General features: G+C 40.2%; 9 protein-coding genes, 1 long non-coding RNA gene and 7 pseudogenes across 14 annotated transcripts; 6 read left to right on the forward strand and 11 right to left on the reverse strand.

Moving 5' to 3' along the window:
• Positions 1 to 9,594: 9,594 nt before the first annotated feature.
• LOC146675255 (neuroligin-2-like) lies at positions 9,595 to 14,380 on the reverse strand (annotated as a pseudogene). The gene is made up of 4 exons (XR_014910350.1): positions 14,216 to 14,380; positions 12,087 to 12,240; positions 10,936 to 11,298; positions 9,595 to 10,635 (listed from the first exon to the last, which is right to left on the reverse strand). The product of XR_014910350.1 is annotated as a neuroligin-2-like (transcript).
• Positions 14,381 to 24,109: 9,729 nt separating this feature from the next.
• Positions 24,110 to 26,956, forward strand: LOC146675256 (E3 SUMO-protein ligase KIAA1586-like). Its single transcript, XM_085402473.1, has one exon. The coding sequence runs from the start codon at positions 24,256 to 24,258 to the stop codon at positions 26,485 to 26,487; it is 2,232 nt and encodes a 743-aa protein (XP_085258599.1). The 5' UTR covers positions 24,110 to 24,255; the 3' UTR covers positions 26,488 to 26,956.
• A 4,905-nt stretch (positions 26,957 to 31,861) lies between these two features.
• Positions 31,862 to 32,993, forward strand: LOC146675257 (uncharacterized; annotated as a pseudogene).
• An 8,864-nt stretch (positions 32,994 to 41,857) lies between these two features.
• Positions 41,858 to 43,094, reverse strand: LOC146675258 (uncharacterized; annotated as a pseudogene).
• A 966-nt stretch (positions 43,095 to 44,060) lies between these two features.
• Positions 44,061 to 47,191, forward strand: LOC146675259 (uncharacterized). Of its 2 annotated transcripts, XM_085402476.1 has the most exons (3): positions 44,061 to 44,485; positions 44,560 to 45,841; positions 45,921 to 47,191. In XM_085402476.1, the coding sequence occupies exon 3, from the start codon at positions 46,157 to 46,159 to the stop codon at positions 46,880 to 46,882; it is 726 nt and encodes a 241-aa protein (XP_085258602.1). In that variant the 5' UTR covers positions 44,061 to 44,485; positions 44,560 to 45,841; positions 45,921 to 46,156; the 3' UTR covers positions 46,883 to 47,191. The 2 variants fall into 2 exon arrangements, with proteins under 2 accessions (XP_085258602.1, XP_085258601.1); XM_085402475.1 differs by having other exon boundaries at positions 44,061 to 45,841.
• Positions 47,192 to 52,639: 5,448 nt separating this feature from the next.
• LOC146675260 (uncharacterized) lies at positions 52,640 to 53,875 on the reverse strand. Its single transcript, XM_085402477.1, has one exon. The coding sequence runs from the start codon at positions 53,873 to 53,875 to the stop codon at positions 52,640 to 52,642; it is 1,236 nt and encodes a 411-aa protein (XP_085258603.1).
• A 7,247-nt stretch (positions 53,876 to 61,122) lies between these two features.
• LOC146675261 (uncharacterized) lies at positions 61,123 to 62,360 on the reverse strand (annotated as a pseudogene).
• A 6,828-nt stretch (positions 62,361 to 69,188) lies between these two features.
• LOC146675262 (uncharacterized) lies at positions 69,189 to 74,801 on the forward strand. The gene has a single exon (XM_085401137.1). It carries the CDS (start codon positions 69,189 to 69,191, stop codon positions 74,799 to 74,801), a length of 5,613 nt encoding a protein of 1,870 aa, XP_085257263.1.
• A 3,132-nt stretch (positions 74,802 to 77,933) lies between these two features.
• On the reverse strand, positions 77,934 to 83,605 carry LOC146675263 (uncharacterized). Of its 2 annotated transcripts, none has more exons than XM_085402479.1 (7): positions 83,592 to 83,605; positions 81,892 to 82,010; positions 81,621 to 81,809; positions 80,869 to 81,021; positions 79,271 to 79,429; positions 78,728 to 78,823; positions 77,934 to 78,649 (listed from the first exon to the last, which is right to left on the reverse strand). In XM_085402479.1, the coding sequence occupies exons 4-7, from the start codon at positions 80,989 to 80,991 to the stop codon at positions 78,329 to 78,331; spliced, it is 699 nt and encodes a 232-aa protein (XP_085258605.1). In that variant the 5' UTR covers positions 80,992 to 81,021; positions 81,621 to 81,809; positions 81,892 to 82,010; positions 83,592 to 83,605; the 3' UTR covers positions 77,934 to 78,328. The 2 variants fall into 2 exon arrangements, with proteins under 2 accessions (XP_085258605.1, XP_085258604.1); XM_085402478.1 differs by lacking the exon at positions 83,592 to 83,605 and adding an exon at positions 83,000 to 83,088.
• A 2,414-nt stretch (positions 83,606 to 86,019) lies between these two features.
• Positions 86,020 to 87,258, reverse strand: LOC146675264 (uncharacterized; annotated as a pseudogene).
• Positions 87,259 to 88,798: 1,540 nt separating this feature from the next.
• On the forward strand, positions 88,799 to 91,158 carry LOC146675265 (uncharacterized). Its single transcript, XM_085402481.1, has 2 exons — positions 88,799 to 89,948; positions 90,027 to 91,158. The coding sequence occupies exon 2, from the start codon at positions 90,263 to 90,265 to the stop codon at positions 90,986 to 90,988; it is 726 nt and encodes a 241-aa protein (XP_085258607.1). The 5' UTR covers positions 88,799 to 89,948; positions 90,027 to 90,262; the 3' UTR covers positions 90,989 to 91,158.
• A 5,885-nt stretch (positions 91,159 to 97,043) lies between these two features.
• On the reverse strand, positions 97,044 to 98,279 carry LOC146675266 (uncharacterized). The gene has a single exon (XM_085402482.1). It carries the CDS (start codon positions 98,277 to 98,279, stop codon positions 97,044 to 97,046), a length of 1,236 nt encoding a protein of 411 aa, XP_085258608.1.
• Positions 98,280 to 113,694: 15,415 nt separating this feature from the next.
• LOC146675267 (uncharacterized) lies at positions 113,695 to 114,930 on the reverse strand (annotated as a pseudogene).
• Positions 114,931 to 115,899: 969 nt separating this feature from the next.
• LOC146675268 (uncharacterized) lies at positions 115,900 to 117,375 on the forward strand. The gene is made up of 2 exons (XR_014910655.1): positions 115,900 to 116,335; positions 116,394 to 117,375. It is a non-coding gene; the product is annotated as an uncharacterized LOC146675268 (long non-coding RNA).
• Positions 117,376 to 124,700: 7,325 nt separating this feature from the next.
• LOC146675269 (uncharacterized) lies at positions 124,701 to 125,936 on the reverse strand. Its single transcript, XM_085402484.1, has one exon. The coding sequence runs from the start codon at positions 125,934 to 125,936 to the stop codon at positions 124,701 to 124,703; it is 1,236 nt and encodes a 411-aa protein (XP_085258610.1).
• An 8,874-nt stretch (positions 125,937 to 134,810) lies between these two features.
• Positions 134,811 to 140,322, reverse strand: LOC146675270 (uncharacterized). Of its 2 annotated transcripts, none has more exons than XM_085400361.1 (7): positions 140,309 to 140,322; positions 138,606 to 138,724; positions 138,335 to 138,523; positions 137,581 to 137,733; positions 135,977 to 136,135; positions 135,441 to 135,536; positions 134,811 to 135,362 (listed from the first exon to the last, which is right to left on the reverse strand). In XM_085400361.1, exons 4-7 carry the CDS (start codon positions 137,701 to 137,703, stop codon positions 135,042 to 135,044), a joined length of 699 nt encoding a protein of 232 aa, XP_085256487.1. In that variant the 5' UTR covers positions 137,704 to 137,733; positions 138,335 to 138,523; positions 138,606 to 138,724; positions 140,309 to 140,322; the 3' UTR covers positions 134,811 to 135,041. The 2 variants fall into 2 exon arrangements, with proteins under 2 accessions (XP_085256487.1, XP_085256485.1); XM_085400359.1 differs by lacking the exon at positions 140,309 to 140,322 and adding an exon at positions 139,717 to 139,786.
• Positions 140,323 to 142,022: 1,700 nt separating this feature from the next.
• Positions 142,023 to 142,703, reverse strand: part of LOC146675271 (uncharacterized) — a 1,239-nt pseudogene continuing 558 nt past the window's right edge.

The raw sequence follows: 142,703 nt of genomic DNA on the forward strand, positions 1-142,703 counted from the left end.
TATAACAGCCACCCCGTACGGTTTTTCAAGCTTTGTTTGATCATATACTCACATCACTCACATTAACTGTCAAAACCACTTTGTTTTTGTTTTTTTACCTGAACAACAGTTTCACTTTCCTATCAATGCAATCTCAAAGAACATCATAGTTCCATCTATGTAGTACACATAGGGGAATAAGCACTTAGTTGAAGCTGAGAAATGTGAGTTTCAAAGTGTACCTGAACGCCTACACTACATCAAAAAACCCACCATTTAAAGTTATATAGTTCGATTTAACTATGACGAAATATTTTGAATTTTGGATAAACATTGTTTACATTTCACAAATTCTGTAAAGTTTGAACAAAGTGTATCTGTGCATTCACTAAAAGTTAACAGCATATCAACAGACTTTGTACCACTCGCTTCAAGAGTAAATCAGATATTAGGTTGCAAAACTATTTCTGTGACTACCAAGCACACTTAAAACAACTAACACTCAAAGAGCACACACACACACACACACACACAGAAACTAATGCTGAAATGTAAGTGTGCAAGTAAAGACAAGGTTCTTTATTTTGTTAACTGAAATAAGGCCATACCCATTCACCGATGTCCTGGTTCAATGTTGGCCAGTAATAGCCAGCAACAACCCTGTTTCAGGTACCTCTAACACCATTGTGGTTCCCGGTACCAGGGTTATTGTGGCAATCCATCAGAACTGACTTCTTCTCCTCCTCTGACATGACTACCAAGCGCATGCACTGCATACTGGGGCCAGTGTAGAAGAGTCTGTTGTCTGTTACAAGATGAAAATGTAAAAAGCTGAAAGAGTTGCTGACTAAAGTAAAATAAAATGTCTGAAAGATATTAATAAAGTTTGGGATAATGCACCAGTATGGTACATTTACCTTCAATTGAAATTAACTTTTAAAACTATATATAGGGTATATATGACAGAGTTGTATCTTTTTGTTTTATTTATATATATAGCTAGATAGAGAGAGAAAGAGAGAGAGAGAGAGAGAGAGAGTTTTAAAAAATAAAAAATAAAAGTAAAAAAAAAAATAAATAAAATAAATAAATAAAGGATCAACATTAATTTTCATAGTTACCCTTCAGTTTGTAATTACGTGCCATTCTTCATATTTTACGGCGCAGTTCTTCAGTCGGGGGAAGCTCTCCATTGAGGATAAAGGTATGAATTTGCTTGTATACATCTATTGTTTAAATGTCCCGGGCAGTCGAAAAGGAGGCAGAGCTGTCGACAAATGCTAGAAGCTAACTGAGTGCTAACCGTATCATTCAAATATATTAAGGTCGTGTCCAAATTCATGGGCTGCATCCTCCTGAGGCCGCATTTGTAGATCGATTACATCACAGTAACGTGACGAAGGCTGTCCAAATTCGTAGACTCCTCCGAATGCAGCCGACAAATGCGTCCTCCTTTTCCCCGAATTTGAAGGATGGGTCGGGTGTGTCCTTCGTGGCCTACCATATCCCAGAATTCATAGCGCGGCCCAGCCAAACTCCAGTTTCCAACAATGGCAGCCGCTACTGTTTTTAAATTACTCTTACTAATCTTTCTGGGTCACAAAATAAACTTTTAACATATTTTCAGGCGAGAAAGTAGCTGTGTAAACATCAAATATCTGCTCGGTTTATCAAGATATCGCATATTTGCAAAAGTGCTTCGACGTTTTCGGAGATGTCTGCTACCCACCAGCTCGATAGCAAGCCGAGAGCTCGAGGGTCACTGAAGCCGCCGAGAACGGCACAACTTCCAGCACATCATTTTCGGGTTTGGTGATGATTTATGGCATTGGCAACTCCCATTGTGTGAGTGCTTGTTTCTTTTACTCTCCTCCACTCTTTGCTATCTAATGTGAGTGTGGCTGTAAATACAGATTATTTCCACAGCTAGTAGCAAATCAAGGTCTTCACTCCAGTTAAATGATTCCTACACCTGTTCCTCTCTTGTCCTCTGTCCTAGAAAACCCTCGGTGTTCCAGCTGTTACCTCCTTGCTGTCTCCTCTTGATTCATACCTTGGAAAGGAAAATTCTACCTCAGATTCCCTCACCTGTTCAGCTTGAACCTGAAATGAATTCTCCCGACAAATCACCACTTCACTGATTAATCCTCTACCTTTGCACACAGGGACACATTTGATCAACTGACTCATTTAGTTTTGTTAATAAAAACTGTAAATCTGTTCTTAGCCTTAGCCTGTGTGCTTTTGGGACTCCAGTTCTAGTATAACTATGAGAAAATGGCCTGACTATATATGTGTACTCTGTAAGTCAGCAGCAAAACTGAGTTGGTCTGTCCATGCCTTACAATGTTGTAACACAGCATGGAAGCCTACAGGCATTCATGGACCAAGACTACTAGAGTAAAAACTGCACCTCTAACTGAGCACTTGTATTGAAGTAGTCAGATAAACAAAGATCACAGAATACTGACTGAGATCACAAGAGGGCGCCAAACCATAAGAAACTAACAAACACTGGACACATTTGACCTACACACAATGATGTTTGAAGTTTGTCATATATCCAAAAGTCAAGGGTTTTATAATTATTAACTTTCTTAATACAGGATGCAGGACAGCGAAAATTTTACATTAATGCTGCCAGTGCCTCTGGGTGTGAGGAACAATGTAAACTTTACTAAACTAAAGCATTATTTATTTTTAGTAGTTGTAGTTATCAGTACTACAGGGAGTGCAGAATTATTAGGCAAATGAGTATTTTGTCCACATCATCCTCTTCATGCATGTTGTCTTACTCCAAGCTGTATAGGCTCGAAAGCCTACTACCAATTAAGCATATTAGGTGATGTGCATCTCTGTAATGAGAAGGGGTGTGGTCTAATGACATCAACACCCTATATCAGGTGGTGCATAATTATTAGGCAACGTCCTTTCCTTTGGCAAAATGGGTCAAAAGAAGGACTTGACAGGCTCAGAAAAGTCAAAAATAGTGAGATATCTTGCAGAGGGATGCAGCAGTCTCAAAATTGCAAAGCTTCTGAAGCGTGATCATCGAACAATCAAGCGTTTCATTCAAAACAGTCAACAGGGTCGCAAGAAGCGTGTGGAAAAACCAAGGCGCAAAATAACTGCCCATGAACTGAGAAAAGTCAAGCGTGCAGCTGCCAAGATGCCACTTGCCACCAGTTTGACCATATTTCAGAGCTGCAACATCACTGGAGTGCCCAAAAGCACAAGGTGTGCAATACTCAGAGACATGGCCAAGGTAAGAAAGGCTGAAAGACGACCACCACTGAACAAGACACACAAGCTGAAACGTCAAGACTGGGCCAAGAAATATCTCAAGACTGGTTTTTCTAAGGTTTTATGGACTGATGAAATGAGAGTGAGTCTTGATGGGCCAGATGGATGGGCCCGTGGCTGGATTGGTAAAGGGCAGAGAGCTCCAGTCCGACTCAGACGCCAGCAAGGTGGAGGTGGAGTACTGGTTTGGGCTGGTATCATCAAAGATGAGCTTGTGGGGCCTTTTCGGGTTGAGGATGGAGTCAAGCTCAACTCCCAGTCCTACTGCCAGTTTCTGGAAGACACCTTCTTCAAGCAGTGGTACAGGAAGAAGTCTGCATCCTTCAAGAAAAACATGATTTTCATGCAGGACAGTGCTCCATCACACGCGTCCAAGTACTCCACAGCGTGGCTGGCAAGAAAGGGTATAAAAGAAGAAAAACTAATGACATGGCCTCCTTGTTCACCTGATCTGAACCCCATTGAGAACCTGTGGTCCATCATCAAATGTGAGATTTACAAGGAGGGAAAGCAGTACACCTCTCTGAACAGTGTCTGGGAGGCTGTGGTTGCTGCTGCACGCAATGTTGATGGTGAACAGATCAAAACACTGACAGAATCCATGGATGGCAGGCTTTTCAGTGTCCTTGCAAAGAAAGGTGGCTATATTGGTCGCTGATTTGTTTTTGTTTTGTTTTTGAATCTCAGAAATGTATATTTGTGAATGTGGAGATGTTATATTGGTTTCACTGGTAAAAATAAAAAAAATTGAAATGGGTATATATTTGTTTTTTGTTAAGTTGCCTAATAATTATGCACAGTAATAGTCACCTGCACACACAGATATCCCCCTAAAATAGCTAAAACTAAAAACAAACTAAAAACTACTTCCAAAAACATTCAGCTTTGATATTAATGAGTTTTTTGGGTTCATTGAGAACATGGTTGTTGTTCAATAATAAAATTATTCCTCAAAAATACAACTTGCCTAATAATTCTGCACTCCCTGTATACTAGTTTAATAATTATTAACCACAGCTTGGACAACATTAAAGTATCGTGAAGTTGAGTAGACTCAACAATAAAATTCAATACTGTATCTCCTACTTCTAAATGAACATAAGAGATAACTTAACTTAAAATAAGATGGTTTATTAACATAAATTGTGAAAAGGAATGGACCTACATGTGTAACCCTCATCAGCTCTGAGACCCTTTTTACAGACAGTATTCCTACCATATTTACAGGCTGCATATGCAGAAATTGTAAAAATGTGTACATATCAAAACATGATAAAAATCTTCTGATTGTGTAAGGGTTTAAAATGAGGTAAATGAAAGTCCTCATACCAACTGTCAAGCACAATGGTGGAGGGGTGATGATGATTGATAGAGTTGACCAATGTTCTGCATAACTCAGTTACTTTTTTGAAGAAGTAACTATATAATTAATTGCCCAACATTGGTCATTATGTACTGTATTTTACAGACAGAGAGTTACAGGAATCTCTCACAGACCACAGACTCATAATACAAGTCAGAGCTTTATTAAAAAAAAAAAAAATAGAAAGTTGTGTTTTCAAAATTGGAGTTCAAGTTATTTTTACTTCCAATAGTGTTAACATACAACACAGGTCATGAACAATATATATATATTTTTTTTATTGTAAGTGGGCTAAAGCAGTTAATTAAAAGTAGTCTAACATAAATATAAATGCTGGAATTTGATTCTTTTAATAAACCATGTAACTTGGATGGATTCGATGCTGCTGTGACCACAGTTCACACGTCTGCTGTTGCTCACAGTGGACCAAGGGATCGCTCAGGGAGTTTGTGTGTTCGCTCAGACACATGAAAAATTAGAGGGAACATTGGGCCTATGACATTCAGTACCCAGTTATTAAAATGTTAAGTGTAAATCATCCCCAGCCCACAATAGCAGCTGAATTTACTACGATTTCAGATCTTTTTACACGTCAATAAGAAACTACCGATGTGTAAAACAGGCTGACAACAGAATGACGTAAACCACACTGCTGCAACTGTGCAGCTCTCAGGTTTGATCTATTGTTTCTCTCTGTTTTTATGACATTTTTCACTGTGGATTACAACAACATCAACATTAGAAAATACATTTATAGTAGGTGATCATTAATCAGTATTATTGGCACTATTAAAGGGCTCCAAAAATCAAACTTTGCTTAGGGCACCACGGAGGGCCAACCCTTTTTACACTTCAACAATTGTACACAAAATACAATCATCCATCCTTCTATCTATTTATTTTCTTCCGCTTATATGATTCAGCATCACAGGGAAGCTGGATCCCAGTTGTTTTTCACAGAGGGCCAAGCAGTGGAGGGAGCTGCCGACCTCCCAGCAATACATGTAAAAGCTTTATTTTACACTGACTCTGGTCATCTTTATCTATCATAAAAATTTGCTTCATGATCTGAAACATGTAAGTGTGTCAAATATGCAAATAGCTAAGAAATCAGGATGGGCTAAATCGTTTCTTACTGCACTTCTGTTAGGCGACTGAATAAAAACACAAAGTCAGCAGTCTGGCTATGAATGTCTTTAATGTTTCCCAGATCAGAATCACAGCATACAGTGTATAATAACTTCTAAAGTAAACAGAAATATCATCACCTCATTTATTTATATAATTTTACTTTACTTTTTTTAATAATCATCTTTTTTTTATTCCATTATTTAACATTTTTCTTCATCTCAAGTCTCGAGTTTCTGAGTTCAACAAAGAAAGTAGAAAGAAGACAACAGGTGCAGATTTGCAATGGACACCAAGCTGAGGGTTTCTCTGTGGGTGTCACTGTCTCTGTGCACGTTTGACACTGTGGACGTGACACAGGATCATCCAATCATCATGTTTTGCTTTGCTGACAGTTTTTGAGTGTTGGAATAAAATAAATCCAGCAGTTATACCACAGAAAGGACAAAGTGTGGCTCTAACAGCTGTTGAACACACACAGACTGTGATGTTCTCCACACGTCACCCATCGCTCTGCACTTTTCCAGCATCCAACTGTTTTTCTGCTACATAACATCACTGCAGGAGAAAAACAACGGACAGACAGACAGACAGCACAGTGTGACACGAGCAGGTCAGACCACCTGTGTGATCTCATGAGTCTGTGAGGATATGAGGCATCTTATGGTATCAAAGCCCTGGAGTCTGTCAAACATGGCTACATGTAAACACTGCTACATGTTAGGTGAGCTAACATTTAACTGACTGCACTTTTTTCTGTCTCAGTTTAGGTCATTTATGTCCTTACTGCGAATCACTGAAAGGCAAAGCTGGCTTTTATCGCTCTGATGTTACGCACATCATGCAGCACAGATTCATCTCTGATCACAAGACTCATATTTCAAAATAAAAGCGAGCTAAGGCTTGAAAAGAGGACGACGATTTTATGACAATCGCAGCGAAAAGAGCAACGAAAGGATTTAAAACTTGATGAAAATGTTTTTTCTCACTGAAAACTAGCAAATCCTAATAAACAGCATGACTGGCCCTCTGCTGTGAGGGGGCTTCAGTGGAGATGACTTCTGCTACAGCGACCTTCCTGCTACCGGATGGTCACATGATAACGATCAACGTTATGACAAAAATAAAATAAATGTTGAAAAAACAAAGACAAAACTGATCGGTGGTAAGGATGAACTCATTTGAAACCTCAAGCTAACGGCCATTTTTTTCTTCTCATTACAAACTGCACCTGTTGTCTTTTGTCATCACAAAATAAGCATATCATTCATTCACTCCAAAAAAACCCCCAAAAAAACAAAACATAAAATAAACAAGAAACTTAATATTTACAAATATTTTGTCTGTTTTTTTTCTTACACTTAAAAATGTACAGTTCTGATCTTCCAGATGTTTCGTCTCCATCCGTCTCCCAGGTTGGTATTTTCTTCTCTGTCCAGTGACCTCAGAGTGAGCGCTGAATGTGCCACAATGGCGCCCTCTAGTGTTAGCTTATAAAACCGACAAGGAGAAAGAACAGAGCCGAATGAAAGGACTCGTTTGTGTTCTCTCCTCTGCTGTAGCTGTGTGGTGCTGAGGTTAACTACACAACCCCTCGCCGCCTCCTTATACACAGGAGTGAGTACAAAAGGGTTCGTACGGACGCATCAGCCGGCCGTCCTTCTGCTCGACACTGTTAGCTGAAAGATGATCGGATCATCCTCTGTCCTGTATTTAAGGCTGAGAGTCTTTGTCCAGTCTCTTTTCCACAGCTACTGTCCACAGCACTGATCCACCTGCAGCACAGCCCCAGTCAGTTGTTTTATGATTTACATTGTGCACGTTTCCCTTCCAGTGAGCTTACAAAACCTGTGACAGGAGAAGTCAGGCATGTGTTTCCCCCACCTCCCCTTTTAGGCAGTAATAAAATAGAAAACAAACAATCAAACAGGCTAAAGCTAGAGCACAAGCAAAGACAGCACCGGTGACTAAGTTCTCCCATACTGGACGTACGCTACCACGTGGGCTCAAACAGCAGCACATCAGCTCAGTTTACATACTGTTGACATCTTCATCAGAGGATCAGCAGGGAGCGCTGCTGAGCTGCAGTCATCTCCACCAGAGTGACGGAGCAGGAATCACAAACAGCACAAACCCACCGTGTTGTTTCTACCCTGTTCAGGAGATCTGAGCCCCCATCCCTTTTTGTCATGTTGCAGCTCTGCACTGCAGGCCCTGAACGCCTCCCGGTTACCCTCAGTGTGCTTAGAGTTTAATTTACAACCGACGAGCTCACAGATCATCTGCAGGCAGGTGAACGAACCCTTAATGTGAGGATAATAGCAGAGCTGACCTGAGGTCAGAAATGGTCAGGAACGGTGTCGACACAGTGAAGTCAGGTGTTTGGGAATTTGTCTGATTATCAGATTGGGGGGGTCGGTGTTAAATAACAAAGGTGGTGTAGGATGGAGAGAGGAGGAGGGAGGGAGCAGTGATGATATGGAGGAAGGTGATTGGTTAAGCAGCAGGAAGGAGCTCATGCTGGAGTCTGAGTTTTTACTGTTGGCCTTTCTCTGCTTTTTGTTTATTGTTGTCTGACGCGGACCCGTCTACGCTTGAGTGATGCAGATGTGATATCACACTCACACAGCGACTGCCACTCCCACACACACACACACACACACACACACACACACACACACACACACACACACACACACACACACACACACACACACACAGACAGGAGCAGCATCAGTCTCTGCTCTGTTTTGTTAATAACGTAGAAAAATAATTTTGTACAATCAAGCTACATCGACGGACGCTTTACCTCACGTACCCTAAAATGAAAAAATAGTGTCAGTAAGATGAAGGCTGCACATGACACCATGACTGAGTTCACAGCTGTTGCTTTGATTCTAACGTTTAAGACTTTTGGCATCGACTCCGTTTTAATAAATGAGTGCTGGGAGGCGTCGTTTGACTTCAGGAGCTCCTGCGATGCTCTTACTCTGCGGGAGAAAACCAAAAACCAAAAGTAGCAAACATGGAGCGATATGACTCGTTTAGATTTTGGGAAACGTGCATCGACAGGTACAGTGTCCTTTTCCCCGCGTCTTTAAAAATAATTCATGCATAGATCCCCCACTGAGAAAACCCTTTTATATACTTTCTCCTTTGTACACATTTTATATAGAACTATATATAATATCATTTCTCTATATCTATATTTTCAGAAAAATTATTTCCACACAATAAAAAACAACAATTAAACAAATGCTTCAAACAAAACAACAAAAAAAGAGAAGATGAAAGAAAGAAAAACACGACTGAGGCCAGTTTGGCACTTTGTCACGAGAACATGACAGAACTCTGTTAGTTGACGGTAAATAGCGATACTCTATTTTTCTTTCGTTTTTCTGCTCCCTCGATGAGAAATGAAACACAGCAGTACTTACTTGGCACCTAAAAATGCTGGTAGAATGAAAGATATGAGTGTTTTTATAGTTATATGTTTAGTGTACGCCTCCCCCCTCCAAACTGCTCAGCAGATCGGGAATTTTTAGAGAAGAGCAGGAGGGAGGCGTGTCAAATGAGAGGAAGAGAGCAGTAGTAAAACAGGGATGTAGAAAAGAGAAGCATAATGTGCACATAACACACAGGAGATGGAAAAAGAGATGACGCCAACGTAAAAAAGAGAAAACAGCGAGGAGCGAGAGAGCATTCGTCCCTTTGACAAATGTTGGAGGTCTTGAGCCTGGAAACAGCAGACCGTCTTTGAAAACAGTATCTTTGAAAGATCTGAGTCACCCACCCCACCCCCACCCCAAACTGCTCATCTGCTGCTGTACACTTCAGTTGCACCTCCACATGCCACCAGTGGAGGGAGCTGCCAAGTTTTACAGCACATGACGCAGCAGGTGTAGTTGCTTTTGGAGAAAGAAGAGAATAAGAGGACAGAACGAAGGCCCACGTCTAGAGGCCTCCCTTCCAGAGCGGTAGCAGAGCCAGTGTTCCTGGTCCCTAGGTGGCGCTGTGTCGGGCCTGTCCCTACTATACCCTGGTGGTGGAGTGGGGGTGGGGCAGGGTGTTGTTGTGGCCGGTGGAGGGGAATGTGTTGAAGGCGTGAAGAGGCTGCATGCTGGTGATGGTGCTGGGGATCATGGTGATGGTGTTTGGCGTCATCAGCGGGACGTCGTCGGGGGCGCGGCGCAGCGCCAGGGTGTAGTCGGGAGGGCAGGCGGGCCGCAGGATGTCGTGGGGTCGCAGGGGCTCCATGTCGTGGTGAGCGTCGTGCTCCGAGTGCTTCATCTGCAGGGACATGATCTCCTCCTCCTGGCTGTGAGCCAGGTCGTTGGCGGGGCCGCCCCGCTGAGGGGACAGCCGGTGCCGGCGCATCTCGTGCCGCTTGTCACGCTTTGTAGTAAAGGGCGGTGAAGGCCAGGATGTTGAGGAAGAGGAGCGACGCTCCAACTGCAACTGTCACGCTCAGTTCGGTGGAGTAGTCGCGGGTGTCTCCGGGAAAGAGGTCCTGGGGCGGGCGCTCTGAGCCCTCGTGCTCGGGATCTGACGGGAAGGTAGGGTAAGGATGACGAGTGGTTCGAGGAACGTTGTCTCTGGGCCTCATGGTGCCGGGGTCACGACCTGCAGGGGAGCGCGTAGTGGTGGGAAAGAGCACGTCGTGCAGGCTGTGAAGATGAGGGACTAATTCCAGCCAAAAGGCCACTTTGTTAGCTCTGTAGTTGTCTCTGACACGAGGTTTCAAACCGATGTGAAGGTACTGCTTGTCCTTCGAGTTGAACTTGGTCCAGATGACCTCCTCGAAGCGGTTGGGCTTGGTATGAATGAACTTGGTGTCCTGAGGGACGGGCAGGTTGGGGTCCCTGGTGGAGCATAAAGGTTAAACGTTTCAGTTCAAAGTTATATTCAGTCTCCATTATAAGTAACATGTGGCATCAATACACTGAATACAGACAGGAGGCCCATTCTCTGTGCAACCTTTCAACTATCTAAGACCAACCGGCTGCTCTGGGATCTGGATGCTTTTGGTGAACCAGTGTTCAATTCTTCAAAGCCACACGAGAATTAAACTAGCAACCCAGATTCAAGTATTCAAGATGACTAGAAGGCTATCAGAGAACATACAGTAACGTGTACAGTTTACACTACGACATGAGGCCTACCCAGTCTTTGCGAAGTTAGTCCAGTAAGTCATGACCACAGCGCTCAGCATCACATCGTTCTTGGAGAAGTTGCACGGGAACAGGTCCGTGGCACCGATCATCGGTACGCCGAACACGTAAGTTATCTCGTCTCCGCGGCGTCGGCCCACTCGGGCCGCGTCTCGGTCTGGCAGTGGTGGTAGAACGTGTAAAAGTAAACTGGGGACTGAAACTCAGCATGGAGTTTGGCAGTGGCCACAGCTGGTGCCACCCACTGGTGGTCCGTAAACAGGGCCAACAGAGTCTTCCGCCGCATGTCTCCGTTGTCCCTGTCCGCCCAGTCTGTGTACATGAACTTAATGGTCTCCCTCAGGATGTCTTTGCCTGGTGAAGAAGCACAGGAGGAGACAAAAGGAGGGGGAAGAAAGATAAAAGTGAAAAACTGCTAAGAGTAAAGTAACAGCAGTGCAAGACATTTTTTAAGAGATCGGTCTGATCAAAAGATATGAAACCAAAGCAAATGTTGGTGAGATGAACCAAGAGCCAGGAAGTGAGTGAGAAATCTAGAGAGGAAAAAAAAAAGTCTTTCAGATAACAGAACGAGTGACAGGCACAGAGAGGAAGCATGACTGCATTATCCAAACATGTCTGTACTGTGACTGTGGTCCGGCTGTGACGGGTTCGCAGGCCGATCTGTCAGAAACAGCGACACTGAGACTGGGAGCCGACTACCTGGGGGATGATAGCATTACTGCCCACAGAGCCTCAAAGGTTAAGGCGCAGACACGCCGTGATGTGGATGAGTGGCTCTCTTTAGCACGCTTGTCTTGTTTGATGCACTTCACTGGGCTCACATGTTACTGATTCCATTCTTTACTCGCATGTTTTAAACGCTTAAAGCACTTTCACAGGTTTTTATATTCTTTTGAAAATTCATGTGAACTCAAGCTGTCAGAACTGTAATGTAAGCTTTGATAATTGTCCACATTTGTCATTTTGATGATTATCCGTTTATTTTAATGAATACAGCAAACAGAAAAAAACTAACAGATCAACAAACGCGGCTCCTAATAAGACAAAACCTGATGATGCTGCAAAATGCAGTTAAGTGAGAGGAGGCTGTTAAATGGAATAACTGAAAAAGTGGCAGTGTACAGAGGTGGCGTCCTCACCCTCTGGGTATCCGTAGAGGTTGTCAACAAAGTTGGAGATGGTGTAGTCGAACGCCGCAGCTGAGATGCCGTCGTTGTCCTCACTGTCGTCCACAAACTTCAGCCCCTCTGCCTGGTTCACTCCTATCAGGATGTCATAGTTTAGGAACTCCCCCTGGTGGAGAAAATGAGGAAGAACATGCTGAGTGCTGGAACAGAGCCTGTGTGCATCACAAGTCTATAACAGGAAGTGCAGCTGAAACACAGCTTTGTGAATTGGCAGCATTTCATTTCCCAGTAAACAAAATAAAGATTAGCTGTTGCCATGAAAGTCCTGCTATAAACTGTAATAATAACTGTAAGCACTTTTTAAGCACATTCAAGGTCGATTTTCAAGCTTTTCCAGCACATTACCAAAAACAGATGAAAGCATGTTTCACTTTCACTAACAGAGGCGAGGCTGCCGGATACTGATGCCACCAGGCCCTCTGACCACCACCAGTAGGCAACAGGTGAAGTGTCTTACCCAAGGACACAACGACCAAGACTGTCCAAGCCGGGGCTCAAACCAGCAACCTTCCGATTACAAGGCGAACCCCCAACTCTTGAGCCACGATCGCCCAGTGGGGACATTTCATTTTCCAGCAGGAAGCTTTTTGTTAAACCCTTTAGATCAGGGGTCGGCAACCGCACGCGGCTCTTTAGTCCTTATGGTGCGGCTCTGCGTGGTTTATGAAAATAAATTTTTTTTACTTGTAGTTCTAAATTGGAAGATTATTGTGATTTTGCAATATACAAATATACAAATAAAACACTGAAATTTTAAGTTAAGTTTGAAAACAGTTTAAAAAAAATAGGGCTTTGGAGTTGACATCACGCCGCAGTGCATTGTGGGATCACGGCGCCATGTCAGTAGGCCAGAAAGCAAAACAAGCACACAGTGTTGGAGTGTTGGATTCGGGACTGCCAGAACCATGCTCAAAATCAGCGCAAAAGACAAAGGGCTGTATCGCGACCGATTGTGCAAGACGCCAAGAGACGGTACTTTGAAAAAATTGTTACGGGCGCCAACCACTGTGACCTCGTTGTGTGGACACAGAGAGACCTTGCTGGGATTCGCGTCTTCCCTGCTGTGGATTTCTGGAAACCGCGCTTAAAGCAAGCACAAGACTTCTTTCGTAAACTGTGCCTTCCTGAACTTGTTGGGAAATACTTCTCGAAACAACGTGCTGCTCTAAATAGCCTGTAATGTTTCTTCACACAAAGTACAACTATTTACAATGTACTGTACATCCAAAAAAACAGCTTTAAGAATACTCAACAGGAGCAAGTGTCATTTGGCCCTGGTTTGACAACAACACTGGGGCACATATTAACAAAAACACAGCAAACCTTAACGATCTTATCAATCGTCACATGATAAGAGTAATCGGATTGGCATTGTAGTGTGTAACATTTTGAACTTGTTGCGCAAACTACCTGTTACTCGCTCAACGTGAATTCTCAGGTGGGCACGTCGTAGCCTTTTGTGAAAGCTGGAATCTTGACCTGTGCACACATCATTCCTGCAGCATCTCTGATGTCAAAGCCTCTGTCAGCCAATACTACGTCCCCTGGTAACAGCTTTTGAAGAATGCCACATCTCTCTGTGATGTGTTTATCTGATGCACGACCCCCCCATCCCCTGGAAATGAAAGAAATAGCTCCATGGGGTGTAATCCCGATGAGGTATTTTATGGTGTGTGTACCCTTGTAATGAGAGTATGTTTGTGCGCGTGCCTTTAAATTAGATGGTCTTTCTGTTCGAATCTCAAAACAGTCAACAATGATGGCTACTCGTTTTCCAAAAGTTTCAGTAAACTGTGGAGGCATTGTCGCCTGCAGACAGTGCCTCTCAGGCCAGTGCACCAGTGCTCCTAAGCGGGCATACAAAACATCAATGGTATCGGTGAAGACAGAAGACAGTGTTTTGTGGGACACATCGAATAGATGAAAAGATGCTGGACTGGAAGATCAAGTCTCAGACGCATTAGTGTGAGTAAGAGCATTTGGAAACCTGTCAGTTTCTTCGATATTGGCAGGAAATCTTTGACAGTGTTGAAGAGGGACATTAAGACAGCATAACAATGTAGTCCAGTGTAATATCTTACTTTTTCGGTATCGTCCTTTAAGAAAGTTTCATTCAGCTCTGTCTTTTGCAACTGTGCTCGAAGCAGTCTGTTCTCCTCCAACAGCCGGTTTATTTCTGCTCTGCCCTGTTGACTGCACACACAATCCTTCGTCTGCCCTTCAGCTTCCGTGACGCTGTCACTCCATCACCACTGTCCACATTTGCAGCTGGTACGTCAACCTCCACTTGTCCAACACAATTGCTGTCCACTGCCTCCATGACATGGTTATTTTGTTGTTGTTCTTCTGTCAGACCTTCATCGATCATCAAGCCTGTAAGATAAAAATAGTACATAGACAAAAGGTTAATGTACACCAATATTCCAATGACATGTGTGTGATTCATCTTTAAGTTATGTGTGGATTAGTGTACCATAAGAGCAATTTAGTATGTTTTTGGAGGGGGGGGGGGGTGTTTACCTGCAATGGGTGCTCTTTTTCGCTTCTGTTGCATACGCCTTGCGTGCCGGTCCGAGTCTGACACAGGTTTGTCGTCGTGCCCCAGTGTTGGTGCCCAGTCTGGATTTGTTACATCCATTTCATATGCTGGTTTGCCTGAAATAATGCCAAATCAAAAGCTACTCAGTCGACATGACGTGGTTGTGCAGCATCACACGTTAGCATGTTTTATCTCATTATCTATGACCGCAGCGCATTGAGAAAAAACACTAAACGCCTTTTAATAGTGATATGAATTAATTTAGAACTCACCGGAGAGAAAATGCCGCGAGCAAACCAACAAAAAGCTGGAGATTGCACGGAACTCGATATCCGCTCGTCTCACCGCTGCAATCCATGCCTGGCGTCTTTGTTTGGTGATATCGGATACATGGGATCCCTCACGTCGCCGCCAGGATGGAAAACGATGAAAAGAGCCCATTATCCAGTTTCTTGCCTTCACGATCGTGAGATCTAACGTTGCAACCGACTACACAACACGTACGAACCATAGCTGAAGCTGTCATGGCGGCGGGGGGCGTGGCCCGCCTCCTGTGACATCACGCTCCAAAGCGACAATCTCATTGGCTTAGGGAGTGATGATGTCATAGATCTTAAGAATCCTTTGATGTTTTTCTATAAATAGGGGTGAGCAACAGCAAGTTTCAGTTCGTTTCAGCAGCAGCATCAGAAACCATCCACGAGCTGAGAAATCATCCTGGAGAAGAAAAGCGCTCCTGGAAAAGTAAGAAAGTACGTAAAGAAGAAATGGTTCCACTTGTTCCAGAGGAGAGACGCTACGGCTTCCTCACCTGATGTAGCCTCGTCTTGCTCCACCTCTGTTAACCCCACCAACCAGTCCCGGCAGTTGATTGTCCCCTCCTGAGCCTGGTTCTGCCGGAGGTTTGTCCTCGTTTACAGGCAGTTTTTCCTCCCCACTGTCACCAAGTGGAGAGGAAACCAGTCCAACGCTGGTCTCTCAATCTCCCGTTGGAGAGCCAAAGATGCATGCTGACGTGAGGAGTCCTGCGTAAAACGACGAATTTTGCCCATTTTACATTTAAACTCCACCAAAGATGTTTTAAATGGATGAGGAATCATCCACTTAAAACATCTTTGCGAGTCGTTTTGTTGTGATCGTCTGACCAAGCATGCTGACGTGAGGAGTCACGATCGCGAGGAATTTTGCGCATTTTACATTTAAACGCAACCAAAGATGTTTTAAATGGATGAGGAATCATCCACTTAAAACATCTTTGCGAGTCATTTTTTTGTGATCGTCTAACCAAGCCTGCTGACGTGAGGAGTCACGATCGCGAGGAATTTTGCTCATTTTACATTTAAACGCAACCAAAGATGTTTTAAATGGATGAGGAATCATCCACTTAAAACATCTTTGCGGGTCATTTTTTTGTGATCGTCTAACCAAGCATGCTGACGTGAGGAGTCACGATCGCGAGGAATTTTGTGCATTTTACATTTAAACGCAACCAAAGATGTTTTAAATGGATGATTCCTCATCCATTTAAAACATCTTTGCGAGTCATTTTTTTGTGATCGTCTAACCAAGCATGCTGACGTGAGGAGTCCTGCGTAAAACGAGGAATTTTGCGCATTTTACATTTAAACGCAACCAAAGATGTTTTAAATGGATGATTCCTCATCCATTTAAAACATCTTTGCGAGTCATTTTTTTGTGATCGTCTAACCAAGCATGCTGACGTGAGGAGTCCTGCGTAAAACGAGGAATTTTGCGCATTTTACATTTAAACGCAACCAAAGATGTTTTAAATGGATGAGGAATCATCCATTTAAAACATCTTTGCGAGTCATTTTTTTGTGATCGTCTAACCAAGCATGCTTGAGGAGTCACGATCGTGAAGAATTTTGCGCATTTTACATTTAAACGCAACCAAAGATGTTTTAAATGGATGCGGAATCATCCACTTAAAACATCTTTGCGAGTCATTTTTTTGTGATCGTCTAACCAAGCCTGCTGACGTGAGGAGTCACGATCGCGAGGAATTTTGCGCATTTTACATTTAAACGCAACCAAAGATGTTTTAAATGGATGAGGAATCATCCACTTAAAAGATCTTTGCGAGTCATTTTTTTGTGATCGTCTAACCAAGCATGCTGACGTGAGGAGTCACGATCGCGAGGAATTTTGCTCATTTTACATTTAAACGCAACCAAATATGTTTAAATGGATGAGGAATCATCCATTTAAACATATTTGCGAGTCATTTTTTTGTGATCGTCTAACCAAGCCTGCTGACGTGAGGAGTCACGATCGCGAGGAATTTTGCGCATTTTACATTTAAACGCAACCAAAGATGTTTTAAATGGATGATTCCTCATCCATTTAAACATATTTGCGAGTCATTTTTTTGTGATCGTCTAACCAAGCCTGCTGACGTGAGGAGTCACGATCGTGAGGAATTTTGCGCATTTTACATTTAAACGCAACCAAAGATGTTTTAAATGGATGAGGAATCATCCACTTAAAACATCTTTGCGAGTCATTTTTTTGTGATCGTCTAACCCAAGCATGCCGACGTGAGGAGTCACGATCACGAGGAATTTTGCGCATTTTACATTTAAACGCAACCAAAGATGTTTTAAATTGATGAGGAATCATCCATTCAAACATATTTGCGAGTCATTTTTTTGTGATCGTCTAACCAAGCCTGCTGACGTGAGGAGTCACGATCGCGAGGAATTTTGCGCATTTTACATTTAAATGCAACCAAAGATGTTTTAAATGGATGAGGAATCATCCATTTAAAACATCTTTGCGAGTCATTTTTTTGTGATCGTCTAACCAAGCCTGCTGACGTGAGGAGTCACGATCGCGAGGAATTTTGCGCATTTTACATTTAAACGCCACCAAAGATGTTTTAAATGGATGAGGAATCATCCACTTAAAACATCTTTGCGAGTCATTTTTTTGTGATCGTCTAACCAAGCATGCCGACGTGAGGAGTCACGATCGCGAGGAATTTTGCGCATTTTACATTTAAACGCCACCAAAGATGTTTTAAATGGATGAGGAATCATCCATTTAAAACATCTTTGCGAGTCATTTTTTTGTGATCGTCTAACCAAGCATGCTGACGTGAGGAGTCACGATCGCGAGGAATTTTGCGCATTTTACATTTAAACGCCACCAAAGATGTTTTAAATGGATGAGGAATCATCAATTTAAAACATCTTTGTGAGTCATTTTTTTGTGATCGTCTAACCAAGCATGCTGACGTGAGGAGTCACGATCGCGAGGAATTTTGCGCATTTTACATTTAAACGCAACCAAAGATGTTTTAAATGGATGAGGAATCATCCACTTAAAACATCTTTGCGAGTCATTTTTTTGTGATCGTCTAACCAAGCATGCTGACGTGAGGAGTCACGATCGCGAGGAATTTTGCTCATTTTACATTTAAACGCAACCAAATATGTTTAAATGGATGAGGAATCATCCATTTAAACATATTTGCGAGTCATTTTTTTGTGATCGTCTAACCAAGCCTGCTGACGTGAGGAGTCACGATCGCGAGGAATTTTGCGCATTTTACATTTAAACGCAACCAAAGATGTTTTAAATGGATGATTCCTCATCCATTTAAACATATTTGCGAGTCATTTTTTTGTGATCGTCTAACCAAGCCTGCTGACGTGAGGAGTCACGATCGTGAGGAATTTTGCGCATTTTACATTTAAATGCAACCAAAGATGTTTTAAATGGATGAGGAATCATCCACTTAAAACATCTTTGCGAGTCATTTTTTTGTGATCGTCTAACCAAGCATGCCGACGTGAGGAGTCACGATCACGAGGAATTTTGCGCATTTTACATTTAAACGCAACCAAAGATGTTTTAAATTGATGAGGAATCATCCATTCAAACATATTTGCGAGTCATTTTTTTGTGATCGTCTAACCAAGCCTGCTGACGTGAGGAGTCACGATCGCGAGGAATTTTGCGCATTTTACATTTAAATGCAACCAAAGATGTTTTAAATGGATGAGGAATCATCCATTTAAAACATCTTTGCGAGTCATTTTTTTGTGATCGTCTAACCAAGCATGCTGACGTGAGGAGTCACGATCGCGAGGAATTTTGCGCATTTTACATTTAAACCCAACCAAAGATGTTTTAAATGGATGAGGAATCATCCACTTAAAACATCTTTGCGAGTCATTTTTTTGTGATCGTCTAACCAAGCCTGCTGACGTGAGGAGTCACGATCGCGAGGAATTTTGCGCATTTTACATTTAAACGCCACCAAAGATGTTTTAAATGGATGAGGAATCATCCACTTAAAACATCTTTGCGAGTCATTTTTTTGTGATCGTCTAACCAAGCATGCCGACGTGAGGAGTCACGATCGCGAGGAATTTTGCGCATTTTACATTTAAACGCCACCAAAGATGTTTTAAATGGATGAGGAATCATCCATTTAAAACATCTTTGCGAGTCATTTTTTTGTGATCGTCTAACCAAGCATGCTGACGTGAGGAGTCACGATCGCAAGAAATTTTTTCGCATTTTACATTTAAACGCCACCAAAGATGTTTTAAATGGATGAGGAATCATCCATTTAAAACATCTTTGCGAGTCATTTTTTTGTGATCGTCTAACCAAGCCTGCTGACGTGAGGAGTCACGATCGCGAGGAATTTTGCTCATTTTACATTTAAACGCCACCAAAGATGTTTTAAATGGATGAGGAATCATCAATTTAAAACATCTTTGTGAGTCATTTTTTTGTGATCGTCTAACCAAGCATGCTGACGTGAGGAGTCACGATCGCGAGGAATTTTGCGCATTTTACATTTAAACGCAACCAAAGATGTTTTAAATGGATGAGGAATCATCCATTTAAAACATATTTGCAAGTCGTTTTAATGTTGTTGAGTAACCAAGCATGCTGACGTGAGGAGTCACGATCGCTAGGAATTTTGCGCATTTTACATTTAAATGCAACCAAAGATGTTTTAAATGGATGAGGAATCATCCATTTAAAACATATTTGCAAGTCGTTTTAATGTTGTCGGGTAACCAAGCATGCTGACGTGAGGAGTCACGATCACGATGAATTTTGCCCATTTTACATTTAAACTCCACCAAAGATGTGTTAAATGGTTGAGGAATCATCCATTTAAAACCCCCAACCAGTCCCGGCAGTTGACTGTCCCTCCTGAGCCTGGTTCTGCCGGAGGTTTCTGCCCGTTTAAAGGCAGTTTTTCCTCCCCACTGTCGCCAAGTGCTTGCTCAGAGGGGATTGTTGGGGTTTTCTCTCCTCTGCCTTTTTTCTTCATTTATTTGTTTGTTTAACTTTTTTCACCTTATCTAAATAATAAACCAATTAAATTTATCCTTTGAGTATTTTTCATCTCATCTTTACAGAATCTTTCCAAAACATTTTCAAACATTCAGATCTGTCTTTTATTTTCTTCTTGAAACCTCATAAATGGTGAACTAAAGACCCAGAATATGGTTTGAAACATAGTTTCAGCTGAAACTGGCATAACATTGTGTGTGTGTGTGTGTGTGTGTGTGTGTGTGTGTGTGTGTGTGTGTGTGTGTGTGTGTGTGTGTGTGTGTGTGTCACTAGTTTGGTCATCATGTTTAGACTCATTCACTCCAACGTTATTTAGGCCAAATCTTTAAAACTGTATGATTGCATACACATTTTCAATTCACTTCAATCGCACAAATAATTATTTGCAGTATCTTATTTATTATGAAAATGTCATGCCTGATCATTTGTGCCTACACCACCAAAAATGGGGGCAAAAGGGAGGAGATCATGTTTAATCGGCTATAAGAAAAGGTCAGAAATATAAGTGCCGACATGAGCAGTGTCCACAGAAACCTCTGAATCTCAGCTCAAAGCTCAAATAAACCATTTCTACAACCAGCAAACAAAGCAAAGACACCAAACAGTTAAAAGAGCAGTGACATCACCACGAATCTGTGGTCAGGTAATATCCATGTTTTGATTGATGATTTTCTGGAGTTAAATGTGAACCGAAGCATATTTTGGGTTTTATATGCTATTAAATACTTTTAAATAAATTAGGTGTGGAAATAAAAAAATCAAAATTTCCTCTGTTTGAGTCACAGAAACTTTGACATAGTAACATTTGCAGTAAGTCCTAAATGTTCACCTTTAAAGTGTTTGTGCTAATAACACCATGTGCAGTAAGACAGGCATGGAGAACAGCACTGACTGGGAGAGGCTTTGAACAGCTGACACACTCAGTTCAGTTCAACATATCAGACTTTAAGAATGCACAAGCACCTACCTAAAATCTATTCATTTAGTCTATCATCTGTGATATTATCATGTAAAATGATGACGTATCGTTCACCTCCATTGTTTAAACAAGTAGCCCTTAAGTATTTAATATTCATATGTTAAAACACTGAAATTTGTCTGTTGTCTCACTGGCTGATAGTGCCCCACAGGCCTCAGTGTGAGCTTGATGCCATTATAATGTTACAGTTGTTTAATGTGTAGGTGCTCATGATATAGACCACAGGGTCTGTGTAGATACAGGTGGGACACAACACAGAAACTTGTCACTAACATATGTTCCTCTCTCGTGATCAGTAACATCAGTTTTCACTGCAGTGATACAAACCATGAATTACACCCGTATAAAATCCTCCCAAATCAAAACAGCTCACTGATGCAGATCCTCTGCAGTGCCTCTCTTGGTTCTTTTAAAAATTCCTGCATGTGTGAGTTGCTGAAGCACACCCCGCCGTTCCCCCTTTTTGAAAACAAAGGAACGGTGGGACTGAGGCAATTTTACCTCAGGATGGCCAGTCACTGCATACCAGTGATTCAGCAAAACTCACCTGAGGAATCCAGCCTGACAACGCCAAATTGTTGAGGAAAATTTAACAATAACCTGCACCCAGTGAGCTTGATTTGAAGCGGGTTTAATAAACACATTACAATGTGGAGAGAGCTTCCCAGTGAAACACCAGGACCATCTCTGAATTGTGGCCACCGCCCTTACATCTTATATACAGACACAGAGACAAAGAACATTCCACAAACTCTTACATGTTATTTTGAATCAGCAGTGATACATCCTACACTTCCTCTATTCAACTGTAACTACACAAAGCAGCCATGAATGTCCAGCACACACGTGTGTGCGTGTGTAGAGAGAGAGAGCTCACAAAATTAGGTGGTGTTCTTCATTGTAATAGTAAAGGTAACATGGGTCCCCACCGTTTCTCAAAGACTTGTTTCTGTAGTCTGAGTATGTAATTTGTTCCATCAGACAGACATGGATCCATAGATTATATCTGGTTTTAGCCATCTGATAGTTATGCATTTTAGGGCTGCAGTGAGTCATATATTTAGCAAGTAAGTTTTGGCTTTGCAGTCAATATGTTCTGCAATCCTTCCCAACACTGCTACTGTAGGACTTAGTGGAATATTTACCTTGGAAAATGTCTTTGAGAGCATCAAATATCTGCCTCCAGAATACACAGAGTTTAGGGCAGAGCCACAATATATGAGTGTGGTTGGCAGAGTGTGTCCCACAGTTCCTCCAGCATGAACTCAGATGTGTTGGACCCATCTTAGCAGTTATTTCTGGAGTTCTGTTGAATCTGGTACATTAATGCCCCCTTTATTTTGGGCAAGTGCAGGGTTTTGAGTCTAATTCTAGGCCGCTGTTTAGCCTACATGAAGTTAGAAATTCTTCAATACAGCTTGGACTCTCCACCATTTGACCCTTAGAACTGAAGAAGCTTCTCGGATGAGAGGTGAAACGTCTTCAAGTAACTCAAAGAAGTCCAGACGCTTTTCTTTGCAAGCTCCTTAGACTACGATGACCTGGATGACTGAGAACCTTCACAGACTTCTCCACACTTTAAATGCGCTCTAATGATGGGAACGTGTGGTAACATTCAGTCTTAACTGAAATAACATATTGCATCTATAAATGGGATTAAAATGTTTACCAAAGACTAACGTTTTTCATTCAGAACAAACAGCATATTTCAGGTTAGGGCTGCACAACTAGTTTGTCCAATATTAAAATGACAGTTGTTACAATTATTCACAGATTGTTGTGGCAAAATGTGTTTTGATTGCACTGTCATGTCAGAATACTGCTTTCACCTTTACTTTGTGCTACACTCATGTTAATTAATCTTCATAAATTAATGTTTGCAAACACAAAGTATAAAGTTTTCCACTCTGCTATTTGTACCTGCACAACAGATGTGAATAAAACTCAAACCTATACGAGGCTCCTTCTCCGTTTCCCTGCAACATTTTGTATAGATCTAACTTTTTGCCACATAAATAACCTTCTGATGTGTTTACAGTAAATGTATTTGATAGTAGCTTATTTTGTAACTTTTAGTGGGCCTATGCAATGTTCCCTCTAAGCTGCGCACTGCTGGCACAGTCTCTGCGCACAGAAATTCTGCGTTGCGCACAAAAAAATCTAACCTGAATTGAAATTAAAATTAATACTTTAACAATTCTGTTTTGCAGTGTTGGTCAGTAAGTGACTGGCTGCTCCCATATGGGAACGATGCCACCTTGTCCCATAGTCCAGCCAATAATGCGTATATGCGCAGCCAATCAACGTTGTTGACAGGCTATGACAGCGTCCTTATGTGCCGACGCCGGTGTGTTAGCTGGCAAAGCGGCGTGGCTGATGTGGAGTGAAGCCATGTTAATGACAACGTGTACAACCATTGGAGATGTGAGCAGGACAGACGGAACAATTGACGGAAAAATTGGGGACTTTACACCAGTTTTTAAATCGTGTTGATAGGCCACGTAAAACCAGAGTTGTGATAAAAAAAATGCAATGTTTGGTTTTCTTCCTGAATACTGGTTGTTTATATTTACTGCGGAAGAAACGGTTAAATTGGCGTTTTATAAGAAAAAAGGCTCGAAAGCGCTCTCCACCTGTGAGCAAAAACAAACCCCACCCCCTCTGCCTTTCCTATTCGTCTAAAAAAGTACCATGTCGACCAATCAAAAAATGATAATGCAACGTGGCATCTAGTTGTTAAGAAACGGGGGAAGTTTTAGGAGTGACGGTGGTGTTTTGAGATGTGAGAGATTTGCGACGTTTAGCGCAAATCTTGTGTAGTTAGTGTGTAGTGTAGTCAGTAGTTTTGTTGTGTGCGTCAGAACAATGAGGCGACTGCTGAATGTTACAGGTGTTACAGGAGCAGTGCTTTAAGTGGGCCGGTACGCGCCGGTACTCAGTACCGCCACTTCTAAATATAACTTTTGAGAGTACCGCCACCTCTCCATGCGCCCAGAACGTGCTTTTAGCGTACCGGTACTCTCATTTGCACATCGTTTGGCTGCACTGCCGCTTTTCAGAGCGCCCTTCACAAGCACGCTTCCTAATTCGTCCCACCGAGAGCAGAGACTACATTACCCATACACCAATGTGTTTTACAAGTGAAAAGCGCATGCGTCGCTTTTGCCGTTGTCATGTCAACAACTCAACGTGGTCCGGAGAGGGTGTGTAAAACGCGCAAACAGCTGCTCGTTAAAATACAAAAACAATGAACACTTAATATGCTCTCCTGGCTTCAGACTCTGAGTAGTAAAAGAACAAGGTCAGAATCAGAGGACTCGCTGGCTGACACCCCACCAAGCCAGAATGATATCGCTGCAGGTCAGACGCAAGCTAATGAAAGCTGCACTAGTGCCGCGGACGACGGCACTTTTGGCGACGACGAGGACGAGAATGACACCATTTCTACCGATGACAACAGCCGCGTTAGCGAGCATGAGTGGCCAGAATGTTGGTCCCAAGCACAAGTCCGGTATTTCTCCACAAATTACAAGTGGCTGATCAGCAGAAATCAAAAGTTGGGTTGTAGTGTGTGTAGTCAAGTTTGTGCTCGCGTGGACATGCAGCAAGGGCAGAGAGTGTCGCAGGAGTGGAGTGGGTGCTTAATCTCGTCTTTTGGAAGGGACAAGGCTGCACAACAAAACTCACTACGAAAGAAAATAAAAGAGCACAGAGACTCAATTTATCACAAGAAAGCAGTTGAAATAAAAGAGAAGGCAACACAAAATACAATGCAAAAACACATTGAAGATATGAGAAAGGCTGACTACGCTTCAACTTGCAATGTGTTTAGAACAGCTTATAAGATTGGCAAGCATGGGCGTCCCTTTACAGACATGCCAATAGATGTCCAGTTGCAAGTCTTAAATGGTGTCAAGATGGGCAGAGTTTTGCACTCTAATAACTCATGTGCAAATATACTGGATCACATTGCAGCTGAAATGAAAAAGAAGGTAGTCAATGACATAGTGATGAATGAAAGAAAATTGTGTGTGCTCATTGATGAATCCACTACAATAAGTGGAAAGTCTGTGCTTGTCGTGTGCCTGCGGTCAGCTATTTCCAGTGAAAATCCAGACACAATATTTTTTGAACTGATTGAGCTGCAGGGGACCACAGCAAAGGACATCACTGAAGCACTGTTAGGATGTCTTCATAATAATGGCTTTGACCCTCACTACCTACAGCAACATTTGTTGGCATTTGCTTGTGATGGAGCCTCAGTGATGCTTGGGAGGAAAGCAGGAGTTGCTGCGCAGCTTTGTTCCAAATTCCCTTACCTGTTTGTCTGGCATTGTTCCAATCACAGACTGGAACTGGCAGTTTGTGATGTTTTGAAGGAGGTAGGAGGAATCAACCACTTTAAAATATTCTTAGATCAGCTTTACTCCCTCTACCATGCATCACCAAAAAACCAAAGGGAGTTAACCGAGAGTGCTCACAATGTTGGACAACGTCTCCTTGTGATAGGCTGTGTTTTATCAGTGCGTTGGGTTGCTTCAAGTGAGAGAACAGTGAAAGCAGTATGGGAGAACTACCAAGCTCTGCAGGTACACTTTACAAGTGCTGCTGCTGATACCAGCAGGGACTCAAGAGAGAGAGCAAAATACAAAGGACTCAATGATGTTCTCACTACTGTTTCTTTTGTGGTCAATCTTGGCATCATGTATGACGCTTTCACAGAACTCAGTGACCTCTCAAGAATGCTCCAGAGATGGGACATGACTTTGGATCAAGCCGACAGGCAGCTGGACCGACAAATCCGGGTGTTTGAGTCAATGGTATCCACACCTGGTCCCACACAAACTGCCATTGAAGCTGAAAAGGAGAAAATCTTCAGAAATGTATGCCTGCATGAAAATCAGAGGGTTATAAAAATCAACCATGGCCAATTTTTCCGTAGCCTGGCTGAAAATGTTAAGTGCAGGATGACTCCAACAACTTCCTCGCATGTCAGTAAAACCTCATCTGAAAAGACAGATAGTCACCTCCTCTCAGACATCAAGGTCCTCCAGTCTGACTCCTGGCCTGCATCTCTAGATATTCAATATGGGGATGCAGCGGTCAGACGTTTATGTCAGAGATTCAGAGTTGGGGAGAGGGAAAGTGTCCTAGGATTTAGGGAGTATAAAGACCTTAAAGCTTCCAAGACACCAGCAGCCCTGAAGCCGCTTCTTACAGCTGTCCACACCATTGCAGTATCAACAAGTGAATGCGAGCGAGCTTTCAGCTCAATGAATGATACTTTGACAGATAAAAGAAACTCTCTCAACATCAAAAGGCTTTCAAATATGATTTTCCTGAAATGCAACGGACCACCCTTGGATCAGTTTAACACACAAACATATGTGCAGACATGGCTGGCACTAGGGAGGAGAAGTGCAGCATCCACAAACTGCGAAGCCCAAAGTGAAAGGAAAGTGGAGCCCAAAACGTGCTGGAGCCTTTTCTAGGTAAAATGATTTGTACAGTATTTCTCATTTTTCATTTGGTGTACTGTGATTGTATTTTGCTGAATCTGCTTTTGTATATTTTTCAGGGGTAAAGAAATGAACCATCTTCAAGACTCAAGATTATGTTCTACTGTTCTATGGTTATTATGTTTGGGTTGCTTCAAGTGAGAGAACAGTGAAAGTAGTATGGGAGAACTACCAAGCTCTGCAGGTACACTTTACAAGTGCTGCTGCTGATAGCAGCAGTGACTCAAGAGAGAGAGCAAAATACAAATTAGTTTATAATTTATTTTATGTACATTTTGTTAAAAAAAAAATTCAATACCTTTTTGCACATTTTATTTATGTTCAGTAGCTCTTTCTAGCTCAAGCAAATCCACAAACTAATAAAATGATTTATTATTTTGTATAAGGTTGTCTGTTGACTGTTGTATATAAAACCCATTCAATATAGTTGTTGTTACCTCAGGGGAGGCGGAAAAAAAATAGAGTACCGGCACCTCTTCTGGGCCACTTAAAGCACTGTACAGGAGTGATACATCTGCTGCTGTCAGGCCTGCAGGTATCAGACTGTTGTTCTCCTTTATCTCATAGTGGACAGAAATTATTTTTTGGAGTGGCACAAATAATTTGTGTGGCATCAGATTTGATGCAGAACAGCTGATTGTTCTGTAAATAGTTTGAAATGTTTATTTAAAAACGCCTTGGCTGCATTTAAAAAAATAGCTGCAAAAAACGTTGTTTGCCAAACTGAGTTACTTTTTTGAAGAAGTAACTATATAATTAATTGCCCAGCATTGGTCATTATATACTGTATTTTGGAGACAGAGAGTTACAGGACTCTCTCCCAGACCACAGACCCATAATACAAGTCAGAGCTGTATAAAAGAAAAAAAAGAAAAGAAAGAAAGTTGTGTTTTTGAAATTGGAGTTCAAGTTATTTTTACTTCCAATAGTGTTAACATACTGCACAGGTCATGAACAAGATTTTTTTTTACATTTTCATTGTAAATGGGCTAAAGCAGTTAATTAAAAGTAGTCTAACATAAATGTAAATGCTGTAATTTGATTATTTTAATAAACCATGTAACTTGGATGGATTCGATGCCGGCGTGACCACAGTGCACACGTCTGATGTCGCTCATTGGTCCAAGGGATCGCTCAGGGAGTTTGTGTGTTCGCTCAGACACGTGAAAAATTAGAGGGAACATTGGGCCTCTGACATTCAGTACCCAGTTATTAAAATGTTAAGTGTAAATCATCCCCAGCCCACAATAGCAGCTGAATTTACTACGATTTCAGATCTTTTTACACGTCAATAAGAAACCACCGATGTGTAAAACAGGCTGACAACACAATGACGTAAACCACACTGCTGCAACTGTGCAGCTCTCAGGTTTGATCTATTGTTTCTCTCTGTTTTTATGACATTTTTCACTGTGGATTACAACAACATCAACATTAGAAAATGAAATACATTTATAGTAGGTGATCATTAATCAGTATTATTGGCACTATTAAAGGGCTCCAAAAATCAAACTTTGCTTAGGGCACCACGGAGGGCCAACCCTTTTTACACTTCAACAATTGTACACAAAATACAATCATCCATCCTTCTATCTATTTATTTTCTTCCGCTTATATAATTCAGCATCACAGGGAAGCTGGATCCCAGTTGTTTTTCACAGAGGGCCAAGCAGTGGAGGGAGCTGCCGACCTCCCAGCAATACATGTAAAAGCTTTATTTTATACTGACTCTGGTCATCTTTATCTATCATAAAAATGTTCTTCATGATCTGAAACACGTAAGTGTGGCAAATATGCAAACAGCTAAGAAATCAGGATGGGCTAAATCGTTTCTTACTGCACTTCTGTTAGGCGAACGAACGAACCCTTAATGTGAGGATAATAGCAGAGCTGACCTGAGGTCAGAAATAGTCAGGAACGGTGTCGACACAGTGAAGTCAGGTGTTTGGGAATTTGTCTGATTATCAGTTTGGGGGGGTTGGTGTTAAATAACAAAGGTGGTGTAGGATGGAGAGAGGAGGAGGGAGGGAGCAGTGATGATATGGAGGAAGGTGATTGGTTAAGCAGCAGGAAGGAGCTCATGCTGGAGTCTGAGTTTTTACTGTTGGCCTTTTTCTGCTTTTTGTTTATTGTTGTCTGACGCGGGCCCGCCTACGCTTGAGTGATGCAGATGTGATATCACACTCACACAGCGACTGCCGCTCCTACACACACACACACACACACACACACACACACACACACACACACACACACACACACACAAGTCAGAATACACATGTGCCAGACACAAGGGGGTCAGACAGGAGCAGCATCAGTCTCTGCTCTGTTTTGTTAATAACGTAGAAAAATAATTTTGTACAATCAAGCTACATCGACGGACGCTTTACCTCACGTACCCTAAAATGAAAAAGTAGTGACAGTAAGATGAAGGCTGCACATGATACCATGACTGAGTTCACAGCTGTTGCTTTGATTCTAACGTTTAAGACTTTTGGCATCGACTCCGTTTTAATAAATGAGTGCTGGGAGGCGTCGTTTGACTTCAGGAGCTCCTGCGATGCTCTTACTCTGCGGGAGAAAACCAAAAACCAAAAGTAGCAAACATGGAGCGATATGACTCGTTTAGATTTTGGGAAACGTGCATCGACAGGTACAGTGTCCTTTTCCCCGCGTCTTTAAAGCTGCCAACTCTGCCTCAGCTTTCATACGAACAGATGAAGTTGAAGATCTTGAAGAAGTTTTGTGGCTTTCAACATTTGAAACTGCAAGAAACTCCATTCCGGGTTTCTCTGAGGCGTGGGCTTTCATCATCAGAGTTCATCCTTTAACCTATAACAATTAAAATATTCTCAAGTATGATCAACGGTTAATTACAGCACCGGCCGGAGTACCGGGAGCAGTTTGGAAGAACAAAAAGACGCGGAGACTGTTCTAAATTGTCATCCCAAACTAACTCAAAGTTTATTCTTTGTGCAGCAGTTTTTATAGGCAGACAACAAGTTTCAGTTCAGACCCTGCCCACTGGGTGGGGTGGTGTCCTTCGACAGTTGGAATCCTTTGTTCAGCAAGGGCAATAAAGATGCACTCACAAGGCCTATAAATCTTATACAGAGGTCTCCTACATCCGTGAGTTCTGACACAACCCAGATGGTCTTCACATAAACATCTTCTGCAAGGGAGTGATAAGTAAAAGAGTGATTTGTTGGTGTTTTCCCTCCAACCTTAGTATCTACTTTCACACCATAAAATCTTCAGTTGACACAGCAAGAGGAGATGAGGTTAAAACAAAGGGCATTGCAGAAACAGGGTCCTTTGTATAATATCATCAAAAACAATACTCAGTAAATGCTACCATGGTATCAAAATATCACAACAGAAACACTATCACTTGGCTTGATATCATCCTCCACTTCTGTCTCAGTATTTGATGCAACATTGTTTTCCAATAAATTGATTTGCTTTGGACAAACAGCAGGATTTTGTTCTCTTTGATTTATCCAGTTCTGAATTTCATTTAAAAACACATTTGTGTATTTCATGATACTTGAAAAGCATTCCTCTTGTTTTATTACTTCCTCTGGCACCAAAGACAACACCTCAACATGTGAACTTGAAGCCTTTTCGCACAGTGCCTTTAAATCCACCAAATACTGCTTAATTTGAGAAAGATTTTCATTGTGTTGCATGAGCGCTTTCATTTTTTGTATTAGTCCTTTCATTTTATTAACATATATTTTGCATTCATTTTGTGATTTTTCGATTTTATTCAACAATGCCTTTCCAGTCATTTTTCTTTCTCTCTTTTCCCCCAAATCATTAGAGGAACAATCATCATCACCTGTTTGACTCATGATTTTCCCGTTTGTTTGTTCGATTTTTTATTTATTTATTTATTTTAATCTTCAGTGATCATCCATTAAAACATATATCCACTGGAAGCCACAATAGACTTTGACCATAAAATCCTTTCAACGTAACGGCACTTTAATTGTCCATTTGAACATCATCCAAGCAGCATAATTAATAAGACGCAGCGCAGTCATCAATCCAAGAGCGCAGCCAAAAACATTGCACATTTAACCAACATTCATTCCATTCAGTGTCTCCTCTTAAAACATCTCAGCGCTAATGCAATGTCGCTTCCTTTTCCACAACCAGACATGCACAGGTATTCTTACCTGCGCTCCTCAGAATTGCGTCAGGTGTGTCGGTGCTGCTGGGCTCACTCATTCAGATGCGCTGCACTTACTTGGCGTCTTTCAGGTTCCTTGATCTGATTTCTTTGATCCTGCTTGTGGCTGGCTTCTCCAGAATGCCGTTTTTTGTTGACTAAAGATGTAGCGACTTCCACAGTCGCTAGAGGCCGGGGATGGAGCCTGCCTATTTGCCTGACGCGCTGTCAACTTTACGCAATAATGCGAGAGGTGGAACTGTTTGCTTGTTTATTAAAGTGCTTTGAGAGTTTACAGAGTAATGTCATCGGCTCCTGATTCAGACTCTTAATGGGGACATTTCATTTTCCAGCAGGAAGCTTTTTGTTATAGCCTTTAGATCAGGGGTCGGCAACCTGCGGCTCCGGAGCCTCATGCGGCTCTTTAGTCCTTATAGTGCGGCTCTGCGTGGTTTGGGAAAATAAATTAGTATTTAGCTGAAGTGTATTTTATTTATGCCAGTTCTTTTTTTTACTTGTAGTTCTAAATTGGAAGCTTATTGTGATTTTGCAATATACAAATAAAATTATATTTTGTTATTTTTTCATCGCTCAAAATAAGCATCACACTCGCGGAAGCCGGTGTACCCGGCGAAACACCGTGCATTTATCGAGCCTTTCAACCCCAGATAGGCCAATTATGGCTCTTTGGGTCTTAAAGGTTGTTGACCCCTGCTTTAGATGAACAGAGTTTTTTAATTAAATACATACTCTTTAATAAATGTTCTCTTTTATAAAAAGTAGGATAATTAAAAAAACTTTTATTATACCTTTATTAGAAAAAAAACTGTCTTGTTTTCTGTCGTCTGTTATGTAATATTAGGGATGTTTGTGACAATTAATTTCTTTATCGGCTGGACTAACCAATAGTCCACAACTAGGAAACACTGAAATTTTAAGTTAAGTTTGAAAACAGTTTAAAAAAAAACACCCCATTCCAAAACGTCTTGTGACAATCTCATTGGAGTGATGATGTCATAGAACGTCATAAGTCCTTTGATGTTTTTCCTTAAATAGGGGTGAGAAACAGCAAGATTTAGTTCGTTTCAGCAGCATCTGTGTTTGCAGCATACAAAACGTTCACCACAGAAACATTTGGAAAGCTCTTCAAAGTCATCGTATAGAAACTCCAACATGTTTCCAAGAAAAAAACAACCAATTCAAAAAGATTACGCCGCCTCTCCTTCCTGGCGTGGCCAGCCAATTTCCCCAAATGGCATCTCATCCTTCCAAAGGGCATTAGAGGAGAGTAGGAAGGAAAACTACCTTCTCCAGAAAAAAATGCAACAAATTGAAGAAGAAAAACATCAACTGGAGGACAAGTGTAGACGAATGGAAGCCCAAAATAAAGAGCTGGAAGAAAGACAACAGCGCCAGCCGGACATAAACATTATTAATGAGGGCTGGGGAATCAAGTTTGCTCAGGCCCGAGAGCAGATTGTGCACCTCAATAAAGAAAACAGGCAAAAGCGCGCAGAACTAAAAGAAATGACCAACCAGCTCCAAGACAAGAAAACGATGACTGATAAGATACAACGGGATCTCCAACACATGGACCGAAAAAATCGGCTCCTCCAAAGACAGCTCCATGAAGCTGTGGAAGAAAATAATAAATTCCTCCAACAGAAGGAAGAGCAGGACAAAAAGCAACAAGACATGCAGCACAAACTGAAGAGCATGCAGGAAAAATACCGCATGCTGAAAGAAAGCCTGGATGAAACACTGCGCCAAAATAAAGACCTTCTTCAACAGAAAGAGCAACAACAAAAAAGACTGAAAGAAGGAAAACGCATCGTCCAGGACTTTCAGTCTAAAAATCTAAAACTGCAAGAGTTTTGTAATCAGCTGAAGGACAAAGCAACTAAAGTGGAAGAAGAAAGGGACAAACTGGAGAAACGCTGCTCACAGATGCAGAAAAGGATCGATCAGATAGCGAGAAACAACTCCGAGCTCGTTAAGGGGCGTTTGGTGGAATTCAATAACTTGAAGAGTGAACACACTCAAATGCAGTCACAAAAACAACAAGAAGACAAAATACATGAAGACAAAAATCAAGAAATCAAGAAAAGAAAGAAGCAGTTAAAAGACAAGCACAAAGAGGTCCAACAGAGAAATGCAGACATGCACAAGGACAAGCTGATACAGGAGGCAACATCCAAACAACTCAAAGACAAGCTTGAAGAACAACAAGCAGCATTGGAAGAGGTGGAACAAAGATGTGAGAAACTTGAAGAAAAACCACTTGCAGAAACCATCGACGAGCTGAGAAATCTCATTGTGGAGAAAAAAGCGCTCGTGGAAAAGTGCATGAAAAAAAAGAAAAAAATGGTTCCACTTGTTCCAGAGGAGAGACGCTACTGCTTCCTCACCTGATGTAGCCTCGTCTTGCTCCACCTCTGTTAACCCCCCCCCAGCCAGTCCCGGCAGTTGACTGTCCCCTCCTGAGCCTGGTTCTGCCGGAGGTTTCTGCCCGTTTAAAGGCAGTTTTTCCTCCCCACTGTCGCCAAGTGCTTGCTCAGAGGGGAATGTTGGGGTTTTCTCTCCTCTGCCTTTTTTCTTCATTTACTTGTTTAACTTCTTTCATTATTACTTCATTTTACCTTGTTTCTTCATTTACTTGTTTAACTTCTTTCATTATTACTTCATTTTACCTTGTTTCTTCATTTACTTGTTTAACTTCTTTCATTATTACTTCATTTTACCTTGTTTCTTCATTTACTTGTTCAACTTCTTTCATTATTACTTCATTTTACCTTGTTTCTTCATTTACTTGTTTAACTTCTTTCATTATTACTTCATTTTACCTTGTTTCTTCATTTACTTGTTTAACTTCTTTCATTATTACTTCATTTTACCTTGTTTCTTCATTTACTTGTTTAACTTCTTTCATTATTACTTCATTTTACCTTGTTTCTTCATTTACTTGTTTAACTTCTTTCATTATTACTTCATTTTACCTTGTTTCTTCATTTACTTGTTCAACTTCTTTCATTATTACTTCATTTTACCTTGTTTCTTCATTTACTTGTTTAACTTCTTTCATTATTACTTCATTTTACGTTGTTTCTTCATTTACTTGTTCAACTTCTTTCATTATTACTTCATTTTACCTTGTTTCTTCATTTACTTGTTTAACTTCTTTCATTATTACTTCATTTTACCTGGTTTCTTCATTTACTTGTTCAACTTCTTTCATTATTACTTCATTTTACCTTGTTTCTTCTTTTACTTGTTTAACTTCTTTCATTATTACTTCATTTTACCTTGTTTCTTCCTTTACTTGCTTGTTATTCTTATCTAAATAATAAACCAATTAAATTTATCCTTTGAGTATTTTTCATCTCATCTTTACAGAATCTTTCCAAAACATTTTCAAACATTCAGATCTGTCTTTTATTTTCTTCTTGAAACCTCATAAATGGTGAACTAAAAACCCGGATTACGGTTTGAAACATAGTTTCAGCTGAAACTGGCATAACATGCTGTGTGTGTGTGTGTGTGTGTGTGTGTGTGTGTGTGTGTGTGTGTGTGTGTGTGTGTGTGTGTGTGTGTGTGGAGAGAGAGAGAGCTCACAAAACTAGGTGGTGTTCTTCATTGTAATAGGAAAGGTAACATGGGTCCCCACCGTTTCTCAAAGACTTGTTTCTGTAGTCTGAGTATGTAATTTGTTCCATCAGACAGACACTCACTGGATCCATAGATTATATCTGGTTTTAACCATCTGATAGTTATGCATTTTAGGGCTGCAGTGAGTCATATATTTAGCAGGTAACTTTTGGCTTTGCAGTCAATATGTTCTGCAATCCTTCCCAACACTGCTACTGTAGGACTTAGTGGAATATTTACCTTGGAAAATGTCTTTGAGAGCATCAAATATCTGCCTCCAGAATACACAGAGTTTAGGGCAGAGCCACAATATATGAGTGTGGTTGGCAGAGTGTGTCCCACAGTTCCTCCAGCATGAACTCAGATGTGTTGGACCCATCTTAGCAGTTATTTCTGGTGTTCTGTAGAATCTGGCACATTAATGCCCCCTTTATTTTGGGCACTGCAGGGTTTTGAGTCTAATTCTAGGCCGCTGTTTAGCCTACATGAAGTTAGAAATTCTTCAATACAGCTTGGACTCTCCACCATTTGACCCTTAGAACTGAAGAAGCTTCTCGGATGAGAGGTGAAACGTCTTCAAGTAACTCAAAGAAGTCCAGACGCTTTTCTTTCCAAGCTCCTTAGACTACGATGACCTGGATGACTGAGAACCTTCACAGACTTCTCCACACTTTAAATGCGCTCTAATGATGGGAACGTGTGGTAACATTTAGTCTTAACTGAAATAACATATTGCATCTATAAATGCGATTAAAATGTTTACCAAAGACTAACGTTTTTCATTCAGAACAAACAGCAGATTTCAGGTTAGGGCTGCACAACTAGTTTGTCCAATATTAAAATGACAGTTGTTACAATTATTCACAGATTGTTGTGGCAAAATGTGTTTTGATTGCACTGTCATGTCAGAATACTGCTTTCACCTTTACTTTGTGCTACACTCATGTTAATTAATCTTCATAAATTAATGTTTGCAAACACAAAGTATAAAGTTTTCCACTCTGCTATTTGTACCTGCACAATAGATGTGAATAAAACTCAAACCTATACGAGCTCCTTCTCCATTTCCCTGCAACATTTTGTATAGATCTAACTTTTTGCCACATAAAGAACCTTCTGATGTGTTTACAGTAAATGTATTTGATAGTAGCTTATTTTGTAACTTTTAGTGGGCCTATGCAATGTTCCCTCTAAGCTGCGCACGTGCGCAATTGCGCACTGCTGGCACAGTCTCTGCGCACAGAAATTCTGCTTTGTGCACAAAAAAAGATCTAACCTGAATTGAAATTAAAATTAATACTTTAACAATTCTGTTTTGCAGTGTTGGTCAGTAAGTGACTGGTTGCTCCCATATGGGAACGATGCCACCTTATCCCATAGTCCAGCCAATAATGCGTATATGCGCAGCTAATCAACGTGGTTGACAGGCTATGACAGCGTCCTTATGTGACGCTTTTTTGTTTTTACATTTTCATGGATGGGCTAAAGCAGTTAATTAAAAGTAGTCTAACATAGATGTAAATGCTGTAATTTGATTCTTTTAATAAACCATGAAACTTGGATGGATTCGATGCCGGCGTGACCACAGTGCACACGTCTGATGTCGCTCAGTGGTCCAAGGGATCGCTCAGGGAGTTTGTGTGTTCGCTCAGACACGTGAAAAATTAGAGGGAACACTGGAGTTGACCATGAATTCCTCTATGTGAAGCCATCTATCTGATAGCTGAAGCTTGGCTCAAATTGGGTCATGCAACAGGGCACTTATCCTAAGCACACCAGCAAGTCTACAAAAGTATGGAAAAAGAAAATCAATCAAGGTTTTTCCATTGCCCAGGGAAAGTCCAGATTTTGACCTGATTTAGATGCTGTGGTGGGACTTCAAGAAAAGTGTATATAAATGAATGTCCCAAAAACCCAGCAAATTGGGGCATTGTTGTAAAAATTATGCCAAATTATGGCAAATATTCTGTTGAGCTTAAATACAGAGTTTCCTGTGTCATGAAAGTTGCTCACTTTTTACCTGGTTCGAATTCAAAGTACACATCAAGTCAAGTTGGCTCAAAATGCTCTTGCTCCGCTTCTGTCAAGAGTGCATCAGTAGTCAGTTCTGTGTACTTGGTTTAGCCAAGTATTCTAAAATGCATTTTGTCTGAAACGAAATAGGACATTACTTATTTGCAAAAGCCCTCCAATGTTTTTGGACGTCTCCATTCCCGCTGGTTTAACAGAGAGCTCTCCCTATCAGTTGTCAGCTGACCAAGAGGCTGAGGCTCACCGGAGAGAACACCTGACTCGCACATCACTTTCAAAATCCCTGCTGACTTTTGCCACTTAGTGAAGCACAAATCTTCAAAAATGACACTTCTGTGAAAACAGAAAGGATTAGTGGATATGGATTAAAGGATACGTATATACACTCACACACATACCTCAGGGGCTACACAATAATGAGACACATTTCCAGCAACAGCATTACGTTTTAAAATAGTAAATATACAGAGTGTAACTTTCTAAAGGTTTATATCCATTGAAATGTCATCTGTAATTAAGAGTATCCATAAACAGTAACAATTTCCAGAACACTTTCTAAAAAAATACATCTATTATTTTTATCTGTAGTAATGCCATTTTATTGCAAATACCTATTAAAACAAAACCGATATTAGAGTTGATGCAATCAAAAGTGACCTATTTCTTTTTATTCTTCTGTGTTGTTTTTCAGAAAAATAACTTTATTTACTATAACTACGTTGGACCGGAAACAAATGGCAGGTACAAATTAAACAGAAAGAACATGTGCTGTAAGGTCGCTGTAGCAGAAGTCATCTCCACTGAAGCCCCCTCACAGCAGAGGGCCAGTCATGCTGTTTATTAGGATTTGCTAGTTTTCAGTGAGAAAAAACATTTTCATCAAGTTTTAAATCCTTTCGTTGCTCTTTTCGCTGCGATTGTCATAAATTCGTCGTCCTCTTTTCAAGCCTTAGCTCGCTTTTATTTTGAAATATGAGTCTTGTGATCAGAGATGAATCTGTGCTGCATGATGTGCGTAACATCAGAGCGATAAAAGCCAGCTTTGCCTTTCAGTGATTCGCAGTAAGGACATAAATGACCTAAACTGAGACAGAAAAAAGTGCAGTCAGTTAAATGTTAGCTCACCTAACATGTAGCAGTGTTTACATGTAGCCATGTTTGACAGACTCCAGGGCTTTGATACCATAAGATGCCTCATATCCTCACAGACTCATGAGATCACACAGGTGGTCTGACCTGCTCGTGTCACACTGTGCTGTCTGTCCGTTGTTTTTCTCCTGCAGTGATGTTATGTAGCAGAAAAACAGTTGGATGCTGGAAAAGTGCAGAGCGATGGGTGACGTGTGGAGAACATCACAGTCTGTGTGTGTTCAACAGCTGTTAGAGCCACACTTTGTCCTTTCTGTGGTATAACTGCTGGATTTATTTTATTCCAACACTTAGAAACTGTCAGCAAAGCAAAACTTCATGATTGGATGATCCTGTGTCACGTCCACAGTGTCAAAACAGTGCACAGAGACAGTGACACCCACAGAGAAACCCTCAGCTTGGTGTCCATTGCAAATCTGCACCTGTTGTCTTGTTTCTACTTTCTTTGTTGAACTCAGAAACTCGAGACTTGAGATGAAGAAAAATGTTAAATAATGGAATAAAAAAAGATGATTATTAAAAAAAGTAAAGTAAAATTATATAAATAAATGAGGTGATGATATTTCTGTTTACTTTAGAAGTTATTATACACTGTATGCTGTGATTCTGATCTGGGAAACATTAAAGACATTCATAGCCAGACTGCTGACTTTGTGTTTTTATTCAGTCGCCTAACAGAAGTGCAGTAAGAAACGATTTAGCCCATCCTGATTTCTTAGCTATTTGCATATTTGACACACTTACGTGTTTCAGATCGTGAAGCAAATTTTTATGATAGATAAAGATGACCAGAGTCAGTGTAAAATAAAGCTTTTACATGTATTGCTGGGAGGTCGGCAGCTCCCTCCACTGCTTGGCCCTCTGTGAAAAACAACTGGGATCCAGCTTCCCTGTGATGCTGAATTATATAAGCGGAAGAAAATAAATAGATAGAAGGATGGATGATTGTATTTTGTGTACAATCGTTGAAGTGTAAAAAGGGTTGGCCCTCCGTGGTGCCCTAAGCAAAGTTTGATTTTTGGGGCCCTTTAATAGTGCCAATAATACTGATTAATGATCACCTACTATAAATGTATTTCATTTTCTAATGTTGATGTTGTTGTGAAAAATGTCATAAAAACAGATAACAAATTTGCAACTTTCATGAAAAATGTTTTCATTAATATTTTAAAAAACCAGCAAAACACCTCCCCCTGCTGGCCACACAGAGAAACAATAGATAAAACCTGAGAGCTGCACAGTTGCAGCAGTGTGGTTTACGTCATTCTGTTGTCAGCCTGTTTTACACATCGGTAGTTTCTTATTGACGTGTAAAAAGATCTGAAATCGTAGTAAATTCAGCTGCTATTGTGGGCTGGGGATGATTTACACTTAACATTTTAATAACTGGGTACTGAATGTCATAGGCCCAATGTTCCCTCTAATTTTTCACGTGTCTGAGCGAACACACAAACTCCCTGAGCGATCCCTTGGACCACTGAGCGACATCAGACGTGTGCACTGTGGTCACGCCGGCATCGAATCCATCCAAGTTTCATGGTTTATTAAAAGAATCAAATTACAGCATTTACATCTATGTTAGACTACTTTTAATTAACTGCTTTAGCCCATTTACCATGAAAATGTAAAAACAAAAAAGCGTCACATAAGGACGCTGTCATAGCCTGTCAACCACGTTGATTAGCTGCGCATATACGCATTATTGGCTGGACTATGGGATAAGGTGGCATCGTTCCCATATGGGAGCAACCAGTCACTTACTGACCAACACTGCAAAACAGAATTGTTAAAGTATTAATTTTAATTTCAATTCAGGTTAGATCTTTTTTTGTGCACAAAGCAGAATTTCTGTGCGCAGAGACTGTGCCAGCAGTGCGCAATTGCGCACGTGCGCAGCTTAGAGGGAACATTGCATAGGCCCACTAAAAGTTACGAAATAAGCTACTATCAAATACATTTACTGTAAACACATCAGAAGGTTCTTTATGTGGCAAAAAGTTAGATCTATACAAAATGTTGCAGGGAAACAGAGAAGGAGCTCGTATAGGTTTGAGTTTTATTCACATCTATTGTGCAGGTACAAATAGCAGAGTGGAAAACTTTATACTTTGTGTTTGCAAACATTAATTTATGAAGATTAATTAACATGAGTGTAGCACAAAGTAAAGGTGAAAGCAGTATTCTGACATGACAGTGCAATCAAAACACATTTTGCCACAACAATCTGTGAATAATTGTGACAAACAACTGTCACTTTAATATTGGACAGACTAGTTGTGCAGCCCTAACCTGAAATATGCTGTTTGTTCTGAATGAAAAACGTTAGTCTTTGGTAAACATTTTAATCGCATTTATAGATGCAATATGTTATTTCAGTTAAGACTAAATGTTACCACACGTTCCCATCATTAGAGCGCATTTAAAGTGTGGAGAAGTCTGTGAAGGTTCTCAGTCATCCAGGTCATCGTAGTCTAAGGAGCTTGGAAAGAAAAGCGTCTGGACTTCTTTGAGTTACTTGAAGACGTTTCACCTCTCATCCGAGAAGCTTCTTCAGTTCTAAGGGTCAAATGGTGGAGAGTCCAAGCTGTATTGAAGAATTTCTAACTTCATGTAGGCTAAACAGCGGCCTAGAATTAGACTCAAAACCCTGCAGTGCCCAAAATAAAGGGGGCATTAATGTGCCAGATTCTACAGAACACCAGAAATAACTGCTAAGATGGGTCCAACACATCTGAGTTCATGCTGGAGGAACTGTGGGACACACTCTGCCAACCACACTCATATATTGTGGCTCTGCCCTAAACTCTGTGTATTCTGGAGGCAGATATTTGATGCTCTCAAAGACATTTTCCAAGGTAAATATTCCACTAAGTCCTACAGTAGCAGTGTTGGGAAGGATTGCAGAACATATTGACTGCAAAGCCAAAAGTTACCTTATATGACTCACTGCAGCCCTAAAATGCATAACTATCAGATGGTTAAAACCAGATATAATCTATGGATCCAGTGAGTGTCTGTCTGATGGAACTAATTACATACTCAGACTACAGAAACAAGTCTTTGAGAAACGGTGGGGACCCATGTTACCTTTCCTATTACAATGAAGAACACCACCTAGTTTTGTGAGCTCTCTCTCTCTCCACACACACACACACACACACACACACACACACACACACACACACACACACACACACACACACACACACACACACACACACACACACAGCATGTTATGCCAGTTTCAGCTGAAACTATGTTTCAAACCGTAATCCGGGTTTTTAGTTCACCATTTATGAGGTTTCAAGAAGAAAATAAAAGACAGATCTGAATGTTTGAAAATGTTTTGGAAAGATTCTGTAAAGATGAGATGAAAAATACTCAAAGGATAAATTTAATTGGTTTATTATTTAGATAAGAATAACAAGCAAGTAAAGGAAGAAACAAGGTAAAATGAAGTAATAATGAAAGAAGTTGAACAAGTAAATGAAGAAACAAGGTAAAATGAAGTAATAATGAAAGAAGTTGAACAAGTAAATGAAGAAACAAGGTAAAATGAAGTAATAATGAAAGGAGTTAAACAAGTAAATGAAGAAACAAGGTAAAATGAAGTAATAATGAAAGAAGTTAAACAAGTAAATGAAGAAACAAGGTAAAATGAAGTAATAATGAAAGAAGTTAAACAAGTAAATGAAGAAACAAGGTAAAATGAAGTAATAATGAAAGAAGTTAAACAAGTAAATGAAGAAACAAGGTAAAATGAAGTAATAATGAAAGAAGTTAAACAAGTAAATGAAGAAACAAGGTAAAATGAAGTAATAATGAAAGAAGTTAAACAAGTAAATGAAGAAACAAGGTAAAATGAAGTAATAATGAAAGAAGTTAAACAAGTAAATGAAGAAACAAGGTAAAATGAAGTAATAATGAAAGAAGTTAAACAAGTAAATGAAGAAACAAGGTAAAATGAAGTAATAATGAAAGAAGTTAAACAAGTAAATGAAGAAACAAGGTAAAATGAAGTAATAATGAAAGAAGTTAAACAAGTAAATGAAGAAACAAGGTAAAATGAAGTAATAATGAAAGAAGTTAAACAAGTAAATGAAGAAACAAGGCAAAATGAAGTAACAATGAAAGAAGTTAAACAAGTAAATGAAGAAAAAAGGCAGAGGAGAGAAAACCCCAACAATCCCCTCTGAGCAAGCACTTGGCGACAGTGGGGAGGAAAAACTGCCTTTAAACCGGCAGAAACCTCCGGCAGAACCAGGCTCAGGAGGGGACAGTCAACTGCCGGGACTGGCTGGGGGGGGGGGGGGGTTAACAGAGGTGGAGCAAGACGAGGCTACATCAGGTGAGGAAGCAGTAGCGTCTCTCCTCTGGAACAAGTGGAACCATTTTTTTCTTTTTTTTCATGCACTTTTCCACGAGCGCTTTTTTCTGCAGGATGAGATTTCTCAGCTCGTCGATGGTTTCTGCGTTTTTTTTCTTCAAGTTTCTCACATCTTTGTTCCACCTCTTCCAATGTTGCTTCTAGTTCTTCAAGCTTGTCTTTGAGTTGTTTGGATGTTTCCTCCTGTATCAGCTTGTCCTTGTGCATGTCTGCATTTCTCTGTTGGACCTCTTTGTGCTTGTCTTCTAACTGCTTCTTTCTTTTCTTGATTTCTTGATTTTTGTCTTCATGTATTTTGTCTTCTTGTTGTTTTTGTGACTGCATTTGAGTGTGTTCACGCTTCAAGTTATTGAATTCCACCAAACGCCCCTTAACGAGCTCGGAGTTGTTTCTCGCTATCTGATCGATCCTTTTCTGCATCTGTGAGCACCGTTTCTCCAGTTTGTCCCTTTCTTCTTCCACTTTAGTTGCTTTGTCCACCAGCTGATTACAAAACTCTTGCAGTTTTAGATTTTTAGACTGAAAGTCCTGGACGATGCGTTTTCCTTCTTTCAGTCTTTTTTGTTGTTGCTCTTTCTGTTGAAGAAGGTCTTTATTTTGGCGCAGTGTTTCATCCAGGCTTTCTTTCAGCATGCGGTATTTTTCCTGCATGCTCTTCAGTTTGTGCTGCATGTCTTGTTGCTTTTTGTCCTGCTCTTCCTTCTGTTGGAGGAATTTATTCTTTTCTTCCACAGCTTCATGGAGCTGTCTTTGGAGGAGCCGATTTTTTCGGTCCATGTGTTGGAGATCCCGTTGTATCTTATCAGTCATCGTTTTCTTGTCTTGGAGCTGGTTGGTCATTTCTTTTAGTTCTGCGCGCTTTTGCCTGTTTTCTTTATTGAGGTGCACAATCTGCTCTCGGGCCTGAGCAAACTTGATTCCCCAGCCCTCATTAATAATGTTTATGTCCGGCTGGCGCTGTTGTCTTTCTTCCAGCTCTTTATTTTGGGCTTCCATTCGTCTACACTTGTCCTCCAGTTGATGTTTTTCTTCTTCAATTTGTTGCATTTTTTTCTGGAGAAGGTAGTTTTCCTTCCTACTCTCCTCTAATGCCCTTTGGAAGGATGAGATGCCATTTGGGGAAATTGGCTGGCCACGCCAGGAAGGAGAGGCGGCGTAATCTTTTTGAATTGGTTGTTTTTTTCTTGGAAACATGTTGGAGTTTCTATACGATGACTTTGAAGAGCTTTCCAAATGTTTCTGTGGTGAACGTTTTGTATGCTGCAAACACAGATGCTGCTGAAACGAACTAAATCTTGCTGTTTCTCACCCCTATTTAAGGAAAAACATCAAAGGACTTATGACGTTCTATGACATCATCACTCCAATGAGATTGTCACAAGACGTTTTGGAATGGGGTGTTTTTTTTTAAACTGTTTTCAAACTTAACTTAAAATTTCAGTGTTTCCTAGTTGTGGACTATTGGTTAGTCCAGCCGATAAAGAAATTAATTGTCACAAACATCCCTAATATTACATAACAGACAACAGAAAACAAGACAGTTTTTTTTCTAATAGAGGTATAATAAAAGTTTTTTTAATTATCCTACTTTTTATAAAAGAGAACATTTATTAAAGAGTATGTATTTAATTAAAAAACTCTGTTCATCTAAAGCAGGGGTCAACAACCTTTAAGACCCAAAGAGCCATAATTGGCCTATCTGGGGTTGAAAGGCTCGATAAATGCACGGTGTTTCGCCGGGTACACCGGCTTCCGCGAGTGTGATGCTTATTTTGAGCGATGAAAAAATAACAAAATATAATTTTATTTGTATAATGCAAAATCACAATAATCTTCCAATTTAGAACTACAAGTAAAAAAAAATCGAGAAGAAAAACGAAAGAAAAATAGAGTATCGCTATTTACCGTCAACTAACAGAGTTCTGTCATGTTCTCGTGACAAAGTGCCAAACTGGCCTCAGTCGTGTTTTTCTTTCTTTCATCTTCTCTTCTTTTGTTGTTTTGTTTGAAGCATTTGTTTAATTGTTGTTTTTTATTGTGTGGAAAGAATTTTTCTGAAAATATAGATATAGAGAAATGATATTATATATAGTTCTATATAAAATGTGTACAAAGGAGAAAGTATATAAAAGGGTTTTCTCAGTGGGGGATCTATGCATGAATTATTTTTAAAGACGCGGGGAAAAGGACACTGTACCTGTCGATGCACGTTTCCCAAGACTAAACGAGTCATATCGCTCCATGTTTGCTACTTTTGGTTTTTGGTTTTCTCCCGCAGAGTAAGAGCATCGCAGGAGCTCCTGAAGTCAAACGACGCCTCCCAGCACTCATTTATTAAAACGGAGTCGATGCCAAAAGTCTTAAACGTTAGAATCAAAGCAACAGCTGTGAACTCAGTCATGGTGTCATGTGCAGCCTTCATCTTACTGTCACTACTTTTTCATTTTAGGGTACGTGAGGTAAAGCGTCCGTCGATGTAGCTTGATTGTACAAAATTATTTTTCTACGTTATTAACAAAACAGAGCAGAGACTGATGCTGCTCCTGTCTGACCCCCTTGTGTATGGCACGTGTGTGTGTGTGTGTGTGTGTGTGTGTGTGTGTGTGTGTGTGTGTGTGTGTGTGTGTGTGTGTGTGTGTGTGTGTGTGTGTGTGTGTAGGAGCGGCAGTCGCTGTGTGAGTGTGATATCACATCTGCATCACTCAAGCGTAGGCGGGCCCGCGTCAGACAACAATAAACAAAAAGCAGAAAAAGGCCAACAGTAAAAACTCAGACTCCAGCATGAGCTCCTTCCTGCTGCTTAACCAATCACCTTCCTCCATATCATCACCGCTCCCTCCCTCCTCCTCTCTCCATCCTACACCACCTTTGTTATTTAACACCGACCCCCCCAATCTGATAATCAGACAAATTCCCAAACACCTGACTTCACTGTGTCGACACCGTTCCTGACTATTTCTGACCTCAGGTCAGCTCTGCTATTATCCTCACATTAAGGGTTCGTTCACCTGCCTGCAGATGATCTGTGAGCTCGTCGGTTGTAAATTAAACTCTAAGCACACTGAGGGTAACCGGGAGGCGTTCAGGGCCTGCAGTGCAGAGCTGCAACATGACAAAAAGGGATGGGGGCTCAGATCTCCTGAACAGGGTGGAAACAACACGGTGGGTTTGTGCTGTTTGTGATTCCTGCTCCGTCACTCTGGTGGAGACGACTGCAGCTCAGCAGCGCTCCCTGCTGATCCTCTGATGAAGATGTCAACAGTATGTAAACTGAGCTGATGTGCTGCTGTTTGAGCCCACGTGGTAGCGTACGTCCAGTATGGGAGAACTTAGTCACCGGTGCTGTCTTTGCTTGTGCTCTAGCTTTAGCCTGTTTGATTGTTTGTTTTCTATTTTATTACTGCCTAAAAGGGGAGGTGGGGGAAACACATGCCTGACTTCTCCTGTCAGAGGTTTTGTAAGCTCACTGGAAGGGAAACGTGCACAATGTAAATCATAAAACAACTGACTGGGGCTGTGCTGCAGGTGGATCAGTGCTGTGGACAGTAGCTGTGGAAAAGAGACTGGACAAAGACTCTCAGCCTTAAATACAGGACAGAGGATGATCCGATCATCTTTCAGCTAACAGTGTCGAGCAGAAGGACGGCCGGCTGATGCGTCCGTACGAACCCTTTTGTACTCACTCCTGTGTATAAGGAGGCGGCGAGGGGTTGTGTAGTTAACCTCAGCACCACACAGCTACAGCAGAGGAGAGAACACAAACGAGTCCTTTCATTCGGCTCTGTTCTTTCTCCTTGTCGGTTTTATAAGCTAACACTAGAGGGCGCCATTGTGGCACATTCAGCGCTCACTCTGAGGTCACTGGACAGAGAAGAAAATACCAAACTGGGAGACGGATGGAGACGAAACATCTGGAAGATCAGAACTGTACATTTTTAAGTGTAAGAAAAAAAAACAGACAAAACATTTGTAAATATTAAGTTTCTTATTTATTTATACATCCGGCCCTGTATGCTTCAGGAAAAACTGAACAGGATGGAGGTGGACCCCTGCCTGGTGGCTTGGATCTCCGACTACCTCACCGACAGACCACAGTACGCCAGGCTGAAGGACATCACGTCTGACACAGTGGTCAGCAGCACAGGAGCACCACAGGGAACTGTGCTGTCCCCTCTTCTCTTCACCCTGTACACCTCTGACTTCTCTACAACTCTGAATTATGCCATATTCAGAAGTTTGCAGATGACACAGCCATCATGGGGTGTATCTGGGATGATCAGGAAGAGGAGTACAGAAGTCTGGTGAGGAACTTTGTCGCATGGAGTCACACAAACCACCTGCAACTCAACACCTCAAAGACTAAGGAACTGGTTGTGGACTTCGGGAGGTCCAGAGAAGGTCCACTGCCGGTTCAGATAGAGGGGGAGGAGGTGGAGGTGGTCAATAAGTACAAGTACCTCGGGCTGTGGGTGGACAATAAACTGGACTGGTCATGCAACACAGAGCACCTGTATAAAAAAGCCCAAAGCCGACTGTACTTCCTCAGGAGGCTGAGGTCTTTTAACATCTGCAGGAAGCTCCTGAGGATGTTTTACCAGTCAGTGGTTGCTGGAGTACTTTTCTATGCTGTGGTGTGCTGGGGGAGCAGCACAGCAAAGAAGGACTCATCCAGGCTGGAGAAACTGATCAGGAAGGCGGGCTCTGTGGTCGGCATGAAGCTGGACACTCTGGTGACAGTGGCAGAGAAAAGGACATTAAAGAAACTGCTGGACATTATGAACAATGCTGGGCATCCTCTGCACACGGCCATTAACAACCAGAAGAGTCTGTTCAGTGACAGGTTGCTTCTCTCAAAGACAAGAACCAACAGACTTAAAAACTCCTTTGTCCCACACGCCATCAAACTGTTTAACTCCTCTCTGGAGGGGAGAGGGAGGGGAAACAGGAGGACAAAGGAGGACAAAGGAGGGGGGAACAACTAAGCTGTAGTGCCTCTTCACCTCACTGTACAATACCTTTGTGCAATACTTTTGTAAATAGTCAATGGTGCAATAGACCTCAATACTTGAAATGTGCAATTCACTTGTATTTTTATTTTTATTCCTATTTATTCTATTTATCCCCTTCGTATATTTTATTTATATTTGTCTCTGTATTTATGTGTGTGTGTGTGTGTGTGTGTGTGTGTGTGTGTACATATATATATATATATATATATATATAACATTCTGTAACTGTAACTTCTGTCGGTGCTGTGCTTTTTTGGAAACCGAATTTCCCAGAGGAACCCACCCGAGGGATTAATAAAGTTCTATCTTATCTTATCTTATTTTATGTTTTGTTTGTTTGTTTTTTGGAGTGAATGAATGATATGCTTATTTTGTGATGACAAAAGACAACAGGTGCAGTTTGTAATGAGAAGAGAAAAATGGCCGTTAGCTAGAGGTTTCAAATGAGTTCATCCTTACCACCGATCAGTTTTGTCTTTGTTTTTTCAACATTTATTTTATTTTTGTCATAACGTTGATCGTTATCATGTGACCATCCTGTAGCAGGAAGGTCGCTGTAGCAGAAGTCATCTCCACTGAAGCCCCCTCACAGCAGAGGGCCAGTCATGCTGTTTATTAGGATTTGCTAGTTTTCAGTGAGAAAAAACATTTTCATCAAGTTTTAAATCCTTTCGTTGCTCTTTTCTCTGCGATTGTCATAAAATCGTCGTCCTCTTTTCAAGCCTTAGCTCGCTTTTATTTTGAAATATGAGTCTTGTGATCAGAGATGAATCTGTGCTGCATGATGTGCGTAACATCAGAGCGATAAAAGCCAGCTTTGCCTTTCAGTGATTCGCAGTAAGGACATAAATGACCTAAACTGAGACTGAAAAAAGTGCAGTCAGTTAAATGTTAGCTCACCTAACATGTAGCAGTGTTTACATGTAGCCATGTTTGACAGACTCCAGGGCTTTGATACCATAAGATGCCTCATATCCTCACAGACTCATGAGATCACACAGGTGGTCTGACCTGCTCGTGTCACACTGTGCTGTCTGTCTGTCCGTTGTTTTTCTCCTGCAGTGATGTTATGTAGCAGAAAAACAGTTGGATGCTGGAAAAGTGCAGAGCGATGGGTGACGTGTGGAGAACATCACAGTCTGTGTGTGTTCAACAGCTGTTAGAGCCACACTTTGTCCTTTCTGTGGTATAACTGCTGGATTTATTTTATTCCAACACTTAGAAACTGTCAGCAAAGCAAAACTTCATGATTGGATGATCCTGTGTCACGTCCACAGTGTCAAACGTGCACAGAGACAGTGACACCCACAGAGAAACCCTCAGCTTGGTGTCCATTGCAAATCTGCACCTGTTGTCTTGTTTCTACTTTCTTTGTTGAACTCAGAAACTCGAGACTTGAGATGAAGAAAAATGTTAAATAATGGAATAAAAAAAAGATGATTATTAAAAAAAGTAAAGTAAAATTATATAAATAAATGAGGTGATGATATTTCTGTTTACTTTAGAAGTTATTATACACTGTATGCTGTGATTCTGATCTGGGAAACATTAAAGACATTCATAGCCAGACTGCTGACTTTGTGTTTTTATTCAGTCGCCTAACAGAAGTGCAGTAAGAAACGATTTAGCCCATCCTGATTTCTTAGCTGTTTGCATATTTGACACACTTACGTGTTTCAGATCGTGAAGCAAATTTTTATGATAGATAAAGATGACCAGAGTCAGTGTAAAATAAAGCTTTTACATGTATTGCTGGGAGGTCGGCAGCTCCCTCCACTGCTTGGCCCTCTGTGAAAAACAACTGGGATCCAGCTTCCCTGTGATGCTGAATTATATAAGTGGAAGAAAATAAATAGATAGAAGGATGGATGATTGTATTTTGTGTACAATCGTTGAAGTGTAAAAAGGGTTGGCCCTCCGTGGTGCCCTAAGCAAAGTTTGATTTTTGGGGCCCTTTAATAGTGCCAATAATACGGATTAATGATCACCTACTATAAATGTATTTCATTTTCTAATGTTGATGTTGTTGTGAAAGATGTCATAAAAACAGATAACAAATTTGCAACTTTCATGAAAAATGTTTTCATTAATATTTTAAAAAACCAGCAAAACACCTCCCCCTGCTGGCCACACAGAGAAACAATAAATCAAACCTGAGAGCTGCACAGTTGCAGCAGTGTGGTTTACGTCATTGTGTTGTCAGCCTGTTTTACACATCGGTGGTTTCTTATTGACGTGTAAAAAGATCTGAAATCGTAGTCAATTCAGCTGCTATTGTGGGCTGGGGATGATTTACACTTAACATTTTAATAACTGGGTACTGAATGTCATAGGCCCAATGTTCCCTCTAATTTTTCACGTGTCTGAGCGAACACACAAACTCCCTGAGCGATCCCTTGGACCACTGAGCGACATCAGACGTGTGCACTGTGGTCACGCCGGCATCGAATCCATCCAAGTTTCATGGTTTATTAAAAGAATCAAATTACAGCGTTTACATTTATGTTAGACTACTTTTAATTAACTGCTTTAGCCCATTTACCATGAAAATGTAAAAACAAAAAAGCGTCACATAAGGACGCTGTCATAGCCTGTCAACCACGTTGATTAGCTGCGCATATACGCATTATTGGCTGGACTATGGGATAAGGTGGCATCGTTCCCATATGGGAGCAGCCAGTCACTCACTGACCAACACTGCAAAACAGAATTGTTAAAGTATTAATTTTAATTTCAATTCAGGTTAGATCTTTTTTTGTGCACAAAGCAGAATTTCTGTGCGCAGAGACTGTGCCAGCAGTGTGCAATTGCGCACGTGCGCAGCTTAGAGGGAACATTGCATAGGCCCACTAAAAGTTACAAAATAAGCTACTATCAAATACATTTACTGTAAACACATCAGAAGGTTCTTTATGTGGCAAAAAGTTAGATCTATACAAAATGTTGCAGGGAAACGGAGAAGGAGCTCGTATAGGTTTGAGTTTTATTCACATCTATTGTGCAGGTACAAATAGCAGAGTGGAAAACTTTATACTTTGTGTTTGCAAACATTAATTTATGAAGATTAATTAACATGAGTGTAGCACAAAGTAAAGGTGAAAGCAGTATTCTGACATGACAGTGCAATCAAAACACATTTTGCCACAACAATCTGTGAATAATTGTAACAAACAACTGTCATTTTAATATTGGACAAACTAGTTGTGCAGCCCTAACCTGAAATCTGCTGTTTGTTCTGAATGAAAAACGTTAGTCTTTGGTAAACATTTTAATCCCATTTATAGATGCAATATGTTATTTCAGTTAAGACTAAATGTTACCACACGTTCCCATCATTAGAGCGCATTTAAAGTGTGGAGAAGTCTGTGAAGGTTCTCAGTCATCCAGGTCATCATAGTCTAAGGAGCTTGGAAAGAAAAGCGTCTGGACTTCTTTGAGTTACTTGAAGACGTTTCACCTCTCATCCGAGAAGCTTCTTCAGTTCTAAGGGTCAAATGGTGGAGAGTCCAAGCTGTATTGAAGAATTTCTAACTTCATGTAGGCTAAACAGCGGCCTAGAATTAGACTCAAAACCCTGCAGTGCCCAAAATAAAGGGGGCATTAATGTGCCAGATTCTACAGAACTCCAGAAATAACTGCTAAGATGGGTCCAACACATCTGAGTTCATGCTGGAGGAACTGTGGGACACACTCTGCTAACCACACTCATATATTCTGGCTCTGCCCTAAACTCTGTGTATTCTGGAGGCAGATATTTGATGCTCTCAAAGACATTTTCCAAGGTAAATATTCCACTAAGTCCTACAGTAGCAGTGTTGGGAAGGATTGCAGAACATATTGACTGCAAAGCCAAAAGTTACCTGCTAAATATATGACTCACTGCAGCCCTAAAATGCATAACTATCAGATGGTTAAAACCAGATATAATCTATGGATCCAGTGAGTGTCTGTCTGATGGAACAAATTACATACTCAGACTACAGAAACAAGTCTTTGAGAAACGGTGGGGACCCATGTTACCTTTCCTATTACAATGAAGAACACCACCTAATTTTGTGAGCCCTCTCACTACACACACACACACACACACACACACACACACACACACACACACACACACACACACACACACACACACACACACACACACACAGCATGTTATGCCAGTTTCAGCTGAAACTATGTTTCAAACCATATTCCGGGTTTTTAGTTCACCATTTATGAGGTTTCAAGAAGAAAATAAAAGACAGATCTGAATGTTTGAAAATGTTTTGGAAAGATTCTGTAAAGATGAGATGAAAAATACTCAAAGGATAAATTTAATTGGTTTATTATTTAGATAAGAATAACAAGCAAGTAAAGGAAGAAACAAGGTAAAATGAAGTAATAATGAAAGAAGTTAAACAAGTAAAAGAAGAAACAAGGTAAAATGAAGTAATAATGAAAGAAGTTAAACAAGTAAATGAAGAAACAAGGTAAAATGAAGTAATAATGAAAGAAGTTGAACAAGTAAATGAAGAAACAAGGTAAAATGAAGTAATAATGAAAGAAGTTAAACAAGTAAAGGAAGAAACAAGGCAAAATGAAGTAATAATGAAAGGAGTTAAACAAGTAAATGAAGAAACAAGGTAAAATGAAGTAATAATGAAAGAAGTTAAACAAGTAAATGAAGAAACAAGGTAAAATGAAGTAATAATGAAAGAAGTTAAACAAGTAAATGAAGAAACAAGGTAAAATGAAGTAATAATGAAAGAAGTTAAACAAGTAAATGAAGAAACAAGGTAAAATGAAGTAATAATGAAAGAAGTTAAACAAGTAAATGAAGAAACAAGGTAAAATGAAGTAATAATGAAAGAAGTTAAACAAGTAAATGAAGAAACAAGGTAAAATGAAGTAATAATGAAAGAAGTTAAACAAGTAAATGAAGAAACAAGGTAAAATGAAGTAATAATGAAAGAAGTTAAACAAGTAAATGAAGAAACAAGGTAAAATGAAGTAATAATGAAAGAAGTTAAACAAGTAAATGAAGAAACAAGGTAAAATGAAGTAATAATGAAAGGAGTTAAACAAGTAAATGAAGAAACAAGGTAAAATGAAGTAACAATGAAAGAAGTTAAACAAGTAAATGAAGAAACAAGGTAAAATGAAGTAACAATGAAAGAAGTTAAACAAGTAAATGAAGAAACAAGGCAAAATGAAGTAACAATGAAAGAAGTTAAACAAGTAAATGAAGAAACAAGGCAAAATGAAGTAACAATGAAAGAAGTTAAACAAGTAAATGAAGAAACAAGGTAAAATGAAGTAATAATGAAAGAAGTTAAACAAGTAAATGAAGAAACAAGGTAAAATGAAGTAATAATGAAAGGAGTTAAACAAGTAAATGAAGAAACAAGGCAAAATGAAGTAATAATGAAAGGAGTTAAACAAGTAAATGAAGAAACAAGGTAAAATGAAGTAATAATGAAAGAAGTTAAACAAGTAAATGAAGAAACAAGGCAAAATGAAGTAACAATGAAAGAAGTTAAACAAGTAAATGAAGAAAAAAGGCAGAGCAGAGAAAACCCCAACAATCCCCTCTGAGCAAGCACTTGGCGACAGTGGGGAGGAAAAACTGCCTTTAAACGGGCAGAAACCTCCGGCAGAACCAGGCTCAGGAGGGGACAGTCAACTGCCGGGACTGGCTGGGGGGGGGGGGGGGGGTTAACAGAGGTGGAGCAAGACGAGGCTACATCAGGTGAGGAAGCAGTAGCGTCTCTCCTCTGGAACAAGTGGAACCATTTTTTCTTTTTTTTCATGCACTTTTCCACGAGCGCTTTTTTCTGCAGGATGAGATTTCTCAGCTCGTCGATGGTTTCTGCGTTTTTTTTCTTCAAGTTTCTCACATCTTTGTTCCACCTCTTCCAATGCTGCTTGTTGTTCTTCAAGCTTGTCTTTGAGTTGTTTGGATGTTGCCTCCTGTATCAGCTTGTCCTTGTGCATGTCTGCATTTCTCTGTTGGACCTCTTTGTGCTTGTCTTTTAACTGCTTCTTTCTTTTCTTGATTTCTTGATTTTTGTCTTCATGTATTTTGTCTTCTTGTTGTTTTTGTGACTGCATTTGAGTGTGTTCACTCTTCAAGTTATTGAATTCCACCAAACGCCCCTTAACGAGCTCGGAGTTGTTTCTCGCTATCTGATCGATCCTTTTCTGCATCTGTGAGCAGCGTTTCTCCAGTTTGTCCCTTTCTTCTTCCACTTTAGTTGCTTTGTCCTCCAGCTGATTACAAAACTCTTGCAGTTTTAGATTTTTAGACTCAAAGTCCTGGACGATGCGTTTTCCTTCTTTCAGTCTTTTTTGTTGTTGCTCTTTCTGTTGAAGAAGGTCTTTATTTTGGCGCAGTGTTTCATCCAGGCTTTCTTTCAGCATGCGGTATTTTTCCTGCATGCTCTTCAGTTTGTGCTGCATGTCTTGTTGCTTTTTGTCCTGCTCTTCCTTCTGTTGGAGGAATTTATTCTTTTCTTCCACAGCTTCATGGAGCTGTCTTTGGAGGAGCCGATTTTTTCGGTCCATGTGTTGGAGATCCCGTTGTATCTTATCAGTCATCGTTTTCTTGTCTTGGAGCTGGTTGGTCATTTCTTTTAGTTCTGCGCGCTTTTGCCTGTTTTCTTTATTGAGGTGCACAATCTGCTCTCGGGCCTGAGCAAACTTGATTCCCCAGCCCTCATTAATAATGTTTATGTCCGGCTGGCGCTGTTGTCTTTCTTCCAGCTCTTTATTTTGGGCTTCCATTCGTCTACACTTGTCCTCCAGTTGATGTTTTTCTTCTTCAATTTGTTGCATTTTTTTCTGGAGAAGGTAGTTTTCCTTCCTACTCTCCTCTAATGCCCTTTGGAAGGATGAGATGCCATTTGGGGAAATTGGCTGGCCACGCCAGGAAGGAGAGGCGGCGTAATCTTTTTGAATTGGTTGTTTTTTTCTTGGAAACATGTTGGAGTTTCTATACGATGACTTTGAAGAGCTTTCCAAATGTTTCTGTGGTGAACGTTTTGTATGCTGCAAACACAGATGCTGCTGAAACGAACTAAATCTTGCTGTTTCTCACCCCTATTTAAGGAAAAACATCAAAGGACTTATGACGTTCTATGACATCATCACTCCAATGAGATTGTCACAAGACGTTTTGGAATGGGGTGTTTTTTTTTAAACTGTTTTCAAACTTAACTTAAAATTTCAGTGTTTCCTAGTTGTGGACTATTGGTTAGTCCAGCCGATAAAGAAATTAATTGTCACAAACATCCCTAATATTACATAACAGACGACAGAAAACAAGACAGTTTTTTTTCTAATAGAGGTATAATAAAAGTTTTTTTAATTATCCTACTTTTTATAAAAGAGAACATTTATTAAAGAGTATGTATTTAATTAAAAAACTCTGTTCATCTAAAGCAGGGGTCAACAACCTTTAAGACCCAAAGAGCCATAATTGGCCTATCTGGGGTTGAAAGGCTCGATAAATGCACGGTGTTTCGCCGGGTACACCGGCTTCCGCGAGTGTGATGCTTATTTTGAGCGATGAAAAAATAACAAAATATAATTTTATTTGTATAATGCAAAATCACAATAATCTTCCAATTTAGAACTACAAGTAAAAAAAAATCGAGAAGAAAAACGAAAGAAAAATAGAGTATCGCTATTTACCGTCAACTAACAGAGTTCTGTCATGTTCTCGTGACAAAGTGCCAAACTGGCCTCAGTCGTGTTTTTCTTTCTTTCATCTTCTCTTCTTTTGTTGTTTTGTTTGAAGCATTTGTTTAATTGTTGTTTTTTATTGTGTGGAAAGAATTTTTCTGAAAATATAGATATAGAGAAATGATATTATATATAGTTCTATATAAAATGTGTACAAAGGAGAAAGTATATAAAAGGGTTTTCTCAGTGGGGGATCTATGCATGAATTATTTTTAAAGACGCGGGGAAAAGGACACTGTACCTGTCGATGCACGTTTCCCAAGACTAAACGAGTCATATCGCTCCATGTTTGCTACTTTTGGTTTTTGGTTTTCTCCCGCAGAGTAAGAGCATCGCAGGAGCTCCTGAAGTCAAACGACGCCTCCCAGCACTCATTTATTAAAACGGAGTCGATGCCAAAAGTCTTAAACGTTAGAATCAAAGCAACAGCTGTGAACTCAGTCATGGTGTCATGTGCAGCCTTCATCTTACTGTCACTACTTTTTCATTTTAGGGTACGTGAGGTAAAGCGTCCGTCGATGTAGCTTGACTGTACAAAATTATTTTTCTACGTTATTAACAAAACAGAGCAGAGACTGATGCTGCTCCTGTCTGACCCCCTTGTGTATGGCACGTGTGTGTGTGTGTGTGTGTGTGTGTGTGTGTGTGTGTGTGTGTGTGTGTGTGTGTGTGTGTGTGTGTGTGTGTGTGTACATATATATATATATATATATATAACATTCTGTAACTGTAACTTCTGTCGGTGCTGTGCTTTTTTGGAAACCGAATTTCCCAGAGGAACCCACCCGAGGGATTAATAAAGTTCTATCTTATCTTATCTTATTTTATGTTTTGTTTGTTTGTTTTTTGGAGTGAATGAATGATATGCTTATTTTGTGATGACAAAAGACAACAGGTGCAGTTTGTAATGAGAAGAGAAAAATGGCCGTTAGCTAGAGGTTTCAAATGAGTTCATCCTTACCACCGATCAGTTTTGTCTTTGTTTTTTCAACATTTATTTTATTTTTGTCATAACGTTGATCGTTATCATGTGACCATCCTGTAGCAGGAAGGTCGCTGTAGCAGAAGTCATCTCCACTGAAGCCCCCTCACAGCAGAGGGCCAGTCATGCTGTTTATTAGGATTTGCTAGTTTTCAGTGAGAAAAAACATTTTCATCAAGTTTTAAATCCTTTCGTTGCTCTTTTCTCTGCGATTGTCATAAAATCGTCGTCCTCTTTTCAAGCCTTAGCTCGCTTTTATTTTGAAATATGAGTCTTGTGATCAGAGATGAATCTGTGCTGCATGATGTGCGTAACATCAGAGCGATAAAAGCCAGCTTTGCCTTTCAGTGATTCGCAGTAAGGACATAAATGACCTAAACTGAGACTGAAAAAAGTGCAGTCAGTTAAATGTTAGCTCACCTAACATGTAGCAGTGTTTACATGTAGCCATGTTTGACAGACTCCAGGGCTTTGATACCATAAGATGCCTCATATCCTCACAGACTCATGAGATCACACAGGTGGTCTGACCTGCTCGTGTCACACTGTGCTGTCTGTCTGTCCGTTGTTTTTCTCCTGCAGTGATGTTATGTAGCAGAAAAACAGTTGGATGCTGGAAAAGTGCAGAGCGATGGGTGACGTGTGGAGAACATCACAGTCTGTGTGTGTTCAACAGCTGTTAGAGCCACACTTTGTCCTTTCTGTGGTATAACTGCTGGATTTATTTTATTCCAACACTTAGAAACTGTCAGCAAAGCAAAACTTCATGATTGGATGATCCTGTGTCACGTCCACAGTGTCAAACGTGCACAGAGACAGTGACACCCACAGAGAAACCCTCAGCTTGGTGTCCATTGCAAATCTGCACCTGTTGTCTTGTTTCTACTTTCTTTGTTGAACTCAGAAACTCGAGACTTGAGATGAAGAAAAATGTTAAATAATGGAATAAAAAAAAGATGATTATTAAAAAAAGTAAAGTAAAATTATATAAATAAATGAGGTGATGATATTTCTGTTTACTTTAGAAGTTATTATACACTGTATGCTGTGATTCTGATCTGGGAAACATTAAAGACATTCATAGCCAGACTGCTGACTTTGTGTTTTTATTCAGTCGCCTAACAGAAGTGCAGTAAGAAACGATTTAGCCCATCCTGATTTCTTAGCTGTTTGCATATTTGACACACTTACGTGTTTCAGATCGTGAAGCAAATTTTTATGATAGATAAAGATGACCAGAGTCAGTGTAAAATAAAGCTTTTACATGTATTGCTGGGAGGTCGGCAGCTCCCTCCACTGCTTGGCCCTCTGTGAAAAACAACTGGGATCCAGCTTCCCTGTGATGCTGAATTATATAAGTGGAAGAAAATAAATAGATAGAAGGATGGATGATTGTATTTTGTGTACAATCGTTGAAGTGTAAAAAGGGTTGGCCCTCCGTGGTGCCCTAAGCAAAGTTTGATTTTTGGGGCCCTTTAATAGTGCCAATAATACGGATTAATGATCACCTACTATAAATGTATTTCATTTTCTAATGTTGATGTTGTTGTGAAAGATGTCATAAAAACAGATAACAAATTTGCAACTTTCATGAAAAATGTTTTCATTAATATTTTAAAAAACCAGCAAAACACCTCCCCCTGCTGGCCACACAGAGAAACAATAAATCAAACCTGAGAGCTGCACAGTTGCAGCAGTGTGGTTTACGTCATTGTGTTGTCAGCCTGTTTTACACATCGGTGGTTTCTTATTGACGTGTAAAAAGATCTGAAATCGTAGTCAATTCAGCTGCTATTGTGGGCTGGGGATGATTTACACTTAACATTTTAATAACTGGGTACTGAATGTCATAGGCCCAATGTTCCCTCTAATTTTTCACGTGTCTGAGCGAACACACAAACTCCCTGAGCGATCCCTTGGACCACTGAGCGACATCAGACGTGTGCACTGTGGTCACGCCGGCATCGAATCCATCCAAGTTTCATGGTTTATTAAAAGAATCAAATTACAGCGTTTACATTTATGTTAGACTACTTTTAATTAACTGCTTTAGCCCATTTACCATGAAAATGTAAAAACAAAAAAGCGTCACATAAGGACGCTGTCATAGCCTGTCAACCACGTTGATTAGCTGCGCATATACGCATTATTGGCTGGACTATGGGATAAGGTGGCATCGTTCCCATATGGGAGCAGCCAGTCACTCACTGACCAACACTGCAAAACAGAATTGTTAAAGTATTAATTTTAATTTCAATTCAGGTTAGATCTTTTTTTGTGCACAAAGCAGAATTTCTGTGCGCAGAGACTGTGCCAGCAGTGTGCAATTGCGCACGTGCGCAGCTTAGAGGGAACATTGCATAGGCCCACTAAAAGTTACAAAATAAGCTACTATCAAATACATTTACTGTAAACACATCAGAAGGTTCTTTATGTGGCAAAAAGTTAGATCTATACAAAATGTTGCAGGGAAACGGAGAAGGAGCTCGTATAGGTTTGAGTTTTATTCACATCTATTGTGCAGGTACAAATAGCAGAGTGGAAAACTTTATACTTTGTGTTTGCAAACATTAATTTATGAAGATTAATTAACATGAGTGTAGCACAAAGTAAAGGTGAAAGCAGTATTCTGACATGACAGTGCAATCAAAACACATTTTGCCACAACAATCTGTGAATAATTGTAACAAACAACTGTCATTTTAATATTGGACAAACTAGTTGTGCAGCCCTAACCTGAAATCTGCTGTTTGTTCTGAATGAAAAACGTTAGTCTTTGGTAAACATTTTAATCCCATTTATAGATGCAATATGTTATTTCAGTTAAGACTAAATGTTACCACACGTTCCCATCATTAGAGCGCATTTAAAGTGTGGAGAAGTCTGTGAAGGTTCTCAGTCATCCAGGTCATCATAGTCTAAGGAGCTTGGAAAGAAAAGCGTCTGGACTTCTTTGAGTTACTTGAAGACGTTTCACCTCTCATCCGAGAAGCTTCTTCAGTTCTAAGGGTCAAATGGTGGAGAGTCCAAGCTGTATTGAAGAATTTCTAACTTCATGTAGGCTAAACAGCGGCCTAGAATTAGACTCAAAACCCTGCAGTGCCCAAAATAAAGGGGGCATTAATGTGCCAGATTCTACAGAACTCCAGAAATAACTGCTAAGATGGGTCCAACACATCTGAGTTCATGCTGGAGGAACTGTGGGACACACTCTGCTAACCACACTCATATATTCTGGCTCTGCCCTAAACTCTGTGTATTCTGGAGGCAGATATTTGATGCTCTCAAAGACATTTTCCAAGGTAAATATTCCACTAAGTCCTACAGTAGCAGTGTTGGGAAGGATTGCAGAACATATTGACTGCAAAGCCAAAAGTTACCTGCTAAATATATGACTCACTGCAGCCCTAAAATGCATAACTATCAGATGGTTAAAACCAGATATAATCTATGGATCCAGTGAGTGTCTGTCTGATGGAACAAATTACATACTCAGACTACAGAAACAAGTCTTTGAGAAACGGTGGGGACCCATGTTACCTTTCCTATTACAATGAAGAACACCACCTAATTTTGTGAGCCCTCTCACTACACACACACACACACACACACACACACACACACACACACACACACACACACACACACACACACACACACACACACACACACAGCATGTTATGCCAGTTTCAGCTGAAACTATGTTTCAAACCATATTCCGGGTTTTTAGTTCACCATTTATGAGGTTTCAAGAAGAAAATAAAAGACAGATCTGAATGTTTGAAAATGTTTTGGAAAGATTCTGTAAAGATGAGATGAAAAATACTCAAAGGATAAATTTAATTGGTTTATTATTTAGATAAGAATAACAAGCAAGTAAAGGAAGAAACAAGGTAAAATGAAGTAATAATGAAAGAAGTTAAACAAGTAAAAGAAGAAACAAGGTAAAATGAAGTAATAATGAAAGAAGTTAAACAAGTAAATGAAGAAACAAGGTAAAATGAAGTAATAATGAAAGAAGTTGAACAAGTAAATGAAGAAACAAGGTAAAATGAAGTAATAATGAAAGAAGTTAAACAAGTAAAGGAAGAAACAAGGTAAAATGAAGTAATAATGAAAGAAGTTAAACAAGTAAATGAAGAAACAAGGTAAAATGAAGTAATAATGAAAGAAGTTAAACAAGTAAATGAAGAAACAAGGTAAAATGAAGTAATAATGAAAGAAGTTAAACAAGTAAATGAAGAAACAAGGTAAAATGAAGTAATAATGAAAGAAGTTAAACAAGTAAATGAAGAAACAAGGTAAAATGAAGTAATAATGAAAGAAGTTAAACAAGTAAATGAAGAAACAAGGTAAAATGAAGTAATAATGAAAGAAGTTAAACAAGTAAATGAAGAAACAAGGCAAAATGAAGTAATAATGAAAGGAGTTAAACAAGTAAATGAAGAAACAAGGTAAAATGAAGTAATAATGAAAGAAGTTAAACAAGTAAATGAAGAAACAAGGTAAAATGAAGTAATAATGAAAGAAGTTAAACAAGTAAATGAAGAAACAAGGTAAAATGAAGTAATAATGAAAGAAGTTAAACAAGTAAATGAAGAAACAAGGTAAAATGAAGTAATAATGAAAGAAGTTAAACAAGTAAATGAAGAAACAAGGTAAAATGAAGTAATAATGAAAGAAGTTAAACAAGTAAATGAAGAAACAAGGTAAAATGAAGTAATAATGAAAGAAGTTAAACAAGTAAATGAAGAAACAAGGTAAAATGAAGTAATAATGAAAGAAGTTAAACAAGTAAATGAAGAAACAAGGTAAAATGAAGTAATAATGAAAGAAGTTAAACAAGTAAATGAAGAAACAAGGTAAAATGAAGTAATAATGAAAGGAGTTAAACAAGTAAATGAAGAAACAAGGTAAAATGAAGTAACAATGAAAGAAGTTAAACAAGTAAATGAAGAAACAAGGTAAAATGAAGTAACAATGAAAGAAGTTAAACAAGTAAATGAAGAAACAAGGCAAAATGAAGTAACAATGAAAGAAGTTAAACAAGTAAATGAAGAAACAAGGTAAAATGAAGTAATAATGAAAGAAGTTAAACAAGTAAATGAAGAAACAAGGTAAAATGAAGTAATAATGAAAGGAGTTAAACAAGTAAATGAAGAAACAAGGCAAAATGAAGTAATAATGAAAGGAGTTAAACAAGTAAATGAAGAAACAAGGTAAAATGAAGTAATAATGAAAGAAGTTAAACAAGTAAATGAAGAAACAAGGCAAAATGAAGTAACAATGAAAGAAGTTAAACAAGTAAATGAAGAAAAAAGGCAGAGCAGAGAAAACCCCAACAATCCCCTCTGAGCAAGCACTTGGCGACAGTGGGGAGGAAAAACTGCCTTTAAACGGGCAGAAACCTCCGGCAGAACCAGGCTCAGGAGGGGACAGTCAACTGCCGGGACTGGCTGGGGGGGGGGGGGGGTTAACAGAGGTGGAGCAAGACGAGGCTACATCAGGTGAGGAAGCAGTAGCGTCTCTCCTCTGGAACAAGTGGAACCATTTTTTCTTTTTTTTCATGCACTTTTCCACGAGCGCTTTTTTCTGCAGGATGAGATTTCTCAGCTCGTCGATGGTTTCTGCAAGTGGTTTTTCTTCAAGTTTCTCACATCTTTGTTCCACCTCTTCCAATGCTGCTTGTTGTTCTTCAAGCTTGTCTTTGAGTTGTTTGGATGTTGCCTCCTGTATCAGCTTGTCCTTGTGCATGTCTGCATTTCTCTGTTGGACCTCTTTGTGCTTGTCTTTTAACTGCTTCTTTCTTTTCTTGATTTCTTGATTTTTGTCTTCATGTATTTTGTCTTCTTGTTGTTTTTGTGACTGCATTTGAGTGTGTTCACTCTTCAAGTTATTGAATTCCACCAAACGCCCCTTAACGAGCTCGGAGTTGTTTCTCGCTATCTGATCGATCCTTTTCTGCATCTGTGAGCAGCGTTTCTCCAGTTTGTCCCTTTCTTCTTCCACTTTAGTTGCTTTGTCCTCCAGCTGATTACAAAACTCTTGCAGTTTTAGATTTTTAGACTCAAAGTCCTGGACGATGCGTTTTCCTTCTTTCAGTCTTTTTTGTTGTTGCTCTTTCTGTTGAAGAAGGTCTTTATTTTGGCGCAGTGTTTCATCCAGGCTTTCTTTCAGCATGCGGTATTTTTCCTGCATGCTCTTCAGTTTGTGCTGCATGTCTTGTTGCTTTTTGTCCTGCTCTTCCTTCTGTTGGAGGAATTTATTCTTTTCTTCCACAGCTTCATGGAGCTGTCTTTGGAGGAGCCGATTTTTTCGGTCCATGTGTTGGAGATCCCGTTGTATCTTATCAGTCATCGTTTTCTTGTCTTGGAGCTGGTTGGTCATTTCTTTTAGTTCTGCGCGCTTTTGCCTGTTTTCTTTATTGAGGTGCACAATCTGCTCTCGGGCCTGAGCAAACTTGATTCCCCAGCCCTCATTAATAATGTTTATGTCCGGCTGGCGCTGTTGTCTTTCTTCCAGCTCTTTATTTTGGGCTTCCATTCGTCTACACTTGTCCTCCAGTTGATGTTTTTCTTCTTCAATTTGTTGCATTTTTTTCTGGAGAAGGTAGTTTTCCTTCCTACTCTCCTCTAATGCCCTTTGGAAGGATGAGATGCCATTTGGGGAAATTGGCTGGCCACGCCAGGAAGGAGAGGCGGCGTAATCTTTTTGAATTGGTTGTTTTTTTCTTGGAAACATGTTGGAGTTTCTATACGATGACTTTGAAGAGCTTTCCAAATGTTTCTGTGGTGAACGTTTTGTATGCTGCAAACACAGATGCTGCTGAAACGAACTAAATCTTGCTGTTTCTCACCCCTATTTAAGGAAAAACATCAAAGGACTTATGACGTTCTATGACATCATCACTCCAATGAGATTGTCACAAGACGTTTTGGAATGGGGTGTTTTTTTTTAAACTGTTTTCAAACTTAACTTAAAATTTCAGTGTTTCCTAGTTGTGGACTATTGGTTAGTCCAGCCGATAAAGAAATTAATTGTCACAAACATCCCTAATATTACATAACAGACGACAGAAAACAAGACAGTTTTTTTTCTAATAGAGGTATAATAAAAGTTTTTTTAATTATCCTACTTTTTATAAAAGAGAACATTTATTAAAGAGTATGTATTTAATTAAAAAACTCTGTTCATCTAAAGCAGGGGTCAACAACCTTTAAGACCCAAAGAGCCATAATTGGCCTATCTGGGGTTGAAAGGCTCGATAAATGCACGGTGTTTCGCCGGGTACACCGGCTTCCGCGAGTGTGATGCTTATTTTGAGCGATGAAAAAATAACAAAATATAATTTTATTTGTATAATGCAAAATCACAATAATCTTCCAATTTAGAACTACAAGTAAAAAAAAATCGAGAAGAAAAACGAAAGAAAAATAGAGTATCGCTATTTACCGTCAACTAACAGAGTTCTGTCATGTTCTCGTGACAAAGTGCCAAACTGGCCTCAGTCGTGTTTTTCTTTCTTTCATCTTCTCTTCTTTTGTTGTTTTGTTTGAAGCATTTGTTTAATTGTTGTTTTTTATTGTGTGGAAAGAATTTTTCTGAAAATATAGATATAGAGAAATGATATTATATATAGTTCTATATAAAATGTGTACAAAGGAGAAAGTATATAAAAGGGTTTTCTCAGTGGGGGATCTATGCATGAATTATTTTTAAAGACGCGGGGAAAAGGACACTGTACCTGTCGATGCACGTTTCCCAAGACTAAACGAGTCATATCGCTCCATGTTTGCTACTTTTGGTTTTTGGTTTTCTCCCGCAGAGTAAGAGCATCGCAGGAGCTCCTGAAGTCAAACGACGCCTCCCAGCACTCATTTATTAAAACGGAGTCGATGCCAAAAGTCTTAAACGTTAGAATCAAAGCAACAGCTGTGAACTCAGTCATGGTGTCATGTGCAGCCTTCATCTTACTGTCACTACTTTTTCATTTTAGGGTACGTGAGGTAAAGCGTCCGTCGATGTAGCTTGACTGTACAAAATTATTTTTCTACGTTATTAACAAAACAGAGCAGAGACTGATGCTGCTCCTGTCTGACCCCCTTGTGTATGGCACGTGTGTGTGTGTGTGTGTGTGTGTGTGTGTGTGTGTGTGTGTGTGTGTGTGTGTGTGTGTGTGTGTGTGTGTGTAGGAGCGGCAGTCGCTGTGTGAGTGTGATATCACATCTGCATCACTCAAGCGTAGGCGGGCCCGCGTCAGACAACAATAAACAAAAAGCAGAAAAAGGCCAACAGTAAAAACTCAGACTCCAGCATGAGCTCCTTCCTGCTGCTTAACCAATCACCTTCCTCCATATCATCACCGCTCCCTCCCTCCTCCTCTCTCCATCCTACACCACCTTTGTTATTTAACACCGACCCCCCCAATCTGATAATCAGACAAATTCCCAAACACCTGACTTCACTGTGTCGACACCGTTCCTGACTATTTCTGACCTCAGGTCAGCTCTGCTATTATCCTCACATTAAGGGTTCGTTCACCTGCCTGCAGATGATCTGTGAGCTCGTCGGTTGTAAATTAAACTCTAAGCACACTGAGGGTAACCGGGAGGCGTTCAGGGCCTGCAGTGCAGAGCTGCAACATGACAAAAAGGGATGGGGGCTCAGATCTCCTGAACAGGGTGGAAACAACACGGTGGGTTTGTGCTGTTTGTGATTCCTGCTCCGTCACTCTGGTGGAGACGACTGCAGCTCAGCAGCGCTCCCTGCTGATCCTCTGATGAAGATGTCAACAGTATGTAAACTGAGCTGATGTGCTGCTGTTTGAGCCCACGTGGTAGCGTACGTCCAGTATGGGAGAACTTAGTCACCGGTGCTGTCTTTGCTTGTGCTCTAGCTTTAGCCTGTTTGATTGTTTGTTTTCTATTTTATTACTGCCTAAAAGGGGAGGTGGGGGAAACACATGCCTGACTTCTCCTGTCAGAGGTTTTGTAAGCTCACTGGAAGGGAAACGTGCACAATGTAAATCATAAAACAACTGACTGGGGCTGTGCTGCAGGTGGATCAGTGCTGTGGACAGTAGCTGTGGAAAAGAGACTGGACAAAGACTCTCAGCCTTAAATACAGGACAGAGGATGATCCGATCATCTTTCAGCTAACAGTGTCGAGCAGAAGGACGGCCGGCTGATGCGTCCGTACGAACCCTTTTGTACTCACTGCTGTGTATAAGGAGGTGGCGAGGGGTTGTGTAGTTAACCTCAGCACCACACAGCTACAGCAGAGGAGAGAACACAAACGAGTCCTTTCATTCGGCTCTGTTCTTTCTCCTTGTCTGTTTTATAAGCTAACACTAGAGGGCGCCATTGTGGCACATTCAGCGCTCACTCTGAGGTCACTGGACAGAGAAGAAAATACCAAACTGGGAGACGGATGGAGACGAAACATCTGGAAGATCAGAACTGTACATTTTTAAGTGTAAGAAAAAAAAAACAGACAAAACATTTGTAAATATTAAGTTTCTGGTTTATTTATACATCCGGCCCTGTATGCTTCAGGAAAAACTGAACAGGATGGAGGTGGACCCCTGCCTGGTGGCTTGGATCTCCGACTACCTCACCGACAGACCACAGTACGCCAGGCTGAAGGACATCACGTCTGACGCAGTGGTCAGCAGCACAGGAGCACCACAGGGAACTGTGCTGTCCCCTCTTCTCTTCACCCTGTACACCTCTGACTTCTCTACAACTCTGAATTATGCCATATTCAGAAGTTTGCAGATGACACAGCCATCATGGGGTGTATCTGGGATGATCAGGAAGAGGAGTACAGAAGTCTGGTGAGGAACTTTGTCGCATGGAGTCACACAAACCACCTGCAACTCAACACCTCAAAGACTAAGGAACTGGTTGTGGACTTCGGGAGGTCCAGAGAAGGTCCACTGCCGGTTCAGATAGAGGGGGAGGAGGTGGAGGTGGTCAATAAGTACAAGTACCTCGGGCTGTGGGTGGACAATAAACTGGACTGGTCATGCAACACAGAGCACCTGTATAAAAAAGCCCAAAGCCGACTGTACTTCCTCAGGAGGCTGAGGTCTTTTAACATCTGCAGGAAGCTCCTGAGGATGTTTTACCAGTCAGTGGTTGCTGGAGTACTTTTCTATGCTGTGGTGTGCTGGGGGAGCAGCACAGCAAAGAAGGACTCATCCAGGCTGGAGAAACTGATCAGGAAGGCGGGCTCTGTGGTCGGCATGAAGCTGGACACTCTGGTGACAGTGGCAGAGAAAAGGACATTAAAGAAACTGATGGACATTATGAACAATGCTGGGCATCCTCTGCACACGGCCATTAACAACCAGAAGAGTCTGTTCAGTGACAGGTTGCTTCTCTCAAAGACAAGAACCAACAGACTTAAAAACTCCTTTGTCCCACACGCCATCAAACTGTTTAACTCCTCTCTGGAGGGGAGAGGGAGGGGAAACAGGAGGACAAAGGAGGACAAAGGAGGGGGGAACAACTAAGCTGTAGTGCCTCTTCACCTCACTGTACAATACCTTTGTGCAATACTTTTGTAAATAGTCAATGGTGCAATAGACCTCAATACTTGAAATGTGCAATTCACTTGTATTTTTATTTTTATTCCTATTTATTCTATTTATCCCCTTCGTATATTTTATTTATATTTGTCTCTGTATTTATGTGTGTGTGTGTGTGTGTGTGTGTGTGTGTGTGTGTGTGTGTGTGTGTGTGTGTGTGTGTGTGTGTGTGTACATATATATATATATATATATATAACATTCTGTAACTGTAACTTCTGTCGGTGCTGTGCTTTTTTGGAAACCGAATTTCCCAGAGGAACCCACCCGAGGGATTAATAAAGTTCTATCTTATCTTATCTTATTTTATGTTTTGTTTGTTTGTTTTTTGGAGTGAATGAATGATATGCTTATTTCGTGATGACAAAAGACAACAGGTGCAGTTTGTAATGAGAAGAAAAAAATGGCCGTTAGCTTGAGGTTTCAAATGAGTTCATCCTTACCACCGATCAGTTTTGTCTTTGTTTTTTCAACATTTATTTTATTTTTGTCATAACGTTGATCGTTATCATGTGACCATCCTGTAGCAGGAAGGTCGCTGTAGCAGAAGTCATCTCCACTGAAGCCCCCTCACAGCAGAGGGCCAGTCATGCTGTTTATTAGGATTTGCTAGTTTTCAGTGAGAAAAAACATTTTCATCAAGTTTTAAATCCTTTCGTTGCTCTTTTCTCTGCGATTGTCATAAAATCGTCGTCCTCTTTTCAAGCCTTAGCTCGCTTTTATTTTGAAATATGAGTCTTGTGATCAGAGATGAATCTGTGCTGCATGATGTGCGTAACATCAGAGCGATAAAAGCCAGCTTTGCCTTTCAGTGATTCGCAGTAAGGACATAAATGACCTAAACTGAGACTGAAAAAAGTGCAGTCAGTTAAATGTTAGCTCACCTAACATGTAGCAGTGTTTACATGTAGCCATGTTTGACAGACTCCAGGGCTTTGATACCATAAGATGCCTCATATCCTCACAGACTCATGAGATCACACAGGTGGTCTGACCTGCTCGTGTCACACTGTGCTGTCTGTCTGTCCGTTGTTTTTCTCCTGCAGTGATGTTATGTAGCAGAAAAACAGTTGGATGCTGGAAAAGTGCAGAGCGATGGGTGACGTGTGGAGAACATCACAGTCTGTGTGTGTTCAACAGCTGTTAGAGCCACACTTTGTCCTTTCTGTGGTATAACTGCTGGATTTATTTTATTTCAACACTCAAAAACTGTCAGCAAAGCAAAACTTCATGATTGGATGATCCTGTGTCACGTCCACAGTGTCAAACGTGCACAGAGACAGTGACACCCACAGAGAAACCCTCAGCTTGGTGTCCATTGCAAATCTGCACCTGTTGTCTTGTTTCTACTTTCTTTGTTGAACTCAGAAACTCGAGACTTGAGATGAAGAAAAATGTTAAATAATGGAATAAAAAAAAGATGATTATTAAAAAAAGTTAAGTAAAATTATATAAATAAATGAGGTGATGATATTTCTGTTTACTTTAGAAGTTATTATACACTGTATGCTGTGATTCTGATCTGGGAAACATTAAAGACATTCATAGCCAGACTGCTGACTTTGTGTTTTTATTCAGTCGCCTAACAGAAGTGCAGTAAGAAACGATTTAGCCCATCCTGATTTCTTAGCTGTTTGCATATTTGACACACCTACGTGTTTCAGATCGTGAAGCAAATTTTTATGATAGATAAAGATGACCAGAGTCAGTGTAAAATAAAGCTTTTACATGTATTGCTGGGAGGTCGGCAGCTCCCTCCACTGCTTGGCCCTCTGTGAAAAACAACTGGGATCCAGCTTCCCTGTGATGCTGAATTATATAAGCGGAAGAAAATAAATAGATAGAAGGATGGATGATTGTATTTTGTGTACAATCGTTGAAGTGTAAAAAGGGTTGGCCCTCCGTGGTGCCCTAAGCAAAGTTTGATTTTTGGGGCCCTTTAATAGTGCCAATAATACTGATTAATGATCACCTACTATAAATGTATTTCATTTTCTAATGTTGATGTTGTTGTGAAAAATGTCATAAAAACAGATAACAAATTTGCAACTTTCATGAAAAATGTTTTCATTAATATTTAAAAAAACCAGCAAAACACCTCCCCCTGCTGGCCACACAGAGAAACAATAGATAAAACCTGAGAGCTGCACAGTTGCAGCAGTGTGGTTTACGTCATTGTGTTGTCAGCCTGTTTTACACATCGGTGGTTTCTTATTGACGTGTAAAAAGATCTGAAATCGTAGTCAATTCAGCTGCTATTGTGGGCTGGGGATGATTTACACTTAACATTTTAATAACTGGGTACTGAATGTCATAGGCCCAATGTTCCCTCTAATTTTTCACGTGTCTGAGCGAACACACAAACTCCCTGAGCGATCCCTTGGACCACTGAGCGACATCAGACGTGTGCACTGTGGTCACGCCGGCATCGAATCCATCCAAGTTTCATGGTTTTGTTGCAGGAATTGCTGTCTTGTGTGTGACTGGGTGCAGTAAGGAGTGTATGTAATGTGTGTGTGAGCATGCGCGTGAAGGAAAACGCGGGGAGCGAAAGAGGAAAAAGAGAGTGAGAGAGTGTGTCATGGGTAGAGGGCGACCGGGAGCAGCGTTCTAACGGGCTACAGGCTATGCAGTGTGTTTCCAAAGTGTGCAGTACTGTTATTAAAGCCTCATCTCTTCAGTACTCTCCGGTGCCTCGGCTGATTTCTGTCTGCCTCACTACTCCACAAAAGTGAAGGGGGTTAACCCCGAAGGAGGACAAACTTCGGCCCTGGAGGAAGCATCTCCCCTCGTGTCTCCCGACCACGGTCAGGGGACTGACGGCGAGGAATGGTTAACACTGGCGACCACGAAGGGACCCTCTCACGTTGTTAAAGAAGTGGTGAGCACAGAGAAAAACCGACAGGCTAAAGCGGCTAACGATAAAGCCGAGTGACTGTAATTACAAGTGTATTAGCCCGCAGCTAAGCTAACTCGCGATGGCCGCTGCTCGCCATTCTCGTGAAAAGTACGGACTTGAGACCAATTACTCCAACCCGTTCATATCGCTGACCAGTGTCTCCGAGGGTGCCGCGAGCATTAGGGAAGCTAACAGAGACAGAGCTGTGACTAAATGTGAACATATGAACCCATTCCTGTGTGCCGAAAGTTGTGCTAACACACACGCTAATGGAGAGTGTGTATTCGCGCCGCCCGATGGTCCTGCCCGGCCGCAGTTTTCCCGCACGAATCCCTTCGTTGATGCTGAATGCCGCAGCTACGGCCGTGAGAGAAACACAGGCAGCAGCATGAACTATTATCCAGCTCCTACTCCCCAAATGAAAATCCACTATCCAGACTCAAACCCATTTTCCTCCGCTCACATGGACAGTTTTGTACACAGCACACCGGCTCAGTTTAACGCAATGTTAAATACACCCATGCAATGTATGCCTTCCAGTAGCCTTAATGAAGCCATTAGCTATGGGGAAATCACTGCACAGCATAAACCCCGCTCGAAACCAGGCAAGACCCGCTGTGTGCCCCGTCAGCCCCTATCTGACAGTGAAGAGGACGGTGACACTAGAGAGAGAGTCCCCACCCTACGTCCGGGCCAATATGACGGCACCACACCGTGGAAGGAATTTCTGCACAGGTTTGAGAGCTGCGCTGAAGCCAACTATTGGTCAGAAAAAACAATGACAACTCAGCTTAAATTCTGCCTAGTTGGAGCAGCAGGGGCCATTATCCACAGAAATCCCCGCTCATCCAAATGGGATTACCGCCGCCTGGTGGACGAACTGGAAACTGCATATGGCCCTTCTTCTGACCATGCAGCTGCTGTTGCTGTAGAACTGAGGCAGCGAGTGCGTAAACCTGGTGAGGCCCTGCATGTTTTCAGAGATGACATTTATGGGAAAGTGGCTGTTGCATATGGTAATAGAGCAGAGATTGAACAAGACTCTATAGCTGTTGAAGTTTTCACCAATGGGCTGGGTGATGCAGAAATAGTACAGAAGTTGCTAGAGAGGCTCCCAGCCACACTTGCCTGCGCATACGAAATAGCCCACCGACACGAAACCACTAAAAGGGCTGCATCTTATGTAACCAGTGCCATGCAGCAAGGAGCCCGTAACGCAGCTGAACGCCGGCCCCGAGCTGCCGTCGTCAGAGAAAAAGACAGAGATGAGACTGTTGCTGAGCATGCACCTGCAGCTAGCCCCTCACCGAATCGTTTTGTCCCACACACACCTTCGACAACACCGAACAATCACAGAAATTTTAAAAGGAGTGGGGTTCGCTGCCATAACTGTCAAGGTTGGGGCCATGTCCAAAAGCAGTGCCCTTCCCCTCACAAAACCACCAAGGCCTTAACATTGAACAGTAGCCCTTGGGACAGCCCAAAACCCACTGTGCTCCACCTTAAGTGCCAAAGCCAAGAAATGAGTATCCCCATGCGCCTCTACGAAGTGGAGGTATGTGCTGTTTTGGACAGTGGAGCCCGGAGGAGCGTGCTGCCGCTGCCCTACTACAACTCCATCCACCCAGACGTGAGACCACCACTACAGCCCTCAGTTGTTGAGACCTTGCTTGGTGTGGGACCTGGGGACGTGCCGGTGCTAGGTGAAGCCCAGATACCTGTCAATATCAACAATCGACAGGTGGATGTTGATTTCTTGGTGGCAGATATAGCAGGAAATGAGGTGCTGCTTGGGCATCCCTTCCTCACTCAAGCTGAAGCACGTCTTGATTTTGGCAAACGCCGCATCATCCTTTTCGGTGAAGAGGTGCTCTACTACCAAACCGAAGCCAGTACAAAGTCACACGCAGTGAGAATAGCTAGAACTGTGGTGGTGGAACCGGGGCAAGAGTATATGGTGAAAGGCAACGTGCATCCTGGTGCAGCAGCTCGAGGTGACATGATGCTTAGTCCCACCAAAGGTTTTGTTGAGAAGCACAAAGTACTTATCGCCAGAGTCCTAGTCAACGCACAGCCTTCTAAAGCTGTCCCACTTCGCCTTTTTAACCTTGGCAATAAAGCAGTAACAATTAAGGCGGGATCCATTGCCGGGCTCCTCCAGCCAGCTGAGGCCGTGGAACCCTCCATGGTCTCCCCAGCTGCAGACTCTCTGACCAGCCCTCCTGTGGTTCCTCTGCACCTGCAGGAGCTCTATGCCCAGAGCTCCACAGACCTCAATGACTATGAACAGCTCCAACTGAAACGCTTGCTTTGCACTTATGGACATGTGTTTTCTACAGGGCCTGCTGACCTGGGCCGAACCAGCCTTGTGCAGCATGACATCATAACCCGTCCTGGTGCCCCAGTCAAACAAAATCCACGAAGAATGGCAGGGGAAAAGCAGCAAAATGCTGATCAGCAGATCTACGACAGTCTACAGAGCGGTCTCGCCCAACGCAGCTGCAGCAGCTGGGCCTCGCCCATCGTTATGGTGCGTAAAAAAGATGGGACATACCGTCTCTGCATTGACTACAGGGCTCTCAACGACCGCACCATAACAGACGCCTACCCGCTGCCCCGCATCCAGGACACGCTGGACACACTCTCAACTGCCAGATGGTTCAGCACATTAGACCTCGCATCTGGCTACTGGCAGGTTGAGCTGACGCCTAGAGCACGCAGGGCCGCCGCTTTCTGCACTAGGACAGGCCTCTTTGAGTGGAACGTCATGCCATTTGGACTATGCAATGCCCCGGCAACGTTCCAGCGGCTGATGGACCGCGTCCTGGCTGGCATGCAGTGGGAGACCTGCCTGGTCTACTTGGACGACATCATCGTGCTGGCTAAGGACGTGTCGGGGATGCTGCAACGGCTTGGCCAGGTATTCTATAGACTTCAACAAGCTAACTTGAAACTGAAACCTGCCAAATGCTGCCTCTTTCGCCGCGAAGTTGCTTATCTTGGCCATGTGGTATCCGAGCATGGTGTGGCTACCGACCCCAGCAAAGTTCAAAAGGTTCAGATGTGGCCCACACCTACGTCCATCCAGGAGGTCAGACGCTTCATCGGCCTGGCCTCATATTACCGCCGGTTTGTGAAAGATTTTGCCTCTATAGCCGAACCCCTGCACAACCTGACCAAGAAGAATGCACATTTTCAGTGGCATGCTGAGCACCAAGCAGCTTTCGACAAGCTGAAGTGTCGACTCACCTCTGCCCCTGTTCTTGGCTATCCACTTGACCATGGAGAAATGACACTAGACACTGATGCCAGCGACACTGGCATCGGCGCGGTGCTGTCACAGATGCAACAGGGCGTGGAACGTGTGCTGGCATATGGCAGTCGTAAGCTATCAAGAACTGAACAAAACTACTGCACCACACGACGTGAACTACTAGCCGTCGTGGATTTCACGTCCCACTTTCGCCAGTATCTCCTTGGACGGCCTTTCAAAGTGCGCACAGACCACAGCAGTCTACGGTGGCTAACAAAAATGAAAGAGCCAGAGGGACAATTAGCTCGATGGCTCGAGAAGCTTGCCGAGTACAACTTTGAGATCATCCACCGTCCAGGTCGAGTGCACACCAATGCTGATAGCCTCTCCAGAAGACCCTGTCGCCAGTCTTGTCCATGCAGAGTGCAGGACCCCCCCAAGCATCTCGGGGGGACCAGTCATCAGGCAGTTCAATGCGAGTTGGACTCTGACACCAGCTCCCTGTTGCTGAGTCCGGTGAGGGTGGAGGGACAACCGGCTACTACAGCGGTGTGTCTAGTGGGGGTAAGTCATAACACCACCACACCAGAAACAAAGACTTTAGACCAAACTGCTCTTACAAAGTCAGACATTTTATGTCAAAACACTCCTATCAACACAGACATCTCAGAACAGACAATTCACACTAGAACAGACATATCACACCAGAACATGTCCACTAATACACACACTGTAAAGCTGACTGAGAAAGTATATGTGGCTAAAACCCTTGATACTGCTTCTCTGTTTCATGGTTGGACCATGGGGGAGCTGAGCCAAGCCCAGGACGCTGATGCAGACATTGCACCCATACGCGCCTGGATGGAGGCCAGCAGTGAGCGCCCCCCATGGACTATTGTTTCACCATGCAGCCCAGCAACTAAGACATACTGGGCTCAATGGAAACGGCTCTACTTCAGAGATGGAGTTCTGGTCCGTCGCTTCTACTGCCTTGACGAGACCCAGTTCTATCCCCAAATCGTACTGCCACATAAGCTACAACCAGAAGTGATGGGCCAGATGCACGAAGGGCCAGTGGGTGGACATTTTGGTGTCGAGAGGACTGTGGCCAGACTACGAAACCGATTCTATTGGTATCACATGAGGGAAGACGTCGCTCTTTGGTGCCGTACTTGTACCAGCTGTGCATCCAGGGCCCGACCCCAGAAGACACCGCAAGCTCCGATGGGAACTGTCCGGGTAGGAGCCCCAATGGAGCGCGTTGCGCTGGACATTATGGGACCACTGAATGAGACAGAGCGCAGAAACCGATATGTGCTTGTGATACAAGACTACTTTACAAAGTGGACTGAAGCCTTTCCTATCCCAGATGAACGGGCTGCAACCGTTGCCGAGGTCGTTGCGTCTGAGTGGGTGTGCCGCTACGGGATACCTCAAGCACTACACAGTGATCAGGGACGCAATTTTGAATCTGATGTGTTCCAAGGGGTGTGCAGTTTGTTTGGCATAGATAAGACTCATACAACGCCATTCCGACCCCAGTCAGATGGCCAGGTTGAACGTTTCAATGCCACTCTCCAGAAGATCCTGGCCTCCACAGCAGAGCGTTGTCATTGGGACTGGGACCTGATGATCCCGTACGCTGTTATGGCCTACAGGGCGACCAAACACAGTGCTACAGGTTTCACCCCGAACTTCATGATGTTTGGCCGAGAACTGAGTGAGCCAGTGGACCTTGTCGCAGGTCTACCTCCTGATCCAGGCAACCAACCCTCAGTTCCAGAGTATGTGCAGCAAATGCGTGAGCGGCTGGAGCTGGCCCACCTCATCGCCAGGGAAGCCCTGGGTGAGTCAGTCAAGCGCGCAAAAAGGCAATATGACAAGAACTGTTGCCACACACAGTATAAGACTGGAGATCCTGTGTGGTATCTCATCAAAGGAACACGTCACGTCAAGAACAAGGTCAGAAAGTTCCTCCCATCGTATGAAGGACCATTCTTTGTCCTGGGACAATTGGATGACCTAGTTTATCGGATCCAGAAGAACCCAAGGTCTAAAGTGAAAGTTGTCCACCATGACCAGCTAAAGCATTATCGCTGCCGCGAGCCACTGGACAATACCTGGGTCCTTGATCAGGCTCATCAGTGGTCCCCTACAGAGGTCCCACCACCAGCTTTAGAAGATGACCCAGCAGACCGTGATCTGGGTCTGCACAGTCTGTTCTCTACTGCAACTGGCAATGGCCCCAGCTCCTCTCAGCCTTCTGTCTCAGTTGCAGCTGATCCCGCTCTGGTTGTGGTTGTCCCATCGTCCCCTTCCCATGTAGACCATGAGAATGGTGGGGGTGTGGTGGGTGAGCCAGACCACCCGGGCCAGCAGTTTCAGCGACCAACTCGTCGGCGCAGAGCTCCAGACCGGTATGGAGTGTGGATCACTTAACTTGGTTTACCTACCATGGACAGTTCCAAGTAGGACTGAAGATTCGGTTCAAGTTTAAATCGTTTCAGCCTCCTATACTGTTAGCTACAATGGTTTAAAAGAGTTATATTTTTTTTTTCATTGTTCCAGTGTTTACATTTTTTTTAAAAAAGTATCTGAAGGACCTACGGGGTTATCTACATGCACTTATCCATTTGTATTTGTGCCTTCCTAGATGCTAGGATAAGTTGGTTATTCCCGGTCGCCATGTAATAGTTACAATTGTGTAATTTCTTTTCTACTTAACAGCACTTGAAATGCTTTATTTTGCACATGTATGTACACCTTACTTGAGCCAACCTCTTTGTCACTGAAGTGCACTCGTTGATACTATACCTCACCTTATATGCGGTAATGGCTAACACTTTTATCTCCTGTGGGCTCCAAGTGGTAAAGGGGATTGTGTACCAGTTTTATGCATTACAATGCTGGAGTGGAATTATTGTTTAATTGCCATCCAGAGTGGGGGTAGTGTTGCAGGAATTGCTGTCTTGTGTGTGACTGGGTGCAGTAAGGAGTGTATGTAATGTGTGTGTGAGCATGCGCGTGAAGGAAAACGCGGGGAGCGAAAGAGGAAAAAGAGAGTGAGAGAGTGTGTCATGGGTAGAGGGCGACCGGGAGCAGCGTTCTAACGGGCTACAGGCTATGCAGTGTGTTTCCAAAGTGTGCAGTACTGTTATTAAAGCCTCATCTCTTCAGTACTCTCCGGTGCCTCGGCTGATTTCTGTCTGCCTCACTACTCCACAAAAGTGAAGGGAGTTAACCCCGAAGGAGGACAAACTTCGGCCCTGGAGGAAGCATCTCCCCTCGTGTCTCCCGACCACGGTCAGGGGACTGACGGCGAGGAATGGTTAACAGTTTATTAAAAGAATCAAATTACAGCATTTACATCTATGTTAGACTACTTTTAATTAACTGCTTTAGCCCATTTACCATGAAAATGTAAAAACAAAAAAGCGTCACATAAGGACGCTGTCATAGCCTGTCAACCACGTTGATTAGCTGCGCATATACGCATTATTGGCTGGACTATGGGATAAGGTGGCATCGTTCCCATATGGGAGCAACCAGTCACTTACTGACCAACACTGCAAAACAGAATTGTTAAAGTATTAATTTTAATTTCAATTCAGGTTAGATCTTTTTTTGTGCACAAAGCAGAATTTCTGTGCGCAGAGACTGTGCCAGCAGTGCGCAATTGCGCACGTGCGCAGCTTAGAGGGAACATTGCATAGGCCCACTAAAAGTTACAAAATAAGCTACTATCAAATACATTTACTGTAAACACATCAGAAGGTTCTTTATGTGGCAAAAAGTTAGATCTATACAAAATGTTGCAGGGAAACGGAGAAGGAGCTCGTATAGGTTTGAGTTTTATTCACATCTATTGTGCAGGTACAAATAGCAGAGTGGAAAACTTTATACTTTGTGTTTGCAAACATTAATTTATGAAGATTAATTAACATGAGTGTAGCACAAAGTAAAGGTGAAAGCAGTATTCTGACATGACAGTGCAATCAAAACACATTTTGCCACAACAATCTGTGAATAATTGTAACAACTGTCATTTTAATATTGGACAAACTAGTTGTGCAGCCCTAACCTGAAATCTGCTGTTTGTTCTGAATGAAAAACGTTAGTCTTTGGTAAACATTTTAATCCCATTTATAGATGCAATATGTTATTTCAGTTAAGACTAAATGTTACCACACGTTCCCATCATTAGAGCGCATTTAAAGTGTGGAGAAGTCTGCGAAGGTTCTCAGTCATCCAGGTCATCGTAGTCTAAGGAGCTTGGAAAGAAAAGCGTCTGGACTTCTTTGAGTTACTTGAAGACGTTTCACCTCTCATCCGAGAAGCTTCTTCAGTTCTAAGGGTCAAATGGTGGAGAGTCCAAGCTGTATTGAAGAATTTCTAACTTCATGTAGGCTAAACAGCGGCCTAGAATTAGACTCAAAACCCTGCAGTGCCCAAAATAAAGGGGGCATTAATGTGCCAGATTCTACAGAACACCAGAAATAACTGCTAAGATGGGTCCAACACATCTGAGTTCATGCTGGAGGAACTGTGGGACACACTCTGCCAACCACACTCATATATTGTGGCTCTGCCCTAAACTCTGTGTATTCTGGAGGCAGATATTTGATGCTCTCAAAGACATTTTCCAAGGTAAATATTCCACTAAGTCCTACAGCAGCAGTGTTGGGAAGGATTGCAGAACATATTGACTGCAAAGCCAAAAGTTACCTGCTAAATATATGACTCACTGCAGCCCTAAAATGCATAACTATCAGATGGTTAAAACCAGATATAATCTATGGATCCATGTCTGTCTGATGGAACAAATTACATACTCAGACTACAGAAACAAGTCTTTGAGAAACGGTGGGGACCCATGTTACCTTTCCTATTACAATGAAGAACACCACCTCACTGTAAAAAAAAAAAAAAAAACGTTGCTAAAACTTAAAAACTCAAGGCAACTGACTGCATTTACGTTTTTAGGTTCTGATGGATAACTTATAATTTCAAGTTTAGGTGATAAGTTGCTTTAGCTAATGTTTTTGTGTTGACAAAATTAATAATTGTCCTTTTTCTCAACTCATATTTTATTGTTTTTGCAACGTATTTCCTAAAGTTTACACAAGGTATTAGTTTTAGTTTTGGCAACGTATTTCCTAAAGTTTACACAACATATTTTTTTTGTTTTGCCAATCAATTTCCTAAAGTTTAGAAAAAGTATCTTTCATAGTTTTCATGAGGTGCTCCCTGTTGTACCAATGAATGTTTACACAGTTGATTTTCAAATAACTTTGTGTTCAAACACAACTGCACCACTGACAATGTTGACTTTTGAGATCAGCCATTTTTAACATACTGACAACATTTAGCCACAAATAAAGTCCTTCCAAAAACACAAAAAAAGTCAAATTTTTGTAACAAATGTTACTCATCCAATTTTAAAGGTGGTGTTGTCAGACAGAATATCAAACCTATCTTAATAGATAGTCACTAACAAACAGATTCAAAACATCAGATGGCAGGATGTGAACAACTTCCTGGTTTCCATACAGCTAACAACTTTCAAACAAATTTTTCCACCACTTGTCTTTTAATAGTAATGGTATCAACACTCCAATTTCCTGTGAAGTTCAGTATCGCGCCACATTTGTTATAAAACTAATACAAATGTACCTAAAACCAGATTATAAAAATTGTTTAAAACAGCTCAAGTTAGAATAAAACCTTTCAACATTTTATAATAACATGTTATACATGAAATCTGCAATCAGCCATGCAAGCTACATTAAGTAAAGTTAGAACAGAAGACATTGATTCAGAACTTTCTGCACCTTACCGTTTTCTTAAAGACAGAAATTAACTTTTTTCAGAGCAACTTGCCACGAAACCCAAAAACAGTAAATCAAAACAAATTGCCATTCTGTTTTACACAAGTTGCATTTGAGTTGAACATGTTGTCAAATAGGTTAGACTTTGGTTAAGAGCTTGGTTTTGAAGCTTCTTATCCTCTGGGAACAGGTAGATGTCAACTCCATAAAAATGTGTTGCACAGCTTCAAATGTGTACTTGAGTTCTTTGGGAAACTCCATGTTGAGCCCATAAAGTAGGCCAAACAAGTAGGCAAAGGCAGTGGGAAGGTCTGGCAGATCATCAAGAATAATGTCCTCTTCCAAAACAATGGCAGTGTTGACCACTGTGGACTGCGAGTTGGGTCCCACGTAGTCCTCCAGAACAGTGAGGATGCCCACCGTAACACCTCGGGTTGCCCTCTCAACTGGATCTGTATCCTATGCAAAATAAAAAACAACAGTACATATAAGTCTCTGAAAACCAAAACTGAAGATTGAGTAGATTTGCATACTCACCAGACATGTTAAGAAGAGTTTGGTCTCGTCGTCGCGAACAAATATCGGTAACCCTTCCAAACTGATGGTTCGTCGATGCTGGACTATGTTTGAGACCTAAAACAAGGAAATCAAATAAGACTCAGTCTCATTTATAAACCTACCATTTTGTTTTTAAAACACATTAAGTGTTGTTGCTCAAAATACAGCCTTAAGAAATAAGATGTTGAAATGAGTTATTACAGATAATTGGTCATGTTTTTGTCAGTTTTTTTTATTTATTTATTTTTTTAAGTAATTTTGATGTGCAACAAATGTAGCACACTTATTACAACATTTATAACAAAAAGTGCCATGAGTGGGATGAGAGTTGAACTGTCTGTCATTACCTGCAATCTGCCAAACACAGCGCTGCTTGTTAGCTTATAATCCCATTCAGGACACACTTTTTGAAAACTAACAATTTTTACATCAATTTAGTAAATATTTAATAAAGTATCTTTCGTTACAGTGGGAACTTCAGGTTCCTCATAAACCAGACACAAATACATTTTTATATATTACCTGTTCATCAAACTTCTGCAACAGGGAATCCATGTCATTGCGGAAAGCAGCTTTTCTAATTCGATACAGCTTAATCAGCCGAAGTGAGTAAGTGTCGAGGGCAGTCAAGAAGGTCCCCATGAGATCCTTGGTGGTAATGCGTGAGAATTCCGCACAAATCTACAAAGCAACAAAAAAAATATAGAAGAAAACTTTTAAAGGTACATTATATAAAAATCACATTGTTTTCAAATTTGGTTAAAAGAGCTTAATTTCAAAACATTTAGTTAGTCTCGGTTGATCTATTGGTCAGGCCTTGATTGGATTTTTTTTTTTTTTCTTTTAGTGGTAGTGGTGGTACAAATTATAACTGACGTATTAAAAAAAAAAACAAAACAAGAAAAATCTGATCGGCAGATTTTACAGTAAGTCTATAGAATACCTAATCAAATGTTGATAAGACAAAATAATGGTTTCAATTGTTACAGGATGTATTGCAGAAAAGAAATAAATCAATAAATTGTATTTTAAATTCATTGAAAAAATTCCATTAATTTTATAGTTATGTAGAAATGAAGTAAGAATAACATCCTGTGGTCAAATTTGTATACTTTCATAACACGTAAGTGACTTTCTCAATCCTGTTCTGTGAGTTTCATGGCTGTTGCCCGCTAAGGGTCAGCACCAAAAGATTCTAGATGCCCAGTGAAGACAAGTCATTGTGGCGACCATGGTTCAGGGGGTTGGGAAGCTCATCTGTAACCGGAAGGATGCTGGTTCTATCCCCAGCTCTCTCTGTCCTGGTCGTTGTGTCCTTGGGCAAGACCCTTTACCCCACCGCTTACTGGTGTTGGCCAGAGGGGCCAGTGGCGCGATATGGCAGCGTCACTTCTGTCAGTCTACCCCAGGGCAGCTGTGGCTACAACTGTGGTTTCCCTGCACTGATGTGTGAATGTGAGAGTGAGTGAGTGAGTAGTGGAATTATAAAGCGCTTTGGGTGCCCAGAGAAGAGCGAAATAAAAGCAATCCGTTATTATACACAGCAAGTTGACAAGTAAATAGATTTCACTTCAATAGAGTTCATATTTTTAGAGCCAAGTATTTTTTTATATTTTACCACTAGCATTGTTAGCTCAACGGTAGCCTTCAACCTTTTCTACAAGATATTGGAGTGATACAAACAGATGCTTCTCAAGGGCACAAGAAATGGAGCTCACGTTCATTTACTCACCCAGACAAGTTTCGAGGCATTTGGAGTTGTTCAGAAGGAATTGTAAAGGTCCTATATCATGTAAAATCAACTTTTTGGAGCTTTTAAACACATTTTAATGTTATTTCCTTAGATTAAAATCCCTCCAGAGTGGTTTTTGGCTTAATTCAGGCATTTCTTAGTTGTCTCAGTGAATCCTTTCCCCATAACCGTGGCTCAGCTCTCTCTTGCAAAACGACTGACTCGTAACATTGGGATTAAAATTTCTTTCTAACAACTCCAAATGCCTTGAAATTTTTCTGGGTGAATAAATGAACGTTTTCAATTTTAGAAATAAGACCACACTGGGGAAAAAGGGAAGAAGAAAAAAACGGAAGTTTTCCTTTAAATATTTAAGAGATTATCTTACCTGTTCTTTCAAGAAGAGAGCTGGCCATCTGAGCTGCATTTCCTTGACCAAGGGCTGCATCTCCACAACTTCTTTCCTCCTGAGAGAGAATGTGATGTCCATCTTTTGGGTGATGAGTGCCATGTTCTTATCCCTCTTCTTCACCTTTTGGTTCTGTTGAGATAATTAATGGGTTGGTTTTGAAAAGTGCATCATTTATATTTTTAATTACATCATCATCTGCCTCAATGTTCTGTTAAGCAAGCACCTGTTTGATTCTTTGAAATGAATGAACCTGAGAAAATTTTAAAATGTCACTAATTTCCTCAATAATTCTCTGCAAAGCACTTTTAGAAACATGTAACAATGTTTGCATGCATAGAAAAAGTCTAGCTATTTTATGTTCAAGACATTGGTAATCTACAAACTCATTGTCCTCTTTATCACTTGATGCTACACCTGAACCACTTGGTAATGTCTCTGGCTCCTGAGAGGTATTTAAGGATTTATCAGGGGAGCTACTTTCACTAGGACATGCATTTGCATGAGAAATCAGTCTAATACAGTTTTTTATATCTTTTGAGTTTTTGTGCTTTCTGCTTGTGTGTGACGTAAAGGTTGTTAAATTGTTGGTAGCATAGTCACATTTTTGGAAAGGACAGGATACAGTCTGATTTTTTTTTAAGTGCCTTAAAATATGTGAAATAAATGTATGCTGTGAGCAGTTTTCCTTAAATTCACAAAAATCACAAAAAAATGTTGAGATCTCCTGCCTTTTCTTAGCCCTGTTGTGTGATCTGCTGAGGTGAGACTTCAATGCCCCTCGTGTCCTGAACGAACAGACGCAGTCACTGTAAACACAGGGCAAATGAAATCCTCTTCTATGTCGTAGCTGGTGATGTCTTAAGAGTACTTCTTGGCTTGAACAGACAAAAGAGCAGAACTGGCACTGCATACAAAAGCTATAATGAGAAGAGAGGAGAGGACAGTGTCAACAATTCAAAAGAAACCTGAATTAATCTCAAATTACCAAAGTTACATTACCTGATAATGTGTTTGGGGCGGGGGGCAGGCACTCCTGTTCTGATTCCTCTCCTTACCAACTCCTCATCAGTCCCTCATAAATCAGGACAAGCAGTGGTCTGGAGTTGGCTTTTAATTCTCTAAATAAATAAAAATAGCAATTAGTTTTAAAATAAAATACCAGCTTCCTGACATTACTTAAGAATTTTTTTGGCTCACTAAAGTGAGCTGATTCTGCCTTGTAAAATGCCATGTGAAACACAGTAAAACAAATAATTTACAAAACATACATTACATCAAATGTTTAATTTATTTAATTTATTATTAACAAATTGTATTCTACATGGAATGCACCAACAGTATACTGGGATGTATTATGTAAGCCAAGGATAATTTTGTGTGATTGGTTTTACAACTTAGAATGACAAACATTGGATTGAGAGTATGAGTGGGATAAAACTCCTGAAGCATCTGTTTAAATTATCAGTGCATTTATTAATGGTGCTCCATAAATAAACCAAAACAATGTTGTTTTGTGCATAACAAAAAGCTCACAATTGTGCGATCAAAATGTAAACTAAAAGATGCTGAGCATAATAACAAAGACAGATTTTGCAGCTGCTCTGTTTCCAAGTTCTACTGCGCAACTGACAGCCTGGAGTTTGAAATTCTCTTTGTAACCGTGTCTCTTACAGGTGCCATTTATGGTCCTTACACACATAATATGGTAATATTACGTTGAAGCAGAGTACGTATCACTCTGCGAGGCTCCTCGGTAGCCGTAATGCTCCAACAATCCATCAAGCAGTGCAGCTTCATAGCTTACCAAAGTCGTACCAAAACATTTGACATATTTTTTTAAGCTGTGTACCACATAAAATTGGTTCGAGGTCAGTAAGCACAACCAGAATTCATACATAAGGCAGACTGTCGATTTTTGAGATGAAAGGATTTTAGGCCGTGCGTCAACGCGTTAGCCCGGTTAGCTCACTAACGCCACCCAGCCCCACGCACGGGGTGATCCGCGGTAACTAGTTAACGGAGATTTGCCCCGTTAATGCAGTTATGGCATTAACTTTACGCTGACAGTACTAAAATAGTAATCTTCAAATGTTTTCTTTTTACCGACCAGCTCCTCTTTGATAGCTGCCGTGTCCATCTTGTCGTTGCCTGCAGGTGAAGCGATGGGGGAGGGGGAGTTGTGTTCAGTGAAGGAGAGAGGCGGAGTAACACAGCGTAGAGACAAAAGTGGACGAAAGAGAGGCAAACTTGCGGCTCCACGAGTATAATGATAATGTAGACTATATCGATATAAACTATATTGTCACATCTCATATTTCATTTAGTGGAGCTCGCTGGCCATGAGGACTCCACCACCCCGTTCACACAGAAACTAAAGCACACATTTTATTGGCTAGATGTGATTCGAACAAATTAAACGACATGGCAGCAGGCGCCCCCGAACTTTATTTTATTTTATTTTATTTAAATAGCGGCGGGGGGTTGCTGCCGTTGGTCATGAGTGAGCCAGCCTATTTTGTTTCGTTCGGTGGTATGGCGGCCACAGACTGCACTTCATGAAATACGCATAGGGGGTGTCGCGGAGGCTTGTCAGATATGAGCGCGCCTCTTTAGTAGCGAAGTTTGTCGGATTTTCATTGTTTTGTGACATGGCACGTAGTTTGTGACATGGAATCTTAAATGATATAGTAAACACATACCCATAAGCCACAAGGCTTCTTAGCCAAGAAAGTAATGCTATGCTAAGTTTCGGAAAAATACGAAGAACTTCAGTTGTGATATTTCTAACAGACAAATTGAGACTGTTCAAACATATACTGTCTGATATAATAAAAGAAACATTACTTGCCTTTAGAAACTTGAGATGAACGATCTATCCAGCTCCTAGCCTCACGTTCTCATTAAGGCAGACGGGCAGGTGGCTTTCAGTCCTTGCAAAAGCGCAAAGTAGACCCCGTAGCATCCAAAAATATGAGGTGCGCATGCGTACTCAGGCACAGAAAGGCGCCAACAGCTTCAACTCATGTAAAACTTGAATTCATTCATTTTGCCAGCAATAAATTTCATCTGAGACCAACTTTTGCTCCAAAACGTTAAATGATTAGTTGAAACCCTTAATGTATTTGAGTTTATGGGCCAACTGAACTTTTATTGTTGAATTGTGAAAGAAATGACTGTAAGCTCAACAACTGCAAGTTTGATTTTTTACAGTGATAGTTTTGTGAGCTCTCTCTCTCTCCACACACACACACACACACACACACACACACACACACACACACACACACACACACACACACACACACACAGCATGTTATGGCAGTTTCAGCTGAAACTATGTTTCAAACCATATTCCGGGTTTTTAGTTCACCATTTATGAGGTTTCAAGAAGAAAATAAAAGACAGATCTGAATGTTTGAAAATGTTTTGGAAAGATTCTGTAAAGATGAGATGAAAAATACTCAAAGGATAAATTTAATTGGTTTATTATTTAGATAAGAATAACAAGCAAGTAAATGAAGAAACCAGGTAAAATGAAGTAATAATGAAAGAAGTTAAACAAGTAAATGAAGAAACAAGGTAAAATGAAGTAATAATGAAAGGAGTTAAACAAGTAAATGAAGAAACAAGGTAAAATGAAGTAATAATGAAAGAAGTTAAACAAGTAAATGAAGAAACCAGGTAAAATGAAGTAATAATGAAAGAAGTTAAACAAGTAAATGAAGAAACAAGGTAAAATGAAGTAATAATGAAAGAAGTTAAACAAGTAAATGAAGAAACAAGGTAAAATGAAGTAATAATGAAAGAAGTTAAACAAGTAAATGAAGAAACAAGGTAAAATGAAGTAATAATGAAAGAAGTTGAACAAGTAAATGAAGAAACCAGGTAAAATGAAGTAATAATGAAAAAGTTAAACAAGTAAATGAAGAAACCAGGTAAAATGAAGTAATAATGAAAGAAGTTAAACAAGTAAATGAAGAAACAAGGTAAAATGAAGTAATAATGAAAGGAGTTAAACAAGTAAATGAAGAAACAAGGTAAAATGAAGTAATAATGAAAGAAGTTAAACAAGTAAATGAAGAAACAAGGTAAAATGAAGTAATAATGAAAGAAGTTAAACAAGTAAATGAAGAAACCAGGTAAAATGAAGTAATAATGAAAGAAGTTAAACAAGTAAATGAAGAAACAAGGTAAAATGAAGTAATAATGAAAGAAGTTAAACAAGTAAATGAAGAAACAAGGTAAAATGAAGTAATAATGAAAGAAGTTAAACAAGTAAATGAAGAAACAAGGTAAAATGAAGTAATAATGAAAGAAGTTGAACAAGTAAATGAAGAAACCAGGTAAAATGAAGTAATAATGAAAAAGTTAAACAAGTAAATGAAGAAACCAGGTAAAATGAAGTAATAATGAAAGAAGTTAAACAAGTAAATGAAGAAACAAGGTAAAATGAAGTAATAATGAAAGGAGTTAAACAAGTAAATGAAGAAACAAGGTAAAATGAAGTAATAATGAAAGAAGTTAAACAAGTAAATGAAGAAACAAGGTAAAATGAAGTAATAATGAAAGAAGTTAAACAAGTAAATGAAGAAACAAGGTAAAATGAAGTAATAATGAAAGAAGTTAAACAAGTAAATGAAGAAACAAGGTAAAATGAAGTAATAATGAAAGAAGTTAAACAAGTAAATGAAGAAACAAGGTAAAATGAAGTAATAATGAAAGAAGTTAAACAAGTAAATGAAGAAACAAGGTAAAATGAAGTAATAATGAAAGAAGTTAAACAAGTAAATGAAGAAACAAGGTAAAATGAAGTAATAATGAAAGAAGTTAAACAAGTAAATGAAGAAACAAGGTAAAATGAAGTAATAATGAAAAAGTTAAACAAGTAAATGAAGAAACAAGGCAAAATGAAATAACAATGAAAGAAGTTAAACAAGTAAATGAAGAAAAAAGGCAGAGGAGAGAAAACCCCAACAATCCCCTCTGAGCAAGCACTTGGCGACAGTGGGGAGGAAAAACTGCCTTTAAACGGGCAGAAACCTCCGGCAGAACCAGGCTCAGGAGGGGACAGTCAACTGCCGGGACTGGTTGGGGGGGTTAACAGAGGTGGAGCAAGACGAGGCTACATCAGGTGAGGAAGCAGTAGCGTCTCTCCTCTGGAACAAGTGGAACCATTTTTTTCTTTTTTTTCATGCACTTTTCCACGAGCGCTTTTTTCTCCACGATGAGATTTCTCAGCTCGTCGATGGTTTCTGCAAGTGGTTTTTCTTCAAGTTTCTCACATCTTTGTTCCACCTCTTCCAATGCTGCTTGTTGTTCTTCAAGCTTGTCTTTGAGTTGTTTGGATGTTGCCTCCTGTATCAGCTTGTCCTTGTGCATGTCTGCATTTCTCTGTTGGACCTCTTTGTGCTTGTCTTTTAACTGCTTCTTTCTTTTCTTGATTTCTTGATTTTTGTCTTCATGTATTTTGTCTTCTTGTTGTTTTTGTGACTGCATTTGAGTGTGTTCACTCTTCAAGTTATTGAATTCCACTAAACGCCCCTTAACGAGCTCGGAGTTGTTTCTCGCTATCTGATCGATCCTTTTCTGCATCTGTGAGCACCGTTTCTCCAGTTTGTCCCTTTCTTCTTCCACTTTAGTTGCTTTGTCCTCCAGCTGATTACAAAACTCTTGCAGTTTTAGATTTTTAGACTCAAAGTCCTGGACGATGCGTTTTCCTTCTTTCAGTCTTTTTTGTTGTTGCTCTTTCTGTTGAAGAAGGTCTTTATTTTGGCGCAGTGTTTCATCCAGGCTTTCTTTCAGCATGCGGTATTTTTCCTGCATGCTCTTCAGTTTGTGCTGCATGTCTTGTTGCTTTTTGTCCTGCTCTTCCTTCTGTTGGAGGAATTTATTCTTTTCTTCCACAGCTTCATGGAGCTGTCTTTGGAGGAGCCGATTTTTTCGGTCCATGTGTTGGAGATCCCGTTGTATCTTATCAGTCATCGTTTTCTTGTCTTGGAGCTGGTTGGTCATTTCTTTTAGTTCTGCGCGCTTTTGCCTGTTTTCTTTATTGAGGTGCACAATCTGCTCTCGGGCCTGAGCAAACTTGATTCCCCAGCCCTCATTAATAATGTTTATGTCCGGCTGGCGCTGTTGTCTTTCTTCCAGCTCTTTATTTTGGGCTTCCATTCGTCTACACTTGTCCTCCAGTTGATGTTTTTCTTCTTCAATTTGTTGCATTTTTTTCTGGAGAAGGTAGTTTTCCTTCCTACTCTCCTCTAATGCCCTTTGGAAGGATGAGATGCCATTTGGGGAAATTGGCTGGCCACGCCAGGAAGGAGAGGCGGCGTAATCTTTTTGAATTGGTTGTTTTTTTCTTGGAAACATGTTGGAGTTTCTATACGATGACTTTGAAGAGCTTTCCAAATGTTTCTGTGGTGAACGTTTTGTATGCTGCAAACACAGATGCTGCTGAAACGAACTAAATCTTGCTGTTTCTCACCCCTATTTAAGGAAAAACATCAAAGGACTTATGACGTTCTATGACATCATCACTCCAATGAGATTGTCACAAGACGTTTTGGAATGGGGTGTTTTTTTTTAAACTGTTTTCAAACTTAACTTAAAATTTCAGTGTTTCCTAGTTGTGGACTATTGGTTAGTCCAGCCGATAAAGAAATTAATTGTCACAAACATCCCTAATATTACATAACAGACAACAGAAAACAAGACAGTTTTTTTTCTAATAGAGGTATAATAAAAGTTTTTTTAATTATCCTACTTTTTATAAAAGAGAACATTTATTAAAGAGTATGTATTTAATTAAAAAACTCTGTTCATCTAAAGCAGGGGTCAACAACCTTTAAGACCCAAAGAGCCATAATTGGCCTATCTGGGGTTGAAAGGCTCGATAAATGCATGGTGTTTCGCCGGGTACACCGGCTTCCGCGAGTGTGATGCTTATTTTGAGCGATGAAAAAATAACAAAATATAATTTTATTTGTATAATGCAAAATCACAATAATCTTCCAATTTAGAACTACAAGTAAAAAAAAAATCGAGAAGAAAAACGAAAGAAAAATAGAGTATCGCTATTTACCGTCAACTAACAGAGTTCTGTCATGTTCTCGTGACAAAGTGCCAAACTGGCCTCAGTCGTGTTTTTCTTTCTTTCATCTTCTCTTCTTTTGTTGTTTTGTTTGAAGCATTTGTTTAATTGTTGTTTTTTATTGTGTGGAAAGAATTTTTCTGAAAATATAGATATAGAGAAATGATATTATATATAGTTCTATATAAAATGTGTACAAAGGAGAAAGTATATAAAAGGGTTTTCTCAGTGGGGGATCTATGCATGAATTATTTTTAAAGACGCGGGGAAAAGGACACTGTACCTGTCGATGCACGTTTCCCAAGACTAAACGAGTCATATCGCTCCATGTTTGCTACTTTTGGTTTTTGGTTTTCTCCCGCAGAGTAAGAGCATCGCAGGAGCTCCTGAAGTCAAACGACGCCTCCCAGCACTCATTTATTAAAACGGAGTCGATGCCAAAAGTCTTAAACGTTAGAATCAAAGCAACAGCTGTGAACTCAGTCATGGTGTCATGTGCAGCCTTCATCTTACTGTCACTACTTTTTCATTTTAGGGTACGTGAGGTAAAGCGTCCGTCGATGTAGCTTGACTGTACAAAATTATTTTTCTACGTTATTAACAAAACAGAGCAGAGACTGATGCTGCTCCTGTCTGACCCCCTTGTGTATGGCACGTGTGTGTGTGTGTGTGTGTGTGTGTGTGTAGGAGCGGCAGTCGCTGTGTGAGTGTGATATCACATCTGCATCACTCAAGCGTAGGCGGGCCCGCGTCAGACAACAATAAACAAAAAGCAGAAAAAGGCCAACAGTAAAAACTCAGACTCCAGCACGAGCTCCTTCCTGCTGCTTAACCAATCACCTTCCTCCATATCATCACTGCTCCCTCCCTCCTCCTCTCTCCATCCTACACCACCTTTGTTATTTAACACCGACCCCCCCAATCTGATAATCAGACAAATTCCCAAACACCTGACTTCACCGTGTCGACACCGTTCCTGACTATTTCTGACCTCAGGTCAGCTCTGCTATTATCCTCACATTAAGGGTTCGTTCACCTGCCTGCAGATGATCTGTGAGCTCGTCGGTTGTAAATTAAACTCTAAGCACACTGAGGGTAACCGGGAGGCGTTCAGGGCCTGCAGTGCAGAGCTGCAACATGACAAAAAGGGATGGGGGCTCAGATCTCCTGAACAGGGTAGAAACAACACGGTGGGTTTGTGCTGTTTGTGATTCCTGCTCCGTCACTCTGGTGGAGACGACTGCAGCTCAGCAGCGCTCCCTGCTGATCCTCTGATGAAGATGTCAACAGTATGTAAACTGAGCTGATGTGCTGCTGTTTGAGCCCACGTGGTAGCGTACGTCCAGTATGGGAGAACTTAGTCACCGGTGCTGTCTTTGCTTGTGCTCTAGCTTTAGCCTGTTTGATTGTTTGTTTTCTATTTTATTACTGCCTAAAAGGGGAGGTGGGGGAAACACATGCCTGACTTCTCCTGTCAGAGGTTTTGTAAGCTCACTGGAAGGGAAACGTGCACAATGTAAATCATAAAACAACTGACTGGGGCTGTGCTGCAGGTGGATCAGTGCTGTGGACAGTAGCTGTGGAAAAGAGACTGGACAAAGACTCTCAGCCTTAAATACAGGACAGAGGATGATCCGATCATCTTTCAGCTAACAGTGTCGAGCAGAAGGACGGCCGGCTGATGCGTCCGTACGAACCCTTTTGTACTCACTCCTGTGTATAAGGAGGCGGCGAGGGGTTGTGTAGTTAACCTCAGCACCACACAGCTACAGCAGAGGAGAGAACACAAACGAGTCCTTTCATTCGGCTCTGTTCTTTCTCCTTGTCGGTTTTATAAGCTAACACTAGAGGGCGCCATTGTGGCACATTCAGCGCTCACTCTGAGGTCACTGGACAGAGAAGAAAATACCAAACTGGGAGACGGATGGAGACGAAACATCTGGAAGATCAGAACTGTACATTTTTAAGTGTAAGAAAAAAAACAGACAAAACATTTGTAAATATTAAGTTTCTTGTTTATTTATACATCCGGCCCTGTATGCTTCAGGAAAAACTGAACAGGATGGAGGTGGACCCCTGCCTGGTGGCTTGGATCTCCGACTACCTCACCGACAGACCACAGTACGCCAGGCTGAAGGACATCACGTCTGACACAGTGGTCAGCAGCACAGGAGCACCACAGGGAACTGTGCTGTCCCCTCTTCTCTTCACCCTGTACACCTCTGACTTCTCTACAACTCTGAATTATGCCATATTCAGAAGTTTGCAGATGACACAGCCATCATGGGGTGTATCTGGGATGATCAGGAAGAGGAGTACAGAAGTCTGGTGAGGAACTTTGTCGCATGGAGTCACACAAACCACCTGCAACTCAACACCTCAAAGACTAAGGAACTGGTTGTGGACTTCGGGAGGTCCAGAGAAGGTCCACTGCCGGTTCAGATAGAGGGGGAGGAGGTGGAGGTGGTCAATAAGTACAAGTACCTCGGGCTGTGGGTGGACAATAAACTGGACTGGTCATGCAACACAGAGCACCTGTATAAAAAAGCCCAAAGCCGACTGTACTTCCTCAGGAGGCTGAGGTCTTTTAACATCTGCAGGAAGCTCCTGAGGATGTTTTACCAGTCAGTGGTTGCTGGAGTACTTTTCTATGCTGTGGTGTGCTGGGGGAGCAGCACAGCAAAGAAGGACTCATCCAGGCTGGAGAAACTGATCAGGAAGGCGGGCTCTGTGGTCGGCATGAAGCTGGACACTCTGGTGACAGTGGCAGAGAAAAGGACATTAAAGAAACTGCTGGACATTATGAACAATGCTGGGCATCCTCTGCACACGGCCATTAACAACCAGAAGAGTCTGTTCAGTGACAGGTTGCTTCTCTCAAAGACAAGAACCAACAGACTTAAAAACTCCTTTGTCCCACACGCCATCAGACTGTTTAACTCCTCTCTGGAGGGGAGAGGGAGGGGAAACAGGAGGACAAAGGAGGACAAAGGAGGGGGGAACAACTAAGCTGTAGTGCCTCTTCACCTCACTGTACAATACCTTTGTGCAATACTTTTGTAAATAGTCAATGGTGCAATAGACCTCAATACTTGAAATGTGCAATTCACTTGTATTTTTATTTTTATTCCTATTTATTCTATTTATCCCCTTCGTATATTTTATTTATATTTGTCTCTGTATTTATGTGTGTGTGTGTGTGTGTGTGTGTGTGTGTGTGTGTGTGTGTGTGTGTGTGTGTGTGTGTGTGTGTGTGTGTGTGTACATATATATATATATATATATATATAACATTCTGTAACTGTAACTTCTGTCGGTGCTGTGCTTTTTTGGAAACCGAATTTCCCAGAGGAACCCACCCGAGGGATTAATAAAGTTCTATCTTATCTTATCTTATTTTATGTTTTGTTTGTTTGTTTTTTGGAGTGAATGAATGATATGCTTATTTTGTGATGACAAAAGACAACAGGTGCAGTTTGTAATGAGAAGAAAAAAATGGCCGTTAGCTAGAGGTTTCAAATGAGTTCATCCTTACCACCGATCAGTTTTGTCTTTGTTTTTTCAACATTTATTTTATTTTTGTCATAACGTTGATCGTTATCATGTGACCATCCTGTAGCAGGAAGGTCGCTGTAGCAGAAGTCATCTCCACTGAAGCCCCCTCACAGCAGAGGGCCAGTCATGCTGTTTATTAGGATTTGCTAGTTTTCAGTGAGAAAAAACATTTTCATCAAGTTTTAAATCCTTTCGTTGCTCTTTTCTCTGCGATTGTCATAAAATCGTCGTCCTCTTTTCAAGCCTTAGCTCGCTTTTATTTTGAAAAATGAGTCTTGTGATCAGAGATGAATCTGTGCTGCATGATGTGCGTAACATCAGAGCGATAAAAGCCAGCTTTGCCTTTCAGTGATTCGCAGTAAGGACATAAATGACCTAAACTGAGACTGAAAAAAGTGCAGTCAGTTAAATGTTAGCTCACCTAACATGTAGCAGTGTTTACATGTAGCCATGTTTGACAGACTCCAGGGCTTTGATACCATAAGATGCCTCATATCCTCACAGACTCATGAGATCACACAGGTGGTCTGACCTGCTCCTGTCACACTGTGCTGTCTGTCTGTCTGTCCGTTGTTTTTCTCCTGCAGTGATGTTATGTAGCAGAAAAACAGTTGGATGCTGGAAAAGTGCAGAGCGATGGGTGACGTGTGGAGAACATCACAGTCTGTGTGTGTTCAACAGCTGTTAGAGCCACACTTTGTCCTTTCTGTGGTATAACTGCTGGATTTATTTTATTCCAACACTTAGAAACTGTCAGCAAAGCAAAACATGATGATTGGATGATCCTGTGTCACGTCCACAGTGTCAAACGTGCACAGAGACAGTGACACCCACAGAGAAACCCTCAGCTTGGTGTCCATTGCAAATCTGCACCTGTTGTCTTGTTTCTACTTTCTTTGTTGAACTCAGAAACTCGAGACTTGAGATGAAGAAAAATGTTAAATAATGGAATAAAAAAAAGATGATTATTAAAAAAAGTAAAGTAAAATTATATAAATAAATGAGGTGATGATATTTCTGTTTACTTTAGAAGTTATTATACACTGTATGCTGTGATTCTGATCTGGGAAACATTAAAGACATTCATAGCCAGACTGCTGACTTTGTGTTTTTATTCAGTCGCCTAACAGAAGTGCAGTAAGAAACGATTTAGCCCATCCTGATTTCTTAGCTGTTTGCATATTTGACACACCTACGTGTTTCAGATCGTGAAGCAAATTTTTATGATAGATAAAGATGACCAGAGTCAGTGTAAAATAAAGCTTTTACATGTATTGCTGGGAGGTCGGCAGCTCCCTCCACTGCTTGGCCCTCTGTGAAAAACAACTGGGATCCAGCTTCCCTGTGATGCTGAATTATATAAGCGGAAGAAAATAAATAGATAGAAGGATGGATGATTGTATTTTGTGTACAATCGTTGAAGTGTAAAAAGGGTTGGCCCTCCGTGGTGCCCTAAGCAAAGTTTGATTTTTGGGGCCCTTTAATAGTGCCAATAATACTGATTAATGATCACCTACTATAAATGTATTTCATTTTCTAATGTTGATGTTGTTGTGAAAGATGTCATAAAAACAGATAACAAATTTGCAACTTTCATGAAAAATGTTTTCATTAATATTTTAAAAAACCAGCAAAACACCTCCCCCTGCTGGCCACACAGAGAAACAATAGATAAAACCTGAGAGCTGCACAGTTGCAGCAGTGTGGTTTACGTCATTGTGTTGTCAGCCTGTTTTACACATCGGTGGTTTCTTATTGACGTGTAAAAAGATCTGAAATCGTAGTAAATTCAGCTGCTATTGTGGGCTGGGGATGATTTACACTTAACATTTTAATAACTGGGTACTGAATGTCATAGGCCCAATGTTCCCTCTAATTTTTCACGTGTCTGAGCGAACACACAAACTCCCTGAGCGATCCCTTGGACCACTGAGCGACATCAGACGTGTGCACTGTGGTCACGCCGGCATCGAATCCATCCAAGTTTCATGGTTTATTAAAAGAATCAAATTACAGCATTTACATCTATGTTAGACTACTTTTAATTAACTGCTTTAGCCCATTTACCATGAAAATGTAAAAACAAAAAAGCGTCACATAAGGACGCTGTCATAGCCTGTCAACCATGTTGATTAGCTGCGCATATACGCATTATTGGCTGGACTATGGGATAAGGTGGCATCGTTCCCATATGGGAGCAACCAGTCACTTACTGACCAACACTGCAAAACAGAATTGTTAAAGTATTAATTTTAATTTCAATTCAGGTTAGATCTTTTTTTGTGCACAAAGCAGAATTTCTGTGCGCAGAGACTGTGCCAGCAGTGCGCAATTGCGCACGTGCGCAGCTTAGAGGGAACATTGCATAGGCCCACTAAAAGTTACAAAATAAGCTACTATCAAATACATTTACTGTAAACACATCAGAAGGTTCTTTATGTGGCAAAAAGTTAGATCTATACAAAATGTTGCAGGGAAACAGAGAAGGAGCTCGTATAGGTTTGAGTTTTATTCACATCTATTGTGCAGGTACAAATAGCAGAGTGGAAAACTTTATACTTTGTGTTTGCAAACATTAATTTATGAAGATTAATTAACATGAGTGTAGCACAAAGTAAAGGTGAAAGCAGTATTCTGACATGACAGTGCAATCAAAACACATTTTGCCACAACAATCTGTGAATAATTGTAACAAACAACTGTCATTTTAATATTGGACAAACTAGTTGTGCAGCCCTAACCTGAAATCTGCTGTTTGTTCTGAATGAAAAACGTTAGTCTTTGGTAAACATTTTAATCCCATTTATAGATGCAATATGTTATTTCAGTTAAGACTAAATGTTACCACACGTTCCCATCATTAGAGCGCATTTAAAGTGTGGAGAAGTCTGTGAAGGTTCTCAGTCATCCAGGTCATCGTAGTCTAAGGAGCTTGGAAAGAAAAGCGTCTGGACTTCTTTGAGTTACTTGAAGACGTTTCACCTCTCATCCGAGAAGCTTCTTCAGTTCTAAGGGTCAAATGGTGGAGAGTCCAAGCTGTATTGAAGAATTTCTAACTTCATGTAGGCTAAACAGCGGCCTAGAATTAGACTCAAAACCCTGCAGTGCCCAAAATAAAGGGGGCATTAATGTACCAGATTCTACAGAACACCAGAAATAACTGCTAAGATGGGTCCAACACATCTGAGTTCATGCTGGAGGAACTGTGGGACACACTCTGCCAACCACACTCATATATTGTGGCTCTGCCCTAAACTCTGTGTATTCTGGAGGCAGATATTTGATGCTCTCAAAGACATTTTCCAAGGTAAATATTCCACTAAGTCCTACAGCAGCAGTGTTGGGAAGGATTGCAGAACATATTGACTGCAAAGCCAAAACTTACTTGCTAAATATATGACTCACTGCAGCCCTAAAATGCATAACTATCAGATGGTTAAAACCAGATATAATCTATGGATCCAGTGAGTGTCTGTCTGATGGAACAAATTACATACTCAGACTACAGAAACAAGTCTTTGAGAAACGGTGGGGACCCATGTTACCTTTACTATTACAATGAAGAACACCACCTAATTTTGTGAGCTCTCTCTCTCCACACACACACACACACACACACACACACACACACACACACACACACACACACACACACACACACACACACACACACACACACACACACACACACACAGCATGTTATGGCAGTTTCAGCTGAAACTATGTTTCAAACCATATTCCGGGTTTTTAGTTCACCATTTATGAGGTTTCAAGAAGAAAATAAAAGACAGATCTGAATGTTTGAAAATGTTTTGGAAAGATTCTGTAAAGATGAGATGAAAAATACTCAAAGGATAAATTTAATTGGTTTATTATTTAGATAAGAATAACAAGCAAGTAAAGGAAGAAACAAGGTAAAATGAAGTAATAATGAAAGAAGTTAAACAAGTAAAAGAAGAAACAAGGTAAAATGAAGTAATAATGAAAGAAGTTGAACAAGTAAATGAAGAAACAAGGTAAAATGAAGTAATAATGAAAGAAGTTAAACAAGTAAAAGAAGAAACAAGGTAAAATGAAGTAATAATGAAAGAAGTTAAACAAGTAAATGAAGAAACAAGGTAAAATGAAGTAATAATGAAAGAAGTTAAACAAGTAAATGAAGAAACAAGGTAAGATGAAGTAATAATGAAAGAAGTTAAACAAGTAAAAGAAGAAACAAGGTAAAATGAAGTAATAATGAAAGAAGTTGAACAAGTAAAAGAAGAAACAAGGTAAAATGAAGTAATAATGAAAGAAGTTGAACAAGTAAATGAAGAAACAAGGTAAAATGAAGTAATAATGAAAGAAGTTAAACAAGTAAAAGAAGAAACAAGGTAAAATGAAGTAATAATGAAAGAAGTTAAACAAGTAAATGAAGAAACAAGGTAAAATGAAGTAATAATGAAGAAGTTAAACAAGTAAATGAAGAAACCAGGTAAAATGAAGTAATAATGAAAAAGTTAAACAAGTAAATGAAGAAACAAAGTAAAATGAAGTAATAATGAAAAAGTTAAACAAGTAAATGAAGAAACCAGGTAAAATGAAGTAATAATGAAGAAGTTAAACAAGTAAATGAAGAAACCAGGTAAAATGAAGTAATAATGAAAGAAGTTGAACAAGTAAATGAAGAAACCAGGTAAAATGAAGTAATAATGAAAGAAGTTGAACAAGTAAATGAAGAAACAAGGTAAAATGAAGTAATAATGAAAGGAGTTAAACAAGTAAATGAAGAAACCAGGTAAAATGAAGTAATAATGAAAGAAGTTGAACAAGTAAATGAAGAAACCAGGTAAAATGAAGTAATAATGAAAGAAGTTGAACAAGTAAATGAAGAAACCAGGTAAAATGAAGTAATAATGAAAGAAGTTGAACAAGTAAATGAAGAAACAAGGCAAAATGAAGTAATAATGAAAAAGTTAAACAAGTAAATGAAGAAACAAGGTAAAATGAAGTAATAATGAAAAAGTTAAACAAGTAAATGAAGAAACCAGGTAAAATGAAGTAATAATGAAGAAGTTAAACAAGTAAATGAAGAAACAAGGTAAAATGAAGTAATAATGAAAGGAGTTAAACAAGTAAATGAAGAAACCAGGTAAAATGAAGTAATAATGAAAGGAGTTGAACAAGTAAATGAAGAAACCAGGTAAAATGAAGTAATAATGAAAAAGTTAAACAGGTAAATGAAGAAACAAGGCAAAATGAAGTAATAATGAAAGGAGTTAAACAAGTAAATGAAGAAACAAGGCAAAATGAAGTAATAATGAAAGAAGTTAAACAAGTAAATGAAGAAAAAAAGGCAGAGCAGAGAAAACCCCAACATTCCCCTCTGAGCAAGCACTTGGCGACAGTGGGGAGGAAAAACTGCCTTTAAACGGGCAGAAACCTCCGGCAGAACCAGGCTCAGGAGGGGACAGTCAACTGCCGGGACTGGCTGGGGGGGTTAACAGAGGTGGAGCAAGACGAGGCTACATCAGGTGAGGAAGCAGTAGCGTCTCTCCTCTGGAACAAGTGGAACCATTTTTTCTTTTTTTTCATGCACTTTTCCACGAGCGCTTTTTTCTGCAGGATGAGATTTCTCAGCTCGTCGATGGTTTCTGCGTTTTTTTTCTTCAAGTTTCTCACATCTTTGTTCCACCTCTTCCAATGCTGCTTGTTGTTCTTCAAGCTTGTCTTTGAGTTGTTTGGATGTTTCCTCCTGTATCAGCTTGTCCTTGTGCATGTCTGCATTTCTCTGTTGGACCTCTTTGTGCTTGTCTTTTAACTGCTTCTTTCTTTTCTTGATTTCTTGATTTTTGTCTTCATGTATTTTGTCTTCTTGTTGTTTTTGTGACTGCATTTGAGTGTGTTCACTCTTCAAGTTATTGAATTCCACCAAACGCCCCTTAACGAGCTCGGAGTTGTTTCTCGCTATCTGATCGATCCTTTTCTGCATCTGTGAGCAGCGTTTCTCCAGTTTGTCCCTTTCTTCTTCCACTTTAGTTGCTTTGTCCTCCAGCTGATTACAAAACTCTTGCAGTTTTAGATTTTTAGACTCAAAGTCCTGGACGATGCGTTTTCCTTCTTTCAGTCTTTTTTGTTGTTGCTCTTTCTGTTGAAGAAGGTCTTTATTTTGGCGCAGTGTTTCATCCAGGCTTTCTTTCAGCATGCGGTATTTTTCCTGCATGCTCTTCAGTTTGTGCTGCATGTCTTGTTGCTTTTTGTCCTGCTCTTCCTTCTGTTGGAGGAATTTATTCTTTTCTTCCACAGCTTCATGGAGCTGTCTTTGGAGGAGCCGATTTTTTCGGTCCATGTGTTGGAGATCCCGTTGTATCTTATCAGTCATCGTTTTCTTGTCTTGGAGCTGGTTGGTCATTTCTTTTAGTTCTGCGCGCTTTTGCCTGTTTTCTTTATTGAGGTGCACAATCTGCTCTCGGGCCTGAGCAAACTTGATTCCCCAGCCCTCATTAATAATGTTTATGTCCGGCTGGCGCTGTTGTCTTTCTTCCAGCTCTTTATTTTGGGCTTCCATTCGTCTACACTTGTCCTCCAGTTGATGTTTTTCTTCTTCCATTTGTTGCATTTTTTTCTGGAGAAGGTAGTTTTCCTTCCTACTCTCCTCTAATGCCCTTTGGAAGGATGAGATGCCATTTGGGGAAATTGGCTGGCCACGCCAGGAAGGAGAGGCGGCGTAATCTTTTTGAATTGGTTGTTTTTTTCTTGGAAACATGTTGGAGTTTCTATACGATGACTTTGAAGAGCTTTCCAAATGTTTCTGTGGTGAACGTTTTGTATGCTGCAAACACAGATGCTGCTGAAACGAACTAAATCTTGCTGTTTCTCACCCCTATTTAAGGAAAAACATCAAAGGACTTATGACGTTCTATGACATCATCACTCCAATGAGATTGTCACAAGACGTTTTGGAATGGGGTGTTTTTTTTTAAACTGTTTTCAAACTTAACTTAAAATTTCAGTGTTTCCTAGTTGTGGACTATTGGTTAGTCCAGCCGATAAAGAAATTAATTGTCACAAACATCCCTAATATTACATAACAGACGACAGAAAACAAGACAGTTTTTTTTCTAATAGAGGTATAATAAAAGTTTTTTTAATTATCCTACTTTTTATAAAAGAGAACATTTATTAAAGAGTATGTATTTAATTAAAAAACTCTGTTCATCTAAAGCAGGGGTCAGCAACCTTTAAGACCCAAAGAGCCATAATTGGCCTATCTGGGGTTGAAAGGCTCGATAAATGCACGGTGTTTCGCCGGGTACACCGGCTTCCGCGAGTGTGATGCTTATTTTGAGCGATGAAAAAATAACAAAATATAATTTTATTTGTATAATGCAAAATCACAATAATCTTCCAATTTAGAACTACAAGTAAAAAAAAAATCGAGAAGAAAAACGAAAGAAAAATAAAGTATCGCTGTTTACCGTCAACTAACAGAGTTCTGTCATGTTCTCGTGACAAAGTGCCAAACTGGCCTCAGTCGTGTTTTTCTTTCTTTCATCTTCTCTTCTTTTGTTGTTTTGTTTGAAGCATTTGTTTAATTGTTGTTTTTTATTGTGTGGAAAGAATTTTTCTGAAAATATAGATATAGAGAAATGATATTATATATAGTTCTATATAAAATGTGTACAAAGGAGAAAGTATATAAAAGGGTTTTCTCAGTGGGGGATCTATGCATGAATTATTTTTAAAGACGCGGGGAAAAGGACACTGTACCTGTCGATGCACGTTTCCCAAGACTAAACGAGTCATATCGCTCCATGTTTGCTACTTTTGGTTTTTGGTTTTCTCCCGCAGAGTAAGAGCATCGCAGGAGCTCCTGAAGTCAAACGACGCCTCCCAGCACTCATTTATTAAAACGGAGTCGATGCCAAAAGTCTTAAACGTTAGAATCAAAGCAACAGCTGTGAACTCAGTCATGGTGTCATGTGCAGCCTTCATCTTACTGTCACTACTTTTTCATTTTAGGGTACGTGAGGTAAAGCGTCCGTCGATGTAGCTTGACTGTACAAAATTATTTTTCTACGTTATTAACAAAACAGAGCAGAGACTGATGCTGCTCCTGTCTGACCCCCTTGTGTATGGCACGTGTGTGTGTGTGTGTGTGTGTGTGTAGGAGCGGCAGTCGCTGTGTGAGTGTGATATCACATCTGCATCACTCAAGCGTAGGCGGGCCCGCGTCAGACAACAATAAACAAAAAGCAGAAAAAGGCCAACAGTAAAAACTCAGACTCCAGCATGAGCTCCTTCCTGCTGCTTAACCAATCACCTTCCTCCATATCATCACTGCTCCCTCCCTCCTCCTCTCTCCATCCTACACCACCTTTGTTATTTAACACCGACCCCCCCAATCTGATAATCAGACAAATTCCCAAACACCTGACTTCACCGTGTCGACACCGTTCCTGACTATTTCTGACCTCAGGTCAGCTCTGCTATTATCCTCACATTAAGGGTTCGTTCACCTGCCTGCAGATGATCTGTGAGCTCGTCGGTTGTAAATTAAACTCTAAGCACACTGAGGGTAACCGGGAGGCGTTCAGGGCCTGCAGTGCAGAGCTGCAACATGACAAAAAGGGATGGGGGCTCAGATCTCCTGAACAGGGTGGAAACAACACGGTGGGTTTGTGCTGTTTGCGATTCCTGCTCCGTCACTCTGGTGGAGACGACTGCAGCTCAGCAGCGCTCCCTGCTGATCCTCTGATGAAGATGTCAACAGTATGTAAACTGAGCTGATGTGCTGCTGTTTGAGCCCACGTGGTAGCGTACGTCCAGTATGGGAGAACTTAGTCACCGGTGCTGTCTTTGCTTGTGCTCTAGCTTTAGCCTGTTTGATTGTTTGTTTTCTATTTTATTACTGCCTAAAAGGGGAGGTGGGGGAAACACATGCCTGACTTCTCCTGTCAGAGGTTTTGTAAGCTCACTGGAAGGGTTGTGTAGTTAACCTCAGCACCACACAGCTACAGCAGAGGACAGAACACAAACGAGTCCTTTCATTCGGCTCTGTTCTTTCTCCTTGTCTGTTTTATAAGCTAACACTAGAGGGCGCCATTGTGGCACATTCAGCGCTCACTCTGAGGTCACTGGACAGAGAAGAAAATACCAAACTGGGAGACGGATGGAGACGAAACATCTGGAAGATCAGAACTGTACATTTTTAAGTGTAAGAAAAAAAACAGACAAAATATTTGTAAATATTAAGTTTCTTGTTTATTTTATGTTTTGTTTTTTTGGGGGTTTTTGGAGTGAATGAATGATATGCTTATTTTGTGATGACAAAAGACAACAGGTGCAGTTTGTAATGAGAAGAAAAAAATGGCCGTTAGCTAGAGGTTTCAAATGAGTTCATCCTTACCACCGATCAGTTTTGTCTTTTCAACATTTATTTTATTTTTGTCATAACGTTGATCGTTATCATGTGACCATCCTGTAGCCGGAAGGTCGCTGTAGCAGAAGTCATCTCCACTGAAGCCCCCTCACAGCAGAGGGCCAGTCATGCTGTTTATTAGGATTTGCTAGTTTTCAGTGAGAAAAAACATTTTCATCAAGTTTTAAATCCTTTCGTTGCTCTTTTCTCTGCGATTGTCATAAAATCGTCGTCCTCTTTTCAAGCCTTAGCTCGCTTTTATTTTGAAATATGAGTCTTGTGATCAGAGATGAATCTGTGCTGCATGATGTGCGTAACATCAGAGCGATAAAAGCCAGCTTTGCCTTTCAGTGATTCGCAGTAAGGACATAAATGACCTAAACTGAGACAGAAAAAAGTGCAGTCAGTTAAATGTTAGCTCACCTAACATGTAGCAGTGTTTACATGTAGCCATGTTTGACAGACTCCAGGGCTTTGATACCATAAGATGCCTCATATCCTCACAGACTCATGAGATCACACAGGTGGTCTGACCTGCTCGTGTCACACTGTGCTGTCTGTCTGTCCGTTGTTTTTCTCCTGCAGTGATGTTATGTAGCAGAAAAACAGTTGGATGCTGGAAAAGTGCAGAGCGATGGGTGACGTGTGGAGAACATCACAGTCTGTGTGTGTTCAACAGCTGTTAGAGCCACACTTTGTCCTTTCTGTGGTATAACTGCTGGATTTATTTTATTCCAACACTCAAAAACTGTCAGCAAAGCAAAACATGATGATTGGATGATCCTGTGTCACGTCCACAGTGTCAAACGTGCACAGAGACAGTGACACCCACAGAGAAACCCTCAGCTTGGTGTCCATTGCAAATCTGCACCTGTTGTCTTGTTTCTACTTTCTTTGTTGAACTCAGAAACTCGAGACTTGAGATGAAGAAAAATGTTAAATAATGGAATAAAAAGATGATTATTAAAAAAAGTAAAGTAAAATTATATAAATAAATGAGGTGATGATATTTCTGTTTACTTTAGAAGTTATTATACACTGTATGCTGTGATTCTGATCTGGGAAACATTAAAGACATTCATAGCCAGACTGCTGACTTTGTGTTTTTATTCAGTCGCCTAACAGAAGTGCAGTAAGAAACGATTTAGCCCATCCTGATTTCTTAGCTGTTTGCATATTTGACACACTTACGTGTTTCAGATCGTGAAGCAAATTTTTATGATAGATAAAGATGACCAGAGTCAGTGTAAAATAAAGCTTTTACATGTATTGCTGGGAGGTCGGCAGCTCCCTCCACTGCTTGGCCCTCTGTGAAAAACAACTGGGATCCAGCTTCCCTGTGATGCTGAATTATATAAGCGGAAGAAAATAAATAGATAGAAGGATGGATGATTGTATTTTGTGTACAATCGTTGAAGTGTAAAAAGGGTTGGCCCTCCGTGGTGCCCTAAGCAAAGTTTGATTTTTGGGGCCCTTTAATAGTGCCAATAATACTGATTAATGATCACCTACTATAAATGTATTTCATTTTCTAATGTTGATGTTGTTGTGAAAAATGTCATAAAAACAGATAACAAATTTGCAACTTTCATGAAAAATGTTTTCATTAATATTTTAAAAAACCAGCAAAACACCTCCCCCTGCTGGCCACACAGAGAAACAATAGATAAAACCTGAGAGCTGCACAGTTGCAGCAGTGTGGTTTACGTCATTGTGTTGTCAGCCTGTTTTACACATCGGTGGTTTCTTATTGACATGTAAAAGGATCTGAAATCGTAGTAAATTCAGCTGCTATTGTGGGCTGGGGATGATTTACACTTAACATTTTAATAACTGGGTACTGAATGTCATAGGCCCAATGTTCCCTCTAATTTTTCACGTGTCTGAGCGAACACACAAACTCCCTGAGCGATCCCTTGGACCACTGAGCGACATCAGACGTGTGCACTGTGGTCACGCCGGCATCGAATCCATCCAAGTTTCATGGTTTATTAAAAGAATCAAATTACAGCATTTACATCTATGTTAGACTACTTTTAATTAACTGCTTTAGCCCATTTACCATGAAAATGTAAAAACAAAAAAGCGTCACATAAGGACGCTGTCATAGCCTGTCAACCACGTTGATTAGCTGCGCATATACGCATTATTGGCTGGACTATGGGATAAGGTGGCATCGTTCCCATATGGGAGCAACCAGTCACTTACTGACCAACACTGCAAAACAGAATTGTTAAAGTATTAATTTTAATTTCAATTCAGGTTAGATCTTTTTTTGTGCACAAAGCAGAATTTCTGTGCGCAGAGACTGTGCCAGCAGTGCGCAATTGCGCACGTGCGCAGCTTAGAGGGAACATTGCATAGGCCCACTAAAAGTTACAAAATAAGCTACTATCAAATACATTTACTGTAAACACATCAGAAGGTTCTTTATGTGGCAAAAAGTTAGATCTATACAAAATGTTGCAGGGAAACAGAGAAGGAGCTCGTATAGGTTTGAGTTTTATTCACATCTATTGTGCAGGTACAAATAGCAGAGTGGAAAACTTTATACTTTGTGTTTGCAAACATTAATTTATGAAGATTAATTAACATGAGTGTAGCACAAAGTAAAGGTGAAAGCAGTATTCTGACATGACAGTGCAATCAAAACACATTTTGCCACAACAATCTGTGAATAATTGTGACAAACAACTGTCATTTTAATATTGGACAAACTAGTTGTGCAGCCCTAACCTGAAATCTGCTGTTTGTTCTGAATGAAAAACGTTAGTCTTTGGTAAACATTTTAATCCCATTTATAGATGCAATATGTTATTTCAGTTAAGACTAAATGTTACCACACGTTCCCATCATTAGAGCGCATTTAAAGTGTGGAGAAGTCTGTGAAGGTTCTCAGTCATCCAGGTCATCGTAGTCTAAGGAGCTTGGAAAGAAAAGCGTCTGGACTTCTTTGAGTTACTTGAAGACGTTTCACCTCTCATCCGAGAAGCTTCTTCAGTTCTAAGGGTCAAATGGTGGAGAGTCCAAGCTGTATTGAAGAATTTCTAACTTCATGTAGGCTAAACAGCGGCCTAGAATTAGACTCAAAACCCTGCAGTGCCCAAAATAAAGGGGGCATTAATGTGCCAGATTCTACACTGAAAAAAATGTTTTTTTGGCCCTGTAATTATTATTTCAATTAGCTATATAAATTTTACAAAAAAATACAAATTCAGTGCTATTACTTTAAAATAGCACTTTTTCTTGTAGTGCATTACTTGAGGATTGTTTGTAATTATGTGTCCTCAGTTTTGTATGTAAATTGAATCATTCGATCCAAGTAATATTCACTAAACCAATTCATTGGCTTAATTAGTTGATATTTCCAAGTAAAATGTAATGGAGTGACATCAGTGAATATAGCCACCTTCTCTGCATTCGGAGCATGACGTCAAAGCCCCTCCCCACATTTGAGCGGTCTTTCTTCAGACATACCATGGTTCACATTTCGACGGTTGGCAGTCTTGACGGAAATGGGAAGAAGTAGAACCATGAATGTAAGTTTTAAGCGGAACAAACTTTGTACGTTCCTGTTGGCTCACCTACTTAAGTCAGTTTCTCCGCACTGAAAGAAGCTGCGCTAGCAAATAGTGTATTTTCCTGCTAGACTTGCTGACTAACTTTCCTGGCAGGAGGTATGTCCAGAATTTCCCACAGCACTTTACAGCTTAGATGGCCACCTAAACAACACACGCCTGCTGCCTTAACTAACGTCTTTGTGAATAAAACGACCACGGTCCAGTTTAAAATAATTGCTGCACAGCTGCCATGAGGTGTATTTTGAAAAATAACAAAACAAAAAACGATATACGCACTCGATTTCACTCAAGTCTTCATATTGACCTGTTTTAAATTTGCCACCGAACTAACATATGTAAAAAAAATAAAAATAAAAATAAAAATTAATATCAGTGTGCATCCTTGAGTTAGTAGAAATTAGTTGAAAAGCATATAGATAACCTTTTTTTCTTTTTTTTTTCTTTTTTTTTTTTTTTACAGAACATAGGACCTTCTGACTGCTAATTTGAACTCCACAAGGTAAGATCAAATTAGTAACGATTAGGTTTAACTTGTCACATAATTTGTCTGTTTAAGGTGCCACAACATGAGATGGATGTGTAAGATATGTAGCTTTGAGTCAGAGAAGAGGTTGGGATTGTTAAAACACTACAGACTAAAGCATGGAAATGGTGGTCGCAGCCAGTCAGTCCCTTGTCTTCACACTGATTGCCCTTGCTCGTTTAAAACATTTAATGCCCTTAAGACCCATTTGTCTCGACACCATGTGAAGATGGTCACACAAAGTGGACCTCTTTCATTTACTTGTCTACTTTGCTGCTCTGTTTTTTTTAATTCAGAGAAGCAGTATTTTGAGCATCTTAACAACCACTTAAGGAAGTTTGAAGTAGTTGCATGTGTCTTCAAAGACTGCAACTTCAGTACAAATATTTATTCCACCTTTGCTACACATAGACACAGAAAACACCAGTCACACACCCTTGAGGATTTTAAAACTGAAGTATTAAAAAGCAAACCTAATGAACCCATGTTTGCTCAGGATGAGACCTATGTGGAAGAGAGCTTAGAGCTTTGGGATGGGGAACCACAGGAGTTGTCTCAAGATATAAAAGAGAAATTTGGCCATCTATTTTTAAAGTTAGAAAGCATGTTCAATGTCCCAAACAAATGCATTGATGAAATAGTAGATGAGCTTCAGTTTATATCCACCTCTGCATCTGGTCCACTTTTAAGAGATGTGGTGGTGTCCACCTTGAAAAGCCATAACTGTGATCTGGATCCAGCCATTATCTCAGATTTAGTGAAAAATCTTTGTGAGACACACCCTATAAGTACTGCCTTGGGGACAGGTGGCCCTTTCACAACTTATTACAAGAGAAGAGAATTTATGAAGAAGCATTTTTCAGTTGTTGAACCAGAAGAACACATACTTGATAAAAAAAAAAAGGGCAAAACCTTCCAGTATGTCCCAATATTGCCCTCCTTGGTGCAGGTCCTAAGTAAGTCTTTGCAAGAAAACACATTTGAAGGTGAAAAAAAAACTGAAAATGACTTTAAGTACCAGACATTTCGTGATGGATCTCACTATCAAAACAACAAGTTTTTCTCTGTAGAGGAGAACAGAGTGAGTCTCATCCTGTACATTGATGACTTTGAGGTATGTAATCCTCTTGGGACATCTCGAAAAAAGCACAAAGTCACAGCTGTCTATTGGGTGTTGGGAAACATTCCGGTGCAGTTACGTTCCACATTGACATCAATCTACCTTGCAATTCTGTGTAAGGCTGAAGACACCAAGCAGTTTGGATTCCAGCGAGTTTTAGAGCCACTGTTAACAGATATCCAAAGCTTGGAGAAAGATGGTCTTTTTGTTCCAGCGTTAGGGAAAGCCATTAAAGGGACTGTGGTCAGTGTGGTGGCAGATAATTTGGGGGCGCACTCTGTGGCAGGATTTGTCGAAAGCTTTGCAGGGTCATACATCTGCCGGTTTTGTGTTGGGGAGCGATCCAAGTTTCAGTCCAATGAAGTGAGATCTGGGTCTTTTCATCAAAGAACCAAAGATCAACATACACTGCATGTACAGACAGCTGTGTCTAGTCCAGATCACCCTCATTGTTATGGTGTAAAAAAACAGTGTGCATTGTCAGAAAAACTTGAGCATTTTCATGTTACATCTGGTTACCCTCCAGATGTTTTACACGATCTGCTGGAGGGCATTGTTCCAGTGGAACTGGCTTTGGCATTTGATAACTTGATCAAGAAAAAATATTTTTCTCTCATGGAACTCAATGATGCCATTTCCAATTTCCCATACAAGTGGAGTGATAAAACAAATCGCCCTCATCTCATTCCTGCTAACTTTTCGACTCGAAAATCAGTAGGGGCAACGCACATGAAAATTGGTGCTTATTACGTCTTTTGCCTCTGATTATAGGTTTAAAAGTACCCCAACAAGAGCCTGTATGGCAGATGCTGATGACACTGAAAGACATTGTGGACTTTGTCATGTCTCGAGCCCATACTGAAGAAAGCATTTGCTATCTTGACAGCATCATTTCAGAACACCGAAGCAGATTCCTTGATGTTTTCCCCCAACATAAGCTCATTCCCAAGCACCATTTCCTTGAGCACTATCCTCAGCTCATTCGGGAATTTGGCCCCCTAGCTGCCCTCTGGACAATGAGATTCGAGGCCAAACACAGCTTTTTCAAGAAGGTGGTAAGACACACTGGTTGTTTCAGGAATATTTTGCTGTCTCTTGCAAATAAGCACCAGCTCATGGTTGCATATCATCAATCACATTCTGTCAAACCATCACTTGCAGTCACAAAAACAACAGAGGTCTCTTTAGATGTGCTTAAGGATGATCTAAAAGACCTGGTGAAATGCAGATTCCCTGCTGTTACAGCTGTGCATGTTGCCAATAATGTGTGCAGTTTAGGCACCAACTATGCAGTGGGAATGTTGTTGTGTTGTGGTTCCACTGCAGGACTGCCTGACTTTTCTGAAGTGTTACAGATAATGGTGATTTGTAACAAACTGACTTTTTTCGTGAGACAACAAAATACATGGTACAATGAACACCTGAGGAGTTATGAGCTGGAGAACACAGTGAGTGTGCAGTTACTTGAGCAAAGAGAGCTTAAAGATTTTTATCCTTTGGCTTCATACACCCTTGCAGGAAGACACCTGACAACTTTAAAGCACCACATTTGCCTATCTTTTTGAAATGTGAGGAGAGAAGCTTGTGAATAAATGTCTGTATTTCTCTTCTGTTGTTGCAGCTTCTTCCTGTTGATATGGCACCCTCAGCGAAACTGCGGATAATTTTTGGGGAGGATGATGTCCACAAACTACTTTTGCCTGCAGGCATCCCAAGCACACTTCAGGACCTCAATGATGTTCTTCGAGAGACATTTGATATTACAGGACCATTCACTGTTATGTACCAGGACATGGATTTCGATGGTCAGTTCTTCACTTTGACCTCGATTGAGGAAGTACAAGATAAAGCTAACCTCAAAGTAGTAAAAACTGAACCAGTAATCTTAAGTCTCACTACTGTGGACATGTCAGAAGTCGAATCTCCAGTTCCACTATCTACAGAAGCAAGCTCCTCCTCATCTGTATGTGACACAATCCTGTTGTCCTCCCCAGATGAGAGTGGACCATCCTACAGGTCTAAGCCATGGCCATTTAAGTTTGAAATACCAGACTTCTCTTATGATATAGACCTTGCACTGGAAGCAGGAAAGCAAGCTTATGAAAATGATGGCACACTTTTGAACAACCCAAGCGTAACTAGTAGCATTCTTGAGAAGCTTGCAGAGACTATATTTGGCTTCACAGCATATCCAACTGGTGTCCAGATTTTAGCTGTTGCTGAAGCCTTGGTAGCAAAATACCCATGCCTCAAAGAGCCAGGGTCTTTTAATGGCCTATATGGTTGGCAACAGAGGATAAAGTATAAAATGGGCAACTACAGGGCAAAGTTAAGAGGTCGCCAATTAGCCATTCCAGAGCTCGAGGTGAACACACTGAAGAGACGATGCTCCAGTGAAGAGGGTTCACTTAAAGGCTTTAAAAGGGCCAAAAAAGCTGAAGTCAACTATCTGCCACCACTGCCATTCGGTGAGACTGAGGAAACCTTAGAGATGGAGAGACTAGATTTGCTGAAGGAAATGAAGAAGAAGAACAATGAGAGGGCAATTAATGAGAAAATGGAGAAGTCTTTCGCTATGAGAAGAAAAGAGGTTGTCAAGGATTGCCCCGCAATCCAAGACCTCTTAGAGAGGTGGCCTTCTCTGTTCTGTGAAAATCAGGTAAATCCAGTTCTTGTTCATGCAGCAACTAAGTGTATGTGAGATCTCATGAGTCATCTTTGACATGATTTTGTGTTTTATCTCTCATTTCAGATCAAAGAGGAGTTTAAGCGAATAACCACAATCCATCTGGAGCGAACGTTTTTGTCCAGATTGGACGGGTACACCACCAAACTCCTGGAGATATTTCGAAGGAAGGGCGGGACTGCAGGGACCAAAATAAAACCAATGTTGGACTCACTCAAGAAGGTAAAATTTTTAATTATTTTAATTACATAATCTAATGGAAAAGATGAGGTCATACACACTGAGAATGAATGTATCACTCTTATTTAAAGGACAAGTTTGTTATTTTAAACTTAAAGCTTTGTTTTCAGATTGTTTATGATGAAATCGAACGATTTTGATTGAAATTTGGACACATGCTGCTGGCCGGAGCTTTTTTGGTTTCTGTGGTAGCACACCCCCACCTCCACAATGGCTTCATACAAAGACGTGAAACTCACCGAGTGGTCAGGGGTGTTCACTGATATGTTCACACATAAATCGTTGCAAAAATGCTTTCCAACAGGTGTTTTACCATTTGTTGTAAAACTGGACCTATTTTTTCAAACGCCTTACACCTGTACATTCTTCCGCCGAGAGCTTGAATAATAGAATGGAATAGCGGCGGACTAATACCGTACATCACAGCACATCTAATACAAGTCAATGGAGTTGGACAAAAACTACAATAAAAACCAGTTGGAAAGTATCTTTTGCAGCGATTTTTGTGTGAACATATCAGTGAACACTTCTGACCACTCGGTGAGTTTCACGTCTTTGTAAACGACAGTTTTATGCGTTTTAGGAAGGATTGTTCCAGTGCACCTATGAAGCCATTGTGGAGGTGGGGATGTGCTACCACAGAAACCAAAAAAGCTCGGGCCAGCAGCATGTGTCCAAATTTCAATCAAAATCGTTCGATTTCATCATAAACTGAAAACAGGGCTTTAAGTGTAAAATACTGAACTTGTCCTTTATTCTGATCAGTGTCTGTGTTGGCTGAAACTGTTCTCCTGATCCTGACACTGTGGCCACAATTAACAATTTATGCACATGATTGTCTCTACAAGTGTATACAAACCTGTCATCTCTCCCTTAATATGCGCTCAAAAGCAGAGAAATTTACAGAATTTTCAAAGTGACCCTCTGAGTGCAGCGAGATCCCTTCCTGCTGCCCATAGACTCCAATACAATTATTTCCCAAAATATTACTCTTGTGTGTGGGAATTCCTGTCCTTGACTGGTTAATATTGTGATAGGAGGTACTGATATGTTGCAAAAAATTCATTTGCATGTCCAGTGATGAGGCAGAAAACTTTCCTCACTGGGCAGAGACAGTTTCTGGACCCACAGATTATGACATGCACTGGACTCTTGTCTTAACACACATCGTTGAGAAATTCATGTTAAGTTGTACACTTCACAACGTTAGAATGTAGCTGCAGGCTTACATTCTCCATGGGTAACTTTCTGTTTACATCTGTATGTGCTATTATGTATGTATGTTACATATGTTATGTTGTGTATTTTCTGCAATAAATTTTCTTTTTGGGTTTAATAGCATCATGTCGATGGCAGAAGGGACATTATCATTCGTTGCTTAGTTGAGTATCTTGGAGAGAGTGGAGAGGAGCTGATCAAAGACCATCAGGTATCTGATGATCATAATGCCTGTATTAAAATTGTCTAACCTTATAATCTGGTCTTCACTTGTGATGATATATTGAAGGTCAAAGATTCTCTACACTCGTGATGTTTTTTAAAAAAGACTCAAGATTAATATTTTCAATCAGGCTTGTAACTAATTTCTTAAATCTTTATGCTCTTACCCTTTATTTTTTAAATCATATTTAATCTTTATCTTATCTGCCTTAAACTTTAACTTGCCTTTTGTCTGGTTTTTTTCTGACTATTTAACGATCACTTATTAACTTTATTTTATGAGCAAAAGAGTATTTAATTTGATTATACCTTTATAACCTATTTTAATGATTTAATGGTTCTGGTCTACCAACACGCGTGCCGTCCCATGGACAGCTCCAGGCTGGATGGCCCCCAAAAGGGATTTTCTTTGTCTCAGGGTCAGCCTCTGTGAAGCACGTTCTGTAACTTTACGTATGAAAAGTGCCATATGAATATTGTTTGATTTGAGTATACTAAATTGAGTATACCTCTTTTTTATTTTTACATTTTTTTTCTCTTAACCTTTTCTTTTACTTGGAATCTATTCTAGTTATTTCTAATTGTGGTTTGTTTGTTTTCACAGGAGGACGTCAGCCAAGAAGCATTGAAAGAGGACTGCAGTAATCACATGATGAAGATCATCGTAATCCATCCCAATGTGGCACAGGAAAACCAAGATCCTGTGATCATTGAGGGGACAGAAATTCTGGAGGACTGCGGAAGTGTGACAAACGCTTGCCTCCTGCTCATGGGTGTCATCTATGCTGTCAACTTAAGTTACCCACTGAAACTGAAATATACGTTTGAGGTATTTCAGAAGCTGTTTCTTGAGCTTGACATCCTTAAAATGTCACCAAAGGTCCAGTCTCTCCACAAGAAACTTTTAGCGTGAGTGTTCCAGTGTTATTTGTGCTTTTGTCCAGTACAATTAATTTGTTTGCATTTTGTCTGTTTTCTGACAGTAATTTCAAATGTTGCTCAGTTTTATACAAGTTCTTTCTGTCCTGAACGTTCTGAGAATGTCTGCAAAGGTAGTGATTGCAACTGTTAATGGACAGAGTTGATGTATGTGTTCTGAAAGTTGATTAGAAGAAAGGGGACAGCGCACACTGAGTTTTTGAATAGCATGTTTTGTTTTGTTTTTGTATATGTGTATATGCTCTGTTTTGAAATTTGCGATCAAGAAGTTCTATGGCCATGTTTTTTGTGGTTATAATGTTATGTAGATATTTTAAATATATCTATGCCATTTCAACTGTGAAATAAAAGTGTCTCTTAAGCTGCAAATATTTGTTTTGGAAAATATTGATTTATTATTTAATAGAATAATAAGAATATTTATTCAATTCGATTAATATTAACTAGTACATTCATAATAAATATTACTTAATAATTACATAGAATATAACAAAGAAAAGATGAGTAAGAAACACAAAGAAATATCAGCAATGTTCACTTGGGTTTTTTAATTGGATGCAATGGTATTCTGAGTAAAAGTTACAACCTATAGATGAGTATTGCCAGTGCAATTTACTTGTGTATTTCACATAAAAAATAGATGGTTCTAGTAAGTAAATATTACTTAGAAATAGCCCGAGTAAAGATTACAAGCACTTTCTGTGTGGAAAAAGTTGCCTACCTTTTTTTAAGTAAATGTCACTCCAATTTTTTTTCAGTGTACAGAACACCAGAAATAACTGCTAAGATGGGTCCAACACATCTGAGTTCATGCTGGAGGAACTGTGGGACACACTCTGCCAACCACACTCATATATTGTGGCTCTGCCCTAAACTCTGTGTATTCTGGAGGCAGATATTTGATGCTCTCAAAGACATTTTCCAAGGTAAATATTCCACTAAGTCCTACAGTAGCAGTGTTGGGAAGGATTGCAGAACATATTGACTGCAAAGCCAAAAGTTACCTGCTAAATATATGACTCACTGCAGCCCTAAAATGCATAACTATCAGATGGTTAAAACCAGATATAATCTATGGATCCATGTCTGTCTGACGGAACAAATTACATACTCAGACTACAGAAACAAGTCTTTGAGAAACGGTGGGGACCCATGTTACCTTTCCTATTACAATGAAGAACACCACCTAGTTTTGTGAGCTCTCTCTCTCTCCACACACACACACACACACACACACACACACACACACACACACACACACACACACACACACACAGCATGTTATGGCAGTTTCAGCTGAAACTATGTTTCAAACCATATTTCGGGTTTTTAGTTCACCATTTATGAGGTTTCAAGAAGAAAATAAAAGACAGATCTGAATGTTTGAAAATGTTTTGGAAAGATTCTGTAAAGATGAGATGAAAAATACTCAAAGGATAAATTTAATTGGTTTATTATTTAGATAAGAATAACAAGCAAGTAAAGGAAGAAACAAGGTAAAATGAAGTAATAATGAAAAAGTTTAACAAGTAAAAGAAGAAACAAGGTAAAATGAAGTAATAATGAAAGAAGTTAAACAAGTAAAAGAAGAAACAAGGTAAAATGAAGTAATAATGAAAGAAGTTAAACAAGTAAATGAAGAAACAAGGTAAAATGAAGTAATAATGAAAGAAGTTAAACAAGTAAATGAAGAAACCAGGTAAAATGAAGTAATAATGAAAGGAGTTAAACAAGTAAATGAAGAAACCAGGTAAAATGAAGTAATAATGAAAGAAGTTAAACAAGTAAATGAAGAAACAAGGTAAAATGAAGTAATAATGAAAGAAGTTAAACAAGTAAATGAAGAAACAAGGTAAAATGAAGTAATAATGAAAGAAGTTAAACAAGTAAATGAAGAAACAAGGTAAAATGAAGTAATAATGAAAGGAGTTAAACAAGTAAATGAAGAAACCAGGTAAAATGAAGTAATAATGAAAGAAGTTAAACAAGTAAAAGAAGAAACAAGGCAAAATGAAGTAACAATGAAAGAAGTTAAACAAGTAAATGAAGAAAAAAGGCAGAGCAGAGAAAACCCCAACAATCCCCTCTGAGCAAGCACTTGGCGACAGTGGGGAGGAAAAACTGCCTTTAAACGGGCAGAAACCTCCGGCAGAACCAGGCTCAGGAGGGGACAGTCAACTGCCGGGACTGGCTGGGGGGGGTTAACAGAGGTGGAGCAAGACGAGGCTACATCAGGTGAGGAAGCAGTAGCGTCTCTCCTCTGGAACAAGTGGAACCATTTTTTCTTTTTTTTCATGCACTTTTCCACGAGCGCTTTTTTCTGCAGGATGAGATTTCTCAGCTCATCGATGGTTTCTGCGTTTTTTTTCTTCAAGTTTCTCACATCTTTGTTCCACCTCTTCCAATGTTGCTTCTAGTTCTTCAAGCTTGTCTTTGAGTTGTTTGGATGTTTCCTCCTGTATCAGCTTGTCCTTGTGCATGTCTGCATTTCTCTGTTGGACCTCTTTGTGCTTGTCTTTTAACTGCTTCTTTCTTTTCTTGATTTCTTGATTTTTGTCTTCATGTATTTTGTCTTCTTGTTGTTTTTGTGACTGCATTTGAGTGTGTTCACTCTTCAAGTTATTGAATTCCACCAAACGCCCCTTAACGAGCTCGGAGTTGTTTCTCGCTATCTGATCGATCCTTTTCTGCATCTGTGAGCACCGTTTCTCCAGTTTGTCCCTTTCTTCTTCCACTTTAGTTGCTTTGTCCACCAGCTGATTACAAAACTCTTGCAGTTTTAGATTTTTAGACTGAAAGTCCTGGACGATGCGTTTTCCTTCTTTCAGTCTTTTTTGTTGTTGCTCTTTCTGTTGAAGAAGGTCTTTATTTTGGCGCAGTGTTTCATCCAGGCTTTCTTTCAGCATGCGGTATTTTTCCTGCATGCTCTTCAGTTTGTGCTGCATGTCTTGTTGCTTTTTGTCCTGCTCTTCCTTCTGTTGGAGGAATTTATTCTTTTCTTCCACAGCTTCATGGAGCTGTCTTTGGAGGAGCCGATTTTTTCGGTCCATGTATTGGAGATCCCGTTGTATCTTATCAGTCATCGTTTTCTTGTCTTGGAGCTGGTTGGTCATTTCTTTTAGTTCTGCACTCTTTTGCCTGTTTTCTTTAATGAGGTGCACAATCTGCTCTCGGGCCTGAGCAAACTTGATTCCCCAGCCCTCATTAATAATGTTTATGTCCGGCTGGCGCTGTTGTCTTTCTTCCAGCTCTTTATTTTGGGCTTCCATTCGTCTACACTTGTCCTCCAGTTGATGTTTTTCTTCTTCAATTTGTTGCATTTTTTTCTGGAGAAGGTAGTTTTCCTTCCTACTCTCCTCTAATGCCCTTTGGAAGGATGAGACGCCATTTGGGGAAATTGGCTGGCCACGCCAGGAAGGAGAGGCGGCGTAATCTTTTTGAATTGGTTGTTTTTTTCTTGGAAACATGTTGGAGTTTCTATACGATGACTTTGAAGAGCTTTCCAAATGTTTCTGTGGTGAACGTTTTGTATGCTGCAAACACAGATGCTGCTGAAACGAACTAAATCTTGCTGTTTCTCACCCCTATTTAAGGAAAAACATCAAAGGACTTATGACGTTCTATGACATCATCACTCCAATGAGATTGTCACAAGACGTTTTGGAATGGGGTGTTTTTTTTTAAACTGTTTTCAAACTTAACTTAAAATTTCAGTGTTTCCTAGTTGTGGACTATTGGTTAGTCCAGCCGATAAAGAAATTAATTGTCACAAACATCCCTAATATTACATAACAGACGACAGAAAACGAGACAGTTTTTTTTCTAATAGAGGTATAATAAAAGTTTTTTTAATTATCCTACTTTTTATAAAAGAGAACATTTATTAAAGAGTATGTATTTAATTAAAAAACTCTGTTCATCTAAAGCAGGGGTCAGCAACCTTTAAGACCCAAAGAGCCATAATTGGCCTATCTGGGGTTGAAAGGCTCGATAAATGCACGGCGTTTCGCCGGGTACACCGGCTTCCGCGAGTGTGATGCTTATTTTGAGCGATGAAAAAATAACAAAATATAATTTTATTTGTATAATGCAAAATCACAATAATCTTCCAATTTAGAACTACAAGTAAAAAAAAAAATCGAGAAGAAAAACGAAAGAAAAATAAAGTATCGCTATTTACCGTCAACTAACAGAGTTCTGTCATGTTCTCTTGACAAAGTGCCAAACTGGCCTCAGTCGTGTTTTTCTTTCTTTCATCTTCTCTTCTTTTGTTGTTTTGTTTGAAGCATTTGTTTAATTGTTGTTTTTTATTGTGTGGAAAGAATTTTTCTGAAAATATAGATATAGAGAAATGATATTATATATAGTTCTATATAAAATGTGTACAAAGGAGAAAGTATATAAAAGGGTTTTCTCAGTGGGGGATCTATGCATGAATTATTTTTAAAGACGCGGGGAAAAGGACACTGTACCTGTCGATGCACGTTTCCCAAGACTAAACGAGTCATATCGCTCCATGTTTGCTACTTTTGGTTTTTGGTTTTCTCCCGCAGAGTAAGAGCATCGCAGGAGCTCCTGAAGTCAAACGACGCCTCCCAGCACTCATTTATTAAAACGGAGTCGATGCCAAAAGTCTTAAACGTTAGAATCAAAGCAACAGCTGTGAACTCAGTCATGGTGTCATGTGCAGCCTTCATCTTACTGTCACTACTTTTTCATTTTAGGGTACGTGAGGTAAAGCGTCCGTCGATGTAGCTTGACTGTACAAAATTATTTTTCTACGTTATTAACAAAACAGAGCAGAGACTGATGCTGCTCCTGTCTGACCCCCTTGTGTATGGCACGTGTGTGTGTGTGTGTGTGTGTGTGTGTGTGTGTGTGTGTGTGTGTGTGTGTGTGTGTGTGTGTGTGTGTGTGTGTGTGTGTGTAGGAGCGGCAGTCGCTGTGTGAGTGTGATATCACATCTGCATCACTCAAGCGTAGACGGGCCCGCGTCAGACAACAATAAACAAAAAGCAGAAAAAGGCCAACAGTAAAAACTCAGACTCCAGCATGAGCTCCTTCCTGCTGCTTAACCAATCACCTTCCTCCATATCATCACTGCTCCCTCCCTCCTCCTCTCTCCATCCTACACCACCTTTGTTATTTAACACCGACCCCCCCAATCTGATAATCAGACAAATTCCCAAACACCTGACTTCACTGTGTCGACACCGTTCCTGACTATTTCTGACCTCAGGTCAGCTCTGCTATTATCCTCACATTAAGGGTTCGTTCACCTGCCTGCAGATGATCTGTGAGCTCGTCGGTTGTAAATTAAACTCTAAGCACACTGAGGGTAACCGGGAGGCGTTCAGGGCCTGCAGTGCAGAGCTGCAACATGACAAAAAGGGATGGGGGCTCAGATCTCCTGAACAGGGTAGAAACAACACGGTGGGTTTGTGCTGTTTGTGATTCCTGCTCCGTCACTCTGGTGGAGACGACTGCAGCTCAGCAGCGCTCCCTGCTGATCCTCTGATGAAGATGTCAACAGTATGTAAACTGAGCTGATGTGCTGCTGTTTGAGCCCACGTGGTAGCGTACGTCCAGTATGGGAGAACTTAGTCACCGGTGCTGTCTTTGCTTGTGCTCTAGCTTTAGCCTGTTTGATTGTTTGTTTTCTATTTTATTACTGCCTAAAAGGGGAGGTGGGGGAAACACATGCCTGACTTCTCCTGTCAGAGGTTTTGTAAGCTCACTGGAAGGGAAACGTGCACAATGTAAATCATAAAACAACTGACTGGGGCTGTGCTGCAGGTGGATCAGTGCTGTGGACAGTAGCTGTGGAAAAGAGACTGGACAAAGACTCTCAGCCTTAAATACAGGACAGAGGATGATCCGATCATCTTTCAGCTAACAGTGTCGAGCAGAAGGACGGCCGGCTGATGCGTCCGTACGAACCCTTTTGTACTCACTCCTGTGCATAAGGAGGCGGCGAGGGGTTGTGTAGTTAACCTCAGCACCACACAGCTACAGCAGAGGAGAGAACACAAACGAGTCCTTTCATTCGGCTCTGTTCTTTCTCCTTGTCTGTTTTATAAGCTAACACTAGAGGGCGCCATTGTGGCACATTCAGCGCTCACTCTGAGGTCACTGGACAGAGAAGAAAATACCAATCTGGGAGACGGATGGAGACGAAACATCTGGAAGATCAGAACTGTACATTTTTAAGTGTAAGAAAAAAAAACAGACAAAACATTTGTAAATATTAAGTTTCTTGTTTATTTATACATCCGGCCCTGTATGCTTCAGGAAAAACTGAACAGGATGGAGGTGGACCCCTGCCTGGTGGCTTGGATCTCCGACTACCTCACCGACAGACCACAGTACGCCAGGCTGAAGGACATCACGTCTGACACAGTGGTCAGCAGCACAGGAGCACCACAGGGAACTGTGCTTTCCCCTCTTCTCTTCACCCTGTACACCTCTGACTTCTCTACAACTCTGAATTATGCCATATTCAGAAGTTTGCAGATGACACAGCCATCATGGGGTGTATCTGGGATGATCAGGAAGAGGAGTACAGAAGTCTGGTGAGGAACTTTGTCGCATGGAGTCACACAAACCACCTGCAACTCAACACCTCAAAGACTAAGGAACTGGTTGTGGACTTCGGGAGGTCCAGAGAAGGTCCACTGCCGGTTCAGATAGAGGGGGAGGAGGTGGAGGTGGTCAATAAGTACAAGTACCTCGGGCTGTGGGTGGACAATAAACTGGACTGGTCATGCAACACAGAGCACCTGTATAAAAAAGCCCAAAGCCGACTGTACTTCCTCAGGAGGCTGAGGTCTTTTAACATCTGCAGGAAGCTCCTGAGGATGTTTTACCAGTCGGTGGTTGCTGGAGTACTTTTCTATGCTGTGGTGTGCTGGGGGAGCAGCACAGCAAAGAAGGACTCATCCAGGCTGGAGAAACTGATCAGGAAGGCGGGCTCTGTGGTCGGCATGAAGCTGGACACTCTGGTGACAGTGGCAGAGAAAAGGACACTAAAGAAACTGATGGACATTATGAACAATGCTGGGCATCCTCTGCACACGGCCATAAACAATCAGAAGAGTCTGTTCAGTGACAGGTTGCTTCTCCCCAAGACAAGAACTAACAGACTTAAAAACTCCTTTGTCCCACACGCCATCAAACTGTTTAACTCCTCTCTGGAGGGGAGAGGGAGGGGAAACAGGAGGACAAAGGAGGATAAAGGAGGGGGGAACAACTAAGCTGTAGTGCCTCTTCACCTCACTGTACAATACCTTTGTGCAATACTTTTGTAAATAGTCAATGGTGCAATAGACCTCAATACTTGAAATGTGCAATTCACTTGTATTTTTATTTTTATTCCTATTTATTCTATTTATCCCCTTCGTATATTTTATTTATATTTGTCTCTGTATTTATGTGTGTGTGTGTGTACATATATACATATATATATATATATATATATATATATATATATATATATATATATATATATATATATATATATATATATATATATATATATATATATATATATATATATATATATATAACATTCTGTAACTGTAACTTCTGTCGGTGCTGTGCTTTTTTGGAAACCGAATTTCCCAGAGGAACCCACCCGAGGGATTAATAAAGTTCTATCTTATCTTATCTTATTTTATGTTTTGTTTGTTTGTTTTTTGGAGTGAATGAATGATATGCTTATTTTGTGATGACAAAAGACAACAGGTGCAGTTTGTAATGAGAAGAAAAAAATGGCCGTTAGCTAGAGGTTTCAAATGAGTTCATCCTTACCACCGATCAGTTTTGTCTTTGTTTTTTCAACATTTATTTTATTTTTGTCATAACGTTGATCGTTATCATGTGACCATCCTGTAGCAGGAAGGTCGCTGTAGCAGAAGTCATCTCCACTGAAGCCCCCTCACAGCAGAGGGCCAGTCATGCTGTTTATTAGGATTTGCTAGTTTTCAGTGAGAAAAAACATTTTCATCAAGTTTTAAATCCTTTCGTTGCTCTTTTCTCTGCGATTGTCATAAAATCGTCGTCCTCTTTTCAAGCCTTAGCTCGCTTTTATTTTGAAATATGAGTCTTGTGATCAGAGATGAATCTGTGCTGCATGATGTGCGTAACATCAGAGCGATAAAAGCCAGCTTTGCCTTTCAGTGATTCGCAGTAAGGACATAAATGACCTAAACTGAGACAGAAAAAAGTGCAGTCAGTTAAATATTAGCTCACCTAACATGTAGCAGTGTTTACATGTAGCCATGTTTGACAGACTCCAGGGCTTTGATACCATAAGATGCCTCATATCCTCACAGACTCATGAGATCACACAGGTGGTCTGACCTGCTCGTGTCACACTGTGCTGTCTGTCTGTCTGTCCGTTGTTTTTCTCCTGCAGTGATGTTATGTAGCAGAAAAACAGTTGGATGCTGGAAAAGTGCAGAGCGATGGGTGACGTGTGGAGAACATCACAGTCTGTGTGTGTTCAACAGCTGTTAGAGCCACACTTTGTCCTTTCTGTGGTATAACTGCTGGATTTATTTTATTCCAACACTTAGAAACTGTCAGCAAAGCAAAACTTCATGATTGGATGATCCTGTGTCACGTCCACAGTGTCAAACGTGCACAGAGACAGTGACACCCACAGAGAAACCCTCAGCTTGGTGTCCATTGCAAATCTGCACCTGTTGTCTTGTTTCTACTTTCTTTGTTGAACTCAGAAACTCGAGACTTGAGATGAAGAAAAATGTTAAATAATGGAATAAAAAAAAGATGATTATTAAAAAAAGTAAAGTAAAATTATATAAATAAATGAGGTGATGATATTTCTGTTTACTTTAGAAGTTATTATACACTGTATGCTGTGATTCTGATCTGGGAAACATTAAAGACATTCATAGCCAGACTGCTGACTTTGTGTTTTTATTCAGTCGCCTAACAGAAGTGCAGTAAGAAACGATTTAGCCCATCCTGATTTCTTAGCTGTTTGCATATTTGCCACACTTACGTGTTTCAGATCGTGAAGCAAATTTTTATGATAGATAAAGATGACCAGAGTAAGTATAAAATAAAGCTTTTACATGTATTGCTGGGAGGTCGGCAGCTCCCTCCACTGCTTGGCCCTCTGTGAAAAACAACTGGGATCCAGCTTCCCTGTGATGCTGAATTATATAAGCGGAAGAAAATAAATAGATAGAAGGATGGATGATTGTATTTTGTGTACAATCGTTGAAGTGTAAAAAGGGTTGGCCCTCCGTGGTGCCCTAAGCAAAGTTTGATTTTTGGGGCCCTTTAATAGTGCCAATAATACTGATTAATGATCACCTACTATAAATGTATTTCATTTTCTAATGTTGATGTTGTTGTGAAAAATGTCATAAAAACAGATAACAAATTTGCAACTTTCATGAAAAATGTTTTCATTAATATTTTAAAAAACCAGCAAAACACCTCCCCCTGCTGGCCACACAGAGAAACAATAGATAAAACCTGAGAGCTGCACAGTTGCAGCAGTGTGGTTTACGTCATTGTGTTGTCAGCCTGTTTTACACATCGGTGGTTTCTTATTGACGTGTAAAAAGATCTGAAATCGTAGTAAATTCAGCTGCTATTGTGGGCTGGGGATGATTTACACTTAACATTTTAATAACTGGGTACTGAATGTCATAGGCCCAATGTTCCCTCTAATTTTTCACGTGTCTGAGCGAACACACAAACTCCCTGAGCGATCCCTTGGACCACTGAGCGACATCAGACGTGTGCACTGTGGTCACGCCGGCATCGAATCCATCCAAGTTTCATGGTTTATTAAAAGAATCAAATTACAGCATTTACATCTATGTTAGACTACTTTTAATTAACTGCTTTAGCCCATTTACCATGAAAATGTAAAAACAAAAAAGCGTCACATAAGGACGCTGTCATAGCCTGTCAACCACGTTGATTAGCTGTGCATATACGCATTATTGGCTGGACTATGGGATAAGGTGGCATCGTTCCCATATGGGAGCAACCAGTCACTTACTGACCAACACTGCAAAACAGAATTGTTAAAGTATTAATTTTAATTTCAATTCAGGTTAGATCTTTTTTTGTGCACAAAGCAGAATTTCTGTGCGCAGAGACTGTGCCAGCAGTGCGCAATTGCGCACGTGCGCAGCTTAGAGGGAACATTGCATAGGCCCACTAAAAGTTACAAAATAAGCTACTATCAAATACATTTACTGTAAACACATCAGAAGGTTATTTATGTGGCAAAAAGTTAGATCTATACAAAATGTTGCAGGGAAACAGAGAAGGAGCTCGTATAGGTCTGAGTTTTATTCACATCTATTGTGCAGGTACAAATAGCAGAGTGGAAAACTTTATACTTTGTGTTTGCAAACATTAATTTATGAAGATTAATTAACATGAGTGTAGCACAAAGTAAAGGTGAAAGCAGTATTCTGACATGACAGTGCAATCAAAACACATTTTGCCACAACAATCTGTGAATAATTGTAACAAACAACTGTCATTTTAATATTGGACAGACTAGTTGTGCAGCCCTAACCTGAAATCTGCTGTTTGTTCTGAATGAAAAACGTTAGTCTTTGGTAAACATTTTAATCCCATTTATAGATGCAATATGTTATTTCAGTTAAGACTAAATGTTACCACACGTTCCCATCATTAGAGCGCATTTAAAGTGTGGAGAAGTCTGTGAAGGTTCTCAGTCATCCAGGTCATCATAGTCTAAGGAGCTTGGAAAGAAAAGCGTCTGGACTTCTTTGAGTTACTTGAAGACGTTTCACCTCTCATCCGAGAAGCTTCTTCAGTTCTAAGGGTCAAATGGTGGAGAGTCCAAGCTGTATTGAAGAATTTCTAACTTCATGTAGGCTAAACAGCGGCCTAGAATTAGACTCAAAACCCTTAGTGCCCAAAATAAAGGGGGCATTAATGTGCCAGATTCTACAGAACACCAGAAATAACTGCTAAGATGGGTCCAACACATCTGAGTTCATGCTGGAGGAACTGTGGGACACACTCTGCCAACCACACTCATATATTGTGGCTCTGCCCTAAACTCTGTGTATTCTGGAGGCAGATATTTGATGCTCTCAAAGACATTTTCCAAGGTAAATATTCCACTAAGTCCTACAGTAGCAGTGTTGGGAAGGATTGCAGAACATATTGACTGCAAAGCCAAAAGTTACCTGCTAAATATATGACTCACTGCAGCCCTAAAATGCATAACTATCAGATGGTTAAAACCAGATATAATCTATGGATCCATGTCTGTCTGATGGAACAAATTACATACTCAGACTACAGAAACAAGTCTTTGAGAAACGGTGGGGACCCATGTTACCTTTCCTATTACAATGAAGAACACCACCTAGTTTTGTGAGCTCTCTCTCTCTCCACACACACACACACACACACACACACACACACACACACACACACACACACACACACACACAGCATGTTATGGCAGTTTCAGCTGAAACTATGTTTCAAACCGTAATCCGGGTTTTTAGTTCACCATTTATGAGGTTTCAAGAAGAAAATAAAAGACAGATCTGAATGTTTGAAAATGTTTTGGAAAGATTCTGTAAAGATGAGATGAAAAATACTCAAAGGATAAATTTAATTGGTTTATTATTTAGATAAGAATAACAAGCAAGTAAAGGAAGAAACAAGGTAAAATGAAGTAATAATGAAAAAGTTTAACAAGTAAAAGAAGAAACAAGGTAAAATGAAGTAATAATGAAAGAAGTTAAACAAGTAAATGAAGAAACAAGGTAAAATGAAGTAATAATGAAAGAAGTTAAACAAGTAAATGAAGAAACAAGGTAAAATGAAGTAATAATGAAAGAAGTTAAACAAGTAAAAGAAGAAACAAGGTAAAATGAAGTAATAATGAAAGAAGTTAAACAAGTAAAAGAAGAAACAAGGTAAAATGAAGTAATAATGAAAGAAGTTAAACAAGTAAATGAAGAAACAAGGTAAAATGAAGTAATAATGAAAGAAGTTGAACAAGTAAATGAAGAAACAAGGTAAAATGAAGTAATAATGAAAGAAGTTAAACAAGTAAAAGAAGAAACAAGGTAAAATGAAGTAATAATGAAAGAAGTTAAACAAGTAAATGAAGAAACAAGGTAAAATGAAGTAATAATGAAAGAAGTTAAACAAGTAAATGAAGAAACAAGGTAAAATGAAGTAATAATGAAAGAAGTTAAACAAGTAAATGAAGAAACAAGGTAAAATGAAGTAATAATGAAAGAAGTTAAACAAGTAAATGAAGAAACAAGGTAAAATGAAGTAATAATGAAAGGAGTTAAACAAGTAAATGAAGAAACAAGGTAAAATGAAGTAATAATGAAAGGAGTTAAACAAGTAAATGAAGAAAAAAGGTAAAATGAAGAAATAATGAAAGAAGTTAAACAAGTAAATGAAGAAACAAGGTAAAATGAAGTAATAATGAAAGAAGTTAAACAAGTAAATGAAGAAACAAGGTAAAATGAAGTAATAATGAAAGAAGTTAAACAAGTAAATGAAGAAACAAGGTAAAATGAAGTAATAATGAAAGAAGTTAAACAAGTAAATGAAGAAACAAGGTAAAATGAAGTAATAATGAAAGAAGTTAAACAAGTAAATGAAGAAACAAGGTAAAATGAAGTAATAATGAAAGAAGTTAAACAAGTAAATGAAGAAACAAGGTAAAATGAAGTAATAATGAAAGGAGTTAAACAAGTAAATGAAGAAACAAGGTAAAATGAAGTAATAATGAAAGAAGTTAAACAAGTAAATGAAGAAACAAGGTAAAATGAAGTAATAATGAAAGAAGTTAAACAAGTAAATGAAGAAACAAGGTAAAATGAAGTAATAATGAAAGGAGTTAAACAAGTAAATGAAGAAACAAGGTAAAATGAAGTAATAATGAAAGAAGTTAAACAAGTAAATGAAGAAACAAGGTAAAATGAAGTAATAATGAAAGGAGTTAAACAAGTAAATGAAGAAACAAGGTAAAATGAAGTAATAATGAAAGGAGTTAAACAAGTAAATGAAGAAAAAACCCCAACAATCCCCTCTGAGCAAGCACTTGGCGACAGTGGGGAGGAAAAACTGCCTTTAAACGGGCAGAAACCTCCGGCAGAACCAGGCTCAGGAGGGGACAGTCAACTGCCGGGACTGGCTGGGGGGGTTAACAGAGGTGGAGCAAGACGAGGCTACATCAGGTGAGGAAGCAGTAGCGTCTCTCCTCTGGAACAAGTGGAACCATTTTTTCTTTTTTTTCATGCACTTTTCCACGAGCGCTTTTTTCTGCAGGATGAGATTTCTCAGCTCGTCGATGGTTTCTGCGTTTTTTTTCTTCAAGTTTCTCACATCTTTGTTCCATCTCTTCCAATGTTGCTTGTTGTTCTTCAAGCTTGTCTTTGAGTTGTTTGGATGTTTCCTCCTGTATCAGCTTGTCCTTGTGCATGTCTGCATTTCTCTGTTGGACCTCTTTGTGCTTGTCTTCTAACTGCTTCTTACTTTTCTTGATTTCTTGATTTTTGTCTTCATGTATTTTGTCTTCTTGTTGTTTTTGTGACTGCATTTGAGTGTGTTCACTCTTCAAGTTATTGAATTCCACCAAACGCCCCTTAACGAGCTCGGAGTTGTTTCTCGCTATCTGATCGATCCTTTTCTGCATCTGTGAGCAGCGTTTCTCCAGTTTGTCCCTTTCTTCTTCCACTTTAGTTGCTTTGTCCTCCAGCTGATTACAAAACTCTTGCAGTTTTAGATTTTTAGACTCAAAGTCCTGGACGATGCGTTTTCCTTCTTTCAGTCTTTTTTGTTGTTGCTCTTTCTGTTGAAGAAGGTCTTTATTTTGGCGCAGTGTTTCATCCAGGCTTTCTTTCAGCATGCGGTATTTTTCCTGCATGCTCTTCAGTTTGTGCTGCATGTCTTGTTGCTTTTTGTCCTGCTCTTCCTTCTGTTGGAGGAATTTATTCTTTTCTTCCACAGCTTCATGGAGCTGTCTTTGGAGGAGCCGATTTTTTCGGTCCATGTGTTGGAGATCCCGTTGTATCTTATCAGTCATCGTTTTCTTGTCTTGGAGCTGGTTGGTCATTTCTTTTAGTTCTGCGCGCTTTTGCCTGTTTTCTTTATTGAGGTGCACAATCTGCTCTCGGGCCTGAGCAAACTTGATTCCCCAGCCCTCATTAATAATGTTTATGTCCGGCTGGCGCTGTTGTCTTTCTTCCAGCTCTTTATTTTGGGCTTCCATTCGTCTACACTTGTCCTCCAGTTGATGTTTTTCTTCTTCAATTTGTTGCATTTTTTTCTGGAGAAGGTAGTTTTCCTTCCTACTCTCCTCTAATGCCCTTTGGAAGGATGAGACGCCATTTGGGGAAATTGGCTGGCCACGCCAGGAAGGAGAGGCGGCGTAATCTTTTTGAATTGGTTGTTTTTTTCTTGGAAACATGTTGGAGTTTCTATACGATGACTTTGAAGAGCTTTCCAAATGTTTCTGTGGTGAACGTTTTGTATGCTGCAAACACAGATGCTGCTGAAACGAACTAAATCTTGCTGTTTCTCACCCCTATTTAAGGAAAAACATCAAAGGACTTATGACGTTCTATGACATCATCACTCCAATGAGATTGTCACAAGACGTTTTGGAATGGGGTGTTTTTTTTTAAACTGTTTTCAAACTTAACTTAAAATTTCAGTGTTTCCTAGTTGTGGACTATTGGTTAGTCCAGCCGATAAAGAAATTAATTGTCACAAACATCCCTAATATTACATAACAGACGACAGAAAACGAGACAGTTTTTTTTCTAATAGAGGTATAATAAAAGTTTTTTTAATTATCCTACTTTTTATAAAAGAGAACATTTATTAAAGAGTATGTATTTAATTAAAAAACTCTGTTCATCTAAAGCAGGGGTCAACAACCTTTAAGACCCAAAGAGCCATAATTGGCCTATCTGGGGTTGAAAGGCTCGATAAATGCACGGTGTTTCGCCGGGTACACCGGCTTCCGCGAGTGTGATGCTTATTTTGAGCGATGAAAAAATAACAAAATATAATTTTATTTGTATAATGCAAAATCACAATAATCTTCCAATTTAGAACTACAAGTAAAAAAAAAAATCGAGAAGAAAAACGAAAGAAAAATAGAGTATCGCTATTTACCGTCAACTAACAGAGTTCTGTCATGTTCTCGTGACAAAGTGCCAAACTGGCCTCAGTCGTGTTTTTCTTTCTTTCATCTTCTCTTCTTTTGTTGTTTTGTTTGAAGCATTTGTTTAATTGTTGTTTTTTATTGTGTGGAAAGAATTTTTCTGAAAATATAGATATAGAGAAATGATATTATATATAGTTCTATATAAAATGTGTACAAAGGAGAAAGTATATAAAAGGGTTTTCTCAGTGGGGGATCTATGCATGAATTATTTTTAAAGACGCGGGGAAAAGGACACTGTACCTGTCGATGCACGTTTCCCAAGACTAAACGAGTCATATCGCTCCATGTTTGCTACTTTTGGTTTTTGGTTTTCTCCCGCAGAGTAAGAGCATCGCAGGAGCTCCTGAAGTCAAACGACGCCTCCCAGCACTCATTTATTAAAACGGAGTCGATGCCAAAAGTCTTAAACGTTAGAATCAAAGCAACAGCTGTGAACTCAGTCATGGTGTCATGTGCAGCCTTCATCTTACTGTCACTACTTTTTCATTTTAGGGTACGTGAGGTAAAGCGTCCGTCGATGTAGCTTGACTGTACAAAATTATTTTTCTACGTTATTAACAAAACAGAGCAGAGACTGATGCTGCTCCTGTCTGACCCCCTTGTGTATGGCACGTGTGTGTGTGTGTGTGTGTGTGTGTGTGTGTGTGTGTGTGTGTGTGTGTGTGTGTGTGTGTGTGTGTGTGTGTGTGTGTAGGAGCGGCAGTCGCTGTGTGAGTGTGATATCACATCTGCATCACTCAAGCGTAGGCGGGCCCGCGTCAGACAACAATAAACAAAAAGCAGAAAAAGGCCAACAGTAAAAACTCAGACTCCAGCATGAGCTCCTTCCTGCTGCTTAACCAATCACCTTCCTCCATATCATCACTGCTCCCTCCCTCCTCCTCTCTCCATCCTACACCACCTTTGTTATTTAACACCGACCCCCCCCAATCTGATAATCAGACAAATTCCCAAACACCTGACTTCACCGTGTCGACACCGTTCCTGACTATTTCTGACCTCAGGTCAGCTCTGCTATTATCCTCACATTAAGGGTTCGTTCACCTGCCTGCAGATGATCTGTGAGCTCGTCGGTTGTAAATTAAACTCTAAGCACACTGAGGGTAACCGGGAGGCGTTCAGGGCCTGCAGTGCAGAGCTGCAACATGACAAAAAGGGATGGGGGCTCAGATCTCCTGAACAGGGTGGAAACAACACGGTGGGTTTGTGCTGTTTGTGATTCCTGCTCCGTCACTCTGGTGGAGACGACTGCAGCTCAGCAGCGCTCCCTGCTGATCCTCTGATGAAGATGTCAACAGTATGTAAACTGAGCTGATGTGCTGCTGTTTGAGCCCACGTGGTAGCGTACGTCCAGTATGGGAGAACTTAGTCACCGGTGCTGTCTTTGCTTGTGCTCTAGCTTTAGCCTGTTTGATTGTTTGTTTTCTATTTTATTACTGCCTAAAAGGGGAGGTGGGGGAAACACATGCCTGACTTCTCCTGTCAGAGGTTTTGTAAGCTCACTGGAAGGGAAACGTGCACAATGTAAATCATAAAACAACTGACTGGGGCTGTGCTGCAGGTGGATCAGTGCTGTGGACAGTAGCTGTGGAAAAGAGACTGGACAAAGACTCTCAGCCTTAAATACAGGACAGAGGATGATCCGATCATCTTTCAGCTAACAGTGTCGAGCAGAAGGACGGCCGGCTGATGCGTCCGTACGAACCCTTTTGTACTCACTCCTGTGTATAAGGAGGCGGCGAGGGGTTGTGTAGTTAACCTCAGCACCACACAGCTACAGCAGAGGAGAGAACACAAACGAGTCCTTTCATTCGGCTCTGTTCTTTCTCCTTGTCGGTTTTATAAGCTAACACTAGAGGGCGCCATTGTGGCACATTCAGCGCTCACTCTGAGGTCACTGGACAGAGAAGAAAATACCAATCTGGGAGACGGATGGAGACGAAACATCTGGAAGATCAGAACTGTACATTTTTAAGTGTAAGAAAAAAAAAACAGACAAAATATTTGTAAATATTAAGTTTCTTGTTTATTTATACATCCGGCCCTGTATGCTTCAGGAAAAACTGAACAGGATGGAGGTGGACCCCTGCCTGGTGGCTTGGATCTCCGACTACCTCACCGACAGACCACAGTACGCCAGGCTGAAGGACATCACGTCTGACACAGTGGTCAGCAGCACAGGAGCACCACAGGGAACTGTGCTGTCCCCTCTTCTCTTCACCCTGTACACCTCTGACTTCTCTACAACTCTGAATTATGCCATATTCAGAAGTTTGCAGATGACACAGCCATCATGGGGTGTATCTGGGATGATCAGGAAGAGGAGTACAGAAGTCTGGTGAGGAACTTTGTCGCATGGAGTCACACAAACCACCTGCAACTCAACACCTCAAAGACTAAGGAACTGGTTGTGGACTTCGGGAGGTCCAGAGAAGGTCCACTGCCGGTTCAGATAGAGGGGGAGGAGGTGGAGGTGGTCAATAAGTACAAGTACCTCGGGCTGTGGGTGGACAATAAACTGGACTGGTCATGCAACACAGAGCACCTGTATAAAAAAGCCCAAAGCCGACTGTACTTCCTCAGGAGGCTGAGGTCTTTTAACATCTGCAGGAAGCTCCTGAGGATGTTTTACTAGTCAGTGGTTGCTGGAGTACTTTTCTATGCTGTGGTGTGCTGGGGGAGCAGCACAGCAAAGAAGGACTCATCCAGGCTGGAGAAACTGATCAGGAAGGCGGGCTCTGTGGTCGGCATGAAGCTGGACACTCTGGTGACAGTGGCAGAGAAAAGGACATTAAAGAAACTGCTGGACATTATGAACAATGCTGGGCATCCTCTGCACACGGCCATTAACAACCAGAAGAGTCTGTTCAGTGACAGGTTGCTTCTCTCAAAGACAAGAACCAACAGACTTAAAAACTCCTTTGTCCCACACGCCATCAAACTGTTTAACTCCTCTCTGGAGGGGAGAGGGAGGGGAAACAGGAGGACAAAGGAGGACAAAGGAGGGGGGAACAACTAAGCTGTAGTGCCTCTTCACCTCACTGTACAATACCTTTGTGCAATACTTTTGTAAATAGTCAATGGTGCAATAGACCTCAATACTTGAAATGTGCAATTCACTTGTATTTTTATTTTTATTCCTATTTATTCTATTTATCCCCTTCGTATATTTTATTTATATTTGTCTCTGTATTTATGTGTGTGTGTGTGTGTGTGTGTGTGTGTGTGTGTGTGTGTGTGTGTGTGTGTGTGTGCAGTGTCATGTGGGGAGTTGCAGTACTGAACTGTACACCAGAGTTACAGAATGGATAGAAATATACACAAATCTTGGTAATGGTTGTTGGTTTAAAAACGACTAATAACTTAAAGACATATATATATATATATATATATATATATATATATAACATTCTGTAACTGTAACTTCTGTCGGTGCTGTGCTTTTTTGGAAACCGAATTTCCCAGAGGAACCCACCCGAGGGATTAATAAAGTTCTATCTTATCTTATCTTATTTTATGTTTTGTTTGTTTGTTTTTTGGAGTGAATGAATGATATGCTTATTTTGTGATGACAAAAGACAACAGGTGCAGTTTGTAATGAGAAGAAAAAAATGGCCGTTAGCTAGAGGTTTCAAATGAGTTCATCCTTACCACCGATCAGTTTTGTCTTTGTTTTTTCAACATTTATTTTATTTTTGTCATAACGTTGATCGTTATCATGTGACCATCCTGTAGCAGGAAGGTCGCTGTAGCAGAAGTCATCTCCACTGAAGCCCCCTCACAGCAGAGGGCCAGTCATGCTGTTTATTAGGATTTGCTAGTTTTCAGTGAGAAAAAACATTTTCATCAAGTTTTAAATCCTTTCGTTGCTCTTTTCTCTGCGATTGTCATAAAATCGTCGTCCTCTTTTCAAGCCTTAGCTCGCTTTTATTTTGAAATATGAGTCTTGTGATCAGAGATGAATCTGTGCTGCATGATGTGCGTAACATCAGAGCGATAAAAGCCAGCTTTGCCTTTCAGTGATTCGCAGTAAGGACATAAATGACCTAAACTGAGACAGAAAAAAGTGCAGTCAGTTAAATGTTAGCTCACCTAACATGTAGCAGTGTTTACATGTAGCCATGTTTGACAGACTCCAGGGCTTTGATACCATAAGATGCCTCATATCCTCACAGACTCATGAGATCACACAGGTGGTCTGACCTGCTCGTGTCACACTGTGCTGTCTGTCTGTCTGTCCGTTGTTTTTCTCCTGCAGTGATGTTATGTAGCAGAAAAACAGTTGGATGCTGGAAAAGTGCAGAGCGATGGGTGACGTGTGGAGAACATCACAGTCTGTGTGTGTTCAACAGCTGTTAGAGCCACACTTTGTCCTTTCTGTGGTATAACTGCTGGATTTATTTTATTCCAACACTTAGAAACTGTCAGCAAAGCAAAACTTCATGATTGGATGATCCTGTGTCACGTCCACAGTGTCAAACGTGCACAGAGACAGTGACACCCACAGAGAAACCCTCAGCTTGGTGTCCATTGCAAATCTGCACCTGTTGTCTTGTTTCTACTTTCTTTGTTGAACTCAGAAACTCGAGACTTGAGATGAAGAAAAATGTTAAATAATGGAATAAAAAAAAGATGATTATTAAAAAAAGTAAAGTAAAATTATATAAATAAATGAGGTGATGATATTTCTGTTTACTTTAGAAGTTATTATACACTGTATGCTGTGATTCTGATCTGGGAAACATTAAAGACATTCATAGCCAGACTGCTGACTTTGTGTTTTTATTCAGTCGCCTAACAGAAGTGCAGTAAGAAACGATTTAGCCCATCCTGATTTCTTAGCTGTTTGCATATTTGCCACACTTACATGTTTCAGATCATGAAGCAAATTTTTATGATAGATAAAGATGACCAGAGTCAGTGTAAAATAAAGCTTTTACATGTATTGCTGGGAGGTCGGCAGCTCCCTCCACTGCTTGGCCCTCTGTGAAAAACAACTGGGATCCAGCTTCCCTGTGATGCTGAATTATATAAGCGGAAGAAAATAAATAGATAGAAGGATGGATGATTGTATTTTGTGTACAATCGTTGAAGTGTAAAAAGGGTTGGCCCTCCGTGGTGCCCTAAGCAAAGTTTGATTTTTGGGGCCCTTTAATAGTGCCAATAATACTGATTAATGATCACCTACTATAAATGTATTTCATTTTCTAATGTTGATGTTGTTGTGAAAAATGTCATAAAAACAGATAACAAATTTGCAACTTTCATGAAAAATGTTTTCATTAATATTTTAAAAAACCAGCAAAACACCTCCCCCTGCTGGCCACACAGAGAAACAATAGATAAAACCTGAGAGCTGCACAGTTGCAGCAGTGTGGTTTACGTCATTGTGTTGTCAGCCTGTTTTACACATCGGTGGTTTCTTATTGACGTGTAAAAAGATCTGAAATCGTAGTAAATTCAGCTGCTATTGTGGGCTGGGGATGATTTACACTTAACATTTTAATAACTGGGTACTGAATGTCAGAGGCCCAATGTTCCCTCTAATTTTTCACGTGTCTGAGCGAACACACAAACTCCCTGAGCGATCCCTTGGACCACTGAGCGACATCAGACGTGTGCACTGTGGTCACGCCGGCATCGAATCCATCCAAGTTTCATGGTTTATTAAAAGAATCAAATTACAGCATTTACATCTATGTTAGACTACTTTTAATTAACTGCTTTAGCCCATTTACCATGAAAATGTAAAAACAAAAAAGCGTCACATAAGGACGCTGTCATAGCCTGTCAACCACGTTGATTAGCTGCGCATATACGCATTATTGGCTGGACTATGGGATAAGGTGGCATCGTTCCCATATGGGAGCAACCAGTCACTTACTGACCAACACTGCAAAACAGAATTGTTAAAGTATTAATTTTAATTTCAATTCAGGTTAGATCTTTTTTTGTGCACAAAGCAGAATTTCTGTGCGCAGAGACTGTGCCAGCAGTGCGCAATTGCGCACGTGCGCAGCTTAGAGGGAACATTGCATAGGCCCACTAAAAGTTACAAAATAAGCTACTATCAAATACATTTACTGTAAACACATCAGAAGGTTCTTTATGTGGCAAAAAGTTAGATCTATACAAAATGTTGCAGGGAAACGGAGAAGGAGCTCGTATAGGTTTGAGTTTTATTCACATCTATTGTGCAGGTACAAATAGCAGAGTGGAAAACTTTATACTTTGTGTTTGCAAACATTAATTTATGAAGATTAATTAACATGAGTGTAGCACAAAGTAAAGGTGAAAGCAGTATTCTGACATGACAGTGCAATCAAAACACATTTTGCCACAACAATCTGTGAATAATTGTAACAAACAACTGTCATTTTAATATTGGACAAACTAGTTGTGCAGCCCTAACCTGAAATCTGCTGTTTGTTCTGAATGAAAAACGTTAGTCTTTGGTAAACATTTTAATCCCATTTATAGATGCAATATGTTATTTCAGTTAAGACTAAATGTTACCACACGTTCCCATCATTAGAGCGCATTTAAAGTGTGGAGAAGTCTGTGAAGGTTCTCAGTCATCCAGGTCATCGTAGTCTAAGGAGCTTGGAAAGAAAAGCGTCTGGACTTCTTTGAGTTACTTGAAGACGTTTCACCTCTCATCCGAGAAGCTTCTTCAGTTCTAAGGGTCAAATGGTGGAGAGTCCAAGCTGTATTGAAGAATTTCTAACTTCATGTAGGCTAAACAGCGGCCTAGAATTAGACTCAAAACCCTGCAGTGCCCAAAATAAAGGGGGCATTAATGTGCCAGATTCTACAGAACACCAGAAATAACTGCTAAGATGGGTCCAACACATCTGAGTTCATGCTGGAGGAACTGTGGGAAACACTCTGCCAACCACACTCATATATTCTGGCTCTGCCCTAAACTCTGTGTATTCTGGAGGCAGATATTTGATGCTCTCAAAGACATTTTCCAAGGTAAATATTCCACTAAGTCCTACAGCAGCAGTGTTGGGAAGGATTGCAGAACATATTGACTGCAAAGCCAAAAGTTACCTGCTAAATATATGACTCACTGCAGCCCTAAAATGCATAACTATCAGATGGTTAAAACCAGATATAATCTATGGATCCATGTCTGTCTGATGGAACAAATTACATACTCAGACTACAGAAACAAGTCTTTGAGAAACGGTGGGGACCCATGTTACCTTTCCTATTACAATGAAGAACACCACCTCACTGTAAAAAAAAAAAAAAAACGTTGCTAAAACTTAAAAACTCAAGGCAACTGACTGCATTTACGTTTTTAGGTTCTGATGGATAACTTATAATTTCAAGTTTAGGTGATAAGTTGCTTTAGCTAATGTTTTTGTGTTGACAAAATTAATAATTGTCCTTTTTCTCAACTCATATTTTATTGTTTTTGCAACGTATTTCCTAAAGTTTACACAAGGTATTAGTTTTAGTTTCAGCAACGTATTTCCTAAAGTTTACACAAGGTATTAGTTTTAGTTTTGGCAACGTATTTCCTAAAGTTTACACAACATTTTTTTTGTTTTGCCAATCAATTTCCTAAAGTTTAGAAAAAGTATCTTTCATAGTTTTCATGAGGTGCTCCCTGTTTTACCAATGAATGTTTACACAGTTGATTTTCAAATAACTTTGTGTTCAAACACAACTGCACCACTGACAATGTTGACTTTTGAGATCAGCCATTTTTAACATACTGACAACATTCAGCCACAAATAAAGTCCTTCCAAAAACACAAAAAAAGTCAAATTTTTGTAACAAATGTTACTCATCCAATTTTAAAGGTGGTGTTGTCAGACAGAATATCAAACCTATCTTGATAGATAGTCACTAACAAACAGATTCAAAACATCAGATGGCAGGATGTGAACAACTTCCTGGTTTCCATACAGCTAACAACTTTCAAACAAATTTTTCCACCACTTGTCTTTTAATAGTAATGGTATCAACACTCCAATTTCCTGTGAAGTTCAGTATCGCGCCACATTTGTTATAAAACTAATACAAATGTACCTAAAACCAGATTATAAAAATTGTTTAAAACAGCTCAAGTTATAATAAAACCTTTCAACATTTTATAATAACATGTTATACATGAAATCTGCAATCAGCCATGCAAGCTACATTAAGTAAAGTTAGAACAGAAGACATTGATTCAGAACTTTCTGCACCTTACCGTTTTCTTAAAGACAGAAATTAACTTTTTTCAGAGCAACTTGCCACGAAACCCAAAAACAGTAAATCAAAACAAATTGCCATTCTGTTTTACACAAGTTGCATTTGAGTTGAACATGTTGTCAAATAGGTTAGACTTTGGTTAAGAGCTTGGTTTTGAAGCTTCTTATCCTCTGGGAACAGGTAGATGTCAACTCCATAAAAATGTGTTGCACAGCTTCAAATGTGTACTTGAGTTCTTTGGGAAACTCCATGTTGAGCCCATAAAGTAGGCCAAACAAGTAGGCAAAGGCAGTGGGAAGGTCTGGCAGATCATCAAGAATAATGTCCTCTTCCAAAACAATGGCAGTGTTGACCACTGTGGACTGCGAGTTGGGTCCCACGTAGTCCTCCAGAACAGTGAGGATGCCCACCGTAACACCTCGGGTTGCCCTCTCAACTGGATCTGTATCCTATGCAAAATAAAAAACAACAGTACATATAAGTCTCTGAAAACCAAAACTGAAGATTGAGTAGATTTGCATACTCACCAGACATGTTAAGAAGAGTTTGGTCTCGTCGTCGCGAACAAATATCGGTAACCCTTCCAAACTGATGGTTCGTCGATGCTGGACTATGTTTGAGACCTAAAACAAGGAAATCAAATAAGACTCAGTCTCATTTATAAACCTACCATTTTGTTTTTAAAACACATTAAGTGTTGTTGCTCAAAATACAGCCTTAAGAAATAAGATGTTGAAATGAGTTATTACAGATAATTGGTCATGTTTTTGTCAGTTTTTTTTATTTATTTATTTTTTAAGTAATTTTGATGTGCAACAAATGTAGCACACTTATTACAACATTTATAACAAAAAGTGCCATGAGTGGGATGAGAGTTGAACTGTCATTACCTGCAATCTGCCAAACACAGCGCTGCTTGTTAGCTTATAATCCCATTCAGGACACACTTTTTGAAAACTAACAATTTTTACATCAATTTAGTAAATATTTAATAAAGTATCTTTCGTTACAGTGGGAACTTCAGGTTCCTCATAAACCAGACAAATACATTTTTATATATTACCTGTTCATCAAACTTCTGCAACAGGGAATCCATGTCATTGCGGAAAGCAGCTTTTCTAATTCGATACAGCTTAATCAGCCGAAGTGAGTAAGTGTCGAGGGCAGTCAAGAAGGTCCCCATGAGATCCTTGGTGGTAATGCGTGAGAATTCCGCACAAATCTACAAAGCAACAAAAAAAATATAGAAGAAAACTTTTAAAGGTACATTATATAAAAATCACATTGTTTTCAAATTTGGTTAAAAGAGCTTAATTTCAAAACATTTAGTTAGTCTCGGTTGATCTATTGGTCAGGCCTTGATTGGATTTTTTTTTTTTTTTCTTTTAGTGGTAGTGGTGGTACAAATTATAACTGACGTATTAAAAAAAAAAAAAAAACAAAACAAGAAAAATCTGATCGGCAGATTTTACAGTAAGTCTATAGAATACCTAATCAAATGTTGATAAGACAAAATAATGGTTTCAATTGTTACAGGATGTATTGCAGAAAAGAAATAAATCAATAAATTGTATTTTAAATTCATTGAAAAAATTCCATTAATTTTATAGTTATGTAGAAATGAAGTAAGAATAACATCCTGTGGTCAAATTTGTATACTTTCATAACACGTAAGTGACTTTCTCAATCCTGTTCTGTGAGTTTCATGGCTGTTGCCCGCTAAGGGTCAGCACCAAAAGATTCTAGATGCCCAGTGAAGACAAGTCATTGTGGCGACCGTGGTTCAGGGGGTTGGGAAGCTCATCTGTAACCGGAAGGATGCTGGTTCTATCCCCAGCTCTCTCTGTCCTGGTCGTTGTGTCCTTGGGCAAGACCCTTTACCCCACCGCCTACTGGTGTTGGCCAGAGGGGCCAGTGGCGCGATATGGCAGCGTCACTTCTGTCAGTCTACCCCAGGGCAGCTGTGGCTACAACTGTGGTTTCCCTGCACCGATGTGTGAATGTGAGAGTGAGTGAGTGAGTAGTGGAATTATAAAGCGCTTTGGGTGCCCAGAGAAGAGCGAAATAAAAGCAATCCGTTATTATACACAGCAAGTTGACAAGTAAATAGATTTCACTTCAATAGAGTTCATATTTTTAGAGCCAAGTATTTTTTTATATTTTACCACTAGCATTGTTAGCTCAACGGTAGCCTTCAACCTTTTCTACAAGATATTGGAGTGATACAAACAGATGCTTCTCAAGGGCACAAGAAATGGAGCTCACGTTCATTTACTCACCCAGACAAGTTTCGAGGCATTTGGAGTTGTTCAGAAGGAATTGTAAAGGTCCTATATCATGTAAAATCAACTTTTTGGAGCTTTTAAACACATTTTAATGTTATTTCCTTAGATTAAAATCCCTCCAGAGTGGTTTTTGGCTTAATTCAGGCATTTCTTAGTTGTCTCAGTGAATCCTTTCCCCATAACCGTGGCTCAGCTCTCTCTTGCAAAACGACTGACTCGTAACATTGGGATTAAAATTTCTTTCTAACAACTCCAAATGCCTTGAAATTTTTCTGGGTGAATAAATGAACGTTTTCAATTTTAGAAATAAGACCACACTGGGGAAAAAGGGAAGAAGAAAAAAACGGAAGTTTTCCTTTAAATATTTAAGAGATTATCTTACCTGTTCTTTCAAGAAGAGAGCTGGCCATCTGAGCTGCATTTCCTTGACCAAGGGCTGCATCTCCACAACTTCTTTCCTCCTGAGAGAGAATGTGATGTCCATCTTTTGGGTGATGAGTGCCATGTTCTTATCCCTCTTCTTCACCTTTTGGTTCTGTTGAGATAATTAATGGGTTGGTTTTGAAAAGTGCATCATTTATATTTTTAATTACATCATCATCTGCCTCAATGTTCTGTTAAGCAAGCACCTGTTTGATTCTTTGAAATGAATGAACCTGAGAAAATTTTAAAATGTCACTAATTTCCTCAATAATTCTCTGCAAAGCACTTTTAGAAACATGTAACAATGTTTGCATGCATAGAAAAAGTCTAGCTATTTTATGTTCAAGACATTGGTAATCTACAAACTCATTGTCCTCTTTATCACTTGATGCTACACCTGAACCACTTGGTAATGTCTCTGGCTCCTGAGAGGTATTTAAGGATTTATCAGGGGAGCTACTTTCACTAGGACATGCATTTGCATGAGAAATCAGTCTAATACAGTTTTTTATATCTTTTGAGTTTTTGTGCTTTCTGCTTGTGTGTGACGTAAAGGTTGTTAAATTGTTGGTAGCATAGTCACATTTTTGGAAAGGACAGGATACAGTCTGATTTTTTTTTAAGTGCCTTAAAATATGTGAAATAAATGTATGCTGTGAGCAGTTTTCCTTAAATTCACAAAAATCACAAAAAAAAATGTTGAGATCTCCTGCCTTTTCTTAGCCCTGTTGTGTGATCTGCTGAGGTGAGACTTCAATGCCCCTCGTGTCCTGAACGAACAGACGCAGTCACTGTAAACACAGGGCAAATGAAATCCTCTTCTATGTCGTAGCTGGTGATGTCTTAAGAGTACTTCTTGGCTTGAACAGACAAAAGAGCAGAACTGGCACTGCATACAAAAGCTATAATGAGAAGAGAGGAGAGGACAGTGTCAACAATTCAAAAGAAACCTGAATTAATCTCAAATTACCAAAGTTACATTACCTGATAATGTGTTTGGGGCGGGGGGCAGGCACTCCTGTTCTGATTCCTCTCCTTACCAACTCCTCATCAGTCCCTCATAAATCAGGACAAGCAGTGGTCTGGAGTTGGCTTTTAATTCTCTAAATAAATAAAAATAGCAATTAGTTTTAAAATAAAATACCAGCTTCCTGACATTACTTAAGAATTTTTTTGGCTCACTAAAGTGAGCTGATTCTGCCTTGTAAAATGCCATGTGAAACACAGTAAAACAAATAATTTACAAAACATACATTACATCAAATGTTTAATTTATTTAATTTATTATTAACAAATTGTATTCTACATGGAATGCACCAACAGTATACTGGGATGTATTATGTAAGCCAAGGATAATTTTGTGTGATTGGTTTTACAACTTAGAATGACAAACATTGGATTGAGAGTATGAGTGGGATAAAACTCCTGAAGCATCTGTTTAAATTATCAGTGCATTTATTAATGGTGCTCCATAAATAAACCAAAACAATGTTGTTTTGTGCATAACAAAAAGCTCACAATTGTGCGATCAAAATGTAAACTAAAAGATGCTGAGCATAATAACAAAGACAGATTTTGCAGCTGCTCTGTTTCCAAGTTCTACTGCGCAACTGACAGCCTGGAGTTTGAAATTCTCTTTGTAACCGTGTCTCTTACAGGTGCCATTTATGGTCCTTACACACATAATATGGTAATATTACGTTGAAGCAGAGTACGTATCACTCTGCGAGGCTCCTCGGTAGCCGTAATGCTCCAACAATCCATCAAGCAGTGCAGCTTCATAGCTTACCAAAGTCGTACCAAAACATTTTTTGACATATTTTTTTAAGCTGTGTACCACATAAAATTGGTTCGAGGTCAGTAAGCACAACCAGAATTCATACATAAGGCAGACTGTCGATTTTTGAGATGAAAGGATTTTAGGCCGTGCGTCAACGCGTTAGCCCGGTTAGCTCACTAACGCCACCCAGCCCCACGCACGGGGTGATCCGCGGTAACTAGTTAACGGAGATTTGCCCCGTTAATGCAGTTATGGCATTAACTTTACGCTGACAGTACTAAAATAGTAATCTTCAAATGTTTTCTTTTTACCGACCAGCTCCTCTTTGATAGCTGCCGTGTCCATCTTGTCGTTGCCTGCAGGTGAAGCGATGGGGGAGGGGGAGTTGTGTTCAGTGAAGGAGAGAGGCGGAGTAACACAGCGTAGAGACAAAAGTGGACGAAAGAGAGGCAAACTTGCGGCTCCACAAGTATAATGATAATGTAGACTATATCGATATAAACTATATTGTCACATCTCATATTTCATTTAGTGGAGCTCGCTGGCCATGAGGACTCCACCACCCCGTTCACACAGAAACTAAAGCACACATTTTATTGGCTAGATGTGATTCGAACAAATTAAACGACATGGCAGCAGGCGCCCCCGAACTTTATTTTATTTTATTTTATTTAAATAGCGGCGGGGGGTTGCTGCCGTTGGTCATGAGTGAGCCAGCCTATTTTGTTTCGTTCGGTGGTATGGCGGCCACAGACTGCACTTCATGAAATACGCATAGGGGGTGTCGCGGAGGCTTGTCAGATATGAGCGCGCCTCTTTAGTAGCGAAGTTTGTCGGATTTTCATTGTTTTGTGACATGGCACGTAGTTTGTGACATGGAATCTTAAATGATATAGTAAACACATACCCATAAGCCACAAGGCTTCTTAGCCAAGAAAGTAATGCTATGCTAAGTTTCGGAAAAATACGAAGAACTTCAGTTGTGATATTTCTAACAGACAAATTGAGACTGTTCAAACATATACTGTCTGATATAATAAAAGAAACATTACTTGCCTTTAGAAACTTGAGATGAACGATCTATCCAGCTCCTAGCCTCACGTTCTCATTAAGGCAGACGGGCAGGTGGCTTTCAGTCCTTGCAAAAGCGCAAAGTAGACCCCGTAGCATCCAAAAATATGAGGTGCGCATGCGTACTCAGGCACAGAAAGGCGCCAACAGCTTCAACTCATGTAAAACTTGAATTCATTCATTTTGCCAGCAATAAATTTCATCTGAGACCAACTTTTGCTCCAAAACGTTAAATGATTAGTTGAAACCCTTAATGTATTTGAGTTTATGGGCCAACTGAACTTTTATTGTTGAATTGTGAAAGAAATGACTGTAAGCTCAACAACTGCAAGTTTGATTTTTTACAGTGTAGTTTTGTGAGCTCTCTCTCTCTCCACACACACACACACACACACACACACACACACACACACACACACACACACACACACACACACACACACAGCATGTTATAGCAGTTTCAGCTGAAACTATGTTTCAAACCATATTCCGGGTTTTTAGTTCACCATTTATGAGGTTTCAAGAGGAAATTAAAGGCAGATCTGAATGTTTGAAAATGTTTTGGAAAGATTCTGTAAAGATGAGATGAAAAATACTCAAAGGATAAATTTAATTGGTTTATTATTTAGATAAGAATAACAAGCAAGTAAAGGAAGAAACAAGGTAAAATGAAGTAATAATGAAAGAAGTTAAACAAGTAAAAGAAGAAACAAGGTAAAATGAAGTAATAATGAAAGGAGTTAAACAAGTAAATGAAGAAACAAGGTAAAATGAAGTAATAATGAAAGGAGTTAAACAAGTAAATGAAGAAACCAGGTAAAATGAAGTAATAATGAAAGGAGTTAAACAAGTAAATGAAGAAACAAGGCAAAATGAAGTAATAATGAAAGAAGTTAAACAAGTAAATGAAGAAACAAGGTAAAATGAAGTAATAATGAAAGAAGTTGAACAAGTAAATGAAGAAACCAGGTAAAATGAAGTAATAATGAAAAAGTTAAACAAGTAAATGAAGAAACCAGGTAAAATGAAGTAATAATGAAAGAAGTTAAACAAGTAAATGAAGAAACAAGGTAAAATGAAGTAATAATGAAAGAAGTTAAACAAGTAAATGAAGAAACAAGGTAAAATGAAGTAATAATGAAAGAAGTTAAACAAGTAAATGAAGAAACAAGGCAAAATGAAGTAATAATGAAAGAAGTTAAACAAGTAAATGAAGAAACAAGGCAAAATGAAGTAATAATGAAAGAAGTTAAACAAGTAAATGAAGAAACAAGGCAAAATGAAGTAATAATGAAAGAAGTTAAACAAGTAAATGAAGAAACAAGGTAAAATGAAGTAATAATGAAAGAAGTTAAACAAGTAAATGAAGAAAAAAGGCAGAGGAGAGAAAACCCCAACAATCCCCTCTGAGCAAGCACTTGGCGACAGTGGGGAGGAAAAACTGCCTTTAAACGGGCAGAAACCTCCGGCAGAACCAGGCTCAGGAGGGGACAGTCAACTGCCGGGACTGGTTGGGGGGGTTAACAGAGGTGGAGCAAGACGAGGCTACATCAGGTGAGGAAGCAGTAGCGTCTCTCCTCTGGAACAAGTGGAACCATTTTTTTCTTTTTTTTCATGCACTTTTCCACAAGCGCTTTTTTCTGCACGATGAGATTTCTCAGCTCGTCAATGGTTTCTGCAAGTGGTTTTTCTTCAAGTTTCTCACATCTTTGTTCCACCTCTTCCAATGCTGCTTGTTGTTCTTCAAGCTTGTCTTTGAGTTGTTTGGATGTTGCCTCCTGTATCAGCTTGTCCTTGTGCATGTCTGCATTTCTCTGTTGGACCTCTTTGTGCTTGTCTTTTAACTGCTTCTTTCTTTTCTTGATTTCTTGATTTTTGTCTTCATGTATTTTGTCTTCTTGTTGTTTTTGTGACTGCATTTGAGTGTGTTCACTCTTCAAGTTATTGAATTCCACCAAACGCCCCTTAACGAGCTCGGAGTTGTTTCTCGCTATCTGATCGATCCTTTTCTGCATCTGTGAGCAGCGTTTCTCCAGTTTGTCCCTTTCTTCTTCCACTTTAGTTGCTTTGTCCTCCAGCTGATTACAAAACTCTTGCAGTTTTAGATTTTTAGACTCAAAGTCCTGGACGATGCGTTTTCCTTCTTTCAGTCTTTTTTGTTGTTGCTCTTTCTGTTGAAGAAGGTCTTTATTTTGGCGCAGTGTTTCATCCAGGCTTTCTTTCAGCATGCG

Source organism: Rhamphochromis longiceps, linkage group LG3, assembly GCF_057381845.1.
Source record: "Rhamphochromis longiceps isolate RC_006_pf linkage group LG3, R_longiceps_female_GT1.1, whole genome shotgun sequence".
Classification (NCBI taxonomy): Eukaryota; Metazoa; Chordata; class Actinopteri; order Cichliformes; family Cichlidae; genus Rhamphochromis; species Rhamphochromis longiceps.

Excerpts from the sequence above, each read along its gene's own strand:
- LOC146675256 (XM_085402473.1), top strand. The coding sequence starts at position 24,256 with ATGCTCTCCTGGCTTCAGACTCTGAGTAGTAAAAGAACAAGGTCAGAA.
- LOC146675259 (XM_085402475.1), top strand. The coding sequence starts at position 46,157 with ATGGGGTGTATCTGGGATGATCAGGAAGAGGAGTACAGAAGTCTGGTG.
- LOC146675260 (XM_085402477.1), bottom strand. The coding sequence starts at position 53,875 with ATGTTTCCAAGAAAAAAACAACCAATTCAAAAAGATTACGCCGCCTCT.
- LOC146675262 (XM_085401137.1), top strand. The coding sequence starts at position 69,189 with ATGGCCGCTGCTCGCCATTCTCGTGAAAAGTACGGACTTGAGACCAAT.
- LOC146675263 (XM_085402479.1), bottom strand. The coding sequence starts at position 80,991 with ATGGCACTCATCACCCAAAAGATGGACATCACATTCTCTCTCAGGAGG. Across the intron at positions 79,430-80,868 it reads CTCTCTTCTTGAAAGAACAG|ATTTGTGCGGAATTCTCACG; the intron begins GTAAGATAATCT and ends GTTGCTTTGTAG. Across the intron at positions 78,824-79,270 it reads TGCAGAAGTTTGATGAACAG|GTCTCAAACATAGTCCAGCA; the intron begins GTAATATATAAA and ends TCCTTGTTTTAG.
- LOC146675265 (XM_085402481.1), top strand. The coding sequence starts at position 90,263 with ATGGGGTGTATCTGGGATGATCAGGAAGAGGAGTACAGAAGTCTGGTG.
- LOC146675266 (XM_085402482.1), bottom strand. The coding sequence starts at position 98,279 with ATGTTTCCAAGAAAAAAACAACCAATTCAAAAAGATTACGCCGCCTCT.
- LOC146675269 (XM_085402484.1), bottom strand. The coding sequence starts at position 125,936 with ATGTTTCCAAGAAAAAAACAACCAATTCAAAAAGATTACGCCGCCTCT.
- LOC146675270 (XM_085400361.1), bottom strand. The coding sequence starts at position 137,703 with ATGGCACTCATCACCCAAAAGATGGACATCACATTCTCTCTCAGGAGG. Across the intron at positions 135,537-135,976 it reads TGCAGAAGTTTGATGAACAG|GTCTCAAACATAGTCCAGCA; the intron begins GTAATATATAAA and ends TCCTTGTTTTAG. Across the intron at positions 135,363-135,440 it reads AACTCTTCTTAACATGTCTG|GATACAGATCCAGTTGAGAG; the intron begins GTGAGTATGCAA and ends TATTTTGCATAG.